The following is a 144,179-nucleotide window of genomic DNA, read 5'->3' on the forward strand; positions in this document are numbered from 1 at the left end:
AAAATCTCTGAAATCATTACTTTAGAAATCCTTAATATGCAGACTTGCTGGTCAAGAAACATTTCTGATTATCAACATTGAAAACTGTTGTGCTGCTTCGCTGTGTGAAAGATCGGCAGTTTTTGCAGTGGGAAATGTGAAAGAAGAGTAATGCACAGTTAATCTGAGTTTTTGTGAGTCCAGTGAACACTAACGCTATCGTGTGAGACTGTAGACGGAGTTATTGCAGAAGTTCGGCTGATTGCGTCATCGAACAGAGAACAGTGTGAGATACTAGCTGAGAGCACGAGAGAGAGTTGCTGGAGCCGTGAGTTTCGTTCTGAGCACTGTTGTTTTTGTGTGCGTCTTTCGAACTGTGAGCATTTTTGAGAGTATTGCTGCGTTCCCGAGTCATTGATGAGCTGTGCTTTAGAATGAGAGACATTCATTTTTTCCTGCACGTCACCCAAGTGCACTTGTCAGTGCACGAGAATACGTATGTAAACTGGAAGTGAGTTTTTCACAGAGTGTTTGATTTGTTTTTTTACACTCTCTCTTGAGTATTTTTGCATTTTTGTCGAGACTGTCCATCGCCTATGATCCGTTTTTCTTTTGGGAAGCACTTATCTTTTGAGACAAGAGTCAGTGCGTGCTGTGGCCGAGCTGCGCCATTTTGTTCCAGAAAATTCCTGAGTTTTTCCTGGGCCACGCTGAGTTTTTTGCTTGTGTTTTTTAAAATTTTTATTATTACCCTACCATCCTTACAACCTCTCACTGTCCTGTTTCAACTGTTTGACTCGTTGTTGTAAGTCATCGCCTCCAAGCCATCGTTGCTACAGACTGGTACAAGAGCTCGTTACACATACACAAAAACTTTACTGATATTGACTGAACTGAGCTGAGTGTTGGAATGAACTGAGAGTGTCGATTTGATCTGTTTGTGAGGACTGAGTCAAAGGAAACCGAATCATTAATTGATTCATAAGAATGGTTTGAAACGAGTTATTTGGAGTGACTCATTCGAAGTGAGCTATTCAAATTGAACTATAAGAGTTTGTGACCCATCCAGAGTTGTTTGTTAAACAGCTTGTGTCCTGATATTGGAAATAATTTTGTAAAACTTATATTTGAGGTGAGTCATTCTATGAAACGGGTGCCATTTCCACTTTGCAATTTTCAAAATTTTCACTAAAGACAAACCTTTTTTTCAAAAACCTACAACTTGAAAGATATGTTAATCCTTCAGAATACACATTTTCCCACCTCAGGCACAAAATCCTTAATTTTATTGCCCTGTTTATTCAGGAAAGGGTGCCTTTATTGTGCCACCCTGTAACGGACAATATGTACACCATTAGAGTAGTAAAACAACAAATTGATTTTTAAAATATGTTTTCCTAATAGTAAAATGTCCCTTTTTTAGAATCTATCAATAGAAAGTATGTAATTCATGCATTTTTTTTATTCTTAGATTTTTAATCTTGAAAAATGAATTCAACATTTCAGTCGCCTCGTTGTTTGTACTGAAAAAACAAATTCACTTAAAAAATACAAATACATTTAAATTTATTGGATTAGTCCACACAACAAGAACATCATTCAGCATTAATTTATGTAACATTTCATTTCATTTCCTTTCTATACATTTTTAACAAAATGACCCTGTGACGGGGTGGTAACTGATGTGACGGGGTGGTATGGAAAAGTCATGTACACCATATGTAAAAACATTTACTCATCAGTGATAGGCCTGCTTCTTTTTCTCTACAAGTGTCCATTTATTTATAATCCTAACTCAGAATCAGAAAGAGTTTTATTGCCAAGTGTGTTTACACACACAAGGAATTTGTCTTGGTGTCAGGAGCTTCCAGTACAGAAGTACAAACATAGTGCAGACATACATATAATTTAAGGTAATAAAAATACTAATAATAAAGAGAATAGGCAATAAATTATAAATAACAAAAGTAATAAAAATATAGAGAAAAATAAATGTCCATAGACAGAATTGTGAATGTGCATCAGCATCGCTGTTGTCTCTCAGCAGTACTTAATGTAGCCATGATGGAGACGGATCAAAATGTAATTCATTAAAAATGGATAAAATGTAATTCATTAAACACAGATAGCGAGTGAATGAGTGAGTGAGTGAGTGAGTGAGTGATGAGTGACTGAAAGAGATACGTGTAAGAGTGATATAGTAAGTATGTGAATGAACCAAACAGGGTTAAATTAACAGAAAAATAAATTAATTAGCCTATTAGAATCCTCGATTTCACACATCCTCACATTCAAACAGGAAGCAGAACCTTTCAATTACATCCATTACCACCGCGTCACAATAAAACATGTTACGGGGTGGTAAATTTCATCCCAAAATGGCCACAGATCTCCCATGTAGTCAAGTTCCACACCCAGCATACATGCATTCAATCTGAAATATAATTTTATTTGCATTAATAATGCAAAAAATGCAATAAAAAACTGTTTTCCCTATCTATTTTTTCACACACAAATCATAAAATATTTTTTTTGTAATAAATGTGTCTTATGTAAACAGGGACACATAATTGTCCAACAAAAAAAAACTAAAAAATAATAATAATTAGTCCTATTTGATGATATTTTAGATGCAAATATCATATTGATCAACATGGACATGTGTAATTGGCTATGTACTAATGAAAAATGATTAAAAAATAGAAAAATTAATTTTAAAAAAGTATTTTATCATATATCATGTTAGCAAGAACACTTCAATTAATTACTTTAAGCTTTTGAAACACACTTAGTACATTTTTTGTGCCTTATGCATCTCATCGAATGTTCTGGACCAAAATGGCACCTGTTTCGTAGAATGACTCAGGTGTTATACAGAAGTGTTTGAAATTGTTAATCTTTTGAAGGTTTACCAAGGTTGAAAGGAAATTCCAGAGAACTTATTTTTATTTCTCATTTTATTATTTTATTTTGTTGAAACACAACTTTGAAGACATAAATCCAGTTTCCTAAGAAAAGAAAAATAAATTACTAATTGTTAAAGCAATACAGTTGAAAGTTATTTTGTTTTTTTACTTACCTTGGAGTAGGGGCGTCTCACTTGCACTATCAGGTTTAGGAGGGTGGGAATGTGAATTCGAGTTGTCAATTTACATCACGTTTACACTTCAGGAAGCCACCGTGTTGACACCTACTGACCTGAAGCCCACACTACCTAGACTTATAATATATTATACAATAGTGTAAGATAAAACACATTCACACATTGTGCGTATTGAGAATCAAAGCACCAGAGTGGGGACTAGGATCCTTTCACTTTTAAGTCTTCCAGGGTAACGTTTTCATTTCCCCTACGAAGCGAGACTTATAGTTTCGTTACATAATGATAAGATTAAACTCTCAATTTTCAGTTAAAGGCATTTCATTATTGAATTCAGAGATGTCATTGTCTAGCTCAGTTTAGTTTAAATAGTATCTGTGCAACCAAATCGACGATAATCGCTAGAAATTAAGTGTCCCCAACTGAGCAAGCCAGAGGCGACAGCGGCAAGGAACCAAAACTCCCTCTGTGACAGAATGGAGAAAAAAACCTTGGGAGAAACCAGGCTCAGTCGGGGGTCAGTTCTCCTCTGGCCAGACGAAACCCGCAGTTCAATTCCAACCGCAGCCATGTCAGATTGTGTAAAGGGCTTATCTGATTCCCGTGGTCTTGTCCCGATGGAGCATTTTAATTTATAATTTAATGTATTTTTTATATTTGTGTTTTATTCATTATTTGAAGTTTTTCATTTATATGATTTATTCATTTGCTATAATTGTAATGTATAGTTTAATGCATTTATTGTTTATCGGTGTATTTTTATAATATATATTTGTAACAATAACAAGAATCATTATTAATAACTCAGCACCAATAATAACTGATTAAAAACTGAGCAGCAAATCAGCATATTAGAATGATTTCTGAAGGATCATGTGACACTGAATACTGGAATAATGAAGCTGAAAATTCAGCTTTGATCACAGGAAAAAATTACATTTTAACATATATTCACACAGAAAACAGTTATTTAACATTTTAATATTTTAGAATATTACTGTTCTTTCTGTATTTTTGAACAAAAAAAAGCAGTGAGCATATAAGACTATATATTCGACTTGTCTGAATCAAAAACAAATGCAATTTATCAAACTAAAACACAAGCGCACAATCACTTGTCACTTAAATAATTTATTTACCACTAGAGCACCACAACAGTAATGTGTTACAATACATCATAGTGGGTCAACAATATCAACATCATCATCATCATAGACAACAATAACAATAAACAGCTCTAGTGTGACAATGCTGGTGTCTTCTTCCACTTCCTGTGTCTGCAGGAAGTCCACTGGCATTCTTGCCCTAATACAAATAAAATAAGTGTCACCTAAAAATCACGAATGGACGTTGCTCTTTTAATCTGATCTGCCACCAGTTTCTCTCTAACACTGGTTAAGATAAGGACTAGTTAAAAGGGGAACCTCCACCTGGAAGCCACTCACATCATCTGCTCATGTTATGTGGGTGAAGCCATTACTACGAATAAAAACCAACAAACAAAAGTTACAAATAAAAAATGTAGCAATAAAATAGTCAGTGCAATTCTTCGTAACAAAGGATCACTTTCTCTGAGAGAAAACAAAATCACAAATTCAGGAAGACACTTTGAGATGTGTAGAAAACATTTCTCCATGATAAGTGTTGTGGACGTCAGCGTCCGCGGCGGCTGCAGTGCATTCGTCAAGCTGGCTTCAGCACAACATGTTCAAAGGATGTTACCGTCTCTCACTTACACATCCATTATACGTCTGTTCACATTCTTCAAATCCTTTCATCAAAATCTCTGACTTTACCAAAGCAACTCACTCTTCTCACATCAATAGCTACGTTTACATGCACCCAAATGATCCGTTTAGAATTGGATCAATGGCTCAATCGGACTGAAAAGCCTTCATGTAAACGATTCCAAATACAATTCAAATCGAATTTAAAGGGGTGATTTACGTGCTTCTTTTTTTTCCTGTTGATTTGATTATTTCAGGTTTACAAGCCTTAAACAATCCAATCAACAGGAAAAAAATTAAGCATGACTATTTTCTCGGACAGATTCGAAAATACGCAAACATAAGTACTCGTATGCATCAGTGATAGTTTTATGTCATGCAAACGTGTGTATGTTTATTTACATGTTCTGTCTTACAAACTGGTAAGAAAAAAAAAAATATATATATTTTTAGATATGTCCAGTTCTGAATGTGGCAACTGGGAACTGCGCATGTGCAAAATTTTTGTTCGCAATTCATGTAATGCACGTGTAAACAAATAAGTTAGTGTAAACGGAGCTTTGAGAATCTGATTCGGACTGGATTCATTCTGATTAGTGCATGTAAACACACCTATTGCAAATGACCTGCCCTCGCCTCAGTCTCTGTACCAGTCTGATGACATCACTTCCTTTCAACACTGTCGAGTTGGTGACATCACAGCTTCACCTGCTCTAATAAGGGACCATAGGGTGAATTCAAGAAGTTGCCAATTTTGCATGCTGTACCCCGCATGTTTTTTACTAACCACCCGTATTCCAGTTTAACCAGGCACAACATGCCCTGGTATAGCTCTGTGCGGTGACTATCTAAAAGTCACGGTCATTCTTTTCAGAAACGCCTGCTTTTATGCAAATTTGTGGCTGTTTGCAGCTGTTTTAATTTGTGAATTGTTTTCAAACCATGCAAACAGTGCAAACACTATTTTTAGGTGGCATAGTTACATGTACTTAACCCTACAGTAAGCACATGCAGTTAATTAATATTACTCGGTACATATTTGTGTAATTACACTGTAACAGCGTCACCTTAAAATACAGTAAAGACTGTCCTCTGCCAATCCTAAAGGAACTAACTTTCAGGCTTGTGTTATAGGCACCATTTCTGCCTGGGACTTTTTTTGCAGGTATTGTTGTGATCTTTACAAATGATTTGTGTCAAGAATAAGAGCTAGCTAGACATAAATTTGTAGACAAACATTTTTAAACTTCAGAATAAGGCGTTTAACGTTCTTCCACATATATGAACATAATCATAAACACGTCTTGCTTTGCAAGCTCAGTTTCACACGCTGTTAAGTTCTGAAACACAACTTAAATATCATAGCATACTTTTCTCTTCCAGGTCAATTACTGTCATGGCAGAGCAACAGTTTGAAGAGAATCTTTCTGAGCATGTTTATATCCAGCTATCTGCATAATAAAGCATTTGGATTAATGGTGCAGACATTTGATGGAAACTCTGTTTGTTTCTGCCACAGTGATACAAAAATGCAATGGTTTTGCTTTGCAGCATTTGCGTGTGCAGTTGCGTATTTGTGTAGAGAATGTTTCTGTTTGCAATGGAACAAAACGTCTTTGGCTGCTTGGAACAACATGACTTATTGGTCTTGGCCTTTTTTTACACCATGTAAGGTGGCTTAAACTATGTCTTTCTGAGGCTTGCATTAACTTTCTGGAATATTTCATCTTTCTGTCGCCAACCCCTATGCAAAAACGCTTCATTTGCTCCAAACTCGAAGTTCATTTGCGACAACTGCGCAGTTTGTGGCAACTGTTCGCCAGAGGTTTTCAGCTCTTCACCAGTATTGGTGAACAATATCATGGGTTTTATATATTACCAAACAAACAGTATCCGTATTATTGAGGGAAACAAAATCAACAACAACAAAAAAAAACAACAACACAAAAAAAAAACAGAAGTGTTGGTTTGAAATAAATGGAACAAGGGATTTTCTCTTCCGCTTGCTTCACATATAGACACCTATCACGTACTTCCAGTGTTTGCCAAACTCACATCCATAGAGTGACGAGCGGGTGATGTGACACATGCCAACAGGGCCGTTTCCAGCAGTTTGTAGGAATTACTCTGTTGTACCTCGACACCCTGCCCAGCACGTGTGTGATTGGGTTTTAAATTACTGTGTGTTTGTTTGAGTGAATGCGTGTTCTCGGAAACGGAGCTGATCGGTTCCTAGCTGCACTTGCAGGACTTGACAATCATGTTGGAGAGCTGCTCTATTTTGGGGGTTTTTCCGATGTAGTAAAGGATTGTGAGGGGTTCCAGGTCCTGAGACACACAGCAAGGAGATGCGGATGCTTCTGGATTGATGGTGTTATAGAGGCCAAGGATCTGAAACGGAACATGAAATGCAGTTATTGAAACCATATGTAATTCATTGCTTGACAAATTTAGAACAAATCAGCACCTAGAAGCATTCTATCTAGAATTATATTAATTCCTCCCAAAATAAAAACTAATGATAAATGATAACTGAATGTTTTGTCTTACGTTGCTGTGCTGGGTGTCTGCGCTCCACAGATACGGACAGGCTCCCGCACAGAAGTTGGCGTTATAACCTTTGGGTTCGTGGATCCACCTCCAGCCCAGATCCTTCTTGAAGTCAATGTAGAGAGAGCGTAAACAGCAGTTGTCCTGCACATTCCTGTGGGATGATGGGAAACAAACACAGCTGATGTATGTTCAACACGATGGAGAAGTTTGACACGCAACTTTCTTTGTTGGCACACTTTCAAACTACAGTATATGCACAAAAATATTAATACTCTCATAATTGATAATCTATATTTTGAGGATTAAAATGAGAAAAATCCTGTTTCGACCTAAGAAATAACTGCAGTAGCACTATGCAAGTATTCCCATGAGCACACAGATAAAATGGTAACATTTAAATTAACTGTTAAAATACTATTTAACATCACTGAACTGGTCTACAATATATGCATTCATTTATACCAACAAAACTCTTTTTCTCTAGAACTAGCTGTTTAAGGTAAGTTCCCACTTTTTACAGTAGTTTTCTACCATTAAATCCCTAATGTTATATGCTAAATGTGCAGCATTCAGAATAGAGTTGGCAAGAAATGCCTTCAAATTTCATTTCAATTCTTGAACTTGAAAATAAATTGGAATTAGATAAAAATCATACAACTGCTCTCTCTCTCAATACAGCGTTTGACTTTTCAGCATGAATTACCTATAAATGTGTGAACGTGAAGTATTACGGGGACATTAGATATTGTTAATCAATGTTTGAAATGTCAACTGTAAAAAAATATATATATATAATATTTTATAAATATATAATTTAATACAATACGAGCTGTTAATTTGTTTACAGTATTGAAATTAGTTAATTGGTTAAAAGTTATAAATGAAAAGGAATAATTTAGTCTGAATTAACTTGCAAAATGTATATTGGATTAATGTAATTTCTCTGTGGCTAATTCATTTCTAATTCATGGCTAAAATGAATTTAAGCATTCATATGCATTTATGCACTACACAGATTTTTGAACAGTCAAATGCTCTCTAGAATGAAAATATCCCTCCCTCTATTATAATATATCTTGCATCTGAATAGAATGTAGCAAATCATGGCTCACAGCTGTGATGTGGTTAATGTCTATTAACAAAAAAACAAAAGGGATGAGTCCTTCGAGACGTCCCGCCCAAACCTTCTATTCCTATAGGAAATTTGTCAACACAGGAAAGAAAATGGTTCTTTCAAGTGATTTCTTATAATCCTGAATTCTGGCCAACACTTCTAATCAGATCAGTCCACTCTTCACTGAACTCATTCTCAATGTCAATTTTTCTTTTTACGATTTGGAGACAAATGTCTGCTAGTTTCTCAGCTTGTTAATACTGGATGCTATGATGGAAGTTGATATGTCAGGAAATATAAAATTAACAGCACATTGGTATAATGTGAGTGAAAACGTGATCGTGACAGCAATAGGCTGGACGAGCAAGAATACAGATGACTTTTATTAAAAGACAGTCGAGCCACTTTTAGCTTTAATCCAACAGTGAAAAGTTTTCCAGTTCATTGATTAAGTCGAGTCTGGATTGATAGGTGGTCCGGTCCGCTTTGATACACAGCCCGCCGATTGCATAATCCTGGACTGAAGTCTGGCTGTTTTTAACTAATGACAGATGAGTATATCTATAGACCCCAGAAGCACTGTGCTGTGTTAAACTCTTCCGCTGCGGTTCAGATGCAGACTGTGAGGAGGTGGTACCTGGAGCAGAAGGCCGCGTCCAGAGCGCGTTTCTGTCTGTGGCTCTTGTGCTGCGACTCCAGTCGGTATGACGGGAGCAGCATCAGCAGCAGGTGCGGAGACTGACCGCTGTGACGCCGCTTTTTAAACATCTTCAGATCCCCTCCATGCACAAAGCTGTCATCTATACCTGTGAACCGCGCAGAAACCAGACAATGGGTTAGACTGTTTGCGTCAGCAAGCTAAGACATTCCTGTATCTCAAACAGTAGAGCAGTACAGCAAGTTTTGGCGTATGTTTTACAAGAAACTACTATTTCAGTCTTTATACTTGTTTAATTCAATGCGTTACTTTTTTAATTTCTTTGTAATTATTTGTGAAATTGACTAGCAATTTCTAAATGAAAAGAGTTTCTAAAACAATTTTATTTTATTTTATTCAGTGTGGGCTCAATTTATAGGGAATGCATGAACTAATTACTTGTTTACACTGAAAAAAAAAATTAAATGACCATGACGGTTTTTTAAAGGGCTTTTTTATTTATTTATTTTTTTTTTTTAAATCAAGGTATTCAGGTATTTTTTTGATTAATATTAAAACAAAATTTAAGGTTTAAATCTAAACCATAAATATAATTTGAAATCTAAATTCTGTTAAAAACAGAAATTTTGTTACCCAACTTACATTAGTTCATTTTAGATGATATTAATAATCACAAAGAGGTTCATTAAAACCACTAAACCTTTCATTAATCTGTGAACCTGTAACTTTTAGGATTAATTAAATATTGGGTTACACTTTATTTTAAGGTGTCCTTGTTACAGTGCAATTATACATTTAAGTACTGAATAATATTAATTAACTGCATGTACTTACTACAGTATATGGTTAGGGTTACTTGCATGTAATTATGCATAATTTATTGTTATTAAAATAGTAAGTACATGTAACGTGCAACAATGACCTTAAAGTGTTACCAAATATTGTTTGGAAAAAAAAACATTATTATTATTATTATTATTATTATTATTATTATAGGATCAGCTCAAGGATAAGCATCAACATGTGTCCATCAAACTTCTTCAGTTAAAAGCAGGATGTGACTAGAAGCTGTAATCTAGACAAAGGGTGGAGACGTTCAAATATAAGCTAGTTTTCATTTGTTTAACATTTTTTGGTTACTACATAATTCCCATTCCTCCATTTGTGTTGTTTCATAGTTTTGATGACTTTATTATTATTGTAAAACGTGACAAATAGGCCTCATCTAGAATGAGTAGGTGTGTCCAGACTTTGGCCTGCTCGTGTGCTTTTAAGTGCACTTTGTTTTAAATTGATTTGCTGCAATTCATGCCTTAATCAGATCCAATCCTTTATGGAAAAAAGTAAATATATATATAAATCAAATCTGATGGACTCTAGGAAGAATCAAAATCATTGATTTCCATTTTTCTCTTTTCCTCCAACACACACACACACTCACACACATACACAGAAACAGCCCTCACTCACAAACTAACAGACTCACACCCCCACCCAAAGCCACCTGCAAAGCGCGCCTCCAGCTCCTCGCTCTTGTTGGGGATGATGTAATTATTTGACGGCACAAATGTGCAGCAGGGACAGTGCAGACTGATCTTGAATCCATTGTTTCTGTCTGGTGGGAGAGAAAAACAGTGAGAAACACACACATGCACAGCAAGGTCAGATAATCTACAGCAGATAAATGAGCTCATCTCTGGATCTGGCCCCTGATGCAGATCTAGCCCACTCCCATCATCCCTCAGGAGTCACACAAAGCGTCACTGCTGTCTCTCAGCTCCAGCATTCATCACAGCCACTCCAGTAATACTGAAGATCTGCTGCTTCAGCCTGAGCTCTATCGCTCTCCTGCGTAATGTGATGGAGAGCCGCTGGGCTCGCGCTGTTATGAGCTCATGGACGCTGACCTTCATCATTACTACTGCTATTCTTGTGCACTTTGAAAAGCCATGGTGAAAACTCACTCAACGCTACATGCACGAAGGATTTGAACTGAGAATACAGAAATGGCTAAATCCATTACATTTACAGTACTGCGCAGATGCTTCACAACAACTTTTGTTTTAAGATTATTATTTATATCTTTTGCTTTATTTTGTCAGTTGGAAATACTGATTGTAGGTTTTAGGTTTCCAAATACACTTTGAATGAATATACTTTGTCAAGTTTCCTAAGTGAATATAATTAAATGTGAACTGAATGTAATATTTTTGGACTTAATTGCAGTTAAATGAAAAAGAAAAAAGTATTATAGTTTATTTAAATTAAACGTAATTAGTCGAACTTAAGGGTGATTTTTAAGTAGAACTTAAGTATATCTTTATATAAAGTTTTTTAATTACTTCATTGTAAAAAAACGATTTTCATGATTTATCACACCTTTTTTAAGATAATTAATATTGTTCAGATAACATAACACTTTGAGTTTAAGTCAGTCTCTTTGTATTAACTTAACTTATTGGTTACTTACCTTTTTTAAGTTAAACCAACTATATATATATATATATTTTTTTTTTTTTTCAGTGTTCTGTTTTCTATTGAAAGCACAAGCGTGTTTGTTAAACTAAAATACACTTTGATGCAAGATACTATTATACTTTTTAAATATTTTGAACTAGATTTTATTATTTATATTTTCTGCTTTCATGTTACTTTTAAATATATTTTTAAAGGTATGTTTTGTAATTTTGGTGTGTGTACTGCCATTTTTAAATTAGTTTTGTTGTTTTCAAATATGTCTATGTAGTTTTTATAATTTTTAACTTCAGTACATCAAGTTAAATTAAATGAAAATGATAAATGTTGCCTTGGAAACTAGACGAAAGAAACATTCATTTAACATTTACTTTATTTCAAGCAACACATTTTTTTGTTGTTTTTTAATGATTTTAGTTTTAGTTAACTCTGTTTTAATTTAAAATTTAATTTAATTTAAAATGTAATTTCTATTGAGAATTGTATTTGAATAATCTGTAATCACACATTTGTAACAGATGCAATCTAGTACATTTAAAATATGAACTTAATTAAATGCAATATCAAATAATATTTAGTTTCATTAATATTATATTAACTTAAAAATATACTTTAAATATTCGGAATACACTACAAGTGCACATTTAATACAATTAAGCACACTTCTTTTACACACTTCCATGAGTACATGGTGACTCAGCAATATTTTTGGTCCGTAAAAGAAAGACTGTAAATTTTAAAATCAGCTAAAAGTAATGTTTTCGTCAATGTTAGTCCTAAAAGGCATTAGTCTTCCGTTTTGGTTTCTTGAAGTTGATTTTAGTTGGATTTTCCAACAGGACTTTACCTCTGTGCAGCAGCCACTCGCTGACGGCCTCCGTCACGTCGAACGACAGCCACTCGCCCTCCGTGCGGGTGCGCACCACCTTGCTGTCAATGTAGCGCTGAGTGGGAGACGTGAGGTCCTTGTGACCTAAAATCTACAGAAACAGGACAGGCATCAGCACGGGTCAAGCACAGACCGCAAACGTGCCCGTCTAGAGCGGCACCCTGTCCAGCGCCTCAGCAGCGGCTCCCTTCCTCCCATTGGAAGCTCCCTGATTGATTAGCCAGGTCTGGGAAATGCTTGGAGAGGCTGCGGTGGCGGAAACAGATGCTGGACAGGGTGCACTGTTATTCCTCTGTTTACGTTGGACAGCACAGCTCTTAATGCGTAAAACACTGCTTCAGCTGCAGCGCTGCAACGGCTCAGCTTCCCTCCATCAGGCCGCGGAGGTGAATGTGGGATGGGGAGGCTCAGACGGAGGCCAAAATGGAGATTGTTAATTGTATGGTTGTTAGGCTAGAGCTACAGGGGTCTGCTGTCGATTTTGGGCCAGTTTGGAGTCTAGTTACACAACTGCTGATACGGAGACAAATCTCCTCGCTGAACGGCAGTAACGCTTGATTGGTTTAACAGAAGGGATATGAGGGATCTACTTATTAAAATACACTTCTGTAAGATTTTGTTGAAAGAAATTAATACTTGAGTTCATCTAGGATGCATTAAATTGATCAAAAGTGACTGTAAAGACATTTATAATGTTACAAAAGATGAACTTTCTATTCATCAAACAATCCTGAAAATTAAAATGTGTTACGGATTTCACAAAAAAAATATTCAGCAGCACAACTGTTTCCAACATTGATAATAATCAGAAATGTTTCACGAGCAGCAAATCAGCATATTAGAATGATTTCTGAAGATCATGTGACACTGAAGACTGGAGTAATGATGCTGAAAATTCAGCTTTGATCACAGGAATATATTTCATTTTACAGTATACATTCACATGCAAATTGTTATTTTGAATTGTAATATTTCAATATTTTTTATTATTTATTTATTTTTTTTTTACAGTGCTTACTGTCATTTTGATCAAATAAATGCAGAATTTGTAACCAGAATATACTTTAAAAAAATCTTTCTGGCCCCAAACTTTTGAACGGTCGTGTTCATTAAAAAAGCTACTTATACAATGAATTAGAAACTCTCTTCTGTGATGAATGAACATGCTTTTCATTCCTGAATTAATATTGATTTTGAATTTTTTTGAGGACATAAGTCAAGAATGTCAACCTCATTAAAAGGAAACCTTACTTATTAGTTAATCATATTCTTGTATTGTATTTCTTTTTAAAAAAAGGGGGAAATATTTATTTAAAATAATTTAATAATTTAGGAATTAATTATTCCTGATAATTGGGAAGAAAAAAAAATCATTTCTGAATTATTACTGATTTTGATATCTTTATGAAGAAATTGTAATACTTTGTCATTTACTTTTTATATTATGGCTTAGAAAAAAATATCCATGAATTAATAATAATAAATCATAACCATAACCACCTCTTCTGTGATGAACATTTTTAATTTCTGAATCAATATTGATTTTGAACTTTTGAGGACATAAATAAAAAATGCCAACCTCATTAGAAGCAGTTTTGTTTAAATATCAAAAAACATTTGAAAAACTTTTGTCCTCCAAATAAAAGTCATGTGGTCAATAAAAATGATTCATGATATTTGGGGAAAAAAAAGTTTGGCCTTCTATTTTGGTCTTGCGGTTTGACAGCTTAAATAAAGTACATGCTTTACAGTGAAATTGCATATTGTATTGTTCTTTCTAATCTTTCAGTTTGAGCTGTTTCATCATTTTTTATACACCAAATATCAAACAGACACTGCTTAGTTCATTCCTGAAGTGAACTTTTGCCAGTATGGTGATTAGATTCACTATTTTTGACTCCCTTCTTTAATTAGCCAATGTAATACCTATATTAAATGTGTTATATTGCACTATATTGTCAGAACTGAAGTTCACTTTAATTATAACGACTGTATGATCCTGACCAGCTACAACAGGATCTTTAACATGAGTAATACAAATGGAAGCGGATCAACCTCTCCCTTCCCTGCAAGCTCCTTTTAAACCCTCCCTAAGACATTCACCATCTCTGTGTTAGTGGGCCAGTGTTTACTGCACCTGTCATGACGGACCTGACACATGAACAGAGAGGAGGGGAGCGAGGTTAAACGGAGAGGCAGGTGGGAGGCGGGGAGCGCGGACCTCGACAACGCTGGGATTTTATTTAGCCCTCGAGACCCTCCGAACTCTAAATCACCAAACAGCATTCCACACTCACGTCTCTCCACACACACATAAAACCCCGCTGATCGATGGGCCGGAGCCCTACAGCACCCTTAAGATAAATAAACGAACATACGAGGACAGAGGAGGAGGAGGAGGAGAGAGGTTAAAAAGTGCATGTGTGGGCGCTTTCACACCGCGTACACAAGCCTGTTTGACGTCACTGTTTGCTTCGTTTGCTTGCTGTGAAAACGGTTTTCTGAACTTGAGTGTGTTTCAGCGAACCACAAGTGAGTAAGTGGCTTGAGTTACTTTACTGCTTCTGGGTTACTTTACCAGTGCAATCTGGTATTGCATTTATAGCTCAGAAGATTAAACCCCTGTATTGTGTTCCAATCATTGTGACCTAGAGAGGATTTAGTTTTTCTTGAAAATGCCAGGTAATGTTATCGCACAGGGCTAAAACTTACTGACTTTCCTCACGGGCAGAGATGGGCAGATTACTAACAAACTGTAGTCAGTTACTGATAACAGATTACAAGATGAAAACTGTAGTTAGTAACGTACTAACTAGGTTACTCATTTTAGGTAATGGACATGAGATGCAAATTAGCACCTGCTATAATCTCTATGTGCAGTGCATTTTTTTCCAGTCATTGACTGGAATCATGTTTATTGTATTGTCCCTATCCAAATAAATGTATAAATAAATAAATACTCTGACTACTTTTTAGATTATTTTTAGACTACTTTTATTGAACCTGTTTTAAGCTTACCATTAAATATGGTACATATTGATATGTACTATATTTAAAGCAAATAAAAATAATATATATATTAGTGCTGTCAAAAGATTAATCGCATCCAAAATAAAAGTTTTGTTTACATAATATATGTATATATGTGTGTGTGTGTACTGTGTATATTTATTATGTATATATAAAGACTAGTGGTGGGCATAGATTAATTTTTTTAATCTAGATTAATCTCACTGTAATCTTGGAATTAATCTAGATTAATCTAGATTAAAATGGCTCATTTGAATTCTGCCAAATAGATCAGAATAAATTCACTACTAGTAGTAAACAAATAGCAGTCATCAAGAAGCAAACATGGTAATTGTGGTGTCTTGATAATTAATAGGCTAATTAATTAAATTAAATTATGTAATTTAAAATGACATAACTTAGCCTACCTAAAAGGCTTTTTGGGGGGCTTTTTTTTTTTCCCGATATAAAAATAAAGGGGATTTAATATTGATAATAACATTGAATACATTGTATGATTATTCTTTAAAGATAAGGTTTTAATAGTTTTAGTAGTAGTAGTCTATTACGTTCTGCCCAATGTCTTCAAGTGAAACCGAACTTTTATTTTGACGGGTTGCCGTGAATACCTTTACATTTCTGTGTATATGATATGAGGATAGTTTTTCTCAAATGAAACGCTCGAATGCTCATGAAGTGACTCTCAGAGCAGTTCTGGAGATGTTGTTCATGTATTTATGTCCTCATTTAGTGAGAGGACAGACGTTAATATTGCCGCAAGCGTCGCGCGCTTCTGTATGAGTGAACAAACCCGCGCGTCTGCGCCATACATTAACACAGAGACACGCAGAAGTCATATTTAAATAGACGTTTTGTGGCTTAATATTTACAAATAGGAATGGGAGTGTGCTCACTTGTGTGTGCGCCACGTGTGTGTGTGTGTGTGTGTGTGTGTGTGCGCGAACCGGGCAGAACTCCGCTGTGCTCATGATACAGAGAGCGCGACCATGTAACGTAGAGACATAAATGACACGCCGTCGTGTAAATAAGATAAATAACATAAGGCTATTTAGTTTGTTTAATAAAAGAACAAGGTTTACACCTGTTCTATAGGGAAGGTAACATTGAATGACTTCTTTTGTGGTCTGGCACTATAGAGAAAATAAAATTAAATAAAATCAACTTATTTTATTTACCCCTAAAATAATGGTAGGGGAAACACTGAGATTTCCATTGGGAAGCTTCTTAAAATAAATTTTCCTGAAGCAAACCCGCGGCTTCATAGCTGCATCCATATTAGCACGCATACACACAGGTTCGAAGACTCGTTCTCGCCCCTACAGTGCAATTTGGCAAGGTATACATCCGCTAAAATATCAAGGTGAAAGTCATCATAGCTTGCGTAGTATAGACCCAGCTCCCAACCCAACTTTGAGAATAGATTAACGGCGATATTTTTTTTATCGCCCGATAAGAGTCTCACGTTAACGCAGCACGTTAAAGACACACACATACAGCATATGTTTAGAATATATTTACATGTATTTATATGTATATATTTATATTTATATAAATTATATCATATATAAATACATTTAATATATAAGCGTAACATCGTTTCTTAAATATATACAGGCATGTGTGTATTTATGTATACATAATAAATATACACAGCACACACATATATTATGTAAACAAAAACTTGTATTTTGAATGCGATTAATTATTTGACAGCACTAATATACATATATTTTTTTTTTTTTTTTTTTTTTAAATCAACATATTAAAATGCATTAAACATTACATTACAGCATGGTTTCCCAATGCAAGAACTTAATGCTTAAGGCTTAATGTAAGAACTGCAGTGGGTTTAATAAAAAGTTGATAAAAAGCTAATAATTCATTAAATCATAAAAATATAAAATAAAATTAATATAAATATTTTATTAGTTTACATAATGTGACCACTAACCAACATTGGACAACTGTAAACATGCAAATGTTGTTGTTAAATTACTTGAAATATTAACTTCCTATAGATATTAAATAGATATTTGAAGTAAATATTTTATTTTAAGGGGTTTGGTTGACAAACATGTTTGTGAATCCCTGCATTACATGGACAAAGAGTAATAAACATGAAAACAGCAATGATGTAACATACCCAAGTCTCTATTTGGAACTGATCTGAGCTCATGCATCTCAGTTTTTTCAGTGAACATTGCCAAAATTATCCACAAATAATACTTTTTTTTTTTCAGTCAAAAACCAAATTAGGTAAAGATTTTCAACACAGCGCAAGAGTTACTGGAGTACTCAGTTACGTTTATTTAATGTAGGGCTGCCCTCGACTAAACATGTTTTTGGTCGACTAGTAGTCGTTCATTTGAAGCATTAGTCGACTAATCGCACGTTTATTAATAAACCATTTAAATCATAATAATGCACCTTTAATTGCCTACATTGCATAATAAGCGTTCAAGCGCACACAGGCAGAAGTAATGATTATGAATGTGTCAGGGAAAAAGAGTAAGGAGGCTGCATCAACATTTTAATAATTCATTGATAAACTAGTGTTTTTTTGTTTTCAGTTTAAGAGATGAAGTCAGAGACACTGACTCGTCATCTCCACAGTAGTGGATGCACCTGTATGAATATTTCATACGGACTACATAATCTGAGAATATTTGTTTTCCATTTTAATTGGTTTATTTGAAAGTAGACATCTCTCTCTCTCTCTCTATATATATTATGTCTGTAAGGCAAGCATACACAGAGTTTGGTGCTCAAGTTCACAGAGACTGAGACAGAAAGCGCATCCTGTTTGCTTTCATTATTTTACAAAAGCGCAAAATTTTGTTGTTATTCTGCGTGTACACAATTAAACAGAGTCTTTACAGATTCGAAAGATGTATTAATTTTATCTGTATGAGCAAAAATGACATACTGTTTTAAGAGCAAGTGAGCGCACCGGCGCCTTCATCTGTCCTGCAGCGAGCGCTACTGTTCAGCTTCTACTCTTCTACACAGACACTTGAACAGTGCACATTTCTCCATTAACATTAGATTGGGCAGCCATGTAAAGTTGCTAATACTAAAATATTTCAGATCATAAGCCATATTTGAGGTTGATGAATGATAGGCGAGCATTTGGATGTCCTGCCCGATGTACTGTATTACCACATAAACCAGCCGTTAACGATCTGCGTGACTTCGCCAGTGTTATTTATTTTATTATTTCTTTTTCTGCAACTAAGCGACTAATAAAATTTTGGTCGACCAAGCCTCTTCTGGTCGACTAACGTTTAGTCGACTATTAGGGCGTAGCCCTACTTTCATGTATCAATTTCTTTCAGCTGTATTCCTTTAGGATAAATAAAACTGCATACATAACAACAAGTGTTCACATACATTGAATATAGGGCTATAATGTGAATGTTTGTAATGAGAAATGTTTGTGTTCTTAATGAAATCTCTGAATTTTGATTGCAGACTTTGTTATCTTGGCAAATCTGAGAACAGTTTGAGATCTGAGATCTCACATGTGACTTTCAGAAGAGATTACTGGGGGCTTTGTTTTCAGGGGAGACATCTGAGAAGCAGGGAGCAAATAATTTCCATCTGTCACCCTCATTTAAGCAATACTGCATCAGCAAGAGTGACATGATGTTCTTTTTTTGTCCGGATCTGTTAATTTATTCAAAAATACATTGGGATGCAATTCTTACATACAATGACTTGAACACACCGCTTTTAGGATAAGCATGCTTTCTGAAATAAAATAAATTTTGACACTGGGGGTATAAAAGTAAAAAAATTAAATTAAATTAAATTAAAATTAAATCAGGATGATACAACCACTCTGATACCATAATAGTTTGGCGTAAACTTTTAAAATAACTTCTTAGAATAATATTTTAATTTATGATAATCCAATAATTAATGATTTAGATTAATTTATCAATTAATAATGCTTGTATTTTTATGAACCTTATTATGAGTACATTACCTAGTTTATGGTATTAGCTGTTTCAAGCATTGATGATGTAAAAATATAAAGTAGTTTGGATCCAAATAGAAAACTCTGATGAGAGATCTACCAAGGAAATGAACCAAGTGTGAAAACAGCTCAAGTGTGCATGCAAGTAGTTCATGGAATTGAATGAGTGGATGAAGTCAAATGAAATGCTATGATGCTGAAGGGCTGATGGAGAGGACAGGACTCACCTGGTAAAGCTCAATCCGCTGCTCAGACACACGGGCCTTCGAGTTCTGCAGCCTGAAGATCCTGAGCTCTGCCTTCACCAGGTTCGAGGCGTTCTTCTCCATGGAGCTCACGTCAAACCTGAGCCTCCTGAAGTACGGGTTATAATGTGTTGGAGAGATGACATCTGGAAAAAACAGTGAGCAGTGTTACTGACCTGCTAAGACACTTTATGTACCAGCATGTGTGCAAAGAATCCAATCCCTCTGCCAGTTCTGCACACCATTATTTAGTTCTTTTGTATATACAGTGCCCTCTACTAAATATTGGATCAGTTGCAGAGGCTTGATAGTAGACCTTGGCCTGCCAAGAACGCATTACAATAGTCCAGTCTGGAGAGAACAAGAGCTTGGACAAGGAGTTGTGCAGCTTGCTCTGACAGGAAGGGTCTAATCTTCCTAATGTTGTATAAGGCAAATCTGCAGGGCCGGGCAGTTGTAGCAATATGGTCTGTGAAGGTTAACTGATCATCGATCACAACTCCAAGGTTCCTGGCTGTCCTGGAAGTTAAGTTAAGTCATGACGTATTGTCAAGTATGGTGACACAGCAGTGAGTAGTGAACAAATGCACACACACACCCAGAGCAGTGGGCAGCCATTGCTCCAGCGCCCGGGGAGCAATTAGGGGTTCGGTGCCTTGCTCAAGGGCACCTTAGTCATGGTATCAAAGGTGGAGAGAGTGCTATTCATTCACAATCCCCACCTTCAATTCCTGCCAGCGAGAATCAAACCAGCAACCTTCAGGTTACAAGCTTCATACATGCAAAGCATGTGCTCTACCACTGAGCTACATCCAAGGAGTTATGGTTGATGAACCCAGCTGTATAGAGAAGTGGTGGTGAAGTGATTGATTGGCTGAGACCACGAGCTGTTCTGTCTTGGCAAGGTTGAGCTGAAAGTGATGGTCTTTCATCCAGCTAGAAATGTTACTCAGCTACCGTCAGATCACTGGTTGGAAAGTAGAGTTGATCAGCATAGCAGTGATAAGAAAAGCCATGCTTCTGAATGACCAATGCTAATGACGACATGTAGATGGAGAAGAGAAGTGGTCCAAGCACTGAGCCTTGAGGAACCCCAGTAGCAAGAAGTTGTGACTTTGAAACCTCACCCCTCCAAGACACCCTGAAGGACCTATCTGAGAGGTAGGATTCGAACCACAGGAGCGCGGTTCATGAGATGCCCATCTTTCTGAGAGTGGACATTTATCCTTTTGATCTTTCATTCCAAAACTTCACAAAATTCTAACCTTTCATTGAAGTAAAACAATGGAGAGTGGGGGGAAAATCTCATTATGAAATAAATGTTTTTTTTTCTAGTTCACGTTGGCCACAATTATCGCCACCCAATTACTGCAACGTCCTTTTCCCTAGATAACAGTTCTGAGTTTTCTCTTATAATGCCTGATGAGGTTAGAGAACACCTGACAAGAGATCAGAGTCCATTCATTCATCCAGAATCTCTCCAGATCCTTCGGATTCCCAGCTCCATGTTGATGCTTCTCCTCTTATGTTCACTCGACTCATTTTCTATAGGGTTCAGGTCAGAGTACTGGACGACCAAAGCTTGGTTTTGTTCTCAGTGACACATTTTTGTTTTGAGTTTGATGTTTGTTTTGGATCATTGTCCTGCTGGAAGACCCAACCATGGCCTATTATGAGATTTAGTAGCATGGACAGCCTATTTTTTTATCTGCTGGTATTTGATAGAATCCATGATGCCGTGCATCTGAACAAGACGTCCAGGACCTCCAGCAGAAAAATAGGCCCACAACATTAAAGATCCAGCAGTATATTTAACCGTGGGCATGGGGTACTTTTTTATCCCTGTTTGAACCAAACCCATCTGGTTTTGGTTATTTTTTTCAGTTTCATCTGACCATAGAAGCCAGTGCCATTTGAAGTTCCAGTCGTGTCTGACAATTAAATATGCTGGAGTTTGTTTTTGGATGAGTGAGGAGAATTTTTCTTGAAACCCTCCCGAACAACATGTGGTGATGTCAGGGCTGTTTGATATTTTTTTCAGGCTTTCTGACCTCAAGATTCAACTAATCTCTGCAATTCTCCAGCTGTGGTCCTTGGAGAGTCTTTAGCCACTCAGACTCTCCTCCTCACCGTGCATTAGGACGATATAGACACACATCCTCTTCCAGGCAGATTTGTGTCATCTTTAGTTGATTAGAACTTCTTAATTTTTGTCCTGATGGTAGAAATGAGGATTTTCAATGCTTTAGCTCTTTTCTGACAGCCACTTTCTTTTTTGTGAAGCTCAGCAATCTTGTTCTGCACATCAGAACTATATTCTTTGATTTTACTGCTTGTGATGGATGATTAAGGGAATTCGGCTTTATGTTCCTCATATTTATAATCCTGTGTGGAACAGGAGGTCACGGCTGGACAATTTCATGTTCCTAGTCACCTTGGTGTGCTAAAAAATGTAAATATGAATGGGAATATACTTCAGAGATATTTTACTCATAAGAATTTCTAGGGTGCCAATAATTGTGACCAACATGCATTGGAGAAAAACCCCCAAAAAACAAAACATTTATTTCATAATGTGATTTTCCCATCACTTTAAATTGTATTATTTCAATGAAAAGTTCAAATTTTTTTTTTTTTTTTTTTTTTTGAATGAATGAATGAAAGATTAAAATGATAAACAATGCAGATTTATTGTCACAACCACCTTTGCTCATATTTACTAAGGGTGCCAATATTAGTGGAGGGCACTGAATAGTAGTAGCTTATTGGATGAAGTTAAACTGACTCAGGATTGCTACTCCCCTTGAAAAAAAGAGGTGCACTTAAGTGTACTGAATGTGCACTTGTAGTGTACTTAAAATCTTTAAAGTATAGTTTTGTTTATTTTTGTTTGTTTGTTTTTAAATCCTGCAGATAATATAATATTAATTAAATAAAAGGACACTTAAGTGGACTGAAAAAGATACACATTCATGACTGTTTGACACACAAGTAATTTTTAAAAGTGCAATTTGTAGTAATGTAAAATCAAAAGTTTTACTTTAAAGTACATTATAATCATTATGTTTTAATAATGTTTTTCTTGTGCTTTAAAGACACTTTTTTGATATGCTGACTAACATACTAAAGCACGTGTAAAGTACTTGATCATAATTTTAACTGCAGTGCATTATTATATAGTGCATTTGAAGTTAATATATTTTAAACATACATAAATGATATCATCATTACAAATGTGTAATTGCAAATATATTTAAATACACAATATACACATTTCAATATAAATGACATTAAAGCAAATTTTAGTACACTTTTAAATTATAGTTTTATTTTTAACCATAAATGCTTGTCAATAAATTCAGCAGTAAACTTTAAACTTAAAGATTATTCGAGTATATTTTACAACAATATATTTTTCAGTCTTTTTACTTAAAAAAATCATGTTTAATTCAATGTGTAACTTCCCTTTTCTTTGTAATTATTTTTGAAATTTACTAGCAATTTCTGAGAAAAATTGAAAACTAAATTCCACACCAATTTTTTTTCCCAGAGTATAAACTTGCATATATAGACCTACTTAAGTGGGCCAGAAAAGCAAGCTAAAGTTCAGTTAACTGCATTTAATATAAATTTAAACTAAAATACATTTAACTGTAAATATCATGCAAATTAGCTGAGTGTCCATAACCATTACATTCAGAATTTTATTTAAAGTATATTATTTCCATAATACAGTAAGTGCTCTTTTTAAAAGTATGCTAAAGTGCATACTTCTTTTTCTCAAGAGTCTGCATATTTTTCACACAGCTGATGGCACTCAAGGCGTTTAAACTATTTCAAACGTTCACTGTGTAAATCAGAGTCTTGCAGAGGCAGTGAGCACTGCTGCAGTGATGTCATTTTTTACGTGCGAGCCCTCGTGCTCACGGGGCGCGTCGAGGCGTAGTGTGTACACTGAGAGTGTGATGAAACAATAGCGGGACACACCTCTGGGGCCGGGCCGTCACGCGAGGGTCAGCTGCGGTACAGAGGCGCTCCATATGGTTCCTGAGTGAACCCAGTAGCCCAGCACTCACACAGAACTCCAAACCATGTGTGAACGTCATGTGCTTTGACAGGCCCCGTAAACACACACACAGACACACACCGCTAGTGTGCCGAGAACCATGTGTGCAACATCGAGATGAGAGCGACACTCCACACAGTAGCTCAACAAATTAACAAAGACAACCAAAGCCACATGCACAACTGTGTAAGCGAGCTCCTGAAGGGCCGCTGTGACACCACATGAATTACAGCGGCGTGATGCCGTGTGACATGCAGCGATTCACTCAGTTTGCTCAAAATCACCCCACAACCACGTGTAACTAATGTGTTTTTAGCATGAGCTTCGCATGTTCCCCATATGGTGGATTTTTTTTCTGGCCAAAATATTTTTTGAAATATATGCTAAATTTATGTTTTAGTGAAGCTCAATGAAATGCAAATTGAAAATACATTTAATTTCAATCTTATATATTTCAAAATGTATTTCAGGGCAAGAAAATGCAATGCAAATTTCTATGGAATAGCCTAGAGTTTATATTTTTAAATGTATTTATATTTATGCATTTAAATATATTTATATATATATATATATTTTTTTTTTTTTTTCACAAATACACAAAACAATATTTTGGTAGAAAATATATATTAATATAAATATATTTTGAAATATATTTCAGCAAATATATTGTATATTTTGATATATTTGTGAAAAAAAGTATGCCGTAGTGAGTGTGTGAGGCCTGAAGCTCTAAACGCAGCCTGAGCGTTGCACAGAAGTCAGGGATTACAGAGGCTCAACAGTTTGTTTAATAAGCCTACGCAAGCAGGACGTCCGTCCACATGAGACGGACAGAAGAAAACATTGGGCAGCTGCCGTGACTGTAAGAACAATCAGGGCTTTGAAGGAAAACTGTGAATTTTCACTTCAAGAGAAGTAACTTTATTATAGGGCTTTCTGGAGTATTTTATTCTGAATGGTCATTCGCCGTATTTTGTCATTCATTTGTCTCTCATATCACTCTGCAGTGTTTTCTTATTGTCAATATTTAATGCATAAGGTGGTACAAAATAAATCAACAATTCCTGTTATTATGTTTGACTTTATTATAAATTGCATATCAGTAGTGCAGTAGTTTAGGGTCAGTAAGATTTACTCCTTTATCTTTTATGTTCTTGAAAGAAGTCTGTTTTGCTTACAAAGGCTATATTTGTTTTATCCAAAATACATTAAAATCTAAACAGCAATATTGTGAAATATTATTACATTTTAAAAGAACTGTTTTCTATGTGAATATATGATGTCAAATGTAATTTATTGCTGTGATCAAAGCTTCAGTGTCACATGATCCTTCAGGAATTCTAATTCTAATTCCTTCTAATATTTTTGCTTATTGATTTGCTTATTATTATCAATGCTGAAATTTTGCTGCTTCATATTGTTGTGGAAACCATGATACGTTTTGGTTCTTATTGTTTCGGTAACACGTATTTTGATAGTCCACTTTAGACATTCTGCTGACTAGCAGTCATTAGAGTATTAGTTCACTGTCTGCTTAATGTCTGCTAACACTTTATTTGGATTTTCCCCAACAGACATTCTACTGACTAAAAGTAGGTTTGCAAGTACGTCTACTTATTCTACTAACCCTGAACTGAACCTAACAGTCTACTCATACTCTAACGAGAGTTAGTAACTTATAGTTAGTATAATGTCTGAAGTTGACAACCAAAATAAAGTGTAACCACTGGTTGTTTATTTAAAAGTGATGATGGTTTCTGTGTTTTATGTGTTTGCATAAGCGACAAGTGACAGTTTTCCATTGCTCAAGATCTCAAGCACCAGAAGTCTATCAATCTTTGGAAGGGTTTCTTCTGTTGACCAGCTGAACAGAAGAGCCAAGTCCAGCGCACTTCTCTGAAGCTTCCTCCCTCCAGCAGCAGAAAAAGTCACACTTACAATGAGGCAGCATAAGGCGCAGTGTTTACATCTCGACTGCATGAAAGGCTCTGCTGTGCTGCTACTACACTGGACGCTTTGAGCAGGGTTCACTGAAACCACACTCCGCCGAGTTCACACGCAAGTGAGCGCGCACATATGTATAATGATACTTCTAATCTCTCTACAACACAAGCTCGCTGTCACCCTCAGTCCGCTGGGGAATATGGGCTGAGTCAGGAAGCAAACCGCTGATTTACACAGATTCAGTAGCAGAGAGTCTGTAACCGCTGATTTATACCAACGTGACATAAAAATGATTAGTCGCATGTGGTGCCGCTGTGGTCTGAACAAACTCATCAGAACCACATTAACATGCACAGAGAGACTGTATTGTAATTGCACAGAAAATAATAGAATGTGATACGTACTGATTATTTCACATAAACAGAGCAGAATATATAGTTCTGCTCATGAATACATGGTTTGATTGTTCCCAAGTGGCTCCAACATCAAACTCAAAAATGAGATGTTAATGACCTTGTAAGTGTTTGCAAACTCAGTGATTAGTCCTTTCTCAAAAGCCAGACAACTAATCAGATTAGAGGAAGTGCTTTCCAGTTTTGGGTTCACACAATCAAAAAATATTTAGGCCTAAATGTAAGATTTATGCATTTGAATTGCATGTAGAATGTCTATACATTTGGATTACACAGTTTTAACATAAATAAGTAATAATTACATACTGAAAATCATGGCAAAGTTTATTTGACTGATATAATTTAATATTTTCAAAATGCATTTAGCCAAATGGTAACACTTTATAGGAGGCCTGTATTTATAATGCATTATAAGGGTATCCTTAATGCATTATAATGCAAGCATAATGATTTCCAAACAACTTTATGATATGTTGTAGCATCTGACAAACAATCAAAACGACATAGTTACAATACATTATAATACTTATCTATTACAATGCATTAAGAATACCCTTATGATGCATTATAAATGCAGGTTTCATCTGGTGATATAATGCATCATACTCTTAAAAGTTATTACCACAAATATGTAGGTATTAAAATGTACTTATAAGGCAATATGCATGAATTATAATGCAATATGAATGCAGGCTTCCCAAACAAATTTCTCCATGTTCATTGTGAAAAGAAAATTATTAAAATTATTCAACACGGTTCAAATACGGCTAGCTGAAACAACCAAGATTCAACTGCAATAATCAAAGCAATACTGAGATTGATCCTAACTGGATTTATTGTGTATTTAAAACACATTCAGGTTAATTAGTACTATTACAGAAATCTGACCTGCTTCATTTATGTATGATTGACAAATATGCTCCACATTAAGTTTATTAGCCTGTTTATGTTAAAACTAAATGCATTTTTATGCAATTCAAATACATAAATCTTATAGGCCAAATTTTTTTTCTTCGAGTGGAGCTTGTGTGATTATTTATTTAAAATTAGCACGTATGACCTGACTTTACAGGCACTTTAATAGGCAAAGCTAACACTCTCAGCTGGGTGTGTTTTCTTTTTGATCACATACAATGAAAATATCTCACAAGGGCTTATTATTCCCATCTAAGGAATTTTACAGGCTTACATAAGCTCGTTGATAGCACCTTATTACCAAGTGCACAAAAAATGATGTAATATAAAATAATGTAACCGTTTTTCAATAAAAAGAGATAACGCTGGAAAAAAATAGTCAGATGTGCTGCTGAAACTGAACTGGTTGAACCCAATATGAAGCGCCCACAAAGAGCAATAGCCCTGATGAATGATTCACATCTCGCACGCACACACATTTCATACACACTAATAATAACAAAGAGCCTTTTTTATGTGCCCATAAATCACTCGTCAGCTTTGCCATTGCAAACACTTGGATCTAAAACTCAGGAAGTCTTTGTGAGTGAGGACCACTTGTGATGTGCGCCAAAAAATATGCACAGCGGCTTGATCTCACAAGAGCTTCCTTCCTGAGAGGAAAGACGCTACAGAGCTGCACCGTGGCCGCCACCAGTTGTTTAGTTAGCAAAAAACACTTATCTGATGCTTTCGCACATATTTCCAACATATAAACCTCTGTACGCACATCTGTGAAGACATGACATCATGTTTGTTTTAAACACTGAAACCGTAAGCCCTGCCGGTGTATAAGCTGTTTACCCTACGCGGAATATACATCTTGAAGGCATTAGGTAGTTAAATAGACACGGATCCCGGTTACTGATCTGCGCCCCTGAACGCTCACTGATCAAACACCTGCGCCAGGAAATGCCTCCCAGTGTCCTCTGCTCTGCCACTGACCCCAGTCCTACTTCCTGTGTGCTGGATTTCCCCCAGGCTTTAATGAACAGATAGATTAGCGAGCTTGTCTGCTCGATGACATGGCTGTCCGTCCTTCAGTCTCGAAATAACTCCTGTTGCTGACTGGACCGTCCCTCTCTCTCTCTCTCTCTCTCTCTCTGGCTGGAAAATGCTGTCAGATGTGTGTTTGACAGGGAAGGAGTTAGCGTTTGAATCAAATTACACAAACACGTGAGCGTACACTTTCACCTTTTCACTATCTGCATTACAGTGAAACGCCCAACTCATCATCCACTACAGATGTTCCAGGTCGTGTGTCACAGGCCTCATCAGTGGCCAGAACTCTTCATCAGTGATCCGTGAAGAGTCAAAGAAAAATATGTAGCTTCATTAAAGGAATAGTTCACTTAAACATTTTCTGAAAATGTAGCCACCCTCAGGCTGTCCAAGATGTAGTCTGTTTATTTATCGGAACAGATTTGGAGAAATATAGCAATGCATCACTTGTTCACCAGTGGATCCTCTGCAGTGAATGGGTACCGTCAGAATGAGAGTCTAAACAGCTGATAAAAACATCACAATAATCCACACCACTCCAGTCCATCAGTTAACGTCTTGTGAAGCCAAAAACATAATAACGCTTCTTCTTGTGAAAAGTCACATCAAAAGAGAAAGCAATATTATGGATAGGGCAACATTTTGAAGTTAAAATGTCTTAATGATGGATTTGTTTCTTACAAACACACAGCTTTTGGCTTCTCAATACATTAATTGATGGACTGGAGTGGTGTGGATTATTGTGATGTTTTTATCAGCTGTTTGGGCTTTCATTCTGACGGCACCCATTCACTGCAGAGCATCCACTGGTGAGAAAGCGACTCTATGCTACACTTCTCCAGATCTGTTCACATGAAGAAACGAACTCATCTAAATCTTGGATAGCCTGAGGGTGAGTACATTTTAAGCAAATTTTTATTTTTGGATTAACTATTCCTTAAACATTTTATAGTGTAGTCACAATACTGCAGTTTCTAACTTTGAATATGCTGAAAAATATCGATAAAAGTGAAAAAAAAAAAATTTGTAAATCACTTTCAGAAAATTTTTTTTCTAGCTGATGAATGATAAATAATTGACAGCCAATCAGAATCCATCCTGCTTCAAAAAGCTTGACCATTTAAAGTGGCAGACACAAAACTGCAATGCACACTTATAATAAACAAAGTGTTATCGTACATTTGTGTAGAAGTTAATGTAGTTATCATTACATCACACCTTGGTGTAAAAGTCCCTTAATTAAGGGCATACATTTGAATAGTATATTTATACCATATATATACCAGCATATATACCATATATGTATGGTATTTTCCACATGCAAAAACAGCATGAGAACAAGAAAATATTATTCTTTTTGAGAGAACTGTTTCTTTAAACAGCTGAGCACAAAAGAAGAGCTTTCCAACACAAAAATCCTTTTTAGCCTTAAATATTACAATATACAGAGACACAAACTTAGTTATGTTTAACATAGAATAACTGTTTATATTATTTTCAAAGGTGTAAGTTTTAGTTACCGTGGAGACCTATGGCACGGCATGTGGCTTCAATAAATCTATGACATTAAGGGGTTTATTTATGGGGATATATTAGTTTTCTTAGTTTTTACAAGCAGTGAATTATGAGGAAAATATTAGAACGTTTGTTCACATTCAAAAGACTTGATCCTGATTTATGAGTCCGAGAAATTGCCGGATGCAACCGTTCGCAACCTCCGTGTCACTTTTACCATTTGAAAATGGAAACTGAGACCGAATACTGGTAGCACTGTGCTAAAACTCCAGGAAGGAGAGCGGAGGGAAAGTATTTGACCTACTTTAGAGCATTTCTCACTTCTGTAAGACATGCTCTCGGATTCCCCCGTTCCCTCGACGGGACTATCCTGTGCTCGTCCTGTCCTGTGAGGGTCAGAGAGAGGAAACAGGAGAGCGCAGGCTGACCGGAGGCAGCGAGAAGAACGCCACACTGTAGGCTGCTGCTCAGGAGTAACATACACAGTAGTTACATTAGTACTAACTTAACTACATATTCAATAACATGACAGTGGTTAAGCTGTTTTCAAGACATTGTTGCCTTTCCAATAATGAGCTACTTTTTCCATTCAGTAGCGCACAGCATGTCAAAATGCTACATCTTTGTTTTTGTTATATTGCATTGCAGCTTACTTACAGCACTTACTGCGGTAACAATCAAACACACTCTTAAAATACCTTCTCTCTGTCTTAAATGAAAAATCATCTATTGTAGTGAATTGGCTCATTCAGATGATTTGTTAAAATGAAATGAAAAAAGAAAATATGCACTAGCATTCAAAATTTGGGGTCAGTAGGATTTTATTATTTTATTTTTTTGTAAGATATTAATACTTTTATTGAGCAAGGGTGCTTTAAAATTGATCAAAAGTGCCAGTAAAGACATTTATAATGTTACATCTTCTATCTCAAATAAATGCTGTTCTTTTAAACTTACTATTCAACAAAGAATCCTGAAAAAATAAACGTATCACAGTTTCCACAAAATATGAAGCAGCACAACTGTTTTCAACATTGATAATAATCAGAAATGTTTCTTGAGCAGCAAATCAGCATATTAGAATGATTTCTGAAGATCATGTGACACTGAAGACTGGAGTAATGATGCTGAAAATACAGCTTTGATCACAGTAATGAATTATACATTTACATTTTTTATTTTTTATTTAGCAATATAGAAATATAGAATTATATTTGAAATATATTAAAATAGAAAACAGTTGTTTTAAATTGTGAGAACATTTCACAAAATGACTGTTTTACTGATGTAATGCAGCCTTTGTGAACACAACAGACTACTCTTAAAATCATCTTCCGACCCCAAACTTTTGAACAGTAGCATATGTGAATTATGTTATCATGCGACATAAAAAAATATATCACCACGTTATATTGCCCTCCTCCCCAGTTGTATTTAAAACACTACATACAATTCAGTTTGAATGCAGAGATTGATAACAACATGCATTTTTAGGATTTTGGGATTCTGAGAGTGGTTGTGTTTCACGTCTTTGACATACATACGGCAATAAGCAATTCACTGTTTTTCTCTAGTCTGTCAATCACCAGTTTTAGGGCTGTCAACCTCTCTCAGCTTATGAAAATAAGCACAATGCAGTGGAATTAAATTGAGAAGAAACTCCCGTTAAGTGTTCGGGCAGAAGAGAAAGGGGAAAAAAAACAAAACAAGCTGGATGAACTAGAGAGTCTTTGGCTGCAGAGGACGAAAGAAGTGGGAGCTGCTTTTTAGAAATAAAAACGAAACGCAAAGAAAAGCCAAGACATTTTGAATGGTTACCTGCATTCCTCAAATCAAAAAGAAGATGAAGGACTTCGGTTACCTATTCATGCATTGTTGAAGACATTGTTCTGTTCCTGTCTGCTGTTGTACGTACAGGACATTTGGAAAGTCGCACCTGTTAGTAAACACTGTTTTTCCGATCTCAAACACTGACTGTGTGGAAGCAGCCAAAGTAGCTTCCAAAAAACTGGCGCTGAGAGTCGAGACCTTGAGAGGTCGAACGGAAGCAAGATTAAGCAGCGAGGGCAGAGGAGTGGGAGTGAGACGAGAAGGGAATGCCGGGAAAGAAATGAAAGACTGGGAAAGAGTGGGAGGGAGAAAAGTGAGAGGACGGGGACGGAGAGAAGACTGAGAGGGAAAACAGAGAGAAGAGAGGGAATGTGAGATGGAAGAGTTCTCCCCTCCGCCCTGACGCTCACCTGCCAATAGCAAATTGAAAACAACTCTGTTCATAATCCCTGGGAACTAAAAATACCCCACACTTCTGAAGGCCCTTCCATGAAGGCCGCTTAGTCCCCGCAGGACTCGTTCTGAGCAACCAAGAATAATGATAGACAGAGAACTGGAAGAATATACATTTAAAAATGCAGAACGTTAAAGCACTTCTAAACAAAATGTGAGAGGTGCTTGCCATGCAGACATTGGTGCCACAATACTAGGATGCTGATGCTGTTTCTTAATGGCCAAAAAAATCCACTTTAGTCTTTACGTGTATGACTTACAGGCATCCCTTAATTTATGTCTGTAATGGATGTTTTTCCACCTGTTTTCTTAAGTGAAAGTCAAATAAAATGAGTAGCACACCTCTCCTCAACAAGCCACATGATTTTTAGCAATTATGCAGTATCTGTAGCACAAATGATGATGGATGATATTTAATACTAGGGTTAAATTCCTAACCCCGTAGAGCCTGGCATAAAAAAAAAAGGTCATTTTTAAAAACACAGTTTATTGAACCTTTACACCAGCGTTCCTCAATTAGTTTTCGCAGAGGGCCGAATTCTGCCAACAATACCAAGCCAAGGGTCACTGACCTATATAATTCTTATTATTACAATTATTATATTATTGTTGCTTTTGTTAAAATAGTCACAAGATACACAAGATAAATATTCCATTTTTTTTTTTTTTTTTAATTATGAACATTTTTGCATTTAGAGAATAAAGAAGAAGAACTTTGTCTGTTGAATATTAAAAAAAAAAAAAAACTGGATATCCATGTCTGCCATGCAAATCAACTGTTCCTGCTCTTCTCCTGGATCTCTTCTCTCCACTTTCCCTAATTGCAGATTCAATTATTAGATCTGTCAGCATTAATATTTTTACACTTAGATTTTTTGGGGAGATCAAACTGTAACACCGTGTGTCCCAACCAGACACGACGCGATAAAAAGTATCTTTTCCATGTAATTGTTGTCTTAACCACCCGCGACAGCGACACGGAATTCTATTTTAGAATTTTTTTATTTTTTATTTTCTGCGACGTCGCGGCAGGAACAACATATATGCAACATATGACAGGGATAATCTCAGGTAATGATTATGTGCTTTATTAAATGTTAAAAGTGTCTAATGTGAATTTAAATATTATTTTGCATGAGGTTTATAGCCATAGTGAAAGCAACAATAGATATTTTACCTCAGATCTTGTAAATAAATTTAAGCAAACTTATGTTAAAACTGTGAACTCACTGCAAACCAACATCCATAACAAAGATGGTATCAGTCACTCACTCAAAACTGTTCAGTCCATTCACATTTGAACCACATATTTTGCGTGTCCACTTTTCTTTACTTCACACTCGCCATGTTTTTGCTGTCACATCTACACTGGACACGACAAAGCATTGCAAATCATTTGAACTTTGTGTCAACAGTGTGGACACGATGTAAGTTAATGTAGCTTTCTGATGCTGCTTTTGAATTTTCATGCCATGTTATTTGAAATTAGCGCGGGCCAAACATTTTTCTCTCTGGCCGGCAGACCGTCTATTGAGGAACCCTGCTTCACACCAAAAATGTTTAAAAAATGCATGTGTATTTTGGTATCATGCATCAGGCTTATAGGCCCAAACTGAGCAAAATAAGCAATTTGGTGCAGATGTCGATATTTATATGATCAAAAATTAAGATCAAATTTTGATGCATGTAATGCAAATCACTGAGCTCTTTATAACAGAATAGCAAATACTTACATAAAATGATATAAATATCATCACAATATCATCTTAGTAAGATGATATTTAAATGCTTAGTTTGATGATCAAACATATAATGCATTACAATGATAACTGATAGAAAGCCTGATGATCATATCTGAGATTCACTGATTTTTCTGAAAAATGACATCTGGGGAATCAAGTAAAGCCAAGCTGCTTCAGTCCAGTAAGAGTTCATCTGGAAATATTACCAACAAAGTTACTCTTATCTTTAATTTTTAAAAATCAGTAAAGATTTGACAGCAAAAAGACACGTGAATCACGAGCCGTTTGTACAATTAGACTAAAATAACTTTTGCTTTGCTAAAAACTATGAACTATCAATCAGACGACAGAAGGCATGCAGTGGATTGTGTGCAACAGCAAAGTTTGATCATGTTGATCATTTAGAGGCCTTATAATTGTGTATCAGACATGATACAGTAGGTTTTATAGGGTTAACTCAAATATGACAAATAGTAACAGCAATGCTGGCCTTAGCAAACACCAATAATAAGCTGAGGTTGCGCCCACAAACACATCTTGTCTCTTTCTGCCTTCCATGTCATTGAGATTTTTTGTAACCACCCAGGACCACCATGAAATTTCATTGGTCAAAAATCCTGCTCCACATTTCTGCGTGTTAAAGTGTCAAATATGATTATGTGGCATCAGGCAGTACTTCACATTCAGTGTGTACAGTCTTTGGAAAGTTAGTATGCATGGAAATGCTTTAGTTTCTAACCTCTCAGAGCATCTCGATCTTCTTTTCTCGCTTCTTTCGAGGCCCTGGACACATAGATGGGCCCCAGATTTCATTCCCACACTGTGCTGTGCTCGTGTTAGAGTATTGTATTACATGAGACCTGCGCTCTGCCTGTAAACAGTATAAAAGCGCTGGAAGAGCAGTTGTTATTCTTTCACAATCCCACTCTCTCTCATCCTTTACTCTAACTCTTTCTGTCTCTCTCCCTTTCACTCTTTCCCTGTTACGCAATGCAGTTTGGCTGTCACTAACTCCCGAGTAGAAGCAGAAGAGGGTCCAGGTCTTGCGTAAGTACCGAGTCCCCCTTTTTCGACAACAACCCCACTCGAGAATCTCACCGAGAGATGTTTGGTGGAGCAAAACCAACTCTCTCAAGGCAGCTATGAGGAAACCGAGGGTTTTGCGATCAGGATGTTCTGTATAAACACACAGGCGGTAAATCTGCACTCGGTCTACTCCTAATGCTCGGATCCAACTCGCTACGTTTCTCCCCAAGCTTTCGTAATATCAACAACTCACACTCGCATCTGAGGGAACCCATAGAAATGTGCAAAAAGAGCAGACGTTCATAAATAAATAGCTGGTGGATAATCTCGTGCAGCTAGAGCTCTGACTAAATGGCAAATGTCTGGTCCAAGTCACAGCTCATTCTGGTAAAGAACTGCCCACTTAGACAGGAAAAAACTGACTGACATGTAAAACAATCAGCCACTTCTTATCTTCCGTTTAGATACATTCACATTATGTGGACTATAAAATTAGATAATACCACAAAAACAATAGTCAGATTTAAAATAATAATAATAATAATAATACTTTTATTCAACAAGGATGCATTAAATTGATCAAAAGTGACAGTAAACACATTTCTAATGTTACAAAACATTTGTATCAAATACATCCTGCTTTCATCAAAAAATCCTGCAAAATTAATTGTATCACATAAAAAAAAGGAAGCAGCACAACTGTTTTCAACATTAATAATAATCAGAAATTTTTCTTGATCAGAAAATCAGCATATTAGAATGATTTCTGAAGGATCACGTGACACTGAAGAGTAGAGTAATGATGCTAAAAATTCAACTTTAAATCATATAAATTTTTATTTTAACATATTCACATAGAAAGATATTTTACATTATAATTATATTTCACAATTTTACTGTTTTTACTGTATTTTTAATCAAATAAATGCAGTCTTGATGAGCAGAAGAGACTTCTTTCAAAAACATTCCGTATATATTTGAAATTATGGGTCAGAAAACTCTGATTAGAAATATCAGTGACAAAATAGGAAGCGATTAATTCACTGACAGGGAATATACATCTAGTTTACTTGTTACGAAGCACCTGAGAAAAAACTCTTTGCATCAACCTGTTGCCTTGTTTCCAAAGAGCTAAAACAAACTTTTACTCTTTGAAGTGGCGTAAACTCAGCCAATCAGATTAGAGCTTTCCAGAACGTGAAAGTGCTTTCCAGTTTTGTGCGCAACAAGCATCTGTGGGTATCAAAGCTGGTGGACGACACGCTCTGATTGGCTGGCTGTTCACTCTCAGAAAAAAGGCACAAAGCTGCCACTGGGGCGCTACCTTAAGGTATAAAGGTACATCTTTGTATCATATTTACCCCAAAAGGGTGCATATTAGTACCTTTTGAAAGGGTACCACCCCAGTGACAGCTTTTGTACCTTTGTTTTTCTGGCAGTGTACACCAATCTTACAAGTTTTCTCCCTGCAGACTGTTCGAGTTCAAGCTCCATTTGCCTCCATCTTTATCACTGGAACGCGCGCCCCAGAGGAGCTGACGTGAGTGGCTGTGGCAGACCGTGCGGTGGAGGTTCAAGCGCCCGCCCTTGGCCCACACGCTCTGGTGTGTTGGGTTGTTTTTGGGATGGCCTGTCCGCACGCCTGTGTTTATTTACAGAGGGAGAGGCGCTGGGAGATCTCTCAGAGTCACTAAACATAATCCGTCATGCACACGCACCAGCCTCTTCTGGAACTTACACAAATGTTGACACACTTCTTACACCCATGCACTCCAAACACACTCGAGAACAACTTCAACTTTCTAAACAAGCATTGCTGTAGACGCACAGCATTTGGACACACCGAAAAATTACTGCAATAGTTCAAAAAGCGAGTGTTTTTGTTTGAAAGAAAGATAGTACAAGTAGACTTTTCTAAAATACTGTAAGTAACACTAGATCTTTAGATTTACTCATTTTCTCATCTATCTATGATTCATTCAGTATCGACTTGTGAGTGTATTTATACAGCAATACCATATTCTCTGGAATATTTTGTTATTTGGGTAAAATTAGCTCAGCTCCATTTGCCATATGTAACAAATTAGTTCATGCACCCTGTAATTTTCTCAGAGATAAAAGAGCAACTTCTGTCTACAACTGTGTTAAAAGGCACAAATTATTTTGCTCTTAAACTAACAAAACGGCTGACCTCAGACGAGCAGAAATAGCAACAAAAGCAATACTGTTGAAGCGCCTTTAAATTTAGGGTGTTTGCAAACCTTTTCATGACTGCGTGTTTGCTTAGAGACAAAACCTCACTGCCACAGAATTTCGGGTAACACTTCATAATAACTTCATCCACGTACATTACAACATTATATGGTGCTTAACAAATCACTACTTAATTTACATTCTGATGAAGTAATGATAACCTGAGTCATGCATTTTCACAAACATTCCTTCGCTTGGTTGTACAAGAATGACTGATATGTTAAGCATAATGCTTATTAATGATATATTAGTGAAAATGATTCCGAATCCTTTGCCATTTTCAGCGATTTTACCCACAGGGTCGAATGTGAGCCGTCTGGCACTGACTGCAGTCATTCTTCATTTTGAGTAACATTTATGTTTGTTAGTATGTGTAATGTACAGGAGACTCAGCGAACTAGGTGTCCTGCTATACATTCACTGAATTTATCCGCAAAGTGATTAAATAAACACATATCAAACACTGTACCAACTTGTGTAATGATTAATGTTCTATAATAAATCATAAGAAGCAGTCTATATGGAAACTAGACATTTTTTTTTCTACAATTACTGCACTGAACAATCTGTAAGAGCTCAAAATGTTTCATTTCTAGAAAAAGCTAAATATTACAAACCAAAGCAGTGATCAAGCCGATCTGAGACCGCAAAGCTCAATTTAGCTAATTAATTTAATGACAATATAAATCAAAGCAACTATATACTAAATAACAGACAGCATGAATGATATTCAAGCCAAGATGTTGTTTTTTGCATCTAAAAGTCCCTTACAGTGCAGTCATGAGTTGCATGGAGGAGAGACAACGCAATGAACTTTAAAAGCCGTGTCCAGCTGTTTTTGCTCAATGACTCACTGTCATTTTTTTTTTTTAACAGGTTAGGTGTGTTAGTGGCAAAAAATACGGTGCTGATATCCAGTGCAAACAGAGAGCATACTTCAGCAAGCACTCAAAGCGCATATATACTAAGTCATATGCTCTTGAACAGCATAAACCACACAAAGTCATAAAACGGCTGCAACATAAACCATTTCCTAGAGCCTGGTCCCGGTGCACAGAGGCAGCCTTGTGTTCCTGTGCATTCAGTCACAAGGGAGCTCTGTACTGGGCTCCAAGAGACCTGCATTTACAAACAGACCGGTGGGGCCACGGTATGTTAGCATTTATGCATGCATGGACATTTAATACCACAGCGAAAACATACGGACCTGTTGAGCTGTATGGGACATTAGGTTTAATGGACGTTCCTGCAGGACGGACGATATTTGAACGAGCTGGTTTGTTTCTTAAATAACGGGGCAGAACAATCTATATATCAAGAGAGCGGCTGCAAATAACGGGTGCTGTGTGTGTGTGTGTTTACTGTTGGAAATTTCACGGTGTGAATGATGTACGAGCAACATTATAGCTAATAATAAAGCAGTAACATTGAAACTGGATGCAATTTGGTGCAGCTCCTAAAACAAGATTCAAGTTAGAACCTGAAAGCATTTTAGAGCCTGGTTTCAACAGAGAACCTTTTTACACTCCGATAGCTTTACTGTAGTAGTTCTTAAAAAAAAAAAGAAAGAAAGAAAAAGCTATCATTGCAAGAACCTACACTACTATTCAAATGTTTGCCGTTAGTAAGATTTTGTTTATTTAATTACTTGCTGTTTTCAACATTGATAATAATCAGAAATGTTTCTTGAGCAGCAAATCAGCATATTAGAATGACTTCTGAAGATCATGTGACACTGAAGGAATGATGCTGAAAATTCAGCTTTGATCATAAATAAATTACATTTTAAAACAGAAAACAGCTATATTAAATTGCAATGATATTTCATAACATTGCTGTTTTTACTGTATTTTTGAACAGATAAACGCAGCAAAAGAGACTTCTTTAAAAAATTCTTACTTGCGCCAAATTTTGAATGGTAAAGCAACTTAACCAAACAGCCAACTGAACTGAAAAATTTCCACTGTCCTTTAAAATGTCGTATGACATAGAAAATAAAACTCTGACTGAATAGTTCCGGAGTTATAAATTTGAACAAGTTCTGACTTTTGGTTTTGACTGTAATGGCTTTGACAGCTTTATATTTTTCCATTATAAATTATATTTCTGATGACTTTCCAACTAATTTGCGCTTGTCTGATTATTTTTCTTTTCATTACTAAACTCTGATTCTGTTTCTGATTCTAATTCAACAGCCTCCCAAGTGTCATCTTTCAAAGATCATTACGCCTGCAGTCCAAAAGGTTTGAGAATGTGCAGAAGTGTCAATGTGCAGATTATCAAGTTAAATCTGTTAAAAATAAAGGCTCCAGAAGGTGGTTTTCGCATAGAAGAACCATTTCAGGTTTCCAAAAGAACCTCTCAGTGAACAGTTCTTAAAAGAATAGCTTTTGTCTTATTGTGAAGAACAACTGAACAATCTAAAGAATCTTTTTCCTATACACTCTTTAAAATTAAGGTTCCAAAATGGGGTTTTCGGAGCAATGCCATAGAAGAACCATTTTTGAAGAACATTCTAATATTCTGAAGAACCTTTTTCAAATATTAAAGTACCTTTTGTGCTACTGAAAGTTTCCAGGGATATTAAAGATTCTTCAAGTAACCAGATTCATTGAAAGAACCTTCATTTTTTAAGAGTGTACAAGGAACAATCAACTGCAATCAAACTGTTCCATGGATGTTAAAAGTTCTTCAAGGAACCATAGATGCCAATAAAGAACCTTTATTTTTAAAAGTGTAGCATTTTATTCTGGTGCGTTAAAGACACCCAAACCAGAAGACACTGTAATGCACCAACAATGCAACAACTTTTTAAGCTCGTAGGTCAGAAGAGAGTTCTCCGCTGATCTCAGGAGCCACTGAAGAACCTTTATTTTTAAGAGCACATGAGATCGGCTGGAGGTGGGGGTGCAGGGAGAACCTCTCCAGTGACTCCAGCTCCACACCCCAGCAACAGTGGGTCTTAGGGTGGAATTTTCCATGGAGCATGTGGCACGGTGCGGAGTAAACGCACACTTCTCTCTAGTTTAAATAGTGCTGTGTGGGCTCTGCCAGCGCTCTGTCTCCGCATGAGCCCCACTCTATCTCTCTCTCTCTCTCTCTCGTGCATATTTGTGTGGCTTCCAGTGCCGCTGTGCCCTGCAGTGCTGCCTGTGAGCGCTTCCTGGCGCCCAACCAAATAAGGCCGATAGCCTGTGAGCGTATTAGCCAACACATTATTCTGCAACAGGACACCTCATTCAAAGTTCACTTCCAGGAAAAAGTTAACTACGTCCTATATGGTTATTATCTAGTCTTCTTTCTTTTCTGTTTGCTCATTGTTCCAACTTTGGCTACGCTCCAAAATCTGCACTGTCTACATAGGCAGCTGCCTTCTAAGGATTCTATCTGAAATGGAATCTCATAACTGACCGATTTGGAACGCTCTACATAGGCTCTAAATAGCACTCCTCACAGGAAGTGCACGGGATACTTGACTCACAATTGATTTCACTACAAGTTGGTGTTAGCATGTGCGCTAAGCTAATGCCATAAACTCAAAATAAAATTCACAGCGCACAAACATTTGGTAATACTGTCCGTTTTTAAATAAACTGAACTATTTTTAGTGTTGAATGAATATGCGTAGGGGGCGCACCGGGGGTTTCATTTTATTCTCATTTTAGCCACTAGATGGCACAAAAACTCACCGCAGAACTTTCCTAAACATCCGCATTCCACTACACATATGGAAATTCGGCTGATCTTTAATGCGATCACAAGCAGCAACGCAAAGCTGATTCGGCACTAATTTGATCTATTAATGTTTTGGATTTATGTATAAAATTGCAGAATATATCTTTTACACAAACTTCTGATGTTCAGTTTTGTTCCAGGTAATTAAATCAACAGTTTTTCAATAACTGAAGATAGTAGTACTGAAGAAAAGTATGGTACTTGGGGATAAAATCGGCTCTGCAGTTGGGCTAAAATTGATGTGATAATTAAGAGATGGTTGATTTTTCCATTTGTTGACATGACATGGTTAGATTTAGATTGTTAATATCATTTATTAAATTGAATGGCCACCTAAGAGATAATCAGCATATTTACAATTATATATAATTCAAATGATACTAAATTACATTATTTTATTTATAATATAATTTCAAAATATTATATTAATCATGTGAAAAATAATAATAATCTGTATTTTTAAAATAAACATTTTAACATTTCCTTTTTTAATCTAATGACAGATTTACTGAAGAAAACATATTTTTCTATTTATCAAAATAGTGTGTGCCTGATGGAGGTTTTTGACCGAAACGTTGCCACTTTTAACTTTTTCTAAATAAAGGGAGTATAACAGTGTACAGATCTTTTTTAGTATTATTATTATTTGATGTATTTGTTTGATCTTGCACCTGGCCAAGATGCTTTGGATGTGCGTACTTTGACTTTTTTATTTATCTAAATAAACAAAAACTTCTGCAAACTTTGCTGGTGATTGTTTGAACAAGTATTAATGCAAAAATAATATTACTGGTGAGCCTTTTATCCCAAACGTGTCATGAGATTTCAAAACAAAACAAACCATTTTTATGATTTATTATCCCATCAAATGTGTTGCTCTATCAGTGTTCAATTAAAAACTCTTTTTTCCGCAGTCATACAGTACAGTAGTAGTGAAAAGCACATTTTCCTTAATGTGCGCCTTCTGCCCTGTTGTACCCTAATCAGCATTTCTGTTTCGCTTCGCTTGAGCTCGTCGCAATGCATTCTGGGATTTCAACATCCACTAGGGATACATGTGATACTGCTTTAAACCTGTCGCACACCACATCGCAGACAACTCACAGGTATCACAAACCAAACGAGTCATTCTGTACTCGCACGCTCAAGTTAAAGGCAGTCGTCCAAGACAGTGAATCTAATCACCATACAGGCAAAAGTTCACTTCAACAATGAACAAAGTGGCTTCAATGCATATAGTGTGTAAAAAAAACAGTACAGAGTTGAATTAGATTAGAAAGGCGATGCATATTATATGACTGCCTATATGTAGCATATACTTTATTCCAGGGAGTGTGCCTACAATGCCTTAAAATGCTAATTATGTAGGCAGCTCATTAGGTTTTGGTACAGAGCCATTGTGATCTAACCCACAATCTGAAAGTTCAATTTTAAAATAATCGGTGGCGTTTCTCCGAACGTTGACACAGGATTATTTATATCCCGTAAATGCTTGCTGACTGGGGCTGGAGCTGTGCCAACTCTATTCATATTTGAAGCATTTATACAGCAGGCAGAGCCAAGAATAACATTTAATGCAAAATATACCTCGGGGCATAAAAGATCTCCTAATTTATTTTTCTTTCAAGCTGTATACTCACATTTGATCTGGGAACTGAAAACGATTACATAATTAATGGCACAATAAGGACATTTAAAAGCACTTATTTGCTTATATAGGCCCGACTTTCAAGACACAGTGGGGTAGTATTTAGGCACACTGAGAAGCATTATTCAAAAGTGGTGTGTGTGTGTATGTGTGTGTGTGTGTGTGTGTGAGTAATGGAGGGAAGGAATGAGAATAACATTCTAGAACCAAATGTACTGTAATGCTGACTTGCTTGGTAGCTAAAAGGGAACATGAAATATTTTTTCAAATGATTTGCCCCTAAATGATGTAAAGACGCTGCAAACAGCTGCACAAATATTGATCAGGGGAGACCACACTATAGCCTATGATGTGGCAGCTGTGGCTTAGTGGTTAAATCTGTTCTGTAACTGAAAGATTGTGGATTCAAACCCATCAGAGGAGTGACACATTGCCAATGTGCCCTTGAAAAAGGAGCCTAAAAGGGACTGAACCTCTAATTTGTGTATTAATGACAAAGTAGTAATTGAAAATGTAGTCAAGAATAATCTGGCAACAACATCTTAGTTCTTGAATAGCAAAGTAAAACCATGCCACCTCACATTTGACATGAGGTTCACATTAGACAACAATTGGATAACGAGTACTCCAGGCTACAACCATCGAACCTCATTTTTTAGAATATATTACAAATGACAAAATAAATTACACAAAACACAAAGCAAGAGGTATCCATGCACTGATCTGCAGATCATAACCAGCACACTTTTAATTCTTAGCACACAGGATTGAATTATCATTTAGCTGGTTCTTTTATTGAAATTGGCTTAAACAGTGGCATCACTACTATGCAGGCGGAGCGGCTGCGAAGGGGCGTGCAGATCTGGGGTGCGCCGTGACAGTCGGAATCATGCCACAATATCTTTGGACATGCAAACCACACTGTTAAATGATTGTCGTAGCTGCCAGTTTTGGTAAAAGTTGTGCCAGTTTTCTATTTGGAAAGCTCTATGTACACACTTATAACATTTAAGCATTTAGCAGATGCTTTAATTCAAAGCAACTTACAAGAGATGCTTAAAATATCAAAATGATGCTAAAAAATCAATAAATATTCTATATGTGACCCTGGAGCACAAAACCAGTCATAAAGGTGAATTTTTTGAAATTGCAATTTATACATCGTATGAAAGCTGAATAAATGAGCTTTCCATTGATGTATTTGTTAGGATCGGACAATATTTGGCTGAGATACAACTATTTGAAAATCTGGAATCCGAGGGTGCAAAAAATTCAAAATATTTAGAAAATAGCCTTTAAAGTTATCCAAATGAAGTTCTTAGCAATGCATATTATGAATCAAAAATTAAGTTTTGATATATTTATGGTAGGAAATTTACAAAATATCTTTGTGGAACATTTTCTTCAAAAAAAAAGTATAATTTTGACACTGTGCTTCTTACTGCTGGTTTTGTGCTCCAGGGTCACATAGGCTATATCAAATTACCCTATGCAGTGTTGGTACTTTGTTGGCAAAAAAAAAAGGTGCCTTGAGAGGTTCAACACGTTTGTGATGTATTGCCTGTAATGAATAACAAGGTTTTTTTTTTTTTTTTTTTGTGTATGCCTATTTCATTCAGGCTGGGGGTGGCATGGAGCCCGTCAAGTGTTTACGCACTGAGGCCCATTAAAGCACTGAGGTAAACTGAGCTCAGTGATGTCGAGGTTCGAACCTACAAGCTTTCAGATAAACCATTACCCAATCCCACCCCCAAAACAGTGTTGAAACACTCACTCTCAGCAGGGTAGAAGGGCTGCATGTCTATCTTGTGCACTTCTTTGGCGTAGTACTCCTCCTCGCTGCGCTGTCTCTCGCAGGTGGCGGCTCGCTCGTTGGCTTTCTCCTGCAGCAGGTCCCGTGTGCTGTTATAGATGGCGATGATGTCCCGGGACACCTCCTCGGGCTCGGGGTAGATCTCGGGAGGACTGCTCAGCTTGAGTTTACTGAGGATCTGACCGCGGATGGCCTCGATCCGCTTCTTTTTGAACTGCTCCATGTCCAGAGTGCTGCATGTGGATAAACTGACGGCCACTGTGGCTAAATCCAAGGTCAGAAGGAGACTCAAGACGTACAAGTTCATTTTGTGCTTTTCTTTTTGAAGCTGAAGCGAGTTTGAAAATGCTAATTAATGAATTAAGTTACGCAGAAGCCCAATCATTTCGATGGCGAAGCCAAATTTAACTTTGTGCGCACGCTATTATCAATGGCAAACGTCTCTGTTTATTGTACCTGCAAATCCATCCGAGGTGCCAACGCGAAATGGTCTTCTGTCAGATCCGTTATATGCGGGAGAGAAACTAAGATCTTCATTCCAAATCAGTTCATAGCAAGTGCACAGAATCACGGGGCACTAAAAGAGCCATTGATTTGGCCATCAAAAGTTTCTGCTTCGCAAAGCTCTCTTTTTGACAGACGCGTCGCCTGCGGGCTTTTTGCGCGCACCTCCACCGCATCAGAGCGCCGCAAACTCTCTCCAAAGCGCCGCACAATCACGCCTCCCACTCGCCCTCGCTGTATGAGAAGATGTGGAGGTCCAGGAAAAGCCTCTGCTCACTCCGCAAGGCGCATCGCCTCTCCTCCTCCTCCTCCTCGCGTTTGGCACCAGCAGATGCTGAAGAAAATGAAGCTGTACCTGTCTCACGCGTACTAAAGTTGCCCGACAGCGAAGAAGAGTACGGAGTGATGGGATAAACTTCTGTAAGAGCAGGCAAAAGCGATTTCCTTTTCAGTTTACGCACTCCTCTGTTCCTTCTGGTGGAAAACAACGGTCCCTGTGCCAGCACACACATGCACATCTGAAGGCAGCCGGTTGGAGAGAGATTTATATAGCACTGACTTCACCACGTGGTTGTGGTCATCACGGTGAGTCCGAGGGATTCGTCAGCGCAAGGGTTTACCAAGCGCTTCGGTGTAAATATCTCAGCGTGTCGTTTGTCTTCAGCACTGCGGCCAGGTCCTAACGCCCACTGGGTCCTTCCACTCTGGCACGACCGGACTAATTTGAACCTCCCCAAAAGAAAGGCAGCGGAAACCACAAAACTAGCAAGAAAAAGATTTCGAGGGGCCAGTGTCCTTACAGGTCACTTCACCTGCGCTGAAACGCTGGCGACCCTGTATAGTCCCAGGTGTTAGATCGACAAAACACGTTGTCAATTGTCAACAAGTATGTCATAAATAAGTAAATAAAAACTTTAGCATTTTGTTTAAAAAAAAGTCATGTAGCTGACGTTGGGAATGAAGTGGAAATACTATGCGCAAACAACATTACAAATTAAAACTAATTGGGTCGTTTGAAAGTTTGTAATTAAACTTTAGAAAGACTTTAAGCATTATATCCATCAAATAACATGTATAAGCTTTAATTCGTTATACTGTGGCTACATTTTTATGTAAATGCCTTCAGAAAGCCAACGTGAATGTTGACAGTTAATGAGTTTTAATTTTACAAGCCTTGTGTTCAACTCTGAAAGTTTCAAGGGTTTAATGTTAATATCTTTACGAACATCCACTTATCAGTTGTTTTCAGTACAAAACCATGTTAACAGGATTGACATTTTAGCATCATCCCCTAAAATTACTTATTAAAAAAAAAAAAAACAGTCACCTCTCACTGTCTTCATGTAGGATATCCATTATCACGCAAGCAGTATTAAGGTTTCAGACATGAAAATGTTGAGTTTCTGTATTACTCTGCAGTAAATGAGACAGAGAAGTCTCAGCACAAAACCACCCATCTAATTTGCCCTGTTATCTTGCTTCATTTAGTATACTGAAAAAAATGTATACAAATAGTAGCTTATGGTATTACTACTGTTATGACACAGGCAGCTGATAAGGAATGGGAAAGCAAGTCCAGCTGTTGCATCAGTGCGTACAAATCTCGCTGATAACCCTTTCTGGGAGGTTGCTACAAGTCGGTCGATCACAGATTCTCTGTGCAACATGTAACGGCAGGCATTTTCCACTCTTCCTCAATCTCCCTCGCCGCACCTGCTTGATTTACTTTTCCATCCCTTGAGCTTCTGCTTAAAAAATAATCTTCATTTGCCAAAGCCTTTTGTACCCGTCCCACACTCCAGTAATCTATCAGGAGTGACAGGCTCTCGGATCGCCCCCGATGGCTCTACCCACCGCTGTAAACCAGATGTTATCACTAAATCAGTACCAACAAAGACAGATGTGAAACTGCATGCGAGCGAAGAAGAAAAAGGTCAGGGATGTAAGGGAATAAACCAAATTATATTAAGTGTGGTAAAACTGCACAACAATTTTATTACACCGTCCACCTGACTGTTCTCACAATCACTTGCCGTGACTCAAGCGAGCTGATGAAAGGAGGAAGATGTTTTGTGATGCAGACAATGGGCGGCTATGAAAAGATGAGCAGTGAGGGAGCGACAGAGGAGCTCGACCCATTCTAGGGCGCTGTGTCAACATGCCCTGGATAGGGCGGGCATTCCTGAGTGGCAGGTCACAGTGTTGTCGTGACAAATGGGAGTTTTACGTTGGTCAAAATGAAGTGCTGTACCCTCAGAGGGTGATAGCGTACCCTCTCAGACACTGGGTAAATATATCTCAACTGGGTGTGTACACATAGCTCGACTGAGAGTGATAAAGACAAAGTCTAGAATCAGCACAACTGTCATTCCGGCGGGGCTGCACCCTTAAAGGTCAAAGGTCATCTCCTGGCAGCCCTCCAATCAGAGAGGCCTACAGTGAACCTCTGATGAAAGGACCTGTTATATTATAACGTACACTCCTAATGAGCTCAAAAGAATTAAATGCACCATGTGGCACATATCATGATATAACATGCATTTCAGTTTAAAAAAGTTCAGTTTTACGTTTACAGAACTGCCTTCTCCTAGAGGTCAGAAAGTCAACCCAACTGTAGATCACTGCACTACTTTGACAGCAGCGCCACCTGGTGGTCAACTAAAACATCACAAAAGCCAATGGTGTCCAAACATCCTGCTTCAATACTAATTAAACACACTTTAACCAGCTAATCAAGGTCTTCAGAATTACTAGAAGCTTCTAATCAGGTGTGTTGGGGCAAATTGGAGTTAAAATCAGTCGTCCAAAAGTAGGACTAGACCTCCCGACTAAAGTAAAACTACAGCAATTCAATTGTGTTTGCACTGAGTTTAATAAGGGCATTCAGATAAAAAGAGGATCAAGCACCTAAATCAGGGTCCCTCCTGAAAGTCCACCGTGCTGCAGAGCTTACATCCAAGTCTGATCAAACACCTGCCTGTAATTTACAAGTAATCCTGAAGATTGCTTTTGATCAGGGTTGGAGTTAAACTGCAGGAGAGTGTAGATCTGGTAGCAGAAGTGAAAAACCTGAGTAGCCTATATGTGGGAGCAAACCCTGGTCCTGTAGTACCACCAACAATTCACACTTTGAATGTCTCCCTTAACTTCAAAAACCCATTTCAGGTTTTAGATCTTCTAATGAGCTGATTTATGTGTTTGATTGGGAATACACTGGTCTACTCCTCCTCATTCCCATGCAGGCTTGTTTTGGGGTCTATAGGAGCTTTGCCCAATAGCATAAATTGGTTGCACTTTATTTTACAGTATCTGTACATGCATGTACTTGCCTAAGAAAGTAATGGGTAATATAAGGTAACTAGATGGATAAAGGTTAGGCTTAGGGGTATGTTCAGGGTTAGTATCTAGTTATTACCCAGTTATTGTAATCACTATAATAAGTACATAGTACGTACATGTGAAACAGGACTGTAAAATAAAATGCTACTGCTACCCATAAACTCTTTTGTTAATGTGCCTTTGATATCCCACAATCCTGTGCATGATGGTTGAGCTAAAAAAAAAAAAAAAGCCTCTGAAATTTTGGGTGTAAATGTATATTTCTGAATAACCTTTTGCACTTTTGATGTAATTTCTAGCGAGAAATCAGTAGTATGGTAATTAAATATTAGTTTAGTTATCACCAAAACTCGTTCTATTTTGTTATAGATCATTAAACCGTTATGCTGTCTCAAAAGGCTGTCTGAAATCAATTTCACGAGGTGCCTTCGTGCAAAAATGCTGCCTGCAAAGTCATGGCCTCATAAGGCATCGATGCCTTTGAGTTTTACTTCAATCCTAATTGAACACATCTGAACCACCTATGGTCTTTTAATAGAAACTTCTAGGCAAATGTGTTGAGGCAGGTTGGAGCTAAACTCTGCAGGATATTGGTCCTCCAGGAGCAGGACTGGACACCCTGGACTAAAGCAAAGCTACAGTACCTGCATTTCCACTGCTCCACACTCTCAGAAATAAAGGTACAAAAGCTGTCACTGGGGCGGTACCTTTTCAAAAGGAACATGTTTGTACCTAAAGGGTCCATTTTGGTACCTTAAAGGTACATATTAGTACTAAAGTGTACATATTTGAACCTAATAGGTACAAAAGTGTACCTTTTGAAAAGGTACCGCCCCAATGACAGCTTTTGTACCTTTATTTCTGAGAGTGGAGGAAACCCACTGTCCTGGAAAGTTTATTTCCAACCTGCTTCAACATGCCTGCCTGTGTTTTTCAATCAATCCTGAAGACCTTGGTTTAGGTGCATTGGAGCTAAACCCTGCAATACAGGAGCAGGGTTAAAGACCTCTGCTATAAGTATTTGGAGAAATGCTTCTCAAATGTTAGCAGAACATGTCCATAGTTAATGTTGATGAACTACATCGGGGTCTCCAGTCCTGCTCCTGAAGAGCCACCGTCCTGCAAACTTCAGTTTAAACCCTGCTCAAACATTTGATTTGCTCATTCAGGGGCCCATTTCAATGAGGTTCAACCAACTCGGAGTTAAAACTTGAACTCTGAGTTGACTTACCCTGAAATGGGAAACTCTGATTTTTCGGTTTAAGAACAGCTGAACTGAGTTAGTTGAAATAATCCACTTTGAGGAGGTTGACACTGAGGTTAGCGCGTATGAGAAGTCATGACCAACGGAACTCCAAAATTATGATTCACCTTGGCAACAGCACCCGACCAAAAGCCGTCCGCATACTTCGAGTCAATGCATAAGTTTAATTGTTAATCACTGTTAAAATATCAGAGGTATGCAAAACTAATAATAATAATTAAACTAATATTCATTTTCATGGTTTCCAAGGGCAAAAACAAACAAAAGGACTAAGCAGGCAGCTAAAGATTAAGTATATAAACAGTATAAAAACTATTTAATAAAGGTAAAGCTTTAAGCATAAAAGGTTCGTGGGTGTAAATTACATGACTTTAAATGGCATATTAAATATCATTCAGTGTCCATTTCAATGCCCAGCATCTTTTTCCACAGTCTAACGCTCTTTTCACACAATGAAATATTCCCTAATCCAACCTGTTACATTTCTATTTGTAAGAAATGAAGATGACCGGATAAATTGTGAATTACTTGTGTTTATTTGTCAGCTGTGGTGGTGGTTACGGCATGTACTTCCACTTCACTTCCATCTGGCATCCTTCCATTCCATACAGTAATCCGTTTCATTTTCAGAAAGTGTGATGATGGGAATATGCATGTTATCAATGCATCCAACATGTTATCAAGTGAACGTCATTTATCAGATTAGCCTTATTTAAACCGATTTCTACACCTCTGACCTGTGAAACTCCTCTTTGTTGGATTTGTGCCCAGGAAACAACACAAAAATTCTCAAAGTGAGCGTGAGACTGACACACACTTTCCTTAACGCTCTGCATCTCCAATGTTTTATAGAAAACTACCATATAAATTGTTCCGTTCAAATAAATGTGCATGTGAAAATATCTGAAGATTCTTAAATCAAGATGCATGAAATTATTTATTTAGCAAAAGACACTGTGACATAAATGACTATATACAGAAAAAAGAGCACAGAGGTTTGGCTAGATGTGCAGCACTCATCAATGCACTCCAAAAAGACCCTGCTTTACCAGAACACATGAACATCATCAAGATCAGGGCAACGTCACAGATAACCGTCTCTCCCTATTCCAGTATCACATGATCCACGCTCTGAGAAGTCCAGGTAATGCTGAGTCTTCTCTCTCGGCACAGGCCAGGTCTCAGGGGCTGTAAGAACACTTGCATGTATGCACTCCGTGATGCACATGTGCAGTAGTGATGGATCAGTCCGATTCACTGCTGTAGTCCTCAGCAGGCTCAAGGTTGTCTTCTCCTCCCTCCTCTTCTCCATCACGCTCTTCATCGCTCTCCTTATCCCAGTCCTTCATAGATGTGCCCATCATGAAATCATCCCTCAACACGCTCCAAGACGGATTCTCCCCTTTCACTTCTACAGGCTGCTAATATCAGTCAAGAAGAGATACAAGAGTCAATCACACACTGTGATGTTAGGCATATATTTGTACATTAATGAATACAGTAAGAGCCATATGTAAACAGTGCCACCAAGTGGACACAATGAGTGAAATTAAGAAAAGTAAAAGAACAATGCATTTCTTGAACATAAAGCCTACTTGATGCTAAAAAATAATTTTACATAAACTGAATCTTAATATTAAACAGTACATAGCCAGTAATATTTAATAGCAGGTACAATATCTTTAATAGCAAATACCAAGAACAACAGTGACATGGATTTCTGATGATCTTTGAGACCATTTTAGATGACAGGGAGAGCAAGTAATTTTAAAGTGCCCCTATTATGGGTTATGAAAGGTTCATATTTTGGTTTTGGGAGTCCCCAACAAAAGGTTGACATGCATGCAAGGTCAAAAAACTGTTTCATTGTCTTATAATATGCATTTATTTTTACCTTATTTGCTCAACGACTCCCAAACAATTCGCTCAACGATTCATTTTTCCAAACCCCTCCTTTACGTGATGCTAATCTGCGGTGATTGGTCGATTTCATTTCATTACCGCTCCAAAAGCACCACTTAGTGGCAAATAATGAATTTTCATTCAGACCAACGTGAAAAGACCAACAAGTGGGCAGGCAATATGCTAATGTTTCATGTTGACGTCAACATGAAGCGGCTTGGGATTCGTTTTAAAAACGACTCGTTTCAATGATTCAGAGTCGACTCTTTCTTTTGAGAGACAATAACTTTATACACGGTGCACTTCCAGATTTAAAATTTTGCAGGATGTTTTCATTCATTTAGAGCTGTGTTATGCACTAATGAAAGGTCATTTTCAAAAATCCATAATAGGGGCACTTTAATAAATCATTTGATTAACAATGCTGTTACTTTGAAATTAACAAGAAAATTTTACTCATGTTATGTGCATTGCTGATTCCACACCACAAAAAGTCCATAATTACAAAGCCAAACCTTTTAATATTATGCACACTGATTAAGTGCACGCAATAAAGGTAAATAGCAGAATTTACCATTATTTATAAACTATTATAATATTAATTAATATTTTGAATTGGTTTTGCATTTTTATTTCAACTTAAGCTTTAGTAATTTTGTTATGCACTTTCACCATTTTAGATCTAAAACATTAGATTTAGATCTTTTTTATTTTAGTTTTAGTAATTTTAAAACTTCAGCTTCAAAATATTTTCAGTTAGCTGCCAAGGCAACATTTCTAAATTAATTTTATTTTATTTTAATTCAATTAGCAAATTAATAATAATAATAATAATAATAATAATGTTGTTACAGTTAATAACAACACTGGTAAATAGAGTATATTTTGACTTCATGTCGACTTAAAGCAAGAAAGCTGTGCCATGTGATGAGGAAAGCCAGTAAGTGTATGGGGAAAGAAAAGTAATCTCACCACTTTCTCTTTTTTGATGGCCGGTTTGTTAGCCACGTCTGCTCCTCTCAGGACATCAATGAAGTCCTTCTTAGTCACTGAAGACAGAACTTTGGACTTCTTTCTCTCTGAAGCCCCAACTTCCTTTATCCTCTCATCCACGTTGTTCTGATGTTTCTTCACAGCATTGAACAACTGCACCACACCTCTACAGATATCATACAACACATAATTATACTTCAACAGACTGAAAAAAACAAAAATAAAGGAGCTCATAAACTGCATGGCTAATAACAGTCATGGCCAAAAATACAGACACCCTTGGTAAATATGATCAAAAGGCTGTGAAAATTAATCTGCATTGTTAATCCTTTTGATCTTTTATTTAAAAAAAATTCACAAAAATCTAACCTTTCATTGGATAATAAGAATTTAAAATGGGGGGAAAATTTCATTATGAAATAAAAGTTGGACACAATTATTGTGAGTAGAAAATTCTAGAAATTCTTATGAGTAAAATATCTCTGAAGTATATTCCCATTCATATTCACAATTTTGAGCACTCCAGGGTGATTATGAACATGAGATTATCCAGCCATGGCTTCCTGTTTCACAGAAATATAAATAGGAGGGAAAACAAAGCCCAAATTCCCTTAATCATCCATCACAATGAGAAAAACCAAATAATATATTTCTGATGTGCAGCAAAAGATAATTGAGCTTCACAAATTAGTGAAGTGGCTTTAAGAAAAGAGCTAGAGCAGTGAAAATTCCCATTTCCACCATCAGGGCAATAATTAAGAATTTCCAATCAACATAAAATGTTACAAAACTGCCTGGAAGAGGACGTGTGTCTATATCGTCCTAATGCACGGTGAGGAGGAGAGTTTGAGCGGCTAAAGACTATCCAAGGACCACAGCTGGAGAATTGCAGAAAATAGTTGAGTCTCAGGGTCAGAAAACCTTAAAAATTATTGTCAAACTGCACCTACATCAGCACATGTTGTTCGGGAGGGTTTCAAGAGAAATTCTCCTCGCTCATCCAAAAACAAACTCCAGCATATTCAGTTATCAGACACGACTGGAACTTCAAATGGGACTGGCTTCTATGGTCAGATGAAACTAAACAATGAGCTTTTTAGCAGCAAACATTCAAGATGGGTTTGGTGAACACGGGGATAAAAAGTACCTCATGTGTACAATGAAATATACTGCTGTATTTTTGATGTTGTGGGCCTATATTTCTGCTGGAGGTCCTGGACATCTTGTTTAGACACATGGCATCATGGACTCTATCAAATACCAACAGATAAAAAAATAGGGCTGGGACAATAAATCGTTGCAGAATCGATTCCTGGATCGATTCTGAGCTTTGATTTTAACAGCAGATGGCACTGCATGCCTTAGAAACAGCCGTACTCTGCTCAAAAACAACACAAAAATGGGTCACTGAGCACAAAACCAAGCTTCTGCTGGTCATTCCAGTCCTCTGACCTGAACCCTGTAGAACATGAGTGAACTGAAGAGAAGCAGCAACATGGAGCTGGGAATCTAAAGGGTCTGGAGTGATTCTGGATAAAGGAATGGTCTCTGATCTCTTGTCAGGTGTCTCTAACCTCATCAGGCATTACAGGAGAACATTTAGAGCTGTTAAACTGGCAAATGGAGGTTTCAAAAAGTACTGAATAAAAGGGTGCCGTTAATTGTGGCCAATGTGTATTAGAGAAAAACATTTATTTCATAATGATATTTCCCCACATTTTAAATTCTTATTATCCAATGAAAGGTTAAATTTTTGTGATTTTTAAAAAAATAAAAGATCAAAAGGATTAACAATGCAGATTAATTTTCACAGCCTTCTTTGATCATATTTACCAAGGGTGCCGATATTTTTGGCCATGACTGTATATGGAGCAAAAGTGGACTGAATGATGTTTCACCTGGTAGCAATTCTCTGTAGGTTCCTCTCATGCTCTCTGTCTCGAACCACATTAGGCTTCTCTCGACACATATTCTCCCATGCTCGTTTCTTATCGATCTGTAAATGAAAGAAAAAAGAAAAACACACACATGTAAATGCATAGGGGTTGGCCATTTAATGCCTCTTTAAATAAATACATTGAAGAAAAAAAGGGTTTTCGTAATGTTCACTCTTTTTCAAATGTTTAATTTTATTTAAAATGTTTAGAAGTTCATGCAGTGTATTAAACTAGGTTTCCATCATTCACAGATGAACATCATTAAGTAACATCTACATATGCTCCAAGATAAATATATATTTGTAGTACCGTAGTGAGCAACAGTTCTGCATACATTGTTGTAAAATCTAAATTTAAAAAAAAGTATCATTTGGCAAAATTACTCCCCATTTCAACATTTTTTAACAGAAAAACAGTACATAAATATATGTTTTCCAATTCATTCCAGCCCTTATAAGCTTAATATTAAACATTGTACCACTTCATAACATAAAAAGAAGCTGTTTACAGAAATCTTAAATTCTATGAGATCTGGTAAAGCCCTGCTGATTTTGTGCATCGTAAGATTACCTGTTTCTTTTTCTCCAGACGCTCTTTCCTCGCCTTCTCTTTGATCTTGTCCATCTCTTTGTTCTTCAGGAGGATGGTGGGTTTGCTGTCTGGTGTTTTCTTCCCCAGGACTTTGGCCATGGCTTCGGCCCAGCCAGCATTGGGATTTTCCGCGGCGTCTCCATTCTGTTCTTCCTCACTCTTTCCATCCTCATCACCGCTGTCTTCTACATCACTTCCCACATCGGATCCCTCCTGATCACTTCCTGCTCCACTCTCTTCATCATTACTGAGGCTGTCATCAGAAACTCCAAACTCTTCCTCTGATCATCCATATCACACATAAAAATATTGCATATAGTTATGGCATCACAATTTACGTTCTTTTCAAGTACCTTTTCCATCATTTTAAAAGTGGCCATATGTCAGCGAAATGTTAAACACACTTGCCTGAATTTGTTTCTCCTTTTCCTAAGAATTTCTTGATCTAGACTTAAATGCTTGGAATCTGCTTATGTATGTAAATTGCGCTAATATATGTACTGCGTGCAAACTAATCTCAGTATTTACCTTAAACAGTAAGAATTTCCATTTACATGTTGTATGTACGGTAAAGTGGAAAGGACACTAAAGTGTTTTCTACCCAGTTCAAATGTCATCTATTGAGATAACCGAGATAAAGAATGCTGATCAATAACCCAAGAGTTACATTTTTGACAAAGACAAGTCAGATAAATGTCAAAATAAATCACTAATTAATGCAAAGAGAACGAATGTGTATTCGGTTTTACATTTCTAGTGTAAAAACGACACTAAGTTGGATTTACTGTAATATGCCTCTGCCCTGTGTGGCAGTTGAACACAGTTTAAACTAAGAAAATAGTAGTCGTTTGATTAGCGATTAATAATACGTATTCTGGCATAAGGGTACGCTATGTGCTACATCATAATTTAACAATAAAACAGTTTAATTTCTCACCGTTTCCCTCTTCAACAACGACATGTGGCTTCTTCGTGAGCGTCGCCATCTTTACTGATATTTACAAGTACTTTCTAAACAGTCCGTGCGAAACAAGAGGCGCTCGAGAAAGGTTCCGCACCTGTTTAGTTTCGATGTATTCGCCTTGTCCTGTCCCAAATAATGCCATGCTGCAAAGGAACACTCCCTAATAAGATGAGGACTCTTGAGAGGAACAAGGAATAAAGACTCTGGGAATCACACGTTTAATCAAATAAAAACATACATTCATTCATACAAAACTGGCCAGGGTCTAAAATTAACAATCGCAAAACGACATGCAAGTTAATAATAAAACAAGTTGTTGAGCACACAATAATAATAACAACAACAATAATAAATTCATCATTCAGCCCTAAAAGGTAAGGTAGCTGTCTGTTTGTTTGTTTTTTTTCATGTAAACATGTCATACAGTGTTACAAACAAACAAACAAACAATAAATAAAATAATAAAATGAAGCCTATTTTGCATAGTGACAAAATACAATTAAAATACAATTAATACAGCTTATCATCATGCTAAAAAAAAAAACTCACTACTTATGAACAACATTCATGTGTGGCATGAAATAAATCCATTTCATTCTTTCAAAACATTGTCTGTATGAATTTGTGCTATGTTACCCTTTAACACAAAACATTAAACTAAACCATTAAAGTAAAAAAAAAAACGTAAAACTTGAGGTGTTGAATGGCCTGACAAAAAGGAATGTGTCATGTGATTGTGCGATTGAAATGATAAGAAATGGCCAGTGGCTCTTTGAGGAACTATGTGGAGAAACAGCAGAAAGCACACACACAAGCACACACAGAGAGAGAGAGAGAGAGAGAGAGAGAGAGAGCTGTCAGCGAGAGAGCTGCTGTCTCAGCTTCAGAGGTGCACTGAAGAAGAGAGCCGACTGACATCTTCACACTCAAGTGGAAGGACTTTACCTGTTTGCCCGGGTCACCATGGAGCCATCACAGCAGAGTAAGACAAAACCTGATCAAAAATTATGAAAAATAGCCATAAAACTAAGAGGTTAAAGCTGTATTTAAAGACTGTTTAAATACATGTTTAAATGCGTATGTGTTAAGGCATGCTGATGTGTTATGATATCTGTAGTTGTTTGTATTTGCCATTGTTCATTTCTGTAATAGGCTTAAGTAGTTAACATGAAATTAAAATAGTGCTACACTCACAAAAATAATGATATTTGTATCTACCATTTTCTTACTTCTTATCAATTGAGAATATATGACTATTATGTAAATATATAAATCTTGGTGCTGATAAAATAATAATAATAATAATTAAAAAAAAAAAAAAAATAAAATAAAATAAAAAAACTATTGGGCATGTTAAATGCAACCTATATGTCCCATATCCTTTTACAGGTAGAAAATGTAAAACGTTTGAAAAACTAGGGGCAACAGTTTTTACTGTACAATTCTGATTTGCATCAAAAATAAACTGAACTGATATTATTGTGTTATTTTACTCTATATTATGATATTTACTGAATATGGTATTATCTTACTTAAAATATGATGTATGATCATGAAAGTAATCCATATACTGATTAATATGTTGAATTATTCCAATACTAGATGTCTTAATACAGATTGTGAAATATAAGAGGCCATCCATTGGGCAGTACTGATGTGGGAACAGAATTTAAGGGGAAGACTTTCAAGGTTGAAAGTGGTACAAAATAACACCACTGTTTCATGGGAAAGCACAGAGAGAGTCTATCCCATAGACTTTTGAATACTGCTGTTTTTCCAGTTTTTGGAGTGTAAACTACTTTAATGTTGCAGATTCGATGTAACCATTTTGATGTAACCATTCTTAAACAATGGCGGATCTGACCAAATTCCACCAATAAAAATGGGCCAAGTGGGCTGGTAATAAATTGTGGCAAAACCAGACAAATTTGGTTAGTAAAAAGGTATAAAAAAGATGTGTGGGTGAGGCGGCTGTCTTCTCGGCTTTGTTACTTTGTTTAATAAAGTGTTATTTTGGCATCTGAAACTTTTTGAGCTTCTCTGATTTCATTGAAGAAAGATGCTGTTACATCAGTTTTGTTGACTGAAGTTAAAACCTATGTTGTCACATTCATCTTTTACTCCAGCCTGCATGTGGACACAATATACACATCACCATGTTGCATAGTACCTGGATAAACTGGCTCATCATGTTTCAGTCAACTCTCTTTCCTCTGGATAAAATATGTTAATGTCCCACTTTGAATTAGGTGGCTTTAAAGGAATAGTTCACTAAAAAATGAAAATGCTGTCATTAATTACTCACCCTCATGCCGTTCCAAACCCGTAAGACCTTTGTTCATCTTCAGAACACAAATTAAGATATTTTATATGCATACCGAGTGTTCTCTGAACCTCTCATAGACAGCAAGCATCCTTACCAAGTGTGCCACACAAGTCTTGAAAAGTGAAGCCAAAGCATGATGTATGTTCAAGTGTTCATTTTTCTAATAAGTTTGCTTTTAATTAGTTATTTGATGCTATAAAAATGGGGTGTGGTGTCATGATTGTGTGCTTGCGATTGTGTCTGTGGGAGTTTGGGAGTACTTTGATACCGTGGCTCCACCTCACGACACTACTGTGCAGACTCTGGCTCCAAACGAATCTCTACTGCGCAGACTCGGGCTCCAAATGATGTCATTTTCACAAGATGACAGCAGCCACGTGAATGTTTTGGCTTCACTTCACAATCCGGAAAGCCAAAGTCAAATGGCCAAAAGCCAGTGACAAGCAGGAATCGAGAAGCTTTGATCAGAGCCTATACACAGTCCTCCAGATCTTGCTAAGAGGTAGTACAACTGGCAAATATCTTTGGAAACGTTGTCTACGAAGAAGGCAAAGGGAGATTTGGAGAACTGCAATAGAGGAAGACCCCTCCCAAACAGAGCGGAAGATGGGAAAGGGAAATCCTGCAGTTGGTAAAGGAACGTTGCCTTCTCCGGAAAGCATGGAGGAATGCCAAGGACCACAAGAAGGAGGGCTTGAAGAACCTGTGGGCTCAGATTAGAACGAGACTCACAAACCTGAGGCGAGTGGAAAGAATCAGGAAACGCAGAAGTCGAAAGGAGAAAGCAAGGTCAAGCTTCTTCCGTGACCCTTTTAAGCACGCCTGAGGCTTATTGGAGGAGAAGAAGAACAGGACGCTCAACACCATGGAACAGTAGTTGGAGGACCACATTAAGACGCAGATCAGTGACAGCTTGAGGGAAATTCCCCTTGGACCACCGGGACATGTTCCTTGCCCACCAGAGCCATCCACAGTTAGACACCTCTCCACCAAAGTGGTCAGAAGTTAAGCAGGTTGTGGAGCAAGTAAGAGCGGCCTCGGCAGCTGGACCAAATGGCATACCCTACAGGGTTTATAAGAACTGCCCCCTGGTCTTGAAGCTATTGCGGAAACTGATGGGCATCGCCTGGAAATCCTGGAAAAAGTTTCCCATAACATCAGCCAGTTCAGAGGCATTGCTCTTCTATATGTGGAAGGGAAGATCTTCTTCTTGGTGATGGCAAAATGTATGACCAGCTACCTCCTGGCAAATAATTACATTGACATCAGTTCCCAGAAGGCGGGTGTTCCAGGATTCCCGGGCTGTGTAGAGCATCCTACAATGATTTGGGAACAGATTCAATCAACCAAACACAGTAAATCGGACCTTCGTGTGGTCTGGTTGGATCTCGCAAATTCCTACGGGTCTGTTCCCCATCAGCTTATCAGCTTTGCTCTTGACTTCTTCTATGTCCCCTCGTGCATCCAGAGCCTCATTAATGGCTACTTCAACAACTTTCACGTCTGCTACACATCCACAGAGATCTCAGCTGGGTGGCAGTGGCTGGAGAAAGGGATAGCAATGGGGTGCTCCATCTCCCCCATCCTATTCACAGCAGCCTTCGAGATTGTCCTCATTGGTGGAAGACAAATGGCCAGAGGAGTCAAATCACAGTCAGGTCAGTGACTCCTGTGATACGATGCTACATGGATAATGTCACCACCCTCCTTCAGGCAGCAGCATGCACCACCAGGCTGCTGAAAAGGCTTGAGGAATTACTAAACTGTGCCAGAATGAAGATAAAACCAGCCAAGTCGCGTAGCCTCTCAATCCACAAAGGAATCAGGAGGGACAACAGCTCCTTCTCAGTGGACGCCGAGGAAATCCCACGCCTGGTAGAGCAACCAGTGTAGAGTCTTTGGGAAGCCTCTACACTGCAGACCTGTCCGACAAGCACATGGCTGCCGCCATCAGGGGATCTCAGCTCTCCAATGGCCTGGAAAAGATAGATCAAGGCTTACTACCCGCCAAGCTACAGGTTTGGTGTTACCAATTTACCTTATACCATCGCTTGATGTGGCCCCTCAAACTGTGTGACATCACCTCATCAGTTGTCCAGAAGATGCAGCCCTGTTCGGAAGCGACACCTTGAGGCTCCCAATGAAATCCATCAGCCTGGGCTACAAGCTGGAGAAGGTGAGGCTGGTTTTCAGGATAAAAGACTCACCGGATCTGACAGTGCAAAACACCAATGCCCAAGTGAAGACTGGAAAGAAATGGAATGCATCAAATGCAGTGCACCAGGTCACAACCCGCCTGAAACATCAAGAAGTTGTTGGGATTGTGCAGCAAGGTAGGGCAGGCCTGGGTTGTGGAACAGCACCTAGGATGTGGTTCAAAGCCTCAAAAACAGAGAGGAAAAAACTGGTGATTTCCGAAGTCGTGAGCGAGGAAAAGTAGAGCTACCAAGATCAAAGCCTGGAGCCAATTCCAGCAAGGGAGATGGACAACTTGGGAGGCTGTCATTGACAGGGTTGTGACGTGGACTGATCTGTGGAGGATGTCTCAAGCAAGATTAGGAGCTTCCTAATCAAGGCAACGTATGACGCCCTCTCAAGCCCCATGAATCTGCACCTCTGGTATGGCACAGAGGAAATCTGCCAGCTTTGTGGCCACCTGAACCCCAGTTTACAGCACATCCTGTCCAGCTGCAAAGCGGCACTGACCCAAGGACATTACAGATGGCGCAACAACCAGGTTCTGCAAAAACTAGCAGAAATGATCGAGGCTCACAGACTGGAAGCCAACAGGGCCAGCCCAGCAGCATCTCGTGGTCTGATCCAGTTTGTAAGGCAAGGGGGTAAGGCGCTTAGCAACAGCACAAAGGAGTGGATGCTGCTGTCAGGAGGCAACTGGGAGTTGAGAGCAGATCTCGACCATCAGCTGAAGTTCCCACAGCAAATGGTTGTAACCTCCCTCCAGTCAGACATCTTACTCTGGTCCACCATCACAAAAACGGTCATCATGGTTGAACCTGATGGTGCTATGGGAAAACGGCCTGGAGACTGCTTTTGAGAGGAGAGATACACAGACCTCTCAGACAGGTGCAAAGATGCAGGGTGGCATGCTTTCACTTATCCAGTGGCGGTTGGCTGCCGAGGTTTCTCTGGAACTTCCACTCAACGGCTCCTGAAGTCTCTCCGTGTCAGAGGCACCAAACTATCAAGGGAACTAAAAGATCTGGCAGAGGAGGCAGAGAAAGGGAGCTTCTGGCTACGGCTTCGGAGAAAAGACAAGAAATGGGAGAGAGAAGGATCCTAGGATTGGCTGCATAGGAGATGTTCCGGGATTAAAGGAGTGAAACATCAACGATGGGTGACTCCTGGCTAACGAGCCTGCAGCCAGCCTAAATGGCACCGTCGGAGATGCATCAGGCAGAAATGCCTTGCAGGCACTTTTACCTGTGCTGACATTTAGTGTAAGGAAGTGGAGATGTGTTGTCTATCTTTTTTATAGTCTATGATCCTTACATGATCAAGGCTCAAAAACGTATCAAGGAGATCGTTAAAATAATCCATGTGACATCAGTGGTTCAACCGTAATTTTACAAAGCTACGAGAAAACTTTTTCATTCAACAATATGTCTCCTCCGCGTCACCCTATAGCGTCATTTTAGAGAGTATCACATACGTAAACAACGTAAACAATGTATGCATTGTATGTAAGCGGATACACTGTTTACATTCAGATTAAAGTGTAAACAATGCAAACAGCGTATCCGCGGACAACGTGTACCACTGATTTCACATGTATTATTTTAACGATCTCCTTGCTATGTTTCTGAGACTTGATCGTATAAGGATCCTTGCTATTTAAATTTTAAATAATAATTTGATACAATGCACTAATTGTATACATGTTTTTACATTGTACTTATATAAAAATACCTGCATGTAATTACATCTGTAATTAATTTCTGTAATTACATTTATAATTACACAGCTGACCCATCCTTTACACCCTTAACCCAACTTTAAACCTACCCATACCACCAAACCTGTTCCTAACCTTACCTGTCTACCTCAATAGCAGAAATACAATATGAACGCAATAAGTACATTGCACTTTTTTTTTTCTTTATGTAAGTACATAGTAGTTAAGGCCACTTATTATAAAGTGGGACCCATGTTCCTTTTCTTAAGCTAATCCTTGTTTTTGTTTTTTTTAATTAAATTAATTTAACTGAATTATAGACTAAATGTATCACTACCATGAAGCACTCTAAAAAGTGTTGTGCCATACTGTGCACTAACTCTGCCATATGTGTTAGCAAAAAACAAACAAAAAAATAAACAACCTCATTGTTCCAGCTGATCAGAAAATAGTTGCTTAAAATTTATTCTGAGGACATGGGGCTTGTTAAATGTGTGTACATGCAATAAAAAGAAACAAAATCAGCTAAAAATTGACAAAATGCTATAAAAATTACTGGCATATATTTTATGGTAATCAACAATATCCTGAAACTTTATATGATTAATATAGCCTACTTCAATTTTATATAATAAAGTGTTTCTTCTGTTTTGTTTTCAAACGTCTAATACAGTTTTGTTAAGCCTCTATTGTTTCATACTGTCTATAAGAAAAAAATAAGCAAATATAGCCTAACTGTACTAATCGTAAACCACTACACCGATTAACACAACGAATAACACAAATCAAATGTTGAGACATTAACCTTCATTATGATACGAATGCAGTGACAACTAGTGGAAAACATTTTCACCATCATTTCATGATGTAAGCAGCAGTGAAATCAGTCTAATGGCTCGTTTCCACTGAGCGGCACGGTACAGTACAGTTCAGTACAGTACGATTCGGTTCAGGTAACCCTGATCAGGCTTGCGTTTCCACTGCCAATAGTACCCTTACTTGGTAGGCGTGGTGTATGCCGGAAAGTAGCGATCGACGGTAAAACGCAACAATAAGCACAACTCTGCCTCTTTTTGTTAAATGTCAGTTTTAATGAACAATATTAGCCATTGTAAAAGTATAAGTACAAAGTATAAGAGGCTTATATGAGAGGAAATAAAGACAAACACAAACAATTCATTCAAACATATGCTACAAAGTCAGCACTAACGTTATACTATGGTAAAGTTCAAAATAAATATAAAGTTAAACAATTTTGTGTTCAGCCAAAACGATATGACCAGGAACAAATCATAGATTCAGGAGACCACGAATGCCTGTTAAATATACCCAAAACAAATCGTATCTCATGTTTAATCACTACAGAGACATCAGAGCCAGCGGCAAATGTCGGCAGGACTAGCCGAGCTAAGGCTGCTCGAGGCGGATACATGAGCACTGAGCGCGATACACGATAACAGTATATTTAGAAAATTACACGGGTTTTTGGGCAATGACGTTTCACAAGACCACAAGAACAGACAAGAACGCATATTGAGAAAAGGCTACTGCCTGTGTGAAAATATAAAATTATAAAATACACTGTTATATTTTTTGTGTGTTTGCACACTCTGATGTTAAGCCCAACACTCACGGACAGGGCCGTACGCAGGTTTTTATAAATACCGAGGTCCCAAAATGGAGATTGTTAGGGGGGTTCGGTGGGCATGTTCCCCCGAGAAACTTTTGCTTTTCCTGACCTACATGTGTGCATTTTAAGATGTTTTAAGGCTCATAAATTGGATAATAATATAGGTTTAAAACCAAGTCAGTGGGCAGTAGTAGCATAAATTATTTTTCAAGATTTTTCAACAGGTTCTTAAACATGAGAATCAGATTAAATGTGGCAATGAATGATCCATGCTACAAACTGGAAATAGAGAAGATATAGTTTGTTTATGAATTTAATAAAAAGTTATAATTATCCTGGTAGCCTTCAGTAAAATCATGTGTCTAAAATGATTAAACATTAATATTATTTATTTTATTTTTTCCAATAAATTTAAACTGATTTTTACATTTCATGGGCATTTTTACCTTTATATAAAGCCATTTTTTTCTAAAAGTGTCCATTATCTTTTGAGTAAAATTCTTACATTTAATCAGTTTGGAATAAGAATAAGACATTTGGGCCCGATACCAAGCAAATGAAACCAACACAAGAGTCATCTGAAGAGGCATTTGTATTTACACACTGTTTAATGCAGGACATAAATGCATTTAACCTGCAATTACAAATGCATAAATAATGTTTTGATATATTGATATTTGAAATTATTTTAAAACTTTCGAGAAAGTCAAAATGTGAAATTAAAACCGCCAGTAGGTGGCAGCAAGTCATGTTAATAAGTGAGTCATTGCGATTGAATCATTTAAACGGTTGATTCATTGAGGAACGAATCACCGTCATGTTGCTCAGCGATGCAAAACAGCGCTGTGGCTGTGTTTGGAGTGATTTTTGTTGGCGAAATAGAGCAAAAACAGGCAATATGGTGTCTAAAACTTAAGTCTCTTAATTAACTTATTGTTTATTGAGCTGTTGTAAAAACTCAATATCACATTTGTAATCATGGTAATTTTTGGAGAAAAATGGCACTCTTCATATGAAATTGATTAACTATGAAATGGTATAAATATACATTTTCTGCCCCTTATTTTTAATTTGTGATCATTCTAAATGCATCTCATTAGACTGAATCACTCAGTGAAAGAACACACTCTAAATGTGCACTCACTAGACTTCACGTAATGTATGCGTGCACTCTGTCGGGGTGTTTTGAATGGTTTTTGCAAAATACTCGATAATGTCAAATCGCACATCATTAAAACAACAATTACAGTATTATCACAGACGATATATCGCACACCCCTACTGCTGAGACATCTCAGATGAGATGATCTGTTATCTTGGCTTTTTATCCTTGTAGCACCAAAGCATAATTAATATAAGGTAATTATTTTACAACTTCTGTTATTGGAAAAATACCGAGGTCCAGAACTCGGGGACCTCAATGGTGGGTACGGCCCTGCTCACGGACAGCAGAGCGGAACGAGTGAAGGAGAAGCTTTATCCCCTTGTATCACGCAAAACCATTCAACGTTCTGCAGTGAGTTTAGCTCCACCCTTTTGGTACCCTTTGCTGTGCTAGGTACCCCAACGGAAGGGTACCAAAAAAGTGGTACGGTTCGCTATTTTGGTACCATTCACAACTTCTGACAGTGGAAACGGAAATAATTGCGTACCATACCATACTGTACCGAACCGTACTGCTCAGTGGAAACGAGCCATTATTGTGGTATCATTTAGTGAATCTTTCAAAGGTCAACATATTTTCATGTAATATATAGTTTTAGATGCTTGCTGAACAGAGCAAATCAACTAGGCCTAATAAAATAATATCCTACAAAAATAACTGTATATTTTGAAATATTTCTATTTTACTCAAGAATAGCAAAAATGTCTCTGTTGATTTATATAAGACTCTAAAACATTTCTCTAGAGTGTGGACTCCTTAGGTTATGTATGTCTCCCTGTAACGTAACCCATCTGACTGATTCTGATCATCAGCTTGTTGGGACAAGTGAACATGTCAGAGCGCAGATTAGTTCACAGAGCTCTCTCCTAATGTGCAGATAATAAGGTGTGTCTGAAAAGAGAGACATATAAAATGTGCAGAGCATCGTCAGGACCGGAAGTTGCCTTCTGTTACGGGGCTGACGAGACGTGAGACGTGCGGATCCATATGCAAGCTTTTATTGATGAGAGATGTGGTCTTAACAGGCAGGGTCGAACAATGGCAGACAGGTATATCATAGGCAATGCAAAGAGTCATCTAAAACGGGCATGGGTCAGATGACAGCGAACAGTATCCAAAGAGGCTTGACAAGAGAGGTAATCCAAAACGTAAGCAATAGTCCAGGCAGGGGAAAACACAATCCGAAACAGGCAAGGCAAGGCAAGACTAGGAAAACTAACAGGGTTCTGTAGAGTAGCTAAAACTAGAACAGTGATAAATGCATACAATATTCTGCGATGACAGAGAAGAAGTCCAAGGCTTATAAAGCGTGTCTGATGGGATCAGCTGTGTAATCAGTGCAATGAGTGATTGGTGACAGCTGTGATCAGTACAATGGATGATGGGAATTGTAGTCTGGTGAAATGCAACAGTAGTGTAGTGAAGTGCTCATTTGATGAGCAGGTGACCTCTGGTGGTGCGTGAACGGAAGTGCATGGACAGGATTCGTGACACCTACATAGACATTGCAATCAGTTATTTGAGGCTCAAAGTGGTAAAAAACATAGGCCTTGTTTGTTATTAGTGCCCCCAAAGAACCACAAACTGTGAAATGATCTTTAATAATAACAATAAATAATAATAATAAATAATATATTTTTTTCCCTGGATGTGAAAGGTTTTTTTTTTTTTTTGCCTTGGAGTGAAGTGAGTCAGGAGGGTGGGGCTGAATTTTGCATGAACCCTTTTGCATGTTTGTTGAGGAAGACCTTCTGTTGAAAAGAGGCATTTCACAGTGTACAACCAGTGTGTAGTGATCTTCTGACGGTAAGAGTAGGCTTTTCTAATGTAACTTGATGGATTAGTGCTATAATATCCATTTCTACACTTCCATTAAGTCTTTCCCTGAACATGTTTGATGTTTTGTATTTTATATGTTGAAATCTTTTTTAATAGTTGTGTTTGAGTCGTCTACAAGCAGGGGTGCATTTTCTGTGCAACAATGTAACTCATTGATTAGCTACTATAGTATAATGAGAAACTAACCATCTAGTCACAACTGTTTCCTGAAACTAGTAACATGTTCACACCTCCATTGTTTGACAACAGCTTTAACAACATAGGACTCGTTGATGACTTCACACAGGTGGTGGAGTAATAACTTCTGCTAATTGATTCGAGATCTCCAAAATGCTGCTGTAACAAACATCAACTGATGACTACTTCAGTGCTTTTTTTTGTTGTTGTTGTTGTCATTTTCCTTTATTTGATGTTAGATTCATTGCTGCTTCCCTCTTGCTATACGTCATACTCATTTCTGCACATGCACACTCTTCAAAGTCTGAGCTGATTGATGATTGCAAACTAAAATATATATATATTTAGGTCCACATGTCTTACTAACAAGAAACTACGGTCTACTTCTAACCCTGGGTTGAGAGTTGTAGTTCCAACCATGTCATTTTGCAATGCTGTTTGTGAGTGTTTGTTTGAACTATAGTTTAGAGAAACACCTGAACCGTGGAACTATATTGGTCATGACAAAACTTGTGATCATAGTTCAAAACTTGGAAAAAAAAAAGGTTGCTGCTTCGGTTTCATTGCAACTTTAAGGGGTGCAACTAAGTGTGAAAAAGAACAAAGAAAAGATTGTTCACCCTGTTGGACAACATTTTAGCAGTTCAATTGAATGACAACAGTGAAACAGAAATTACACACTTTTGATTTAGTACTAGTCCTGTGGTGAAAAGTTGACATTATTGTTGTCTGTTATTGACTTCCCAGTCATGAAATGTTGGCTATGTTGATGTTAATAGCTGATGCAACACAATTTGACAAATGTTTCTTAACTTTTTTCCAGAGACCATGAGCCCAGTGATGGAGTCTGCCAAGGGCTTTGTGCTTGGAGCAGTGGCTGGAGGTACTCTGGGAGCCACGGAGGTACCGGTGAATCAAATTATGCAGGAGATTATCTCAGGAGCCCAACTGAAACCCGTTATGTCTGGCATTAAGAGCCTTGGGGCTCTGGGACTGGGTGCGCTTCTAGGAACTACTGCACTCATCACATCAATGACATTGGTGGTAACGGGGGTCATCGTAGCCGCTTCTGTGGCCTTGTGTCTATTGAGATTGAGGAAGACTGAAGGATGGGTGGCAGCAGGATTGGCCGCGGCTCTCACCACGACTTCAAGCGGTGCAGCACTAGGGGCCATCATTGAAAATCTGAGCATGAGCTATGGGATGGTCAGCCTGCTCTGGGCTTTGGGGATTTTTACAGTTTTGAAATTATTGATGCACTTCTTTGTGAAGTATACATGCACGGAACGGAAATTTTGTGGATTAATAACTGATGCTACTAAGAGAGAACAAGCAAGATTACTTGCTTTGGAAGTAGATCTAAGACATCGGGTTGCATTGGAATTGGAAAAGCGGATTAAGGCCTGTGAGATGAAGAAACCAGAAGAGGATGATCTGGCTACTTGGGAGGCCCAACGAAGAGAAAGAGAAGAAATAAAGAGAGAGCAAAGGAAGGCCGTTGAGTTGGAAATGCAGAAGAGGTCTTCTCGACAACGCCTGCTCAAAGCGGTGGCCAAATACACAGAGTTTCTTGCATTTTCTGGCATTCCGATGACTGTGACTGCTTTTGTGACCGCTGGCTTTGGCATCTTTGGGTTTGGAGATTACAGATTTGTTTTTGTTATCCTGTTAGTTGTGGTGTTATGCATGTCGTTTTGGCTCATGAGTTCTTGGCGTTTGAACTTTTGGATGCTTATGGGATGCATGGGAATGTTTGCCACATTTGCCATTTCCGTGCTAACTGTTCATGCCGGGCAAGAGGTGGCAGGCATGTCCGTCAAAATCCGCTTGGCAGGACAAGACATAAGCAATGAGAATATCAGCATCCGTATGTCTCACGCATCCTCCGTACAGGCAATTTCTGCAGGATTCTTCGTGTCAGAAGTCTGTCAGGTTGGTTTAGGGGCCACAGTCGGTGGTCCAGTGGCACGAGAGACAGGAGGAAAGGTGATTTTGGGGGCGTCTGTAACCGCTGCGGTTGTTTTGTCGATAGTTGAAATGTCGTCACAGATGCTGGGAGTTGGTGGTAAGGCGGGGGCTTTGCTGGGGGCGGCTGGAGCTGCTGGTGTGTCCATGGGAGGAGCTGCAGCTGTAGCAGTGAAATCGTCCTCATGGGGAGGAACAATAGGAACCACTGCTGGGATGATCTTTGGCTTACTGGTGTTTAGAAAGTGGGACATTGTTAACATAGGGCTTCAGGTATGTGTGGCATACCTGTTTGCCATGACAAATCTTTACTGAAATGCTATGATGTACAGTAACTGCTCTTTTTAGTATTACAGTGGGCTTGGAAAGAATCAGCATCAATAAAATTGAGTTCTTTTTGTTTTTGTTTTTTTCTTTCTCTGACCTCCATATTCTCACTATATCACACTTTTTTCTCTGTATTTGGTCTAAAGGTTCATTAAATTATCCTGTATAATAAATAAATAAATAACAGATAAATTTTTCTGACCATTATTTAATACGTCAGGCTTTACAGGGTTAAAACAGGATTGTTTTTTTAAATAGGCAAACCTTATGTTAGATGCTTAGATTTGTTTTCAGAAAATACACTGTATATTGGTGTAATTTCACTTTTTTTTTTTTTTTTTTTTTAAGGAATTAGTGTAGAAATTAAGGAAAGGTAACAACCTTACTCAACAGAATTCTGTAAATCAAGATAAAACAAATGAACAATAAGGTATTTTGGTGACAGCTGTAAAATATTCAAATGAATTTGTCCAGTGAGAAAAATGGTGAGAATGACTTTGTGTATGTAAATAACAATATGCAGTTATTTTGATCATTATTGTAAAACAAATCCTAGACGTTGTGTATGTGTCTGTGCTTATTGAGCTAATTATGAGCTACTTTATTCTACTTTGTATTTTCTTACCTTTTAAAGGTTTGATCCCAATCAGGAGATGCAGTGTTTGCTTTTGGAGTCATTTTTACTTTTTATTAAATTACATTTATTTAATTTGGTCTGCTTTGTTATTTTGATATGTTGGTTTGTATAAAACTATTTTATTGTATGTTTGCACATGACCACACTCATCACACAGGTATAGAATACCATATGTAGAAGAAAGAGGCTGTTCATTTGTCTACAGTTTCTGGAGATTTCATTTCATTGAGTATTAGAAATGACTACCTTGAAAAAAAAAAAATTGAAAAAAAATTAAATAAATGAAAATAAAGGACACAAGTTAACACAAACGACTTTTCTGGCAAAATACTATATTACTATAGTAATTAGATATACTGTATATGGCCTGAAGTTGTGTTTGACAGTTCAAAATATTAAGTGGCCACTAGAGGGTGGTAAACACCATGATAATCAGTGTGACTGTCTTCAGTCATCCTACATAAAGATCAATCAGCACAAATGTCTGTCATTCCAACTGGTCATATTATAACCAAATCATGATCAATGTAAGTGTGACCTTTTACTACATCTAGAGCATTGCTCTTCATGGATACAGCAGAAATGTACAACTTCACAGAAATACACAGATCACACTGACAATTTTCACTCATGTATTGCAACTAAATTTCACTATTAATGATAAAGAAACTGCAAGTAACAGATTGATTTAAACTGAGAATTGAAGCAAGACTGATTGTTTATTTATTTATTTATTTATTTATTTTTTATTCATAATCTTGAAATACACACACAGATAGACAGACAGACAGACACACACACACACACACACACACACACACACACATGCACGCACGCGCGCCTGAAGTAATTTATCACAATTTATCACATTCATGAAACTTTCATAAACAGGCATATCTATTTAAATAGTAATCTGCACTTAAAGCGAACCTTTCCCAAAATTTCCATTCACAAACGCTTTGTCAGCCTGAGCTTTTATAGTTAAACGTGTGTGTAAGTTAATAAATTCCTGTTGTGCGTCAATAGGGTGCTTAAGGGCAATCACAATTAGCATAATCCCCACCCATTAGTTACAACCAAGTAAGTTTCTGCAGGAATGCTGTGTGAGATCCTCAAGACTCAATTCTCAGGTTTGGCTCCAGTATGTTGGATAAAATGCCAAAGAAATTAATTGGCCATTTGCCATAAAATATTCACTTAGTGTTAAGCTTGAAGACAAATACTACTGGTGCTCAGAATAGTAATACTCTGTAATAACTAACTAACTAAATATATAGACTATGAGTTTCATTCTTTTGTTAATCAGTTGTTGTTGTTAATCAATTTATTTTCACAATTAACTGACTGATTTTGTTGTTATATACTATTATAGTGATTCTATTATTCATAATTAGTGTTATCAAAATGCAGTCATCAGTTTGCCTAGAAGAGCGCAGAACATGCTGTGGGGTGCGACCAATTCAGCTTCACACTCCTGAATTGAAAGCGAGAGCAGTTGTGTCCATCTCTGGAGGTCTGTGCTCTCAGCTGCTGTGAGGGCCAGTAGTCTCTTTCTTTGGGTGTCTGGCATGAATGACAGATTGCTGTGATTATCCGTCAGCTCTCTGACTCCACTCATGTCTTTCGCATGGTATCTAAAGAACCCATCCTGCTTGGTTTTGACAGGGGTTAGTTATTCTGCCAGCTGGGATCAATCATGGACGAGTCTGTTTTGATCTTCCTACATAAAACACAATTACACAATACACAAATATGTCAGTTTCATTACAGATTAAAAGCAGATTTCAAACTGAATACAAAACTCTCAGAAGGTGCATTTTGTTTCTTAAAGCTGCAGTCCGTAAGTTTTGCCTCTTTGTCGCCATCTCTGTTTGAAAACCTGGAATTGCAGGTCTGTGCAGAATTATCTTCCTTGCATGGGGTTGTGCTCTGGCGCAGATGAATCTAGTGTTTTGAGGAGTATATGTGTCAGTCTGTCACTCACCGCGACGGTGTGGATACTCTACTTAGGAATCACAGATTCTAGCCTACGTCTTGGAATATATGACCCAAATAAGAATTTTCACTGGAAATTTTCAAGTTACAAGTCTGCCACGTTTGTTCTGACCAACTGAGGAAAAAAGCATTACAATAAATCGCACTACCAATGGTGATTAAATCTAACAATCGGTTAGCTCATATCACATCTAACCGTGCAAATTATTATTATTGTTATACTTTATTCTCAAATTATTAAATGTTAACATCAGCATTGCGTGATGAGTATAGTGTGTATTAGCGTTTAGATTTCAATTTCTGTACAGTCTAATCTCTAAATGTCATACCATTCAAATTTCATATTAAGAAATTATTTTAACCCAAAAAGCAAACTATGGCCCCGTTTACACTGTCAGTTAAATGTGAACCAATTCCCATTTTTTGCTCATATGTGACACAGATCGGATCTCTGTCTCTGACAACATGACTGTCATGTTGTCAGTCCTGTCTTGTGTGTTTCCCGCCCTCTTGTGTCCTTGGTTATTTTGGAAAAACATCTGATGTGTAACTTTATATGATTCGTGCATTACAGTAGGCCATCTGTCTCAATGTTATCTACTAATAGCCTAAAAGAAAAGAGGGAATCACTGGTAGCACTTCATTTAACTGCTTTTGTAGTTTTAAGTAGTTTTAATTAATAATGAAAACACTGAAGTGATTTTTACATTTGATAATTTGTTTTTCATAGAGTATATGAATGTTTTTGTTTAGATGTAAAATGATAAAGGTAATGCATTATTTGTTTCTTTCTAGGCTATTTGTTCCTATACTGGTTTTTTTTTTTTTTGCATCTGTTCTTCTTTATAATAGGAAAGATAAAATAAATTAAAAAACAGCTATCTTGTGATTATTAATATAGTAGCCTAATTATTAATAAGAAAAGAACTGGAGAAAAATTTTAATCTTTCTCATAATCAACCTTGCTGTCTCTATATGGACTTTAAACGGGTGTAGCAGTCATTTTTTGTCCGATTCCCAAAAAACATACATCATTTTGAAGGTCTTTTAATGGAGAATGTGAAAATAAAAATAACAAATTTTTCAAATTTGCTCGACTTGTTTTGTCAGCACAGGTCACATTATTCTCGGGAAGAAGCACGTGTGGCAACAACGCATGCGGGATGTTTCAGATAGTATGGCATAGTGTAAACACATGAATGGGATATGAGTCACAATTGAAAGAACGTGTAAACGAAAAGAACAATTGAACGTGTAAACGGACAGCCAAAAAAATCAGATATAGGCAACAAATCGGAATTGAGCATCAAGACCTGCAGTGTAAACAAGGCCTATGCTCCCTTTGAACTGGGCGTCTTTAAAATACAAAATGTCATCCCAGGCTATCTGTAATCAGAAGCACATTTAAAACTGGAATATAATTTAGTTTCATTCACATGTGTTTCATAAACACATAATCCTTTCTGGATTATAATCCGCCATCAAAATGATACATTTAATTATTCTAGCTGCTGTGAGAAAAGGCTATAAACAATCATCCACCTGAAGGATCCTCGCATGAGAGAGCCTAGTAGCCGAGACAACGTCTTTATGTTTACAGACGTGACGTAATGACGCAGCAGCATGCTTGAATTTCCCGCGAAAACCTACCTGTACCACTCAAACTAGAAAACATTATTATAAAATAACTGTTGAGAATCGGGCAAAAGTAAGGTGATAGTTTTGAACACTAGCTGGTTATGTACTTGCTCAAATATTGATTTTGGATCATTTTTAACCCAAAAAAAGTTACGGACTGCAGCTTTATATAAGCTCTCCTCTGCATGTGTACGTGTGAGACTCGCTGGCACTGAGCGTCTAAGCATGCTCAGAATCCTCAGACAACAGCATCACTGTTCACATAGCAACAATGCTTGTCTGTGTGAATCTAGCATGCCATAACGCTATGCTTGTTCTGTTTCTTGCTGTAACTTTCCCTTTTATCAAGTACACTAATATTTGGGGAAAAAGGGGGGTCAAATATTTGGTCATGGCTGAAATTTTGCCAGGTCATGATTTGTGAGAGTATTATTTTAGTAGAAGTGAGATACTATTATAGTTTTTATGAATATTTTGAATGAAATGAGTTTATATTTTCTGGTTTTATTTCATATTTTATTTTATTTAGTTACATTTTTAGTAATTTTGTTGAGTATTTTGTCATTTTTATTACTTTAATACGTCTATATAGTTTGTATTAATTTTAGTTTTAGTTATTTTATGAAGTTGCTGAAATAAAATACATTTCAGGTTTTTATATATATTTTATTGCATGCAAAGTTTTAAAGGTTTATTTCAAGTAATGAAAGTTTTTATGGTTTCAGTTTCAGGTTTAGGTTTAGTTAACTACAATAACCCATTTTTATTTTAAGATTTAAAGAGTCTGGACAATGATTAAATGAAATTAAATGACGAAGGCTTGGTGTAAAGTTTCTAAGGAAGTTTTAATGTGAACTTCATATAACAAAAAATTAATCAACGAAAGAATGGAAATAAATGTGCCGGGGTTGGAAAAAGCCAAACAGCATACAAACAGAGGATGCTGATGCACATGGGTTCCAGCGTTTGTGTCCATTCATAACTGTATCGTTCAGTCTGACCTCTTTGGGACGCAGAAACATATTTTCCCAGCAGATGCTTTCCTGTGGTCCTTTCTCTCGGTTGAGGCAAGGAAGAACAAAGAAGAGGACAGGCATGTGTTATTGATGTTATTGGCTTTTATAACCCAGCAAGACAAAGTTGAGAGGAAAGGGCCCTTGGTTACATTGTAAGTGATTTGTTAGAAAAGTATTTGCGTTGGCCACAGTACAAACGCCTCACATGACGAATGCCTTATGTTAATAATACGTAATGTATTACAACAGTGATATTGGACATTCTTTTACAGCTCTTTCCCCAAAGCACAACATCTCTGACCCTGTTAACACTAGTGAAGAACTGAAGCATGTCATAAAGAAGGAGCCGCTCCCCAGCTCAGGTCCAAAGGCTGAACGAGAGCACACATCTGCAGCTTGTTCTCACTGCACACAATGTCTATTCCCATGCATACAAAAGACAAATTATTTTTATTAGAAAGATTAGTCAAACTTTATTTTACGGACCAATTCTTACTATGAACTGTGTATTAATTATGATTTTTGCCTCAATAAACCCCTAATTTGCTGCTTATTAATAGTTAGTAAGGTAGTTGTTAAGTTTAGATATGGTGTTTAAAGGTTAAGGGATCTAGAATTTGGTTGTGCAGAATAATGCATTAATATGAGCTTTATAAGTACTAATAAACAGCCAATATGCTAGTAAGATGCATGCTAGTTAGTAGTGAGAATTAGTCCTTAAAATAAAGTGTTACAGCAAGATTATTACTTTTTTTTTTTTTTTTTTTAATTAAAGGGATAGTTCCCTGTGAAATGAAAATTCTGTTATCATTTACTTAGCCTCAAGTTGTTCCAAAGTTGTTCCAAACTTCTTTGGAACGCAAATTAAGATGTTTTGAAGAATATTGGTAACCAAACGGTACACTTTAGTTTAGGGACCTATTCAAAGTAGTTGCTTATTAGCATGCATAGTACCAGCATATTGGCTGTTTATTAGTACCTATAAAGCAGATATTAATGTCTTATTATGCATTATTTTAAATCCTTTAATGCTACCCCATACCTAAACCTAACAACTACCTTACTAACTGTTAATAAGAAGCAAATTACAATTTATTTAGGCAAAAGTTGTAATTAATAGCTAGTAAAAAAAAAAAAATTGCTATTGTAGTCAATAGGGGCCAGGAACTGTTTGACTCTGCACATTCTTCAAAATATCTTCCTTTGTGTTCAGTAGAAGGAAGCGAGTGAGTAAGCAATGACAGAATTTTCATTTTGGGGTGAATTAAACATGGGCCAACTGGACCACTTGAAAAACTTTACCTAAAGACATTTTCAATGGAATGGAAGCTTTGATATATTTTATGACATTCATTTATATCAATGAAAATCACTGAGAAATAAACCAAAATGGATCGCAATCTCAAAGCACTGAGCATGGAAATGAAAGAGGTAAATATAATCCAATAACCTGTAGAAGATGACACTGCTGTCAATGGCTCAGTGTGTTTAGCGGCGTGATCTGGCCGCGTGATATGCTTTGTCTTTGTGAATGGGAACTGACGTTAGTAGAATAAAGGACTTGATTGTCATTGTGCAAAGCCCACAGGAACTTGGCAATGAATCTCGCTATAAAAACTCATTGAGGCATCTGACTTTGATGATGCATTGTAAGTTAGAGCGCCATCAACAGCATCAGTTATGCATAAGATACAGATGAGAAGCTTGCTATACAAAATAACAGAAAAGCGTGCAGAATCGGCATGATTGTGTCATAAAAGACATGCAATTATTTACATCTTATTGCTGTTGTGTTTTGGGGAAGATATCATGCATAACATATCTCTAACTGATAGATGTCACAGACTACACTGAGCGAAAGTGCATTTTTATATTGGTATAATCAATGCTTATGTCAGGTTGACTGACTTTAGAGGGTGGTAGACAAAAATGAACATCGAAGTGAATGGGTGCCGTCAGAATGAGAGTCCAAACAGCTGATAAAAAGATCACAATAATCCACAAGTAATCCATATAACTTCCGTCCATCAATTAATATCTTGTGAAGCCAAAATCTGTGTTTGTAAGAAACGAAGGCATTTTTTTTTTTTTTACTTTAACCTGTTGCTTCCAGCTAAATATCATGAGAGAAATATGCACAGAGCAAGTTTATATGCACAGAGCACTGTTTATAAGTGAAAACTGTTCAAAACAGCTCTAAATGAATATGTTGGTGGCTTTTGATGTGAGAGACAGCTGGAGATGGACTTTTTCACTGGAGGAAGCGTTACTATTGATTATGGACTTAAATTGTAGCTAGAAGCAATGGTTTGAAGTTAACATGTCTTAATGATATATTTGTTTCTTGCAAACACGCAGCGTTTCACTTCACAAGACATTAATTGATGGACTGGAGTGGTGTGCATTATTGTGATGTTTTTATTAGATGTTTGGATTCTGACGGCACCCATTCACTGCAGAGCATCCACTGGTGAGCAAGTGATTGAATGCTACATTTCTCCAAATCTGGAGGGCCTGAGAGTGAATACATTTTCAGTAAATTTTCATTTGAGGAAACTATTCCTTTAAGGCGTTATTAGCGCAGTGTTCCCTTCTATTAATGAAATTCTTTGTTTTTTACAAGCGCTCACTAAACCCAACACCAGACCCTTTACAATGAATCTACTGATGCAAATCCATGCAGCAAACCTGACCGGTGGCACGTAAGCAATTATCAGACTCAAAGTGTCTATTATGTAAGCAGTTACTTACTACAATGCACTATTATGCATGATCTTGATTCCATTTTTAATAAAGGTTTACAATGCATCACTTTTTCCAGCTGCTTTGAATAAAAATGTGTAATGTTTAGGTTTCTTATTCCTGAATGAGTGAATTTTCTCTTTGCAGTGCTGTCATTTCTTTCAGGCTGAGTCCAAGCATCTACATGAGCAGCCGCACGTTTGCAATGGCTTAATTCTGGGTTGGCGGAGAGCCAGGCTGTCAGCTGCCAGTAATGGGTGGGTGAAAGTTAATGCCACGCAAGGCTTCATTGGGGGCACTATGAGAAGAGAAGAATACTCGTAAAAGAACACAGAACATGCCTGGAGTTTTACACAGGTTTACTCACTGCACAAAGTGCACTCCTTGATAAGGGCTGTATGTAAGTCAGTGCCATGTTTATTATGAGTCTGTATTCCTCATGAAATCATCATTGTGGATTGTGGCCTGATACACATGAGCAATCTGTTAATTTAAAGGTTGAGTTCTTTATTGATGATGCTCGATCTGGTGATTTGCACCACTGGCGATGATTGGTACGAAAGCATTCGGAATCAGTAGCATCATTCAGAAGAGTGTTTGTTAGTGGGCAGTCAAAGGTTTCTGATTACTCAGGCAGGGCTGGTTTCAATACATGATCGTATTTTACTGGAGGGAAATGTGTAATATTGCATTCACTTGTTCAAAATAATTCAGTGACTCAAGCCTCTTTGTAAAATGATAACTGTTAACTAAACTAAGCCGTAAAAATAAATAAATAAATAAATAAATAATCAAACCTAAAATTATTTGATTTCAGTTAGTTGGCAAGGCAGAATTTCATTTAAATAAACTAAATAAACCAGAACTAAAAACTAATGAAAACTATATATAGACATTGTCCCAAAAAAAGCTAATAAAAATGACAGAAAAGCACAGAAAAATAAACGAAACAAAATTCAATTAAAATGAAAACATATACACAAATAAAATCAAATTCTAAATATTAACAAAAACTATAACAGAATATAACAGTGACATTAAAATAACACTGGAATACACACGGACATTAGCTGGATCAACTTGAAAAATACACTGTTGATTTAAAACAAAGAGGCCAAATATATTATACTATTGTGATCAGAAGAACACAAACTAATTTTAATAAATGTATTAATTCATTATTTAGCTATATATATATATATATATACAGTATATATAGAACTTTTCTGTTGCAGGAAAAAAAAGGGGTTTGAAAATTAGGTACCTTACGGAACCTATGATGAGCAGTATACTTCTATCTCTGACAGCCTAATTAAATTATGTCTGCCATAACTTTCTGTCACGAATCTGGTCTGCACTTCCGTTCATTCACCACCAGAGGTCACTCGCTCACCACATTGACTTTCATACCACACATCACAATGGACTCCAACTCCCATCACCCATTACTGATCACAGCTGTCACCAATCACTCATTGCACTAATCACACGCACACCTGATCACACACTCTATTTAAACCCTGGACTTTCCTTCCGTCGGGTCCGAGTATTGTATGCATTATCGCTGCCCTACAGAGCCTCAGTTTTCCTAGTCTTGCCTTGCCTTGCCTCGCCTAGCCTTGCCTTTGTCGGATTGTGTTTTCCCCTGCCTGGACTATCGCTAACGTTTTGGATTATCTCTCCTGTCTCGCCCCTTTGGATACTGTTCGCCGATCGTCGACCCATGCTTGTCTCTGTTTACTCTTTGTCTCGCCCATGTTATACCTGTTTGCCACTGTTTGACCCTGCCTGTTATGACCACGTCTCTGCTTAATAAAAGTCTGCAGATGGATCCGCACGTCTCATGTCTCATCAGCCCCATAACACTTTCATTATCTTTAACAAACATTATTACATGATATTATGCTTATCAGATGGTTCAAACCATATGGTGCTGGCCGATATCATCACCTCCTTCAAGCCCTTTGATCCAGGAAGTGTGTTTTTTTTTTTTTGTGTGACATCACGATCATTTCTCCCATATCACTTTCAGCTTGAAAAGTTGTTTGATGTTTAAGTCATTTCTATGCTCTAAAACAAAATGGGGAGTTCACCATATAAACAAATTACGGTGATTACCTTATTCTCAGCAACAAGTGTTACGCTGACTCCAGAGTGCATGGCAGCATGAGAAAATTAAGCAGTTGCTTGCTACATTCAGGTTTTATTTGCTGTTGTCATTTGTTGTCAGCATTCACACAATGTTTTGTAATGTTTAGAGTCTCATCTAAAATAATTAGGTCGTTAGTATTGTGCTGTGCATGCAGAATGGTGATGTCTGTGCGTGTCTACACTAATAATGTTGAGGTCATTTGGTATGATATCACAGTTTTATGGAGCTGGTACTCAGTTACTCACTTACAATCAGAGGTGTAAAAAGTACTCAAGTATTTTACACCTCTGCTTACAATACATATGATACAGATGTCAGTATATTAAACTTAATACATTATACTTTTATATTGCATTGTTAATTGCAATGTTAAATGTTGTTGCCCCACCTCAGAACCTCTTTTTTCCCATCACAAAATGTTACTCAAGAGAGACATCAAAAACAGTGTTGGGGGTTCTCCAGGACCAGGATTGGGAACCAATGCACTAGAGGGACATCTTTGACTGTTGCGCTCGCATCTTGCGCAGCTTTACAGGAATAAAACAACCTTCTATAAAAGCAGCAATAAAGTTAACAGGTTCAATTTTTAAAAGACGTATCACAAGACCTTGCATTTTCCAAAGCAAAAACACATTCTGTGTGAATGTCCAATTAATTGTGATCGGCTTTGTGACTGGAACTCAATTTGCTTATGTTTGAGTGCATAGGCTATGGTGTAATTTACTTCACAGGACTATTAATGCTAAATAAATAATACTAAATATACTGTAACTATAACTAATAAACTAAATACACATGACAATTACTGATAATTAGAAACACCTGAACTGAATAACAGACAATCACACGCAACAAGGACAGGAAGCAAACCAAATAAGGAAACAAGAGGCGGGAACACTTGACACACACGACAGAGGACTGACAAGTGCATCCTGAACAAGTGTTGAATCGGGCAGCTTTTAGCAAGATGTTTTCTTTCAGGATGTGTCTAGAAGTTCAAGCATGCCAAACTGTACTTAACCTTCACCTGGAGTTCACTTTTGATAAGGTTCCACACTGGTTTTGACACTGGTTCCATTGTTTAGTTTACGTAGTTGCCATTAACGGGGGGAAAAAAACCCTCTCTATTAACACATTGTTTGATTATATATATATATGTATATATATATATATATATATATATATATATATATATGTATATACACACACACACACACACACACAACCTGAATTCTGCAAATGTTGGGACGTTTTTTAAATTTGAATAAAATGAAAACTAAAAAACTTTCAAATCACATGAGACAATATTTTAGTCACAATAGAACATAGAGAATATAACAAATGTTTAAACGGAGAAATTTTACACTTTAATCCACTAAATTAGCTCATTTCAAATTTGATGCCTACTACTGGTCTCAAAAAAGTTGGCACAGGGGCAACAAAGGGCTGAAAAAGCAAGACATTTTGAAAAGATTCAGCTGGGAGAACATCTAGCAACTAATTAAGTTAATTGACATCAGGTCTGTAACCTGATTAGGCTTTGCAAATCTCATCACCTACAGTGCATAACATCATCAAAAGATTCAGAGAAACTGGAGAAATCTCTGTGCATAAGGGACAAGGCCGAAGACCTTTGTTGGATACCCGTGGTCTTCAGGGCCCTCAGACGACACTGCATCACTCATCAGCATGATTCTGTCATTGACATTACTAAATGGGCCCAGGAATACTTCCAGAAACCAGAGTCCAAATTTGATATTCCTGTTGGAAATTACAGACACTGTGTCCTCCGGGCTAAAGAGTAGGGAGACCTTCCAGCGTGTTATCAGCGTTCAGTTCAAAAGCATCTCTGATGATATGGGGGTGCATAAGTGCATACGGTATGGGCAGCTTGCATGTTTTGGAAGGCACTATGAATGCGAAAAGGTATAAAAAGGTTTTAGAGCAACATATGCTCCCCTCCAGACAACGTGTATTTCAGCAGGACAATGCAAAACCACATACTGCAGTTATTACAACAGCATGGCTTCGTAGTAGAAGAGTCCGGGTGCTGAATTGGCCTGCCTGCAGTCCAGATCTTTCACCTATAGACAACATTTGGCTCATCATTAAATGAAAACTACGTCAAAAATGACCAAGAACTCTTCAGCAGCTGGAAACCTATATCGGGCAAGAATGAGACCAAATTCCAACACCAAAACTCCAGAAACTCATAACCTCGATGCCCAGACGTCTTCAAACTGTTTTGAAAAGAAGAGGAGACGCTACACCATGATAAACATGCCCGTCCCAACTATTTTGAGACCTGTAGCAGGCATCAAATTTGAAATGAGTTCATTTTGTACATAAAAATTGAAAATTTCTCAGTTTAAACAATTGTTATGTTATCTATGTTCTATTGTGAATAAAATATTGGCTCATGTGATTTGAAATTCTTTTAGTTTTCATTTTATTCAAATTTTAAAAAACAAGTGGGGGTTTGTATTTTATGTTTTGCTTCAGACCTTTTACTTTTGTTCTTGAAACAGACTAAACTAAATCATGTATACTATAAGTAAAACATTTGTCTAACTCCAACAATTGTTTGCAGTAATTTAACATACAACCAGTGAATGAAAAGGTGTTTTTTAGTTTTTTTTTTTAGAAAGGTTATCAGACAAGATGGAAATTCCAATCTTGATTAGACTCTCATTTGACAGTTGATAAAGAGACTGGACTGGATGTAAAAGCACATGACAGGTGGTTTAAAGTTCAGTCATTGGTTGCAGCAGAGTTATGGGCATGAGATATACTTTGTCCCACTGTGCCACTTTTCAGTTGGGGAAATACTGGCGAGGTCAGCGGCTGAAGCTCATCTGGACCATATCTCTTTTCTTTCAGCACCTCCTCCTCCCTAACACATTCCTGCCAGGCTCCTGAGATAACAGCAGCTGTGCAAGGTTAATATTTAAAACAAGAGGATATGAGCTGAAGGTCTGTTATGAATATTATGGCTAAGGAGGTCACTAACTGATTTTGTCCTCCATGACCTCTGTATAAATCAAGCATACGCAACAGGACTGACGTCGTCACATTTGCTCAGAACTCACAGCTTTTAGTTTTCTGTCATGTTGGTGGATATTAATTACACAGTTCTCACACAGACTCACATGGTCAGCAAAGAAAGAGTTGATTCTTAACAACACATCAACAAACAAACTGGAATCTGACTTACTGTAACTTACTGTAACTTACTGCAACAACTAACTGGTAGAAAGATAATAACTGACAACAAATTTCGTTATCAGTTAGTCAGACCTTTGCACTGTGCACCACTATAAAGTCTAAGAAAATGTAAATATATTTTCTTACATTTTACTGGTCGTATTGCTTAAAGTCATTGCATAAAACAGTGTAAGTAATTATACATTTAAATGATTACTAACTTAAATGGGTTTATTTACAAATGGGTTTATTGGGTGTATTGTACCTCTTAGAAGTTTAGAACACTTAGTTTGTGGTTTAGAAATTTATTTCAGCTGCTTTCAAACTGTTTTAATCAATTAATAATTTAAACAATTTGTTGCACACATAGGCTTCAGTTTAAGCTTATACATTGTTTTAAGGAATTAACTGAACAGGTTGACTGAACTTAAAAAATTGAATAGATTGAGAAAAATTTTAATGTTTATGTTTAGTGTGCTTAATTAATTTGGGTTAAAAATAATTTTTAAATTGAAACTGCAAACAGTGTAGGGAAAAAGGGATTGTTGGTACATCAAGTGCCGCAAGAAATTTGACTACAAAATGCTTTCGAGTAAATGTTTGAAGTTTAGGATTTAGGATCAAGCCTATTTAGACCTTATACGCCAAACTAAATTTAACACAGATAACAGTGTTTAAAGGTTCAACATCACACAATTTTCACAACTTTCAAACTGTTTTATGGAGTTTTTGTCTACTGAAAGACATTCGTCAGCTGAACAGTCGGTATGTTGTTAAAGGGTTACTCCACCCCAAAATGAAAATTTTGTCATTAATCACTTACCCCCATGTCGTTCTAAACCCGTAAAAGCTTAGTTCGTCTTCGGAACACAATGTAAGATATTTTGGATGAAAACTGGGAGGCTTGTGACTGTCCCATTGACTGCCAAGTAAATAACACTGTCATGGCCCAGAAAAGTATGAAAGACATCGTCAAAATATTCCATCTGCCATCAGTGGTTCAATCTGAATTTTATGAAGCGAATTTCTGAATTTCTCCTCCGCGTCACCGTAGTGCCATTTTGGAGAATATCTGCTGGATGCAAACGGCGTACTCTGTTCTGTGTCAGCCGCAGTTCTTGTGGTGCGGCTGACACAGAACAGCAGACGCAGTTTGCGTCCATACTCTCCAAAATGGCACTACGATGACGCGGAGGAGACGAATTGTTGAATAAAGTCATTATTTTTGTTTCCTTTGCGCAGAAAAAGTGTTCTCGTCGCTTCATAAAATTCAGATTGAACCATTGATGGCAGATGGAATATTTTGACGATGTCTTTCATACTTTTGGGCCTTGACAGTGTTATTTACTTGGCAGTCAAAATATCTTAAATTGTGTTCCGAAGGCGAACAAAGCTTTTATGTGTTTGGAACGAAATGGACTTACCCAGTGATTAATGACAAAATTTTCATTTTGGGGTGGAGTAACCCTTTAAACAACAGTACATTTGATTGAACGCACTGTACTTTAGTTCCTCACAGCCTCACTTCATTCCTGTCAAAAATGAAATATGACACTACCCTGACCAAGGTCTATAGTCTAATGTTGAGTGAGTTATGATCACAGCATGTGCAGACAGCACTGTAGAGTGATGGACAAAGACAGTTGTGATAATGACAGCCGTGACAGACATTGCTCGACTGACACTGTCACTGTCATGAGGAGAACATGCTCTAACCCACATGCTTTAACGCCTATAAAACAGCACGAGCCAGAGGGAGTGCTATCGTATTTGATCTGTAACCAGATAAGGGACACAGTGTCACAGTATACGCACCTGCAAGCTTTTGGTCAGGTTATACGATTTGCCTGATGTGATGTTCACAATCTGATTCAGTCATCCAGATTCCATTCTGTTCAAATAGATTTCAGAAAAACACATCAGTGTGACATTAGGACAATATAAATTTGGTGATGCTTGTTTTGATAAATATTGCTCCCTAGTTATTAAAGTTCAGCATGTAACGTTTCTTCCATTTTTTGTGGTAAGGACATCATAAAGGTTTACTGTCACTTCTTGTATTGTGGAGACTTTAAAGGGATAGCTCACCAAAAATGAAAATTTCCTGTTAATTTACTCACCCTCAGGCCATCCAAGATGCAGATGACTCTTTTCCTTTAGCAGAAGACTAAAGTAGATTTTTAGCTGAAATCGTCAAATAAGTCAACAGCTACCGTCACTTGAGAGTAAAAAAAAGCATATCAGGCCAAACAAAATGAATACCCGGCCACGGCTCCTGACGATATATTGAGATCTTATGAAGTGAAACAATCAGTCTGTGCAAGAAACTGAACATTATTTACAACATTATTACCCTTAATCTAGAGCCTCAGACAAACTGTCTGATTCTTTTCTGTGAACTGGTTCTATTGAAAAAGTTCATTTCAATGAGCTGACTCACCAGTTTGTTTATATAATCATGCAGTGATGTAACATATGCACAACTGATGTGAATCAAGGATGTTTTACATGTCTAAAGCATAGTGAATAAACAAGTGAATAAACTAGTTCACGCAATTAATGCGCATATATCAGCGACTGTTTCACTAAAAAGAACCGGTTCAGAAGAATGATTCGTTCATGATGCATCTAAATGAAAATCTAGATGTGCCAGTTATTTGTAATGGTTTAATATATTTTTAATTGTATTTGTAAATATTGTCACATTCCTTGATTGTACAATAAAAAATGAAATAAATAAATAAATTTGTCATATGGCTGGACTGTTGCGATATAGTGAATGCAAAAAGCTAAATACATGGTGAAAAACTTAGCTGACCAGTTACAGAGCCAACATTCTCTTTACGTGTTCATACACATTTTTAACCTAAAATCTTATTGTTAATATAAAAAGGGCCATGATCATGTTATGTGTCAGATACCCTTGTGGCTTTTGTTGCTTTGGCCTGTATTGAGGTCTAAAACAGTTAATTTGATTATTGAATCACATGTGCTGTCATCACTCGTATAAACCAAAGACAGAACGCTCTGAGGAACAAGCTATTCTGTTCTGCCTGTTCCTCACACTGTCAGCTGAGGGATATGATCAGCTGTGCATGAGAACGAGAATGTGTGAGACTGGATGCAGAAATAGCCAACCTTGATAAACACCTTTATAAATAAATGTATTAGTGGCTGACATTCACACTGGAGAGATATGCTAATGCTGGAACCTTGTGCTTTGTCATACTCATCGAGGAATGACACATGTGGACTGTAGCTCTGGTCAGGCTTCCTGCAAAGATACACTTTTCTCAGGACTGACAAACAAATCAAGAGTGCCAAACTGCTCCCTGGGGCTCTGTAGGATGCATCATAGAGGACCTTAATGTCCCCCATCGATGGTTCTGCTCTGAAGTTTCTTTGGAAGTTTCCATCTATGTTTTCCTTTGTACAGTTGATAACATGTTGATTAGCAGATGGCCAGTCTAATTTTAGAGGACTATACTGGAAGAATAAGCACAGAAGAAGGAACATTTCAAGGTTATGACGCAAGATTTCACACATGGTCTTGACCTGTTTTCGTCTCTTCATTCTAGGAAGAACTAAACATGTTCATAAAATTTGGGTTCAGTGAGAATATTGCTGATTTTAATGGGTTTAGTACAAATATAGCTGTTTTCACTGTATGTTTGACTAAATAAATACAGCATTGGTGAGAATAAGAGAATTATTTCAAAACTATTAACGTTATGGTAACACTTTAGAATAGGGAACACTTATTCGCTATTAACTACGACTTTTCCCTCAATAAATTCCTAATTTGCTGCTTATTAATAGTTAGTGCGGTAGTTGTTAAGTTTAGTTATTGGGTTTAGGATTAGGGATGTAGAATCAAGTAGAATAAGGCATTAATATGTGCTTAATTACTACTAATAAATGGCTAATATTCTAGTAATATGCATGCTAATTAGCAACTAGTTAAGAGACCATAAAATAAAGTGTTACCAACGTTATATATACTTTCCCATTAAAAAGTCTAGGGTCGGTACAATTCTATTGTAATATAGTAAAATGTAATTGACTGCTGTGATCAAAGTTGAATTTTCAGCATCATTACTCCAGTCTTCAGTGTCACATGATCCTTCAGAAATCATTCTGATATGCTGATTTCCTGGTCAAGAAACATTTCTGATTATTATCAACGTTGAAAACAGTTGTGCTGCTTCATATTTTTGTGAAAAACCGTGCTACATTTTCCATACAACAACAGTTCACAGTGACCATAATTATGAAGCTCTTAAATACATAAATTCCATATAAGTACATAAATGTACTTTTCATATGTTTAATGTACTATACATTCTGAATCACTTGGAGTTTGAGAAACTTCACCATGAATTGTCATTTTATGTAAAACATCTCCTTAAGGATCATTCTGAATTTCTCCTTCTGTCCTATACACTAAAGAATAACCAGAGAGGTTTGAAACAACATGTGAGTGAAGAAATAATGGAAGAATTTTCTTTCTTTTTTTTTTTTTGGAGCAACTTATGCCTTTAATCTGTTCAGAATCCTTTTAGCTGTGATGACCTTATCCATCACAAGAGAACCTTAGTAAGTCAACCATTAAACAGACAACTTAATCCAGAGTAATTTACAGTACATCTGACAGAAGGACACGATGATGATCACGCATGGATTTACCCACTACAGCACACCATGCTCACTGGTTGCTATCTCTTGTTATCCTCTAAAGAGCATGTGCTTGTATACTTTAATTTCTTCTTGTTTTGGCTGAAAGAAGTGGAAATCATATCATCCACAGCAGTAGCCAAATCATCCACAGCTTAGTGATTTCATGCAGAACAAGGATAAATGTCTTGTTTAGTCTTAATTTATGATAACACACTCTAATCTGAAAGAGGCCTGGTGTGCATTCGTGCAACTTATAATGCTATGGAGTTTTACCGCTTTAAATGACAACAATTTACTTTGCACAAATTATGCACCAAAGTCAGTGTCTTTCTCTTCCTCTCCTTCCTTTCCTACTTAAGCAAAAAATATTTATTATCACATTGTCATATTCCAATATATCGGGGGTGAATGAGTGTGGCATATACTGTGGAAACAGATATTGGTTGGAATAATTGGTATTCTTTGTTGAATATCTACGCTTGAACAAACTTTAAGATAACTTTGCTAGGTGCAAGTACAAGCTTGACATTCAACGCCACAAAAAGATTCCTATATTTTGCTAATTTATGACTAAAGTTGTGTTGTAATTGTAAAACAACACATATATATACTTTTTTATTAATTTTATATTTGATATTTCATAATCTTTAAAAAAAAAATTAATTTATGCAATATTTAAAATCAGATTTTAATCTTTTTTTTTCCTTTTGCATGTTATAGCATCTTTTATATTTGCATTTTCCATGTGCCTCTGTGTATGCAGAGACATCTATTAACTAAAATGATTTACTGTATTTACCCCTAATACTAAGGTCATCCTAAAATCAAATTCCCTACCACATGGGGGAGCTATAACTTCATAATGGCATAAATGCATCTGTATTGAATTGCAGACCCTTCATTTGGCCTGTAGAAACATTGCATAACATTTTGTCAAAGAGAAGTGAAATTATCAAAATAATTGACTGAAATACAGCAGCATGATTTTAGACAATTGTTGCATGTGACCCATGCTGACACGATGAGTGCCAATAATGACTGTCCAGTGTACCAAAAATCAACTTATTGAAAAACGTTTACATGCAAACTTATAACCCAGCAATACAAGACAAAATCATTTGTGTACCAAACTCTTGAGTATTCTACTTGTGAGTTGTGATGTGAAATAAATAATAATTGAAAAAATTGAATTGAAAGTATTCCAAAATGCCACTGGGAAACTTGTACAGAGTTTTGATTATTATCTTATGTTTCCGCTTTCTCTAGGGATTCAGCATTTTGACTATATTTCGTTGATTGCACAAGAACACATTTTTATCATTTTTGTGTATAAAGAAAAAGTCTATATATAGATATATATTCCCTTGTCCCTTACCACAAAATGCACGCTTTGGCTGAATGAACTTTGATGAGCAGTAGCATGTGTACAGCGGTGTGGAGCAGCCGAAATGTTGGTACAGTGGATTGTGGGATTGACAGAGGATCAGTGAAACTGTTGCGAGCATCCGAGAGAATTGAAAAGTTTTAAAAATACTCAACTTTATGCAAATGTAAGGCAAAGGTGGCAGACAAATGTCGTTGGGGTGCATGTATTGATATTTGTCATTTTACCAGATTTTCCACGATTTTCTGCTGGATTTATTTAGTGCATAAATTATGTTGCTTACATATTGGACGCCTTGCAGTTATCAAATATAGGTTTGAACACCTTCATTGCATAGGCTGGCTGGGTTTACAAAATTCTTATTAAACAAACATTGTCTCTTAACTTTCAGAATTCAGAATAAAAAAATAAAAATAAAAAGTTGCAGCATTCCAACTGTAATTGTGTGTGTGTATACAGGTACTGCATATGATAATTATACTGGCTGTGTAATGAAATTTAAAATGAAACTACTGTCACCAATAGGTGACGGCAAGTCTCTTTCTAAATGATTGAGTCATAGAATCATTCACTCAACCAATTTGTTCAAAATGATTGATTTATTCAGGAGTAAGTTTATGAATGGGCTATTGAATCATTCACTCAAATGAGTTGTTTCAAAACCAGGATTAATTCAGTAAGAAAATACCATTGTGTGTGATGTAAGTTGTGGAATATTAACTTCTTGTTTATTGGGCTATCATCTAAAATTAATATAACATTTGCAATCGCAAGAAAAACAGTACTCTTGCTCGTGTGATTTTGCTAAGGGCTTTTTTCCTCTCCTTCTTCTTTTTTCATATGTTGAAAATGGGGGTCATTTGTACTCATTCTATTCAGCCCGTGTTTATTTCGAACCCTGATTGAGATGAATAAGAACGTTAATTTTCCCTAGGCGTTGTAGACCTTTTTGGTTCCATCCTACATTTTTCTTGTTAAATGTCCTGTTTCACTTAGACATAAGTTACATTACGCAAGAGAAATCGCTTGTGAACAGCATGTCATATTGACTTAAAGACATTTAGCCGGGTCCAGATTTGAACCTCACATGGCTCTGGACCACTGTGGACACCTGTTAAGGTCACGGAGCGTATTTCATCTTGACAGCTCCAGAGATGGTGTGTGAGGTCTTTTGTGACATTGGTGTGAGGTCTCTGCCAACTGATTTTAATGGCTACTTCGCAAGTGACTAAGCTTGTGTGGGCAGGGGCGTTTGCGTCTGTGTGTGTGTGTGTGGTAAAGCAGAGAGAAACACTTAGGTCATAGGTTCAAATGAGGACATTACAGTCCTTTGACCTGTGTCATCTGTGTCCACAAAGCTCACCTGCTCTGTCATGGTCTAGGATATGTTAACCTTATTGCGACACTAATTCAGCAAATGTGTACTGCTGCTGTTTTTATTTATGAAACTAAGATGCAGGTCGATAATGCTGTTTATAAAGCATTATAGCAAGTTGTGACGTTCTTGAAGCCAAAATCCTATTAATTTTCTCCATGGTGAACTTCATATATAATTCATATAGGCCTATAATTTTTCAAGACAGACCTAATGCACTCCAAAATTGTTATCACTCATACAGTATATCCTGCAAAGGCCTGTAATCACAACTTGCATGTTAAAAAGTGTGTAATTGACACATTTCCAGTGAAATATTTAATTGTCCATAATTCTGAAGAAAACATCCTACACAGAGGACAGAAGTGACTGACATGTTGCGTCATGTCAAAAGCGCACCACTCCAATTCTAGTTAATGTCTTGCCCACTTTCAGTTGCTCCAGGCATTTTATTACACCATCCAAATGAAATATAATGATTTTACTGTGAAATAAAATTATCATTATAAAATAATTTAAGCTTAATATTTTGTACAATATTTTTGCCATAGTTTAATTAGGTACATATTTAAACTTATATTAAGCCTTTAAAGCGTATCATATTTGATAAGCAAAATTTTAAGGCCTCTAAATGATCAACATGATCAAAACATTGCTGATAAACCAGTTGCATATAATTTACTACATGCCTTCTGTCGTCTGACTCTGAATGATAGTTTATCATTTTTTATCTTTAAGTAAAAGCTCTTTTAGTATAATTGTACAAACGTCCACCTTCAGCTCATGCTTCACTTGCCTTTTTGCTATGAAATCTTTACTGATTTTTATAAAGTTAACATATGAACAACTTCCTCCCTATATCATACTGTATATATAACTTTTTACTTCTATTATAATTTCACATGTCGGGCATTACAGTGTTAAATAACTTTTGTCCATTACATAAAATCTAGCTTGTGATGTCTCTGGTCTACTAATTTAAACCATCTTTATTTTCAAATCACATATATATGCATAAATTAAGGAACAAAACATTACTATAATCGTTGTATAACATGTCGATTTTTAAACCAAAGGATTTTCTATCAAAAACAAAGGTGGATGCTTGATTATTCACCCATTTTACTGTTGCCCTAATCAAGCATCAAGCTTACAGCTGATACAGTAGATGTTAGTGATCACTCTTAGATGAGCTTTAGCGCTTCCAATTAACAGACAGACTCAAGCTTCTGTGATGTGTTGGGATTCATTACCAGTCGATCCAGTGTAGACACTGTCATTTAAGTCTACATTACCATGGAAATGGAAATTGTGCCAAAAGATCTAAACGGTGACTGCCCACTCCCATAAAGCATTGCAGATGACTCACTCTACCTACACGCTCAAAATAGATGCATATATTTAGTATTTTGCATTCAAATACATGGTGTTTTACACCTACAGTAAAATCAGTGAGCATCAGTCAGTAGTTTTGTATTGTACAATCAAGACGTTTAATGTAGTCATAAAATTATTTTTTCTCTACATTACTAAATCATATAATGGATTTTTGAATACTTTTTAGCTGTGGTTACATGCTGAATCACAAAATGCAATGTATGAAAACTATTTTGTGTTCTGATTCTGCTTGTTGCCAGCTGGTTTGGTTCATCTCTTATTGAGGAATTTTTTGAAATCCTCATGGAGAAAATGAATGAATTCCAGAAGTAAGACCACTGTGAAAGTGAGCAGTCACTGATGTGCTCTATTGGAGCAGCACTATTGCTAAATAGTTTGGTTAACCAATAAAATGTGGTGTGTACAACTCAGCATCTACTGGGACTCGAATAAGATGCTGTGACATGAATGTTACAAAACCCGTCTAGTTCAGGCTCAAGTCATAGGCTCAATTGAGGTTTTGTCAGCAGACCAACTGGGCATGTAGGACATGGATAACTAGGCATACGCATCATACCGATCGTCGTCTTCTGCTGGCCACCATGCAACATTGTGTTGAAGGTCATAATCACACGATTTTCTGTAATTGCTGACTCTTGCTTTTACAGGAACTTTTCATGCAGAGAAAGTGAGCAAATTTGGTGCGTTTGAGGTTGCCGAGCACTGAAGATGACAGCTTCGCTTTTCTCTGCGCTTTAAACCATTCATTAACCTCTGAAAAGCATGAATTTGCCCATTTCATGTTTTGGCCTTTTTCTTGTAATCAACAAAAGCCGCCCACGCAAATATGCATGGACGCATTTAGACATAACTGCATGGTTACAAATATAGTGCCACCCATTTTAAATAAAGAACCCAAGACTAAAGTGTAATGAGGAAAATTGTGCAAGCAAAACCAAAAGATTGATTCATGAATGTATTACCAGAAAATACACTCTTTCATGTACTAAAACATTTAATTAGTTGAGTTTGCAAAGACAAGCTATTGCTCTTGCTTAAACCCCATAGCATTGTGACATGCAACCACCATTTAGATTTCACATTTCATTTTTCTGTTATTTTTGATGTGGTACACCACATTTCATTTTTCTGTTATTTTTGATGTGTTTACTTGTCTTTTCTCGAATAATGTTACCCACAGCCTCTTGTGCAACGATAGAGGATTCCGTACATGTATTTCCATCCAAAATAAATTTGTATGAAAAATTGGAATATTGCATAAAACATTTTCAAATAAAGCACCATTTTCATTCCATGTATTCAAGAGAACAATATCTTTAATCCCTCGGAATCTGGTGCAAAGTATCAGCAATAAAATGATACAAAGTTGCTGCAACTGGGAAAGCCTATGACTCTTTTCCTGCATAATATAGGCTATCAGTTGCACCCTAAATGAATTACTAAACACAGTAACAAACACTGCCATGTTATCTTACATTCAGACGCCTGATGTTTGGGAAAGCATTTATGTGAGACAGTTGTGGGAGGTAATTATACCAAATCATTTGGGTCAGGCACTTCAGAATGACTAAAACTACATTTTAGATGGTGTGCACATGAGATCGGCTTGTTGGTTAGTCCACATGATCTGCTGAGGCAAAATCATGTGAGGTTTTTGTTGTGCATCCAGGAATTCATTCAGTAGATGTGTTTCCATCATAGTTTATGTGCATGCATTCCTGCGTGTTTGTTTTGCCTCATTTGAGCGTACATTTTTTGAGCGCATTTTAAGATTTTATGAGCACCTTGGCTTTTTTATAGACTTCAAAATTCTCATAAAAAATATGTGAATGGAAACGTGATAATTTCCCTCTGAAAACATGATGGATATATTTGAGACCAACAGTGTTCAAATACCACATGAGTAGGAATGAGAATGGCAAGAAATCTAATCATTAATTAAGGTGAATTGGGACCGAGACTGAGCAAGGCCTCGTGTGCTTTAGAACTTTTTTTTCCCACATTCCCCACACAGATGGTATTGTGTACTCTATTTGCTTCAATTTGTACAATCAGCATCTGCTTGGTGACGTGTGGACCATAGCAAACATCACTAATGGAGGTAATCCGTCAATATAACATTCACCTATGCTGGTTTTCACCCTAAGCAACGTTGTCTGAGTCAGCAGTGTCAGGAAACCCGTTGCTTTCAGACCGGCCATGGAGACAGGAGAATGAAATACATGCAGTTATGTGCTTAATAACATTCATAACAGATGCAGCATTCTGAACTAGGTTTAGCAGAGTAGGGAAAAGGTTAGAGGCTAATTGTGGATTAAGCAGCAGTATCCTATGTAAATAGATGCACCTTCCCGAGGCCAATCCATGTTGTTTTGGCAAACACAGACCTCTTTCATCATTTATTGTTGATCAATCAGTATTCCAGGGGTTTCTACTGCTCTAATTACTATTGATCTCTTTTCCAACGCATGTATGCATATCTTCCCCAAGCAGAAAATACCCAGCATTCCCAAACCAATCAATTCACCAGCATGTCAATGCATTTTATGATACCAACCTCCACTGATTGATGATTGGATATAATGTTGCAGTAGAAACCAAACTTCTCAAACTGTAAGAAATTCAGTAACATTTCATGTCTTTCACTAAAATACCTTCTCTGCCCTCCATCCAACCCACACAATCACCACCTGAAACCTTCCTCCACTAGATGCTGACAGCAGCCCACCTTACATTGTTAGCAATCTCCGAGATTTGCCTGATACGCAATTCAGAAGTCAATGTTATGGCGGGAGGTTATGTCATATTCACATCCACACCCACTAATTCCCAGCTTTATTCCAGTGACCATCAAAACCTAACGATTTGCCTACCTAGACACTTTGTTTTGTGCCATAAGCACACAATTAACCTAAAAAACGGTCTTTGAATGCCAGCACTTCTTTTGGACCAGAAGTTTGAGCAACAACATGCGTAACTTTTACAGATAAGACAATCCCAATCTATGGACACATGCTTTAACATGTTTATCATTCCTCCTTGAACATGTTTCTCAGATTTTATTCTACTGTTTTGTTTTTTTTGTTTTTTCTGTATCTCCTGAAATAATAATAAAATAAAAAAAACGGTAGATATTCAAATGGTACTTCACTATTTTTGACAGGAAAATTATGTTGTCATAAAATGAAAAGACAAAAACATATAAAGAGGTCAGTCATAAAGAAGACATTTTAGGGTTAGAGGTAGTACCACTCGGTGATTCGTAACATGAAACCCTGAATGATTAAAAACTTAATTTAAAGAAATTAATGGCACATTCAGTGTTCTTTTCTGTTGACATATTTCCAAACTGATCTTACGGGAAAACATGACTATTGTACAATACAGTTATTTTATATGAATAGGTATGATGTGAGAAAAAAAAAAAAAAATGAAGCTCCATCCCGAAACATAATTGTTACTGGGGCGTCATCAGATTGTATGAAAACATGTGAATGAGATTGTACAAATTAATATAAATTAGCCACCAATTTGCCAAAATATAAGTGCCATGGTGCCATAAAACAGTGTTGCACATTTCCTATTCCTACTGTAGGAATCATTCATTTAAAAAATAACCAGCATGCTTTAGGTACATCACAATTGTGTACTATGATTTGCTAGCTGATGGGAGGAGATATTAGTGGGAGGGGCATTCTCATTCTAGAGAGTGTTCGATTGGACAAAAATCTGTGCAGTACAGGATCAATATTTCAGGCCATTTTTCTGAAAGATACAAACTGTGCATTTTAAATGTGTATAACTGCTAAAAGTGAATTCTGTCAGTACTTAGAAGTACACTAGCATAAAGATGACCTCAAGCTTACAAACAGACTAAAAACTCATTGATTTTATGAGAGGTCTATGTATTAGCGGGCAACATGCTAAAAATGGTATCATCTATATTAACTGGTTTTATTCAAGTCAAAAATATTTAAATCACTGAATTGACCCAAATACATGAATGTATACCAACAAAACAAAATGTATGGGTTAAATCAAGAAGAAATAGCTCTTGAAGGTAACAATTTTTAGAATATGCAGTCCCCAGCTGCATCACAGAGATGTTTGTTCTTATTGACGTGTTTATCTCTCGCTACTTTATTAGGATATTTGGATTGCCATTCTGATTACTATATTTAGATCCTAGCTGTGTTTGGATGCTGGTGCAGGTTTCCTGACTAGCTTAACCAGCAAAGACTGGTAACCCCATTGCTACTAGCAGTTTGTCCTCAGGCCATCTTTACGTCACTCGCCTTGGCTTATTAATAGAAAAATATTTCAGCCACTTTCTGAAGTCTTCTGGGCTTCTGCAGTCATGGATGCCAAAGAACACCGAGTCCAACCTAACATGTTCCAGCCAGTGTTACAATAACATATCTTGTGTAGCCTAGTTAACTACTCCCAAGATTTTTACATTAATCTTAACTTTTTCAAGCATTTATGAACTTCAAAAGACAAGCTTTTCTCTTATATGTATTTATTTATTTTTTTAATAAAAGCTTCAGTGGTTGGGGTTTACAAGGGCCTTGTGAAACTCTCTGTAGGGATATCCTGGATGGATTCCAGGACAAGTGAGTCCAGTCATGAGATTGGATATGCTAAAAGTAGCATAGGCTGCCGTGATACTTTCAGATGTCATGAATGCTGGATCATATACAGGAATCTCCAACAGTCACCTTAACTTTCAAAGTAAAGGGCCAATGTCTGTTGTTATGCAGTCATATGATAAGCATTTCCAAGCCCACCTCACACTCCTAATGTATTTGCAGCAGCCAGTAGACTGGCAGAAAGTAAACAAGCCACGCAAACGAAAAGCAACAAATCATCAACCCATTGTGGTGACATTTGATGAAGCTGTATTTACAGCTTTACCAGGTGTTAATTGCTTTCCTGGTTATATTTGGTGTTGGCTCAATCACAAGATGGCGGAAAACATTTTTCAACTCGTGACGTATTGCTACACCTAAACCCATTAAGGGATAATGTCATGGTGGACTCCTGATATTTGACATTTGCTTCTGTAAATATTCAAAGCTGTGTGCTCTTTGCAGATGGATAAAGCAGATCCTCGAGGGTTCAGGCAGCAGTTACGGGTGCCGTGGTGGCAGTCCGGTTGGGAAATGTTCCTCGGTGTGGTCTGACTGCTGGCTGACCTCCAGGAGATGTTTATAGACAATGAGGGCAAGGTCACCTTCTCAGAGCAACGGAGAACTCACACGGTCCATGAAGTCAGCAGTCACTTGACCACACCGAGCATCTCTGACGTCTACAAATAAACAGACAGGAGCCACGTCGCATACTGGACAACAGAGAGGCGTTCTCTGGTGCACAAACTCATAGCTTCCTCAGGCATTTCAGATGGAGAATGAATATGTAACCACAGGAATTAACAGGAAGGTCCTTATAATAAAGCATGAATTACTCTCCTACTCTTTTCATGAGAATCTGTTGCTAGTATCTCAGCCCACTGTGAGATAAGGTCATGGGTTCGATTCCCACAAACTAATAAAATTTATGCAAAGTAATTTTGGATAAAAGAGTCTGCCAAATACACAAATAAAATAAAAGTATTTATAGTTAACCAGTATGCAGTGACATTTGTTAGTCAACTAGGAAAATTACAGTGCTTTTCACAATACATTGTATCAAAATAGCTTTGCAGAAATTTGTGGTGTTAATTTTTTAAAGTCTTAAAATCGCATTTAGCAGATTAGTCCGGGGCGATGCTATAGTTTACATTTTGCAACATTACAAGTTATCAAGCAGTTCAGATTTGCTATATAGTATATTTCTTTGTGTGAATTTACTGTATTTATGAGGATAAAGCTGGACATATATCTGAGTTTATATAAAGATAACATAGCTGCATTTTACAATGACACAAGCGGTCATGAAATTATGCTCTATAGTATACTGTATTGATACTCACATATCTAACTTTATATTAAGAGCTGGGCGATAAGATTAAAAAATCTAATTGAGATGTATGCGGATAATGTTGGATATAGTATATTGCTGTGCGATAATACAGTTCTCATTTTTGGAAGATGGATTTTGGAAGAGCTGGGTTCTAATATCATTAGATTTTGCAACAAAATAAATCAGGCAGTTGGGATATATATTTATCATATTTTCAATGATATAACAATCAAGAAGTTGAGATTTTCATGTTGTTTTGCTTGCTTATATGTCAGATTACAGAAGTAATATGGCTTACAAATGAACAAACAAACAAAATGGAATTCACATTTTAGAGAAAGTCAAATTCTAGTAGTGTCACGTAGTTACTTACAACCACTCCAGAATGCATCAGTCAATCAATCCGAGCTGGGCAGGAATTGTGGGTGCTTTCATAAGGTTCATAGATGACTCAGATTTACCTCTGTGCCTTTGCCAGGGCATGCCTGTGTTCAGAGAGGTCAGCCAAAAGAAGATCTGCCATTTACGGAGAGCAAGTAAATTGATAACACAGGGAGATACATCATGAGAATCTAATATGGTGGTGATATTTTTCACTTGACAGAGGTGGAACAACATGGCACTGGGGAAAGACTGCAGAAGGAATGACCTCCTTTAAAGTAAAGGAAAAACAACACCACCTCCTACATGCGTCATATCCCAATCAATATGAAGTTCCAACAATTTTTCTGGCATTCCTTCACCTCCCCAGCTCCACACCATATGATCATACAATCTTGGGTGGGGGTCTTTGTGTAAAAGATTGGAAGTTATATTTACAGTTGCATTCACACATTTGGCAGGGACTGTAACACAAAATGAACTCTGTAACACTATATTCAAGTTATATATTTTTCCTGGGGATTGAACCCACAATCCTGGCATTACATCAGATATAAAAAGGCTAAAATGTATAGCATAAATGTTATAATAATTTATTCAGATGGTAAATAATTTATCATCTGAAAATACAGTGGTGTGTGTGTGTGTGTGTGTGTGTGTGTGTGTGAACTATGAATCATCTCAGCCTGAGCCATACTTTTTTTTAATTCAAAGTGACTTACGGTGTACTTTTCAGTTTACTCATTCACTGGGATTCGATCCCGTGTCCCTGGCATTACTTGAGCTACAGGAAGGCTAAAATATTTAAAATAAATGAAAAATAATTTAAAAAAATATATTTAATTGATAAAAAATTATAAATGATTATAATTAATTATATGCAATTATTTTATCACTTATTAATCATTTATTTTATACTTTTAAAGCTATATTTTATACTATAAAGTGATATTTTAAGGTAGTCTTTTACTGTTGTTTTTCATTTTCATTTTCCTATTGCAGCATTCTAATATTACTGCCTGCCTCCACAGGATGAATAGCTTTTGTTGCTTCATTTGTTTAAAAAAAAAAAAAAAAAAAAACCTTTTGCTAAATGAATATTTCCCCCATGAGATCTAAAAGTTTGTACAACATGCAGGGCCTTGTGCCAAGAGAGGTGATATGCCTGTCCATCTGAAGCTTTGCTGACTCCAGGTGTTTACACAGTTTGTAAGATTAGACAAGATGCCATGTGACCGAGGGTTACCCCAACTGCCAGCTGTTTGCTTCAGCGTCGCATCATAGTTGTACTTCCTGTGGTCATGGACAGGTTATTGGGTCATGGTTAGTTTAATAAATTAATCATAATGAATTTCAACACTTTGTAAATGTCCCGAACTTGAACTGGAGCTCCAGAATAAGATGAAGGACATTTATACTTTACAAGAACTATATTTAATTAAAACTAGATTAGGAAACATATTCCCTAGTGTAAATCATGCTACTGGGATTGATGCAAATATAATCATCTGTCACTGGCATAAAACAAGAAATAAGATACTTTTTTGCATCTTTCTCTCTTGAGCTACCATTCTCTTTATTCTGTTAAGAGATGTTCACTCAATAAACAGCAGACTAACTCTTTTTCTGTATGTCCAGACAGCCGAGTTGCCAGTAGGGTGATTAAGCGTTATTATGAAGATTTGCTGTAGAAAAGCCAAACTTTAAGATCAGAGTCTAAAACATCCCACACATTTGTGCAGTTTGGTTTGTGCTGCTAGCGTAAGCATAGTTTTATTGACTTTGAGTTCTCGGATGAATGCTGCTGCAAGCAATAAAAGAATAATGCTGTGACACCAAAGCTAAAAATTACAGTGTGAATCATCAGACCTTAGAGCAAAAAATAGTTACTGGCGGCCTAGAACATAACACACTTAACAGCAACTTAACGTCACACTTTGTATTAGATGCACAATATCAAATCAGCTGCTACCTCAAAACAAATGCAGCAGAGGCTTTTATTTCAACTTCATTTTTCGTCATCGTATTTACTAATATTGAAGTAGATGTATACTATATGATATTTTTGTTTCATTTTCAACTCTAGATGTATTGTAATGGCCCTCATTTTTAAAAGAACAACCTGATTTCATTGAAATCAGATTGTGAAACTCGGGTCACTATTTCTCTTCTTGGAGAACTGACATGTCAAAGACATGCCAGAAAGAAAGAAAGCCAATGAAAACCAAATAAAACAACACAACTGTACAACATAGAAAAGTCATGACATAACCAAACTATCTTTTACGATGTCATTTTATTATGCATGTTGTGGTGAAATTAGAGATAATTATGGTGCCATTATCTGGTGCAGAACTTGAGAAATGTACTTTCTCTCAAGCTTGGCACCACTGTAAACTCACTGGGGGAAAAAAAGAAGAAGATACTTTAAACCATTAAAAAGAAGAAAACTAAATCTAATTTGATACTGCTAAATAGATTAGTTTTTTATCAAATTATGTGTATTTTTGGTTCAAAACATTATTTTCCCAAAGACAAAATCAAAGTAAAACAAGAGTAAAAAGATTATTTTATTATAAAGATCACGTATTTAATAAATACATTTTCTTTGTAGACATATAAAGGCTTTTTAGAACTTGTTAGCAATAATTTAATTCAGCTTACTTAAAGACAGCTTGAAGGACCTTAATGTCTATTGTGATGTCTTTTTAAAATATGCATCATATTTTCCATTATGTACAAATTAAAACCACAACCGCTGGTCAATCAACAAACAAACAAACAAACAAACAAAATAAGGAGGTTTGTGGCTTGCTTTTACAGGAAAGGTTTAAATAGAAACCATGATTTTGATTAGACCAATATAAAAATGCACTTTAAATAAATGACTTATTCACATTCTTTTTTTTTTTTCAATTTATGCTTGCTTTTTTTTAAACTCACTAAGCTGAACTTTCAAAAAAACATGCTCCCTGCTTTATGTCAAATCACTCAGTTCTGGCCTGGAATTCAGCAAACACAGAGAAGTGACGTGGTACAAACGTCCCAGTCCTGTTAAACTAAATGGCTACTGCTCATCTAATTAAATTAGATGACTGGAACTAACTAGGGCAGCATGATGATTTGAGTCTCTGTGTGGTGTTCGCAAGTCTTCATGCATGTTCTTCAGTTCACCAAGAAATTCAGGACAGTAAAGATCCCATCCACATCCGGTTTTACCTTAATACAGATACAAATAAAAAAGATTTTGCCACTGAAACAGATACAGATTCAAATACAGATATTGGCTTCGCTGCATTTTGTCATGAAATTCTGCTTTTCATGTCACGTAATTCATTCAGTCCATAAAATTAGTCAGGTTACACTTGGTATAATATCAGATTATATAATACATAAAGGCATAACAGCCCTGAGAAACTCCTGACATGCCTAGTTAACAGACACAAGGTCTTATGACCAGTGCTCTTTAAACGTTGCCAGGTGAAGGCATACTATATTTATAATAAGACGTTTTTCCACTGTGCTAGTCTTAATTTAGATGAAATGGAGGAGAACAGTGATAGAGTGTCAATGAGTGCACAGTCCTCCTCCTGGACCCTCTCACATTTCATCCGTGAGGCGAGTGATATGTGCTGGTGTTGGGCGTTAGTGGACCTAAAGTGTGTGTGTGTGTGTGTGTGTGTGAGGGAGAGAGCGTGTTCAGTGCTTCTTGTACAAAATATTTTAAAAGATGTGTACATACTATTCCAGCTGTGCTTAATCTGAAGTAAAAGGTCATTTTCAAAGATGTCACACAAAAATGTGAAGCGCAATGGTTTTATGTATTTATCTTTTGCTCTTCTTGAAGATTCAAACATTCATCCTCTAAACTTCTGCTAGTCTAAATATTTAATCTTTCTTTTTGAGATTTGAGAGAGTTTTGTCAAGCAAGCATGTCAGGAAAGCATTAAAATTTGGAACTCTTTATAGTAGAGAAGCTATCTAACAGATGTCTTAACACGTCAATACCCGTGAGAATCTTAAAGCAATGTCATTATTTAATTCTGAGTTGTGATGTGTTTTTGTTCCCATCACAGTTAATATGTCACATTGACATTCACATCAGATAATAGTTGGCTTGATAGAATTTTTTTGTAGGACAAACACTGCAGATTTCAATAAGTAAATACTTATTATTTTAGGATTGAATAATTATTGCAGTGATTAATATGTTTATGGCATGTTGTATGTTTGGCCAACAATTCTTTAACCCTAACTGATGCAGTGTGTAGCTTTTTATTTCTGAAACAACCATGTTGGAAGATATGCTCATGTCCATGTTCCAGGAGGACAATGGCAAAGATTCATCAGGCTCAATTTGTGAAACAGTGGTTCAGTGAGCATGAGGAATCACTTTCACACATGAATTATCCACCACAGGCTCCTGAGCTTAATCCCATTGAACGTCTTTCGGATTGCTACAGAGTATGAGACTCTCCCATTGTCAAAACACAAGATCTCAGCCAAAAATTAATGCAACTCTTTAAACATTGCGATGTTGTATAGCGCTGTCGAAACAATGCCACAATGAAAGTACAATGTTATCAAAGCTATCCAATGAAGTAAGTCGACTCCAGCACATTCCAAACACTTTCAGTGGAATTAAGGTCAGGATTTTGTGATGGCCAATCTCAAGCAATTTGCATCTGATGAATCCTGGCATTGTCATCATGGAATATTTTCAATGTATACGTCTTCCAAATAAAATATGCACTGCATCATTTGGGTGTTAAATAATTGGTGCTTAACATACAACATGCCCAAAAGATATTAATCACTGCAATACTGATTCAGTCTTGAAGTCTTAAGTATTTGCTTATTTAAATCTAGATAGTGTCTTTTGTTGGGCAGGCAAATTGTGGGTTGCTCCCTGTCAGTAGAGATGATAATTTTCCAATGGTGGTCTGAGAAGTGACAAACCACAAACCGGTGACAGGGTGTTAGGCACCAAAAGCATATCGATGCACCAGGGCAACGAAGGCTATCCTGTGTGGTCTGAGTCAACAGGTCAACTGTGGCACAAGTCATACAAATGATGGTTATGGGTCACAAAACACAGTGCATTGCACTCTACTGCGTAGCTGCAGACCAAACAGAGTTCCTATGATATACCTCTGTCCACCGTCAAAAGCACCTACAATGGGCAAAAGATTGTCGGAATTAGAGCAGTGGAAGAAGGTCGCCTGGTCGAATGTGTACATGTGCATCTATAGGCAGTACCACTGCTCTCTATACGCAGAGTACGCAGTTTGCGTAGGGCACCAACTCCCTGGGGGGGGGGTACCATCCCAGAAAAAAAACAAAAAAAAACGTGACGGCCATTCCCGCACCCGCGACCGCTCGCACCTCGTGTTTGCAGCTGAAAATGATCATAATCGATGGACAACTATGCCCAGGAAAAGATATCAGCAATCTGCCGCCAAGAAAAGAAAAGAAAAGAAAAAAAAAAATGAAGCCTGTGTGTACATTCTTAATCAGATACATTCTTAATCCTGTGAAACTTTTTTGGGTGTTGAGGTTAATAACGTGTTTTAATGTCAGTAATAATTTCACCACCACCAACGCATCTAATATTCTCTATGAGTTTCCATGTTCCCTTATGAAAGTTAGCTATGGTTTTAAGACGAATAAAAAAAACTAAAAAAAAAAAAAAACATAGTTCTTGTAGCCATGGAACCGCAAATTAACCATGGTTTTGTTACTTCAAATAATAATTTACAAAGAAGATAATATTTTTTTTTGTGCTTATAAAAACAAACCTAAGCCAACAACAGCCTTTAAAATTACTTAAAATGCATTATATAAAAACAATGAAGCAACCGTGCTGAAGTTCTGTAGTGTGTTTTGGGACATATTCCATTAGGATTTATTGGTTTTAACAAGCCACCAATAGAAGGTGACCAATTACCAGCAGAGACCAACAGGGCCCATTACAGTTTCCATTGAAACCAATACAAGTCCCATTATAACCAGTAAAACCATTACAAATGTTGTGTTGGTGTCAATTGTTTTTTTCAACATTACATGTTATTAAAAATGCCTGCAAAGGGAGACAAAGGCCTGGTCATTGCTGCTGTTACACTTACAGGACGATCATATCCTTGTTTAATAGGCTATTGACCAAACATTTAATTCAAATATCCACTTAACCTTACATTTTTGCCCACCTTTTTGCTATAGATGACACAGCCTCTACCCTGTATGGGCTTTCATTGGATGGACAGAAATAATAAGATAAGAGAATATTAAAAATATTATAGATTTGGAATTATATGAGGGTGAATTTCAGACATAATATTTGCGTGAATTAACCCTTTAATATGAATGTAAATATTTTGTGTTGTCCAGATAATTATTCAAATTCGTAATTCATAACATTCTGAGGTTTCTGCAGTTTTTCCTGTTTGGATTTGAGCTGTCACACACATGAGGTTAGAATGAGCTTCTGTTGTTCAGAGATTAAATCTGTGGAATTTCTGAATGGGGAATTTCGTCAAGGAAATGTCTGCCAGTAGCCGCCTGTTTCCCTTTACAACAAACTTCTGGCCTCCTAGTTCTTAAGCTTTTTGATTTATTTATTTGCCAATAATGTTCACTCTATGTTGTTACACATTAATCTTCAGAGCAGTTCGATTTACAGATGTTTCTTATCGTGTGGCAATGCTGTGACCTTATTGAACAGTTACTTAGCATTAAGACTAGTCATTACTTTGCCAGACATTTTGGATTTCATCACCCTTTGTTTTTCAGTGATTCATTGTCTCATTAATAAACCTATGTCTGTTAAGACTACAAATAAAACCCTTTGAAAAAAAAGGATGCAGGTCATGCTGATCCTGACTAACCATTAACAAGAGATCAGCACATACTGTTCTTCTCATTTTGTTCCAGCATAATGATACCACTACTTATGTAGTTGACTATAATACAGGCACTCTACTGCCATAATAGAAAGAATTGAGAAAATATATTTTGAAAAACAAGACAACACTTCCAATACCCCGAGACATTTTCCTGACATGTTACTGTACATTGCGGCCTGATTGATGAAACCTGAAACACTCCTTTGTCAGGCCTGCTTACACATGCATCCACAGACACACACACACACACACACACACACACACACACACACACAGACCTAAATACAATTAAGTCTTTTGTAAACACAAGATTCACTCTCCCTCATATTAAACAGACCCAGAAGACAATATGACATTACTTTCAAAGAATGAGATCAGTCTTACTCTGACAATCTGATTCATGGTCAGGTATATCCATTTGTCTTGCACATGTGCTTATTAAAGCTGAGTAAATGTTATCTGACTCATGTGAAGTTTTTTTTTTTTCTCTTTCTTTGATAATTAAGACCCGGTTTATGGATGGGTGGGGTTAACTGTACATTCATCTCTTTGATGGATATTACTCCATGAAGAGGACCTCAGCAGAGCAATGGTAATATGTGAGGTGAGTCATCATCTTCCCTTTTTAGGGAAAATCCTGACCCCAGGCTATTCTCATTCAGCCAGCGGAAACCAGATTTTTCAGGTATTTTCATTCAGCCAGCAGAAGCCAGATTTTCTATGCTTCCATGTGACTTATTGTACACATCACTTGCAGGCCTGAATGCCTGTTCATCACATGACTGGGATGTAATTTGCTTTGTGATGTACCTTATGCATGCATTGGTGAAGCTTAATGACTCATGACTGGTTTGGCAGACGAGTGAAGCAAAGACAAATTTCAGGTAAGTGAAATATTTAGTTCAGTCTTTAAACCCTAGATACTCACAACCGGCGCAATGTCATAGAATGTCTCTGAACAGATTCACGCCCACTTTTAGGGGAAAACAAACTGCCGTACAGTATCAGATCGAGGAAGTGGACTAACCTTACAACATGCCAAAGAGTTGTTGTGTGGTTGGGTGCACCAATAATGTTTGTAAAAACCCAAATTACTAGCCCAGGCTACCTGCCATCATCATCCATATCTTGCTGTTATGGAAATATCATGAATTACGGATGATGCTATCGAAAGCTAAGCCAGGCTCGTTGTATGGCTGGACATAAATGTGCACTCAGTACTCTAAATATAAAGACATAATATATACATTTAAAGATGTTTACTTTCAAATACGAAGTAAAATCATTCACTGGCTTACCTGGTGACTCGATGAGGTATGAGTAAATGTCCGGGTAAGACACCTCTGGCCACTGGGTGGGGTTGTTACACCAATTTAACGCTGGGAGAATGAAGGGACATGTTTTTAAATTGACCAAATTAAGTTTGTGGATGTATCTTTCACGCTCTATGGCAGGCAGGGTGGACATATAATTACTTGACATGTTTAATCTTAGTGATTTCTTAAGTTATTCAGGCCTGTCGGATGTGTACGGACGTTGCTTTGTGCCGCTATTTTGTATTGAAGTCTATGGGAAGTCTAGTTTATTTTCCCCTAAAAAGGGGCGGTGACGACATTGACAGTTAAGTTCCCGGATGTGCCGGTAGTACGTATGGCGCAGACTGATAGGTTCTTTCCATGCAATCTGCTAGAAATCACATCAAGCTTATTGGCCTATGCTGATTCTGCTTGCTTGTGGGATATTTAAATAGTCTGGTTCACTGTGAGCCTGTCCTGCAGTTCCGCTGAGACCCTCCAACTCCCCCAGCACCACTTGTCTAAATCTGCTATGGGATTTATGTATGCCTATTCATGCAGCAGCAGTATATCTTACGTTTTACGTGCACTGCAGAGTGTTTGTCTAAAGTCCATACTAGAGCTGTGTAGCACCAAATAGAAACCAAATATATAGTTGTCATGACTGAAATGCAAGTAACAAGATTCCGAATTTGAAATGTATTCAGTGCATTATTTATCTAATAAATAAATAAATAATAATAAAAAATAAGATTCATTTGATTAGTGGCAGTTCTTTCCTAATCCAAACATTATTTTCCCAGGACTCTGGCTGGCACAGGTCTCGCTGCAACCATCTGATCTCGCTGCAAGTTGTTCTGTGACTGTCACTGGGTGCTGGAGCAGCTTGTCTAGTAACTCCTTATATTTGAATATATTTCAGATTTTATGATATAAAGCATCTTAGATATGACCTAGTTCAGAGTTTATAATTGTGTAATTGCACCACATCTATAGATGTTTAAACTTTACTTCACTTGTATGTTTACCAGCCACTCAGTTTTTTATTTTAATTTTTTTCTTCAGCAAAAGTGATAGTATCAACATACCAAAGTAAACACGATACTTGATTTCTGACTTAGTTTTCCTTTGATCTCTGTTCCAATGAATTATGCCAGTGGCTTCAAGAAAGAGTTTCCTGAGTGTCTTTACAACAGTTCTCTTGGGAAAATATCGACAGCAAGTCAAGAAGCAACATGTCAATGTTATCCTGATGTAACCCCTTGACAAACTACCTCATCATTTTACAATGTGTGTGAATGATGCCGTTTGCCCCTGGTGATACGCTATTCCAGTCATCCGATGGTGGATTAAGTTACATTGCAGGTTCACATGATAGTAAGACCTGGAAATAAATAAATAAATAAATGCATACATACATACATACATACATACAACTTTGAATACTGTGAGGGGATTTTAAATGATTTACAGGGCTAATCCTTTAATTAAATATTAAAACTTTAAAGAAATATTTTAAATGAATGCATTATGTATATTTTGATGCTTTTAAATGAATATAAACTTAGGAAAAACATCCAAAGGTTTTTAAATGTACCAAATTGATGAAATATGGTATACTTGATGAATCGCTTTTCATTTGATGAAATAACAAAAAATTCTTCAGCATTTACAACATATCTTTTAAATCACCCCCAAAGCTGTTGCATAATAATATTATAACAGTAATATTAGACCGAAATATTAGACCAGTAGCCACATATACAGATTATAGTCAATTATCCATTCATGTACCTTAAAGCCCTGATAAGTAGCTTATTTTTAATCAGCTTAATGTAACAAAGAATTAATTTATATTTTGTCTTTACTGTAACACACAAATGCCACTCATAGCATTCCAACACAATCTTTATGAGCTTGAGCTCCGTCAAGTTAATTCCTTATCGTCTATTTTCTATCTTAAGATCAGTTTTATACACTATCATTTTCTTTTCTATAATGTGTGATTATATCCCCTAAAGCATTCTACAACAAAAGCAATCAGAGCGCCTTGTTATCACTAGTTTTATTTTGATTTCCCGAGTCTGCTATTAGCTTATAGCCAGTTAGCATCGCCAGCGTGGTTGCTGCTAATCTCGCTTACGTTGCTAATACTCTATTACACACATTACCATTGTTTCACTGTTACTTGCTTAAATGGCGGAATTGTGTCTACCTCTGAGTGCAGGTGAGGACACGTTCGAGCTACATTCGGTGCAGCTGGAGCTGGAGGCCGTGGAGAAGCAGATCCGCGACCTGGTGGAGAAGCAGGCCCAGCTGAGAGAGCGGAGAGCCGCGCTGGAAACATCCCGGGCTGATGCTCACAAGTCCGGGGTAAGTATACAGCACGCTGCTAACACTCCCACCACCTCTACTCCGTGTGTTTCTCTACACAGGCCCTGTGCACCCAGGACGCGATCTTCCCAGGTGTCCTTCACTCCGGCGCCGGGACACCACGGACCCTGGGTGCACCAGCAGCGGAAGACGCGAGCCAGGCCCCGGGTGATGACCTCTCCCCCTCCGCGAGACGGAACGCAACGCTGTGATCGTCGGAGACTCCATCGTCCGGCACGTCCGTGCTACGTTTGCTGAAGGTAAAGTGCACACTCACTGTTTCCCCGGTGCTCGTGTTCTCGATGTTTCTGCGCAGATACCCGTGATCCTGAAGGGCGACGAGAGCATCGGCGCTGTCGTGCTGCACGCGGGGGTTAACGGCACCAAGCTGCGGCAGACGGAGACACTGAAGAGGGACTTCAGGAGCCCGATCGAGACGGTACGCAGTACATCGCCCGCGACGACAATCATCGTGTCAGGACCGCTTCCCACGTATCGACGAGGACACGAAAGGTTCAGTAGACTTTTTGCTTTAAACGAATGGTTATTGTCATGGTGCAAAGAACAGAAACTGCTCTTTGTTAATAATTGGAATCTTTTCTGGGAGCGTTCTAGGCTTTTCCGTGCTGATGGCCTGCACCCCAGCAGAGTCGGAGCCGAACTCCTGTCGGACAACATCTCCAGGACGCTACGCTCCATATGACTAGTAAGCCAATTCTCAAATAACTGCTATGATGGCTTTTGCTCTACCCTCCTAAATGACAGAAGTACTTGCGTTGTCCAGTCTATACAGACTGTATCTGTTCCCGAATAGTGAGGTCAACATATAAATTTAATGTAGGATCTAGAAAAACTCGGATCGTGATTAAACCTGAAAAATGCAAAATAAGTGAACAAAAACAATTTCTAAAGCTTGGGCTCCTAAACATTAGATCACTCGCACCCAAAGCAGTTATTGTAAATGAAATGATCACAGATAATAGTTTTGATGTACTTTGTTTGACTGAAACCTGGCTTAAACCAAATGAATATTTTGGTCTAAATGAGTCTACTCCACCAAGCTACTGTTATAAACATGAACTGGTCGTGGAGGTGGTGTCGCTACAATATGTAGTGATATTCTCAATGTTACTCAGAAAACAGGATACAGGTTTAACTCATTTGAAATACTTCTACTTAATGTTACACTGTCAGATATGCAAATTAAATCTCTCCTATCTCTTGCTCTGGCTACTGTGTATAGACCGCCAGGGCCATATACAGAATTCCTAAAAGAATTTGCAGATTTCCTCTCAGATCTATTGGTTAATGTTGATAAAGCGCTAATTGTTGGAGATTTTAACATTCACGTTGATAATACAAATGATGCGTTAGGACTTGCATTTACTGACCTAATAAACTCTTTTGGAGTCAAGCAAAACATCACCGGGCCCACTCATCGTTTCAATCATACGCTAGATTTAATTATATCGCATGGAATTGATCTTACTGATCGTGCATGCTGCATATTACCGATAACTTGGAAGTTTTTAGAATTGCGTGGAAAAACAGTATGTCCAGCTATAGACAGGCTCTAAAAGCTGCCAGGGCAGAGCATATCCACAAACTCATAGATAATAACCAAAACAATCCAAGGTTTTTATTTAACACAGTGGCTAGATTAACAAATAAACAGACGCCACCCGATCTAAATATTCCCTCACAGTTTAATAGTAATGACTTTATGAATTTCTTCACTGATAAAATAGATAACATTAGAAATACAATAACAAATGTAGGTTCTACACCGTCTAGTACTTCTGTAGTACAACCCCCCCCCCCCTTTAAGGAGCGGATTCCAGACGCTCCACATACTAAAACTGAAATCAAAATGTCTAGGAGGGAGGTGGGCCGGAGGCCGAACAGGGGTAGAGATGGTGGGCTAGGCCCATGTAGAGGCAGAGGGCCTGGAGCCAAAGGTAGACCAGGGTGCCAGGGTGGTGCTGGCACAACAGGAGGATCGTGAGAATACGCCACCGCCTCAGGAGCTTTGTGTGCGGACACCGCCGCCTCGGGAGGATCGTGAGCGGGCACCGCCGCCTCGGGAGCTTTGTGTGCGGACACCGCCGCCTCGGGAGGATCGTGAGCGGCCACCGCCGCTTCGGGAGGATCGTGAGCGGCCACCGCCACCTCGGGAGGATCGTGAGCGGCCACCGCCGCCTCGGGAGGATCGTGAGCGGCCACTGCCGCTTCGGTAGCTTTGTGAGTGGGCGCCGCCGCCTCGGGAAGCCCTGAGATGAGCCCCGCCCCCTCGGAGAAAAGCTCAGCGGACATCACCGCTTTGGGAGCTTTGTGAGCGGGAATCGCTGCTTTGGGAGGACCGCGAGCAGGCCATGCCGCTCGCAATGACATCAGTGGGGGTTCCTGCACGCTTCGTATCAGCCCGGGACGCTCTGGGAACGGGCTGGAGGTACTGGGTGCGGCAGGCGAGGCCTCTGATTGCCCCTTTGATTGCCGCTGGGGGCGCTGCAGCTTTGTCGGCCGCCACTGGGGGCACTGCGACTTCTGCAGCTTTGTCGGCCACCACTGGAGGCGCTGCAGCTTCGGCGAGCACTGCCTGAGGCACTCCAGCCACCCTAGCTGGGGAACGTGCCAGGAACTCCACAAATTCCCCAAACGTCAGGTGGTCCAGCCCCCTCATCCTCCACCATTTGAGGGTCTCCTCAAGGGCACTATTGAAAAGGTCCTTGAGGGCCGCATCATTGTACCCCAAACCCTCTGCTGCACCACAGAACCTCAGGGCAAACTTCCTCACGTCAGTGCCCTGCTGACGGAGGGAGCTCAGGGCCTGAAATTGGAGGATGCGTTGGTAGAGGGGGCTGCTGACGTTAGAGGCTGGTGGATGGTGTGAGCCCATTCTCCGCTGAGTCCTCATTAGGCTGTTTCGTTCTGTCACGGGATGGGCGAGAGATGAGGCGAGGACTCAAGTGCAGGAGAAAGTGGGTCTTTTAATAAAAAGAGAAACAAAAATGAACGAACAAGCAGGCAGGCAGGCAGGCAGGCAGAGAACCGCAGCACACACAAACAAACCCACACACGACACCAAACATCCGACATTAAACAACGAAAGAGCACAGGACTGCAGACACCAGGAGACTATATGGGGAGCCAAACGAGGAGGACACAGGTGAAGTAACTGCAACAATAATGAGATAAGGAGGGCGGGGTCAGGCAATAGACAGGAGAGCGCATGGCACAAACAACAAACAACAAGCCATGTGCTAACACACACAGTGACACCTGGTGGCCAACCAGGGCACACCAGCAGGGCCGTGACAACTTCAGTTTCATTCACAGCTCCCAAAGAAAAGCTTCAGTGCTTTACAACTATAGGACAGGAAGAACTAAATAAATTTATCACTGCATCTAAACCAACAACATGTTTATTAGATCCTGTACCCACTAAACTACTGAAAGAGTTGTTAGCTGTAGCAGAAGAACCGCATCTCAATATTATTAACTCATCGTTATCTTTAGGTCACGTCCCAAAACCATTCAAGCTGGCGGTTATTAAACCTCTTATTAAGAAACCACAACTAGATTCTAGTGAACTGGCAAATTACAGACCCATTTCAAATCTGCCGTTTATGTCTAAAATTTTAGAAAAAGTTGTGTCTGCTCAATTGTGCTGCTTCTTGCAAAAAAATGATCTCTATGAAGAATTTCAGTCAGGTTTCAGGCCTCACCATAGCACAGAAACTGCACTTGTTAAAATTACAAATGACTTGCTTCTTGCGTCAGACCAAGGCTGCACCTCATTGCTAGTTTTACTTGATCTTAGTGCTGCGTTCGACACTATAGATCATGACATGCTCATAGATCGATTACAAAACTATACGGGTATTCAAGGGCAGGCTTTAAGATGGTTTAGATCCTACCTATCCGATCGCTACCACTTTGTTTTTTTAAACGGGGAGCCATCTCAACTATCACCAGTAAAGTATGGAGTACCACAAGGATCTGTCCTAGGTCCTCTGCTATTTTCAATATACATGTTGCCCCTTGGTGATATTATTAGAAAATACGTGATTAGTTTTCATTGTTATGCTGATGATACTCAACTATATATCTCAACAAGACCAGATTAAATTTCTGAACTATCTAAACTAATAGATTGTGTTAAAAATGTAAAAGATTGGATGACCAATAATTTCCTCCTATTAAATTCGGATAAGACCGAGATATTACTTATTGGACCAAAAAACAGTACTCAGAATCTCTTGGATTACAATTTGCAACTAGACGGACTCTCTCTGTTTAAATCTAGATTAAAGACACATCTCTTTACCCAAGCATTCACATAATAATCTTGTACTGTATTTATATCTAATCAAATGTACATTATAATTCTTTAGATTGGGTTGAACAAATCATTTTTGCTTGAATAGAACAGCAGCTATGCTAATTATGTCTCTATCTGTTTCTCTGATTCTGCCACGGGATTAACATCCCGTGGTAACTAGGAATTACTGAAGCGTCAGTCTGGATCCAACCCTTAAAAAGATCAGAGATGACCAAACACCTGAGAAGAGATGATGGCAACACCTCAGAGGACCACGGAGGATGCCAACCCTCAGACAACATACACAATTACCAAGTTAAGTCTGTCATAACTTAAATATATTGGGTTTCTTCTTCACATATGTATGTGTATATATGTGTGCATGTGTGCATATGTGTATGCATGTGTATATATATATATATATATATATATATATATATATATATATATATATATATATGTGTATATGTATAGTAGAAACTTAATTTCCTGTAAAGCTGCTTTGCAACGATTGTATCGTAAAAAGCGCTATACAAATAAACTTGAATTGAATTGAATTGAATTGAATCTCACTGCAGTTCATAACTATTTTACGTTTTGGTGAATTGGTGGCTAATTTTACATTTTGCCACTGATGGTTAGGTTTTTGTACAAATTCATACAAAATCGTTACCGTGTAAAATAGTTACGTAGTTACATTCAGATTGTATCATCAGCAAAGACTACAAAGACTGCTACATCTATTCAACTATTAGACTCCAAAACTGGTTAAAGCATTCCAATATCCCAGCCAGGGATTGTCATTTATGGATGGAATTATGTATCGTTTCAGAATGTGTCTATTCAAGGCCCTGATCTACTTTGTTTATATGCTATTCTAAACAGCTGATGGAGAATTCTATTACAAAAAAGACCCTTTAAATCAGGACAAAGAACAGGGGAAATCGAAAAATGTATACTGTTCCACTGCTGTGTCAACAGTGGCTTATCATGTCTGATAGCTGGAGAAAACAACAGACCCGCTGCAATTCCTGGTATGGAACATGTCACACTCAGGTGTCGAGAGGAAAGTAACCTGAAAAACGGAGAAACTGGCTTCTGCTTGTATGTGTCATGCTCTGAGTCTGTCTGCGTTTGCTGGTTATCATTGGCTGAGAGAGATTAGTGGGGTGTGCTGTGCGTGAATCAGGGAGATACTGTGACTAAATGCCTGCTTTTTGCTTATCAGCGCAATGAATGGAATCCTCAGAGACACGGGGATAAGGTGAAGTGTGGGCAGGGAACAGAGTCAGTGAGGCTGCTATCTGATCTGACAGACGTTCCTATAGACTTGATTTTACTCTGATATTCTTGTCTGCGCGACTGAGCACAGAAGCACACAGATTCACAGATTATAATGTGGAGAAAAAGTGCAATTGAAGAACTGATTCACGCGACATGTTACGAAAGAATAAGACACATGAGAGACATTATTGGCCCTGACTGACAAATTCACTACTGTGGTTGTCTTTCTCTTTGGCAGTTTAGTAGAACAAACTTTTAAGATTATATATTATAAGCATGTATTCATTTATTCACACAGATTTCAGCATATTTATTTATTTCTGTGAAATTTAGATTAAAAACTTTGTCCCACTTCATAATAAGTGTCTTAAAGGGATAATTGACCTAAAAATGAAAATTCTGTCATAAATGACTCACTTCGGAACACAAATTAAGATATTTTTGATGAATTCCGAGAGCTCTCAGACCCTCCATAGACAACAAGGGTCCTTACAAGACCAAGTCCAGAAACGTAGCAAGGAGATCGGTAAAATAATCCATGTGACATCAGGGGTTCAACCGTAATTTTACGGAGCTACGAGAATACTTTTTGTGCGCAAAAAAACAACAACACTTTATTCAAATTCGTCTCCTCTGCGTCACCCTAGCGCCATTTTGGAGAATATCCACTGAACGCAAACAGCGTATGCTCTTCTGTGTCAGCTGCACCACATGGATGCGTTGTTTTCACATAAATCAAAGTGTACGTACAACGTAGAAAACATATCCTTGTGGCGCATCTGACACAGGGTGACGCGGAGGAGACGAATTTGAATAAAGTGTTGTAGTTTTTTTGCACACAAAAAATATTCTCGTAGCTTCGTAAAATTACGGTTGAACCCCTGATGTCACATGGATTATTTTACCGATCTCCTTGCTATGTTGTCTATGGAGGGTCTGAGAGCTCTCGGAATTCATCAAAAATATCTTAATTTGTGTTCCGAAGATGAACGGAGCAACATGGGTTTGGAACAACATGAGGGTGAGTAATTAATGACAGAATTTTCATTTTTGGGTGAACTATCCCTTTAACTACTATGTATTCATAGGTATAATGTACTTATTGTGTTCATGTTTACATTTTTAAATAGAAATACAAATGTAAAACCATGAATGCAACAAGTGCTTCTTATCAAATTATTAATTTAAACATTAGTGCATAGTAGTTCAAAATCTTAATATAAAGTGGTCCAAAACTTTTTCTACATTGAAATGCTTTGTTTTGTGTCCCAGATCCTGAATTTCAGTCTCAAGCTATAAAAATCCACCTTAAAAATATATTATAAATAATTGTACAATTTGTTTTAAATATATAATTGATATAATTTTTCAAATATAAACAGTTGACAAAAACTGTGTTAAATCTGTGTTAATTTTATGCCAGATATTATCATAAAGTAAAATATACAAGTGTGCGTTAGAACATACTGTATACATATTTTGTATCATCCTGTTCTTATCAGTTTTTCTCAGTGTTTGAGCTCTTTCTCTCTACACCATGTATTTCAAGATACATTTTATGACAATCTTTCAATCTTTTAAAACATTCTGCCAAGTAACATCTACAACAAACGAAATGTTACGTCTCTATAGCAACGGCTGGCTCCTCAGAGGCTTTGGAATTTAGAAAACACAGTGCTGAAAATAAGTTACCAAGTAAAGATCATAATGACTGGGAGCTATTACAGCATGAGCTGTTCATTTGCAGGATGAACTCACTTTAATGAGAACTAACTGTTAACAAAATTGGTGTATTATTTATTAATAGGTAAAATATAAATAAATGCATGAACAAACGTTCACATGCTTATAGTTTCTGCTTATTTTATTATTTGATTTGCAGGTGCTTACCTACTTTAAAACAAACGGTTAAAGCTTCAAAAATAGGACAAATTAGTTTTGATCAGTGAAAATACAAGTTTAAAGGAAGAGTTCACCCAAAAAATTACATTTGCTGAAAATGTACTTGTCAGGATCATGGACCTGTCTGTGTTGTGTTTTGCTTCCCATGTGTTCCGTGACCCAGTTTCTCCCCAGTCTGATTGTTTATTTGATTCCAGGTGTGTCTCGTCTTCCTCCCTGATTATCCTGTCTTTATAAGCCCCAGTCCTTTCAGTTAGTGTTTGTCGGTCCTTGAATTGTCTTCCTGAATGTCATTCTTTGTGCTCTATGTTTCCCCGTTGGATATTAAAGACTCTCGTTTTGTGAAATCCTCGTCTCTTCGTTCCTGGTTTCCGTGTCTCCTGGTATCGTAGCAGAAGGACCAACCAAATACAGTAACCTCTGCATCTACCCCTTTTGTTTTCCGTGTTTTTCCATTGTTTTTTGTTTCTATTGTGTCCTGATGGATTCCCTCCTTCGCCCCGAATTCCTCCTCCATACAAGACTGTTCCTGATGCTAGCTAACACCACCAGCTACCCGGACGATGTGCTCTGCGTGTTCTATGGCGCTAGCCTGAAGCGCTGTCGTCCGAAGATGGTCCCCATTACTTGCTCCCCAATGGATCCTCTGCAGTGAATGGGTGCCATCAGAACGAGAGTCCAAACAGCTGATAAAACATCGCAATAATCTACACAAATCAAGCACTCTTTACAAGCCAAAATATTTCTAAACAAATTTATGGGTGGATTTTGATGTGAGAAACAACAGGGGATGGACTTTTTCAATGGAGGAAGCATATTACTATTATTTTTATACATGCATTTTGGGGTCTCTGTGTCATTATGCATAAAAACAGTAACACAGTGAGGATCATAATATAGATTAAGAGAAATGAAGAGCAGTGATGCATTTTCATTCGAATTCCCTTGGACATTCTCTGAGCGTCTGGGACTTGGCTCACTTTTCGCATTCAGGTTCACTTCTGGAGATGGAGCCAGATTAGTGTGTTTATTCAAGTGAAAGGCGATTAGTTGTGAATGATGTGAACCGCCACAAATCGACATTTGAACTATGAACATTTGGAATGTTGTAATCGTAGCTTAGAGCAGTCTTAGCTCTAATCGTGGTCATCCGGGTGGGGGGCTGTGAAGGGAGGTCACCATTACAGTTACTTGACTGTAGTAAATGCACTCACTGATATATTTCACCCTTGGAAAATCTTCAATGAACCAAGCGACCATAAAGACTGAAGTAAAATATGTAATATGAATGAGCCCAGACAGTCTTCCCAAAGGCTCTATTAGTGTATGCATGCATGTCTATCTGCATCACTCTGACTTGCAACTTCTAGTTGCTATGTCATCAGCCAGGCTCGCTTACATAAAGACACTTCCTTTGCTTGTGACTTAACGCCAACTTTGTCTATTTTTAATTAAGCAGGTTTTGTTACTCACACGTTTACACATGTCATTCCAAACCTGCATATTTTCAGTGAACACAAACGGTGAGTTGTTTCCTTAACAAGCTCATAGACCAACTACATCTGTCAAGTTCCTAAAAGCACAAAAAAGCATCACAAGAGTAGCCCATATGGCTTCTATATGAAGTCTTTTGAAGTGTTATGATTTATGTCAGAAACAGTCCAAAATTTAAGTTGTTATTCACTGAAAATCAGTATCAACAAAACCCATCTTTGGATTTAGATGTCATCATGTAGATCATGTCATGTATTTATAAAGATGCTTTAATGCAGCTCAGAGGTGGAATTAATACATTTACAGTGCAGTTACAATTAGATATGAGTAGTGATGGGAATAACGGCGTTATAAATAAACGGCGTTACTAATGGCGTTATTTTTTTCAGTAATGAGTAATCAAACGAATTACTGTTTCCCCCGTTACAACGCCGTTACGTTACTGACAATAAAACGTGGCGTTACTATAATTTATTATAATATTATTAGAAGTTTATTTTTCAGTTCATCTGAATGGATGCACAGTGTAGCTATATTTGACGTACCATAAACTCTAGTGTAAAGGCTCACAGCTCGCCATCACTTTGTCTCACACACACACACAAAGAAAGATACAGAGCAAGAGAGTCTTTCACAACATGCAGAATTGACGCGCTACATTTAAATGATATTCTTTGTTGTATTTTCCTGTCAAAATAACGGAGTTCCTTTGGAATTCTTCAGCTTTTAAGAACTGCCAGGTTCTATGGTAGTGGGCGGAATTAATGCGCAAACGACAATCTCATTGGCTGGTGCTCACCTATCATCGTCCCTGTTTTGATTTCAGCAAATCAATTCGAGCGAACGCGTTTTATATTGTTATTCGTAGTAGTTTTGTTATCTTATCAATTTTTCCCCCTTTTTTATAGAAACACTAAATGACAAACAATATCTTAAGCACCATCACCAGTCCTAAGTTCAGTCAACATGACAAATATGCATTCATACTTGGTTATTCTAATTACTAAAGTTCTATCATCATATAATGCAAAATTATCACAATATCATATTATAATGCTTGACTGACTGATGCTAAGTGTCAGTAGATAACTAGTGTAGATTAATGTACAATGTTTTCTAATAATAATTTATTCTATTTAGTGTCCATGTCATTAATTTAACATATTTAATATTGGGGGCATCCAAGTTATTTGACATTTGAACAATTTTTTTAATTTTTTTAAAGTAACGCAATAGTTATTTTCCCTGGTAATTAGTTACTTTTATAATGATGTAACTCAGTTACTAACTCAGTTATTATTTGTGAGAAGTAACTAGTAACTATAACTAATTACTTTTTTAAAGTAACGTGCCCAAAACTGGATATGAGATTAATGTATAAATATAAAATTTTGAATAAAGAAAACTAAAATGTTGGAATGGCAGTAGGTTGTGGCAAGTCTTAATAAGTGAGTCATAGAATCATTCATTCAGCTGATTCATTCAAACCAACTGATTCATTCATGAAGAGAAGCAAGTGAGTCACGGATCATTGAATCATTGACTCACCTGATTTGTTCAAAATTGAAAGGAGACGCAGCTACTTTGTTTGAAATGATGGACTGGCAGAAACATTAGCAAAAACTCACAATATTGTGTCTGAAAATTGCATATTGCTATGTTTATTGCATGTTAAAAGTATATTGCTTATTAGACTGTTATACAAAATCAATTTCACATTTGCAATCGTGCTGATATTAGGTATAGAATTACTTTAGCTCTTGCAGTATTTCTTAACTATGTTATTTAATAAATAACTTTGCAGTAGCTGTTGGGCACATGCTCATAAAAACTAAAATATAAAATCTAAAGTCTTGCAAAAAGGGCATGTGCTGACCTCCCAGAACTGACCCTAAACTTACAGAAACATACAGCCATGCAGCAGTTAAATATATTTCACACAAACATCCAATTGTTAATTTAGGCAGCTTTTGGATTTCTCCATGGGACATACAAAACTTTATGACAGAGATGGCGAGGATGTGCTGATCCAGCTGAAATGGGGCACGGAGAGAAAATGAGTAGCTCCGAAAAGACTGGCGCCGAAGTTGGACATAGCTGTCTGAAAATCTGAAAGTACAAGTGCAGGAGGGTGGAGACGACACAAGCTTTTACCCCCTCCTTTGGCCTGTGAGTCAGCAGCTACACCCTAAAACATGCTGCTATGAAGAGGAACGGACATCATGCTTCCTTCAAATGTGTCAGAATCATTTATAGAGGTCATTCAGCAATACAGGCATTTGTATCGCTCATTAAACATATCTGTAAAAGACTTTTAAAGGTGCACTCACATTTACTGATGTTTGGTGAAATTTGGGTAATTTCAATAGGGGGTGAATTTTTGTTTTTATTTTATTTTTGTTTTGTTTTTAATATGGAGTCATAAGAGAACTGTCATGTTGGCATTGTTCTTTGACCTATATGTTCTTTGACCTATAATGTACTGACAACAAACAATTGACTTTTACTGTTGTTAAACAAAAAAAACACCATTATAAGATTTGCACTTTGAAAGAGCCACTCTGGATTAGATTTTATTTGACAATTAATAGAAAATTATAATAAATTATATTATAGAAAATTTGTATCCTAAAAATGTTGGGCATCAACTCTGTTACTCTGCTTCTGTCTTAATTCTATAATTAACAAAAGTTGTTACAATGGCATAATTTCATGAAGGACGATAGGACATAATTTCATCCCCCGTTGTCTTTTCACATCAAAATCCACCCACATATTTGTATAGAACTATTTCAGCTTGTAAACAGTGTTTAATCTGTACATATTTCTCTCCTGATTCAGATAAAATGACTTTTTCATGATGGATTTGTTTCTTAAAACATGCAACTTTTGGCTTCTCAAGATGGACTGGAGTGGTGTGGATTACTTGTGGATTATTGTGATGTTTTTATTCATTTACTCATTCTGATGGAACCCATTCACTGCAGGGGATCCATTGGTGAACAAGTGATGGAATTCTACACAAATCTGATGAAGAAACAAACTCCTCTACATTTTAAATGGCTCAAGATATTTTCAGCAAAATTTCATTTTTGGGCGAACTATTCCTTTAAAATTTATAGGAAGAAGGGAAGCAATGGGCTCAGCAATAATATATTATTAATAATATATTCAGGTTCAGGATATGACAGACTGCTGTAAACTCCCAATGTTGATGTCATACCTATTCATCATAACTATTTGATCAGCATCTATTATTTGGCCCATATGGCCATGTTGTGGAACCGTTGAACTTCCTTATGACACGAAGCTTGAAGTGACAGTGGCACCAGGGTTTATGTAGTAACTGTCAGGTCATTGACTTCATTAGATGTTTGTAAAGGGTGTAACTTGATCTCAACCACGTGGCTCACACCATTCTGTGCAACAGGAAGTCAGGAATCACCTGAGCAGGTAAGGGCAGAGCTTTTCCAAAGGACGGCCAATAAAATCAGAGCCCCCACTTTGTTTACATTCTATCAGCGTACGTGTAAGAGAGGTGTGTTCAGACAGGCCCACTGCCGGCCCCCAAGCATTGCTTACATAGTCCATGTGATCAGTGGTGTGTTGGGAAAGTGCGTGGTCTGGTTTGTAGGTGTTATTGTTGGCGCTGTTTTACTGCATGAATGAGCTCTGGAATGTGTGTTCCAGTAGAGGTGGAGCATTCGGTGTCATTTACTCCACCATTTCCTCCAGGTAGCCTCATTGGGGCTGTTCTTGTGATTGGCAATAAGAGTAGACATTAATTTCTACATAATAAAAGAGGTCAGGTATATGGTTTAATTGCTGTATGTTCACCTGAGTTCATTTGTATTATTTGAATTGTTGCAGTGGAAATCCCCTGTGTTTCTTGAGACATTGTTTCCTGAAGCTTTGCTCTGGAATGTGTTCGGCAGGTCAAGACTTGCCCAACTGTCACCTTTTTTCAATATTTCTAGCATCAGGTCTGTCCACAGCAAATCAAACACAAGCACACACTCATACAAAACTCACATTCTTTAAAACTATTATCGTACCGAAACCAGTATAATATACATACATACATACATACACACACACATACACACACACACACACACATATATATATATACACACACACACACACACACAACAGTTCTTTGGTCCTCCAATCTGATTGGCTGAGAGGAGTGTGATATTCTAGTGATAACAGATCTCCGACCATTTCACTGTTTGTATCACACTGCTTGCAGTATTTCTCACAGCAAGTGTCATGGTGGATGCCCAAATCCACTATAATTTTATAAATAATACTGTTTTTGTGTAATGGAATGTACTTGTTTATACTTCAAATATGCAGTTTATTAATAAAGATAACATCTATTTGAAAATTTGCTCTCGGCAAATGAGCACTAAATGGTCACTGACGCCCTGGAGCTCGCATCTCCGAAAATCAGCCTTACCTCAGCCAGATCTTCTGGAATCTGCCACTGGCTCTGATGTCCCTATTGTGGTTAAACATGAGATATAGTTTGTTTTAGGTAAATCTCATGGGCAGTATTTGGTTTCATTAATCTATTATTTGTTACAGCACAAATAGTTTTGACTGAGAGCAAAATCTCAACAGGTAATATTTTATGTAATTTTAATGCTGTTTATGATGGCTGTTGTTGTTTTTTATTAGATATAATTTTTTCAATAAATAATATTTTATATAAATAATAAGTAGCATTTAATGATAGTATTTAGCATTGAGAAACGGTATGCATGTGCGTGTGTGTTTGTGTTTGTGATGGTGATTTTATTGCGCAGCCAACAAATGCACTGAGAAGTGCTGCCATTAAAATTCACCCTTAACAGATGAAATGAGAGTATGACAAAGATATCACTTTCCTCAGCAGACATTCAAACGAATGTTTTATTGTGAATATGAGATTGAGCTGAAGAATAAATGCTTTATCAGTTTCAGGTAATCACACTCGCTTAGTCCATCTCTCTCTTATAATACTCTACTCTAAATAATACAATGAGCTTTTAATACAGTAATATAATAGAAAAGGTTCTAAACGAGATGTCATAGCTGGGAGTGGTAGTGAGAATTAGCTCTCACTGCCTACAAATGCTCCTAAGGCATGCGTCATAGCCTCTGACAGTCAAGTCCAACTCCTGGCCTTCTCGTTAGTGTTGAGCATGGCGGAACCATTTCTGCTGATAGGAGAAGAGGTGAAAGGCGGGTCACTGGCACCTTAAAACCAGTACCTTTGGGCAGATGGGGCTCTTTAACCTTGGTTGGTAACCCATCTAAGAGAAGGGCAACTCTGATAATAAACCTTCATCAACCCGGGCAGACTGTGCCTGTTAGCTTTGGGTGGCAGCCAGTCTAGGAGAAAGTACTCCGACAAAAAACTCACAGCCTGGTGATCTCCACAGCCATCTTAGTTTGCTAAGCCACTGTGATTTGGGCACCTGGCCTAAAGAACATGAAGAGTAAGTCAACAAAGACAAGAAGCTTAAAGGTGGAATGCTGGAATGTCCACAGAATGACCGGCCCCAGAGACGCTCAGCATTGGTGGCAAGAGAATTAGCCAAACTGGACATTGATATAGCTGCAGTCAGTGAAGTCCGCCTCCCAGAGCAAGATTCACTTATAGAGAATGGAGCAGGTTATACTCTGCATTAGTCTGGAAAAGCCAAAGAAGATAGTAGATTATCTGGAGTTGGTCTTATGATCAATAACTCCATTGATAAAAAACTTAAAAGTTTCTCAATGGGTCATTCTGACAGGCTCATGTCCCTACGCCTCCCCCTTCTCGGCAACCAGTTCATGACTATCATCAGTGTGTACACTCCTACACTTCAAGCACATCCCGTTACCAAAGAAAAATTCTACAGAGAAGTGAAATCTCTCCACCTGAAAGTGGACAAGGCAGACAAGCTTCTCATAATGGGTGATCCAAATGCAAGAGTGGGCAGAGATCACATTGCCTGGCCTGGAGTACTGGGTCACCACGGAGTTGGCAACTGTAATGACAGTGGATGCAGGTTGTTGGAGCTCTGCATGGAGCATAGTCCATTAGTCTAATATAGAATATTACCAACACCCTATTTCAGCAGAAGGCAAGATTCAAGATGACTTGGCAATATCCACGCTCTAAACACTGGCATCTCCTGGACTACATCATGGTGTGTCAAAAAGATGTGCATGGTGTGCTCCACAGCAGAATCATGCCAAGTGTGGATTGCTACACAGACCATAGGTTGGTTTGAGCAAAAGTCAGAATCACCATTAAGCCCACAGTGAAAAGAGGTGGATCTCAGACCAAGAATCTCCATGTTAACCGGTTGCTGGAACAAAAAGAGTAATTCAGCAGGAAATTAGTGGCAATATTTTGTGAGATGGAATCACTAAGTCAAGATCCACACCCCGAGAAGCAGTGGAACCAACTAAAGACAATTCTTCAGGAGAGTGAACTCGAGCTGCGTCAAACGCTTTGGGAATGCCCCCGGCGAGACCACGTTCTGAAGCATGTGTGAATCAGTCCAATGGAGAAGTGAGATGTCACGGGCTGAGTGATGTGAGCAACCAGGAAGCATAAAGGCGTATCCGGCAAACGCACGTTAGGTTCTTGCTCTTAATATATAATAATAAAATAAAATAACAACAACTTCAACAACATATTTACATAAATAAAAATAGGTAAGTATATGGTGTATTAGAAATTCCCTTTAGTGCAGCCAAACAAATTTACTCAATAAAGGACCCAAAAACATAACTTCAACAACATATTTACATAAATAAAAATAGGTAAGTATACGGAGTATTAGAAATTCCCTCTAGTGCATCCAAACAAATTTACTTAATGAAGGATCTAAAAACATCTCTCCTCCTTTCATTACCCTGAACATACTGTTGGGCAATTTCTTGTCTGTCCAGTCTGTCAAGCCTCTCTTGATGAATATGGCACACAGCAATGCCATTGAGTCATTTTTGTGCCATGGTTGATCGCAACCAAGTTTTCAATCTGCGTAACCCACTAAAACTGCGCTCTGCCTCAGCAGATGATATGGGCACCACCATCAACAATCTTACTAATGTCTCTACCTGATCAAATAGGCCACGGACTTCAGGGGGCATTTCTTTCAAAGCATGCACAGCATCTGCAGTTGTGCTGACCTTGTACTTGTTTTTAAACATGGCTAATTTGACTTTCAAGTCTTCCTCATTCAGTTCAGGATATTTCTGGATATATCTCCTGCATCATTTCTAATGGGAGTCAGAAGTGAGTTTTCCAGTTCTTTTAAAGTTTGAATGCCTGGTTGCATAAACCTCTCAGTAATTTGTGCATCTACTGTGTCAAGTACATGATAGAACTCTACTCTGTAAAAATCCACAGCTGATGCAGGTGTGTATGCAGGAGCCTGCTCAGAATATCTCTTAGGGGGCCTATGTGTGTGCGGTGGAATAATGGGCTCTAGAGAAAGATTGTCACACATGTTTGCTTATGTTTGCTTCTCAAGCCACCAGTGGCGCTCACACAGACATTGACTCTTACACCTCCTCTGTATTGGATCATATCAATATCACCATTGACAGTGTTACAACCCAGAAACAGATCACCACATATCCAAATCAGAAGCCTTGGATGAACAAGGAAGTGCGACTCCTGTTGAAGTCTGCAACACTGCCTTCAGATCAGGAGATGCACAAGCCTACAGCACATCCAGAGCAAACCTGAAGAGGGGCATCAAAAAGGCCAAGCACTGCTACAAGCTAAAGATAGAGGGACACTTTTCCAACTCTGACCCTCGACGCATGTGGCAAGGCATTCAGGCCATCAGTGACTACAAACCCACCCACTCCACCCCCGCAGACACTGATGTCAACTTCCTGAACGAGCTAAATTACTTTTATGCTCGCTTTGAAAGAGACAACAGAGAAACTGCCACCAAGCTCAATCCCTCAGCTGACCACCCACCAATCATACTCTCCTCCACAGATGTCTGCAAGGCACTGAGCCGGATCAGCGCGCACAAGGCTGCTGGACCAGACAACATCCCTGGTCGTGTTCTCAGGGCATGTGCGGAGCAGCTCGCTGGGGTTTTTACAGACATTTTCAATCTGTCTCTTGCCCAAGCAGCCGTACCAACATGCTTTAAATGCACTTCCATTGTGCCAGTGCCAAAACACTCTAGTCCGAGGTGCCCTAATGACTACCGCCCTGTAGCACTCACACCCATCATCATGAAGTGCTTTGAGTGGCTGGTCCTGGAACACCTAAAAGACTCTCTACCATCCACATTGGACTCACACCAGTTTGCCTACCGTAGCAATAGGAGCACAGAGGACGCAGTTTCCATGGCACTGCACTCTGTGCTCACTCACCTGGACAATAAGAACACTTATGCACGTATGCTGTTTGTTGACTTCAGCTCAGCATTCAACACTGTCATCCCAACCAAGTTAATAGCCAAACTTGGAGACCTGGGCATCAATACCTCAATGTGTAACTGGATTTTGGACTTCCTGACCAACAGACCCCAGAATGTTCGATCAGGATTCACCTGCTCCACATCCATCACACTTAACACTGGTGTACCACAGGGCTGTGTGCTAAGCCCGTTTCTCTACTCCCTCTTCACCTCCGACTGCAAGCCTGTGTATGGATCTAATTCCATCGTCAAGTTTGCAGACGACACCACGGTGATTGGCCTCATCAGTAACAACGATGAGACTGCCTATAGGGAGGAGATCCAGCACCTGGCCACATGGTGCACTGAAAATAACCTGCTCCTCAACACCACCAAAACGAAGGAGCTCATCGTGGACTTCAGGAAGGAGTCAAGAGGCACACACGACACCATCCACATCAATGGAATGGCTGTTGAGCGTGTCTCCAGTTTCAAGTTCCTGGGGATCCACATCTCGGCGGACATGTTGTGGAAAACCAACACCTCCAGCCTGGTCAAGAAGGCTCACCAGCGCCTCTTCTTTCTGAGGACACTGAGGAAGAATCAGCTCTCCTCTGCTATCCTGGTAAACTTCTATCGCTGCACAATAGAAAGCATCCTGACCAACTGTGTCACAGTATGGTATGGGAGCTGCTCTGTTGCGGAGCGCAAGGCACTGCAGCGGGTGGTGAAAACTGCCCAGCGCATCTCAGGGACTCCACTACCTGCCATCGAATACATCCAGAGGAAACGCTGTCTGCATCGAGCTCGCAGCATCCTTAAGGACTCCTCTCACCCAGCCCACAGACTTTTTCTCTCCTGCCCTCCGGTAGGCGTTTCAGGTGCCTCCGGACCAGGACCAGCAGACTAAAGAACAGTTTCTTCCCCAGAGCTGTCTCTTTACTGAACTCTAACCCCCGTTGATCCACTTCCTCATATATTATTAACTCTTCTCTCCTACCTCACATCTGCCTTATTTGCACTACTGAATGTAAATTTTTATTACAGTAACAACTGTTTACTTTTGTATCTTGCACTACCATACCTAAATTGGACTATGCTCATTTGCACTGCCGACTGTTGTTTACATTATCAATGTTTACATTAACATTTTGCACCGTACGTCTAATTGTAATATGCAATCACTTCCACTGCACTTTTACACCTTGTTTATAGTAATAGTCATCTGTATATATATTATATTGATAGTACATATCACCTGTAAATTCTGTTTATAGTAATAGCCATCTGTATATTTATTCACTATACATATTCACCTGTAAATTCTGTTTATATTAATAACCATCTTTCTATATATATTTATACATATATTCAGTACATATCCTTGTCCTGCACTTATTCAACCATTGTATATACTGCACTTGCTGCTATTGCACTTCTGGTTAGACCTAAACTGCATTTCGTTGCCCTGTACCTGTACTTGTGTAATGACAATAAAGTTGAATCTAATCTAATCTAATCTAACATGTCTCCTGCCTCCTTAAAGACTACCTCAAAGCGTTCAGTGTTTCTTTTGGATTTCAAGCTTTCTTGGACAAGAGAGACTGCAGAGAGCATGCCCTTCACTGTATGAGTGTTTTTCTGGAGATGCGTTTAGAACCTCTAGTTCACTGATCACATCTAAAGCAAGCAGAAGTCCCAGTACAACATTACCCTGTTGCAGTCGAACACGTAAGCCCTCTGCCCTGCTTGCAGATTCAGAATTACTTGCAGCCATCTCATCTAGTGCATTTAGTACCATCCCATATTGCCTGAGAACAGCATGGATAGCAGGAGAGCGTACAGTCCACCTAGTGGGACATAAAGGCCTGATGGACAGGGCTGGCCCTTCCCCTTCAGCTGCAACAATTGCTTTAAACTTGTCTTTCAGCTTACCAGACTGCCCAAAAAATGTGCCAAGGTCATGTATCCAGTCAAGTACATTTCACACGACACTGGAGGCTGAGCAAGCCTGTTGTGTAATTAAATTAACACAGTGTGTTCCACAATGTATATATGGTGCTAGTGGCTGTGCTCGCTGAATAACAGCCTAGGCACCTGAGTACTTTCCAGCCATATTTAAAGCCCCATAATATGCTTGACCGCTGAGGCCCGATATTGGCAAATTCAGTCTCAACAGAACGTCCAAAATGATTCTGGCAAGGTTTTCACCTGTTGTAGAAGTTGTTTCATACAACCCTATAAATTCTTCGTGCACCAGCAAATCAGTGTCAACATAACGTAGGCACAGCGCCTCCTGCTCAACACCAGAGATATCCCTTGTCCCATCCATAATTATCGAATACTGCAACACTGGAAGGGACCGGATCTCATCTGCAATTATCCTGATAATCGATGAACTCATCAAATTTATACACTCATTTTGACAGTCACAAGATCTTTCCACCCTCCTCTTTGCAGATAACCCTAGTGAATCATCTTCAGCTTTGTATTTTAAAAGCTGGTCAAGGTTACCTTGATGATGTTCATGCCCCCTAAAGGCCAATACCTGCCTCGCCAGAAACATCTCACCCCCTATTATTTTTAACAGGCTCTGTTTTCTGCCTGCTGTGTACTGACTGCACTGCTCAACTGTGTAGTATCTGGCCTGTTTTCATAGGCAGCAGTTGTAACAGCGACTTTGTGACCCTCTGATTTCTCATGCAAGGAAAATTTTTCAAGTGCTTTTTTCCAGTTTTTAAATCCAGTACTGACAAAAGCTGGGTCTATACTCTTGGCTTGTGCTGGTTTCCCTGTCTTAAAGTACTTAGAGCAGTGGAAACACAGAACACCATCTATACCCATACTAACATACATACTTCTCATAACATGATTTTTGGAATGTCAGTGTCCGGTCTTTCATCACTTGTTTTTGCAAAACTTTAGGGTCAGGTTGATTTGGCTTTGTATATGTCATTATCATGTCAACATCCTCTCCCTCTGTGTTGCCTCCTGTCCCTCTTTGTTGTTCTGTCCCTGCTTATTCTGTCTGTAATCCTACTGTCTCTCCTTCCTCATGCTGTCTTTTTCTACTGTGGCTGGCCTCCTGCAGATCCTCACTTGACTGAATAGGGCCTGCCTCACTGTCATCAGAAATTGCCTGCAGGCCAGGATGACAATGTTAACATTTTAAATCTTATAATTTCAGTTAACCCTCTATACCCCAATAGAATTTCACAACAATGTGAAATACAACATATTCCTGAGAATTCAGGCTAAAACTACTAAAGTTGGTCATTATTTCAAATGTCTAAGAATAACTCAAAATTTAAAAGTGTTAATTACAAGTTTGTTGCAATTTATAGATTATAAATATCTCTTTCAAATGATGTATGACTCATTAAGAACTAAACATCCATGTTTTTCATAGCCCATAATTTAAGAGCATAAAATGGCATAAACATGATTTTGTAAACATGATCTGTATCCTCCGTACATTAAAAAAAAACATGATTTCCAGCTATAAGAGGATGTCAAAAGGCTATGTAGACCTTTGTTTGCATAAACCTTGCACCACACAAATTTACTTATAATTATTTTTATAGTGGCTTACACGACAGTAAACATACCTCAGTCAACTTATACAGTACATTGGGTTAGATGATAATGTTATGCCTAATTTATTCCTGCAAGTCCAGATAAAACATTATTTCCTGACGATAAAATGTTTGATTTATACAACCATTCTTTTTGTGTTCATTTACCTCTGTCCACTCACCTAATTGCATAGCTATGGTCTCCACATTTTGCTGTGTTTGCTAAGCGTCACGAATCCTGTCCTTGCACTTCTGTTCATTCACCACCAGAGGTCACTCGCTCACCACATTGACTCTCACACCATACATCACACTGGACTGCAATTCCCATCACCCATTGCATTGAAGACACACACAGCTGATTGCACTAATCACACGCACACCTGATCCTACGCAAACACTGATTACATGCCTTACATAAACCCTGGACTTCCTCTTCCCCTAGGCCGAGTATTGTATGCACTTATCCCTCTCCTAGCAATAGCTACTCTATGGAGCCCATGTAGTTTTCTTAGTCTTGCCTTGCCTGTTTTGCTGCGTTTTATTCTAGCCTGTGTTTCCTGGATTAACCCTTTCTTTGCCACTCCGTGTTTCTGTGGAGTTCCTGTATATTCTAACCCGTGTTTCCTGGATTAACCCTTTCCGTGCCATTCCGTGTTTCTGTTCAGTTCCTGTATTGTCCTGTGTTTTTCACTCCCCTAGTGTCAGCTGCTTTACGGAACGTTTGTTGTTTTCTAGTCTGTGTTCCCAGTATTTACCCCTGTCTCACTGTTCAGACTCTGTTTATTCCCTTACCTGGATTATCTCCCTGCCTTGCCCTATTTGGATGCTGTTCACCCATCGTCGACCTTCGCTTGCCCTAGGATTACTCTTTGTCTTGTCCCTGCCATACCTGTCTGCCATTGTTTCGACCCTGCCTGTATTTATGACCATGCCTTTAAATAAAAGCTTGCACTTGGATCCGCACGTCTCACGTCTCGTCAGCCCCGTTACACTAAGTGCAAAAGCCTTCTTGTCAGACTAGCTATTCCCCATAACAAAACTAATCTGCCACATCTGGGAAAGTCAACAGGCATAGGATACTTACATTGTTTGTTTTTTGAAAAAAACGAGGTGATTGTTTTTTTTGTCTCTTCATTGCCTTTTATGTGGCAGTTATGCAGTCCAATTTTTTCAGTTCAGAAAAATCACCGGCTCAGCTCAGTCATAGATGATGGTATATGATCACTATGGTTACCGCTACTACATGCACGATGAAGTGAGAACGTGGGTACAAAGTAATGGTGACCGGTAGATTATTATTGTGTGTCAGCCTGCGTCTGCCCCGACCTAATTCTGAAGCAGTGGCGGGCCGGCCGCCACTACTTAGGCTAAATGTACATAGCGCAAACCCTGATTAATCCTTTGTTTTACCGATTTTTGTCGCTTTTCGTAGGGACAGTGAGGGGGACGGATCGGGTCAATATGAATCTGGGGGGATCGTGTCCCCCCCGTCCCTAGTGCCGTCTGTGCGGCTGGATACACACGATTTATGTGTCATCTGTTTGGGAGCGGAGCATGCACGGGCAGCTCTCGAGGGGGCTGCCTGCCATGACTGTGAGATTCTCACGCCTAGCCATCTTCAATGAAAGCGGCCAGGTTTGCGATCCTGCTTGGTCCGGCCCTGTTCTTGCTGAGGCACAGTGGTTTGCTATCGGGGGCGAAGCATACCAGTATCGGGTTCTTCCGTTCGGTCTGCCACTCTCACCCCGCACTTTCACAAAGTGTGTCGATGCTGCCTTGGCTCCGTTGCGACTCCAGGGCATCCGCATACTCAATTACATCGACGATTGGTTGATATTAGCTCAGTTAGAGCAGATGGCGGCTCGGCATCAAGATGTCGTCCTTGCCCATATGAAAGAGCTGGGGTTGCGGCTGAACGCCAAGAAAAGTGTGCTTTCTCCGCTACAGAGAACCACTTATCTGGGTGTGGTGTGGTATTCGACAGTAGGTGCGTTTACATGGAGCATTGTAATCGGTTTAAAAGTCCAATCCGAATGAAAATGCTCCATATAAACACCTCAATCGGAATAAAAATGCCCAAACCGAATGAAATTGTAATCGGGTTGAGAGGGGTGGGATAAACCTTTCTATAAACCGAACAAAATTAAAATCCTGCCATGTAAACACTTTAAACCGATTACTTTGCGTCTACGTCATCACGTCCAGAGGTCGGGTCGTCAGAACGTGAACATGATGTCGGCAACGGTACATTCTGTGATTTGGGGACACCGACACTACAGTGGAGACTGGGTAATAGTGGAGGTATAAAGTTAAAATTTCAATTATACAGTTAAAAACACATTAGAAAGGAGAACGCTTGCTGTGTGACGGACTGCTCTCATGTCCGGAGTGAAAAACGGATCTGAAATGAAGCGCAATTTTCTGCTTTTCAGCTTAGAAACAACACAGTGATGATAGTGAAAGTAGCTCAATGAAAATAAACAACTTGACCAAAAGTTGCCTTTGTCGTTTGTATTTGTATAGATGACAGATTCATAATTTCCGATCTGCTTGAATTTATACGTGCTCACGCCATGAATGTTGTACGAAAACACGATTGTGATAAAGCAATTCTCCTTTGATTCATTGTTCAGCAACTCTTGGTAAGAAAGCGTGTATTTGTTCCATTTAAGTACAGTACAACTTTGTAGTATCAGAGTACAATTAATCTCAGAGCTGCATTACAGAGGGGCATATGATATCTATGATCGCGTTCTGGCCATATGACTGAGCGCTCGGGATTCAAATATTAACCCTAAGCAAGTGCAAACAGATATTAAAAATATTAACGTAAATATGGGCGTTTTTTCCTCTGGTGACTTGTTTTTGTTGTCACTGTAGGCTATTAGCATATCCTAAAATCGAAAGCACAGGCACATGTAAACACCATATCGGATTAGATAACGTCTCATGTAAACAGTTCATCGAATCTTTCAATCGGAATGATTTTAATCGGAATGACAAAAAAGTGTACATGTAAACGCACCTAATGATTCAGGCTAGGCCTGTCAAATTGGCTGAAAAACTAAACTTGAATTTTGTACTAAAATATTATCAATATTCGAATTATATTCAAATTTAAAAGGCATAATTTCTGTCAGGAAGAAAAAAGCTTTTGGCTTCTCTCCTGAAGCCACAAGAGGGTGCATCGAGCAAAATATTATGGTAACACTTTATTTTAATAGTCCACTTTAAACATTCTTGTAAGAAAGGCCACCCCTCGAAAGTGAACTCGTCCAAACCCTCCCGCCTGTGTTCGTGAGTTGGACTGTTCCAAAAAACTTTCCGAGGAGAAAAAAACAAGACCGTATTGAGGCTGGATGTGTAGATGTTTATAGTCAATATTTCAAGATAAATTAGTTAGAAGTGCCCCGTTTAAGGATTGTGTGGATATATGTGTGCGTACAACTAATCGTAAGTATATTTACATAATTTATTGGATGATAAATTCAGGAGAGAGATTAATGACCACTATAGAGCATTCCGCCTAAATGTTTACACTGTTAATTATATTTGCACATTATCCTGTTGACAAACGTTATAATTCTCCTGTGTTATTTGTCTGTTAGAGTAGTTAATGTTATATTGCATATTAAGCTATAATGCATAGACTCAACGCATCTCGGGGAACATGTTCGGGGTTGTTCACAAATGTACAAATGTATATTTATTCATTTATTTATATTTGTATACTGTTTTATATTTACAGAACCACACCCATCTTTGCATAATAAATCACCCTGAAGTACATTCCTGGTGTGAGACCTAATGTTCTGACCGGACATCCTGTAGCCATTCAATGACTCCAAACCTGAGTTAGACGAGTAGAAAGCAGTTTTTTCAATTCTACTAACAGTAACTAACTTTGCAACTACATGTCAACTAGTAGTCATTAGAGTATTAGTAGACTGTCTGCTTAATATCTTCTAACACTTTGATGTGTCCACAACATACAACATACTGACTATGAGAAACTTTGCAAGTATATGTCAACTTATTCTACTAACCCTAACCCTACCCTACTGAGAGTTAGTAGACATGTAGTTGCAAACTTACTTGTAATTAGTAGAATATCTAAAGTGGACTATCGAAATAAAGTGTAACCAATATTACTAATGCATGTTTCTTCAAAGGAAAAAAAAACAAAAAACATGACTATCTTTGAAAAAAGTGCATAATGTTTAAAATAATGTTTTAAAGCCACATATAATTAATTACATTGCTTAAACAATTAGAAACAAGACCTCCAGACCTGGCAGTCGTTCTGGAGGCCCTGTGCAAAGCTCCCTTCAAACCCATTGAAGATATCTCTGATAAGCTCCTCACGCTTAAGACGATATTCTTACTCGCTATATCCTCGCTGAAGAGGATAGGGGACCATCAGGCACTCTCTGTATCGTGCCTGGAGTTTGCCCCGGGCATGTCTAGGGCATTGCTTTACCCGAGATGTATGTCCCTAAAGTGCCCACTTCCTCGCCGGGCCCATTGTACTGCAAGCCTTTTGTCCTCCTCCCTTCCAGGAAGCAGGCCAGGAAAGACTCAATCTGCTCTGTCCAGTGAGAGCACTGGACGCTTACGTTCACAGAGCTTCCCAGTGGCGTAAGGCAGATCAGTTATTCGTTTGCTTTGGTCCACCTAAGAAAGGGGTTCCAGAGACCAAGCAAACCCTGAGTTGGTGGGTGGTTGAGACCATCACACTGGCCTATGAGTCCTCTGGCCTCCAGTCACCTATAGGGGTCAGAGCACACTCGACTAGGGGTATGGCGGCCTCCAAGGCCTTATCAGTGGGCATGGCCCTTCAAGATGTTTGTGCTGCGGCAGGCTGGTCCTCTCCGTACACATTCATCACTTGCCATACTCCCTGCGTCCCTGCAGGCGCTCGCTTCCGCAGAAAATAACGTGTGCTTGCCGGATGCGCCTTTATGCTTTCTGGTTGCTCACGCCACCCCGCTCATGACGTATCGCTTCTCCATTGAACTGATTTCACACATGCTTCAGAACGTGGTCTCGCTGGGGGTCTTCCCAAAGCGTTCGACAGACCGCCTCGCTCCCTTCGGGGGAACCATGGTTACATACGTAACCTTGAGACAGCTTGTCATCCAGGAAGAACACAGAGTGGTGTGATGAACATAATGATGAAATCCAGGCACTCCATGAGTCAAAGCGCCCCTGTCCCACAAGACTTCTTGCCTGCCCTGACAATCAGACCTGCAAGGTAACCTACAGAACAGCTTGTAAGACACTACAGTCAAAGCTGAGAGTGATACAATATAAGTGGTGGCTGGAGATGGCTGGGAAAATCCAGTTTTATGCTGACACTAGGAACAATTCAGCTTTCTATGAATTCCTACGAATCTGATGGCTGCACTCTGTTGACTAAAAAGACCATTTTACATCGCTGGGTTGAGCACTACTAGGATCTCTTTGGAGACAAATGTGTAGTGCAGGAAACAGCCTTAGCAAACATTCCCCAGCAAGCAATTAAATGGGAGTTGGACGGCCCACCAACAGAGGAGGAAGTCAAGGAAGCCATCACCAAGCTTAGGCAAAGCACCTGGTATTGATGGGTAACCAGCTGAAGTGTTCATGGCAGGTGGTGACACTGTCGTTGAGCAACTACTAATTCTGTATATACTCTGTTTGGAGAAGGGAGTTATACCACAAGACCTTTGGGACGCAATGATTGAAGGTCTCCCTGTATAAGAACAAAGGTGAGAAGGCTGATTGCTCCAGTTATCGAGTCAAGTGAAGTCACCTTTATTTATATAGCGCTTTTAACAATACAGATTGTGTCAAAGCACTTAACAGTATCAAATTGGAGGATAGAGTGTCAGTAATGTGTAGCGTGCACTGAATAGCGGGTTCACAATTACTAAATGACTGTATGAAGTTTCTTGGACCAGAAATCAGAAGACCAAGGTCGACTCTCTAGAGCAAAAGGCAGCAGGAGGACATCAAAATAACAATGAAACTAAATAAATACCAGGACTACTGAGATGCAGTTACTCAAAGACAAAGTAAGTGTATTGTTCTGAGATATTGGTTTCTTTGAATAAACTGTAATTCTTTTAAAATTCAAATAATAATAGAAATAGACAAAACCCAATTAAGTAACAATAGTTCAAAACAAAAATACAAATATGAGAGTTCAAAACCAGCTCGGTGTATCAAAACCGATTTGCAAATTTCAACATCAATCTTTAAAATTCAACCTCAGTTTTTTTCCCAATTTCAATATCAGTCTCTCAATATCAAGTTCAGAAAACAGTCTTCAAATCAGAGTCTCAATTCCAATTGTTAATGAACAGTAACGTTCATTAATGGAAGAAAAGTTCAGTCCATGAGAAAAAAAAAGGGAAAAGTGTCTCCAGGGAAATCCAGGTGAATTTGAGGAAAATATGCGTGTAATTCTGTCCTACCCGATCAGAAAAACAACTTTTTACTTGGTTTCCAGGTACGAACAATGGGATGTCTCGCCAGTCCAAACCAGGATTAGGAATCCAGGGCCCGGACAAAATTCAGGATCACAGCAGCAGTTCTTCAAACACTCAAGGAAGAGAAGAAAAAAAAAACAAACGAACAAAAAAAAACCCGGCCTTGCAAAAATAAAAGCCAAAATCAATCATCAGTAACTCATTCAAATAAACCGTTTCGAATGACTAAAGCGTCTGCTTCAGTTATTTGCATATACGTCATACATACACGCTAGTCACCCATGTGCTCAATTAACACACTAGAGTCTAAGCACAGTGTTAGCAAAGCTAGCACCACCTGGCGCACATTTCACTAGGGAAAATATCACGTCTTCACAAATAAAACACCCTTCAACAACTTGAAATAATTATATACATTCACAGATCGTATTGAAGCACAAATTAAAGCATTTAACACATTTTTACATTACTCCCTCGCATTCCTTGTTAACTTTACAATCTCCAATAACAGTATTCACATACAAAACGAAATTTGTACTCACCAAGGAAAAATGTATCAGAAAAAAGAAAGAAAGAAATTAAGTATTCCTCCAAAGAAATACTGATTAGATTCTATTTCATCCGCTTCTCGTCACGTCTCGTTCAGTGCTGTTTGTTGTCGCGTCTTTCTTACAGCATAAATTTATAAGAACCAGTGGTGGTTCTACACTGAATTACTCTCCGGGCGAGACCCCCTCTGAGCGCCCCCCCACCCATCCGAGAAAAAAACCCCACAAAATTTTGCACAAACAGCCATGTTTTAATATAACAATATAAGTGTTAGACAAGCTTATATTTCTCAATTGCACAAATCATTCAACAGAACATTTGAAAAACACAATTCTGCACAAAACAGTATAAGTTATCAGAACTTAAATAAATATACTCTATATACATAAAAGTGGCAAAAATATGTACAATCAGAATGTTTCACAATCAGGCTTTGACCTTTTTCTCTCCATCGCTGTGTTTATTTGGCACTCGACAATCAACAGATTTCCCATTCCCCAACACTGTCACTCACGACCAGAAGTCAAGACTAAACCAATTCACCTCCACATAATCGTTTTGTATTACCTATTTTTATTAGCCATTTCACACAATTCAGAAAAAAAAAAAATGTGCAAATTATAGGCCTGTGTTTTAATATTATGAATGAAATGTGCGTTATTTGGAAGAAAGTCAAGGTGTGACTGACTTTATCCCACTAAGTGGATCAAAATCATCGTCGCTGTATGTAGATACCCGGAGCTGTACGATACATCTTCGTACTTTTATAGAAACAGGAATAAAAAGGATCTTGCTTGGTGTGTTACTTTGTGCACAACATAGTAAATCATAATTTATAGCCTATTTGTTACATAAAAATAATATTTCTATGTTAAGACTAGAATAGGCTACTTATGGCCAGGGGTGAGACCAGACATTTTTAAGTGGGTGGACCTTCATAAAATAGGGTGGGCAAAACGAAAAGTACTGTATGAAAGCTGCAAGCCAAATTATGGAAAATAAATAAATAAAAAACAATGCAGCACAAACAATAAACAACACCCCAACCTATTTTCTATTAAGTATAATGACACTATAAGCATTAGATTAATTTTTTTTATAACTATAAACATTGAGAAAATTAACTTACGTTTACATGTCCTCCTACAATATTAGTCTGAGACGACGGGGCTTCTGGTTAAACACAGAGATGATCTCGTCATAATCAAGTGTCTCTATCAGTTCACGTTCAAAAGAAAGCAGAGACAAATTGCTTAGGCGAACAGTAAGCATTGAGGACCGTAGACACGTTTTTATGCGGTTTGTTGTGGAGAACAATCTTTCGACACTGCATGATGTCATCGGAAGAGTAATAAGTGCTCGTATCATTTTGTTGACGTTTGGAAAGATGTCCTCAGGACTGTTATCCAGCACTTCCATGAGTGATGGGAGGCCCTGTCCAGCATCTGCCTTCCGTTTTGCATGAATACTGAGAGCTCAGCATCACCAATGTCTATGTTATAGTGTTTACTTGCAACTGTTAGTGTTGCGGCTGTTCAGCTCCCTGATTTGGCGATCCAACACCTCATTCCACAGATGCCTCAGATCTTCATCACTTTTAATGCTGCCACTTTTCCCAAGAGAGCTTGTGATTACGGAGGCAGACAGTTTAGCAGGAAGTTTCCTTTCTCGGGAGGCAGTCGACGTCCATTTTGTGTACGTCATGTTTTTCCATCAGGTCATGCGTTAATTTAAGCACTTTCTCAAAATCGTGATTTGTGTTGTCTCTGAACACTTTTAAATTTGATTTCAGTCCCTCAATCAAATGAATGCAGTCTGTGACAGATACGGCTGGTAGTCCTTTTGTTGCAAAATCGCTCATTTAAAAAAAAATTCCAAATGTTACTAGAAGAAACAAGAACTTTTTTGTTTGCATTTGCTGCAAAAGAGAGTCAGCTTCTAGTTTAGTTAGACCACTGCTGGTTTCAGAATACTCAGCAAATGTTTCTAAGATCGCATCAAGTAGTGTCAGGATCTTGGTGACCGAGCCCGACTTGGAGCCCCACCTTGTGTCCACTGACCGCTCCAACTCCAAGCACTGCCGCGCTGGATTCAACTCCTTTTGAATGCCCATAAATCGTGCATGACGACTACTTTCAGTCATGAAGCCATGAACAGAATTCAGTGTTTCAAAGAATGTATTGACGTGTCTAGATACTTTTGCAACGCTGCTTAAAATGAGATTAAGGCGGTGAGAACAACAGTGTACATACACCGCATGAGGAAAAGTATGTTTAAGGATAGTCTGCACTCCTCCTTTTGCACTTGACATCACAGAGACACCGTCAAAACAAAATCCCACACATAACTCAGGGTCCAGGTCAAGTGGCGCTAACACCTGAAGTATTTTCTCCGAAATCACATCAGCTGTCATGTGGCATGTATCCAAAAATCCAATGGCCCTTTCTTTTACAAGTCCTCCATGCAAGTATCGAATGCCAACTGCAACAAGTTCTCTCTTCGAAAGATCTTTACATTAATGGCATAATACGTGCCTGGTGTCATTTGTAACTCGGATCTTATCTTGCGCAGCAGCAAGGAAGCGGCCGCTTCAAGTAAATCATTCTGAATATCTGAGCTCATCATCGGCGCATTTTTAGGCAGCTGGTCAAGGCATGTTTGAATTTCCGTATCATAGTTTGAAAGCAAACGGAACAATTCCAAAAAATTACCCCTGTTTAATGCTTCCTCGCTTTCTCTGTGACCACGCAACGGAATATCTTGCTTGGCACAAAAAAAGTACAACATCAAGCACAACTTTAATATGTTCTCGTTTTCGTTCCACAAAAGATGCATTTACTTTGTCTCTCATTAGTTGATCAAACACTGTACCTCTGCCATCGGGCTGGTGACTTTGTCTGTAAGTGGCTAGTTTCGTTTGTGAATGCAGGTGTCTTTTGCTATCCTGATGCTTCTTACATGCTTGACTTAGATGTTTCCAATCTTTAAATCCATCCTGTGTAAATGTTGCTTCAGTTAGCTCAGGGAAGTGCCTGCAGGATTTACAGAAAACTGCATCGCTGGCTGTGCTGTATTCCAACCAGCTGAATCTCTCATACCATCGCGAAGAAAAACATCGTGGTTTTCCTAATATTGTAATAACTGGAAATCGTTGCAATTTTGGCTGCATGGGTGGCTCGTCCAGATCAGACAGGTCTGGTGGTGAAGTTCCAGAATCATTTGATTTTGACATTGACGCTTTTGGTTCATTAGCAGATGCCCCGTTAATTGATGGCGACGGTGGCCTAACGTTAGGCTCAATAGCAGGAGATTGAGGTTCATCTGCAGCCACAGGTGGTCCGGTGTTATTAGAGCTGGTTTCTTGCTGCAGTACAATTATATCCAATTTAGGCTTTTTAAAGTACTGACTAATTGATATTTGCTTCGCCATTTTAAAATTAAACTCAAACGCACGATTACTACTATTACGTCTTTACGTCGTAAAGCAGGCGGACGTAACTGAAACTGACCAATCATATTTAACTTTTATTTTTGACAAGCGTATTTTATAAATTGCATTTAATAATTATTTATACATTTATGAAGTTTTAATGTGATAAGAAAGTTATTACTATTATTATTATTATTGTTAATTAAATTATTTGGAAAATGACTGATTTCTGATTGGGTGGGCCACAATTCAAAGTGGCTTCGCCACTGCTTATGGCAAACATTTGTACATTCATTCTAATTATATCCTATTGCAAATACACTCACAATAGTATAATAAAAAATAGTTATTTGTGATTGGACCAGTGTAGTGTAATGAGAGGAGCAGCCTGGCAGAAGCCCCTCCTTGACGCGTATTCGCGTCTGTTGTGAAGCGAATTTCACGCGCGAATGAAGCGAATTTCACGCGCGAATGAAGCGAATTTCAGGCGCGAATGAAGAGAGTAAACTCAAAATGTTCAAGCGTCCAACTACGCGTGAATAGCACGATTTATTCGCGCAAGTCGCGTCTTGTGTGAACGCACAGTCACACAGCTTCTGTGCACGGCACCTTCTCAGCAAGCAGGGGCGCTAATTTGCAAATCCCCACACAGTTATATGATAGATAATAGAAAACCGCTTAGCGGCGCAGATGATTTTTTTTTTTTTTTTTCAAATGCTTGTGCCGCCCCCCACGTGTCATGAAAAAATGCTGCCCCGGGCGGCTGCCCGGTTCGCCCATGCCTAAAACCGCCACTGATAAGAACTGATATCTAAAGTTATCTGTTAGTTGGCTAACAATTCAACACTAAATTGTAAAACTGTTTGCTCTCACTCTTGCGTCGTTCGTTTCTCTATTCTCTTGCTTGCACGCGCTCTTCTGGAACTTTTCCAGCAAGGGCGGGGCTAACCTTTCATCTTACAATCAGAAATCAATTTAAGAACTTTTTATTTCTTTTAATTATTCAGAACAATATAAATAATTTTTACTTTGTCGGGGGGATTCTCAGTCTAATAATTTTACAGCAGCAATAATAATAAAATAATAATTCCTATAAATATTAGTGACCTAGATGAATGATCTGGGTTACAAATGTAAAAGATTAAACACTCAATTTTCAGTTAAAGGCATTTCATTATTGAATTCAGAGATGTCATCTCTTGGTGCTGATCCACCATCTGATCGGATACGGACTGAGAAACAGAATAGGAAAGAAACAGACAAATATTAGCGTAGATGCCATTCTACTTACGCTGTAATGAGTACATCGTGTGTTATGGGGAGTGTTCCCGGTTCCGGTTGATCTAATTAATGCAGCCTAACAATCCTTTAACGGATTTGAATAATAGAAGCGTATTAGTGTGTTATGTGTAAGCCACACTAATACGCTTCTATTATTCAAATCGAGGCATCGCCCTTCTTTCCATTGCAGGGAAGATCGAAGAATGAAGTTCTCCCAGAGAGCCAATGTGGCTTCCAAGCTAACAGAGGTACTGCTGACATGATTTTTGTGCTACGCCAGCTGCAGGAGAAATGCAGAGAGCAGAATATAGGCCTGTACATAGCTTCCATTGATCCGACGAAAGCCTTTGATACTGTCAGCTGAGATGAGCTCTGGAAGATCTTAATGAAGCTGGGATGTCCACCCAAGTTTCTCACAGTCCTCCAGCAGCTACATGAAGGACAGCAAGGTCAGGTGAAGCTCAGTGGCAACCTATCAGACCCTTTTCCCATTGGAAATGGTATTAAACAAGGCTGTGTCCTAGGCCCAACACTCTTTGCTATCTTCTTCAGCATGATGCTGAGAGCAGCCAAGGAAGAGCACCTTTCTGGCAAAACCACTCCCTGCGCCTGACTATGAAAATCCAAGTTTATCAAGCAGTCATCCTTAGTACCCTACTTTACTGATCTGAGTCATGGGTCCTGTACCAGAAGCACGGTCAGTTGCTTGAACGTTTCCACCAGCAGTGTCTTCATTCCATCATGGGAATCCAGTGGCAGGACTACAAGACAAACACAGAGGTTCTGGAGAGAGCAGGTTTCTCAAGCAACAAGGCTATAGTCTTGTAGCGGCAGCTCTGCTGGGCAGGTAATGTATCACGCATGGATGACGCAAGATTACAAAAGTAGCACTGTATGAGGAACTCTGTCAGGGAAAATGCAAGCGAGGAGCCCCATATAAGCGATACAAGGATCAGCTGAAGCGACAGCTGTTGCAGGCTAACATCAACCGAGTCACTGGTTTGAGAGTTTGAGAAATGCAGAGTGGCAACTGCCCAGGAGAAGGGCAAATGTAGGAAAGGCCTGGCTGTCTAAGTAGCCAACAGCAGCGACCCAGTCTTTCCTTGCCTCAAGCTTGCAAATCCAGGATTGGCCTCTACAGCCACTTAAGGGTCTGCCGCCCTAGACTAAATCCTACTTACTGATATTCGGACACGAAGAATCTGCCATCAGTATCAGTACAATAAGCTTTTAATGAAGCAACTCAACATTCCTTCATTATTAGTTCTAAAGTTATGTTTTCAATATATGTATATATATAGTGTTCATTCAGATTTCACTAATAATTACGAAGAAATGGCAGGTAAAAAACTGAACTGAATGTGAAATTTTGAAGTAGAAAGTGTCACGTTTCATGGATTCATTACCTCATTCATGCTTGTTGTGTGTGTATGAATGAAAGGGGTGTGTCTGAGAGATGCGAGCTGATTGGAATCAGGTGCGGCTCGTAATTTCTCTGTCTATTTATGGCGCGCTAACCTGTCTTGTCTTCGTCCGTTCCTCTGTTGTTGTTCCTGGGTTCGGCTGGTGTTTGCTCCTGGCTCCAGTTCTTCTGTCCGGCCAGTTCACTTTCCGCTTCTCCAGTTGAAGAGTCGAGGATCTTCATTCTCCGTCGAGGCTGCCCATTGGATCCCTGCGCTATCCGGCCAGCGAACCTCCCAAGGACTACTATTGTTTGTCTTGACGTTAGTCAATAAAGCTGTGATTGAGCCGCACTTGAATCCTTTTTTCTTATTCACCATGACAGAAAGACTGAAATAGTATGTTCTTGTAAAACTTGCTCCAGTAATTTTTGTTTTATTTACAACTTTAAAAAATAATAAAATTAAATAAATAAAATATTTAATAAATAAATAAATATCAGTTCTGTTTAGTGTTGTTTATAAACAAAACATTTTTTAAGTCACTATTATGATAAATATTGTTTTTGCATGAGAATCTTGTAAATCCTATTTATTTTAAATTAATTTTCTTATTGCAGATACAGCTGCTTTGTACAGATTTTGTTCTTATAACAACAGGATCAGGTAATACTATAATAACACTATAACTTGCAAACATAGAGTATCAGGAATATGCTTGCTCACTGAACCAACTTACAGAATAGTTTTGTCTAATAACAGCTTGTTTCTGTCCCAACCACAGTCTCCACTCATCACCACAACAGTAACCCTCAAAATAACTCCTTTCTAAATGTTAACTTAACAATCACGTTCAGCACTAACAGCAATAACTTTCCCAGAAACACTTACAATCCAGTTTCATGCAAAACAAGATAGGAGCTGAAAATCCCCAGCTAAATTTCACATTTATCTGTTTAACCAGTTTAATTAAAATTAATTGCAAATCTGCATCTAAATAGGTTAAGTTCTCTCATTGTGATAACCATGTTAGATTAACTTTATTGCATCACTTTTTGATCAATTAGAGTAATTCAAGCAATATGCTTATTTTGATGTGACTAGTCATTACTTTTAAAAAATGTTTATAATTTTTTATAAGATTATAAGTTTAACTGTAGTGTGTTATTCAGCATTATATTTAAAGTTAATATATTAAAAAAATAACAAAATTGCAACTTATAAATACAATATGTCAATATGTACAATATGCAGTATACTTTAACCATATTTCAGTCAATAGAAGTAATTATGAGATTACATATAAAGAACAACTTTTTCACTAGGAAGTGCATTGGTCAAGTCACATGACTCTTCACATTGCACATTATCGGTAAGCCGCTCATTGAGCAGCTCCATTAAAAAAATAATTTAAAAAATACATATATGCCTTAATATATTTGTGTGTAAACCCCCAGTTAGCAAGCCAAAAGCAACTACAACATGCAAAGACAGAAAACTCATAAGGTATTTGTACCTGGCACATGGGTGTGATGTGGTCACTTGACCCATCTAAGGAACCCAATAATTAAGTATTCAGACCATTGACTTCTGGGCATAGGAATGTGCTCCTAATCTGTAGTAAGGGATCATGTTGAGAGCTCTCTGAATAAGTGTGGAGTTTTTGTGAAGATCACTAAAACAAACCTTCCTGTAGTAAAATCAGGATCCCAATGGATATTAGCAAATTTATGAAGCTAAACACTGCAAAAGTTTACATAGAGATTCTGTAGAGAGTAACAGCTGTTCTCCTCTGTTCTGCGTTAAATTACAAAGGAGCACATGGGGGCAATAAGGTCCACGGTGCCCCAGTGCTCATGCTGGGATCCCCTTTTTGCCCTCTGTGTCATATATCACTGAGAGCTTTACTGTGAGATGAAGTCACTTCACTGTGGCACAGCACTTTTTTGC

At 38.0% G+C, this 144,179-nt stretch overlaps 3 protein-coding genes across 4 annotated transcripts; 1 reads left to right on the forward strand and 2 right to left on the reverse strand.

Annotated features, from left to right (window-relative positions):
- Positions 1–4,120: 4,120 nt before the first annotated feature.
- tgfb2 (transforming growth factor, beta 2) lies at positions 4,121–45,422 on the reverse strand. The gene is made up of 7 exons (XM_058747411.1): positions 44,105–45,422; positions 19,732–19,895; positions 12,454–12,586; positions 10,636–10,746; positions 9,111–9,279; positions 7,357–7,510; positions 4,121–7,197 (listed from the first exon to the last, which is right to left on the reverse strand). Exons 1-7 carry the CDS (start codon positions 44,448–44,450, stop codon positions 7,039–7,041), a joined length of 1,236 nt encoding a protein of 411 aa, XP_058603394.1. The 5' UTR covers positions 44,451–45,422; the 3' UTR covers positions 4,121–7,038.
- A 4,746-nt stretch (positions 45,423–50,168) lies between these two features.
- Positions 50,169–55,750, reverse strand: rrp15 (ribosomal RNA processing 15 homolog). 2 transcript variants are annotated; one of them, XM_058747024.1, is made up of 5 exons: positions 55,611–55,750; positions 54,653–54,954; positions 54,044–54,141; positions 52,125–52,311; positions 50,169–50,668 (listed from the first exon to the last, which is right to left on the reverse strand). In XM_058747024.1, the coding sequence occupies exons 1-5, from the start codon at positions 55,657–55,659 to the stop codon at positions 50,495–50,497; spliced, it is 810 nt and encodes a 269-aa protein (XP_058603007.1). In that variant the 5' UTR covers positions 55,660–55,750; the 3' UTR covers positions 50,169–50,494. The 2 variants fall into 2 exon arrangements, with proteins under 2 accessions (XP_058603007.1, XP_058603006.1); XM_058747023.1 differs by having other exon boundaries at positions 50,169–50,671.
- Positions 55,751–56,491: 741 nt separating this feature from the next.
- LOC131521256 (uncharacterized) lies at positions 56,492–69,780 on the forward strand. The gene is made up of 2 exons (XM_058745792.1): positions 56,492–56,619; positions 67,511–69,780. Exons 1-2 carry the CDS (start codon positions 56,601–56,603, stop codon positions 68,965–68,967), a joined length of 1,476 nt encoding a protein of 491 aa, XP_058601775.1. The 5' UTR covers positions 56,492–56,600; the 3' UTR covers positions 68,968–69,780.
- The last annotated feature ends 74,399 nt before the right edge of the window (positions 69,781–144,179 follow it).

The sequence above is a fragment of the Onychostoma macrolepis genome, chromosome 16, assembly GCF_012432095.1.
Source record: "Onychostoma macrolepis isolate SWU-2019 chromosome 16, ASM1243209v1, whole genome shotgun sequence".
NCBI lineage: Eukaryota > Metazoa > Chordata > Actinopteri > Cypriniformes > Cyprinidae > Onychostoma > Onychostoma macrolepis.

Coding starts and splice junctions, on each gene's coding strand:
- rrp15 (XM_058747023.1), bottom strand. CDS start 55,659: ATGGCGACGCTCACGAAGAAGCCACATGTCGTTGTTGAAGAGGGAAAC. Junction 54,142..54,652: donor GTCTGGAGAAAAAGAAACAG/GTAATCTTACGA, acceptor TTTCATTTACAG/ATCGATAAGAAACGAGCATG. Junction 50,672..52,124: donor CCATCAAAAAAGAGAAAGTG/GTGAGATTACTT, acceptor GACTGATATTAG/CAGCCTGTAGAAGTGAAAGG.
- tgfb2 (XM_058747411.1), bottom strand. CDS start 44,450: ATGAACTTGTACGTCTTGAGTCTCCTTCTGACCTTGGATTTAGCCACA. Junction 19,896..44,104: donor GCCCTTCTACCCTGCTGAGA/GTGAGTGTTTCA, acceptor TGTTTTTTCCAG/ATGTCATCTCTCCAACACAT. Junction 9,280..10,635: donor GCTGGAGGCGCGCTTTGCAG/GTGGCTTTGGGT, acceptor CGCGGTTCACAG/GTATAGATGACAGCTTTGTG.